The sequence below is a fragment of the Anomaloglossus baeobatrachus genome, chromosome 4 (genome assembly GCF_048569485.1).
Source record: "Anomaloglossus baeobatrachus isolate aAnoBae1 chromosome 4, aAnoBae1.hap1, whole genome shotgun sequence".
NCBI classification, from domain to species: domain Eukaryota; kingdom Metazoa; phylum Chordata; class Amphibia; order Anura; family Aromobatidae; genus Anomaloglossus; species Anomaloglossus baeobatrachus.
This window is the reverse complement of record NC_134356.1, coordinates 523,666,062-523,787,957: the sequence shown is the minus strand read 5'-3', so window position 1 is coordinate 523,787,957 and position 121,896 is coordinate 523,666,062. Positions and strand designations below refer to the sequence as shown.

At 49.4% G+C, this 121,896-nt stretch overlaps 1 protein-coding gene across 1 annotated transcript; it reads right to left on the bottom strand.

Annotated features, from left to right (window-relative positions):
* Positions 1-5,394: 5,394 nt before the first annotated feature.
* On the bottom strand, positions 5,395-106,757 carry UNC45A (unc-45 myosin chaperone A). The gene is made up of 20 exons (XM_075345897.1): positions 106,612-106,757; positions 81,528-81,686; positions 78,780-78,816; positions 78,341-78,516; positions 60,435-60,527; positions 60,191-60,358; positions 57,990-58,158; positions 57,731-57,901; positions 53,332-53,503; positions 40,072-40,372; positions 39,886-39,980; positions 39,656-39,797; positions 31,636-31,776; positions 31,419-31,546; positions 29,279-29,345; positions 27,943-28,056; positions 25,448-25,563; positions 25,248-25,365; positions 12,244-12,399; positions 5,395-6,080 (listed from the first exon to the last, which is right to left on the bottom strand). Exons 1-20 carry the CDS (start codon positions 106,633-106,635, stop codon positions 5,808-5,810), a joined length of 2,820 nt encoding a protein of 939 aa, XP_075202012.1. The 5' UTR covers positions 106,636-106,757; the 3' UTR covers positions 5,395-5,807.
* Between the last annotated feature and the right edge of the window lie 15,139 nt (positions 106,758-121,896).

Sequence of the window (121,896 nt, the reverse complement as noted above, 5' to 3'; positions counted from 1 at the left end):
CCCAGACAATTGGGACGTCCAAAAGCAGTCCCTGGGTGGGTAAAAGAATACCTCGATAAAAAGAGCCGAAAACGACCCCCTCTTACAGGTGGGCAACCGCCGCCTGAAGGACTCGCCTTCCTAGACTGGCGTCTGCCGAAGCATAGGTATGCACCTGATAGTGTTTCGTGAAAGTGTGCAGACTAGACCAGGTAGCTGCCTGACACACCTGCTGAGCCGTAGCCCGGTGCCGCAATGCCCAGGACGCACCCACGGCTCTGGTAGAATGGGCTTTCAGCCCCAAAGGAAGCGGAAGCCCAGAAGAACGGTAGGCTTCAAGAATCGGTTCCTTGATCCACCGAGCCAAGGTTGACTTGGAAGCCTGCGAACCCTTACGCTGGCCAGCGACAAGGACAAAGAGCGCATCTGAACGACGCAGGGGTGCCGTGCGAGACACGTAGTGTCAGAGTGCTCTCACTAGATCTAAGGAGTGCAAATCCTTTTCACATTGGTGAATTGGATTAGGGCAAAATGAAGGTAAGGAGATATCCTGATTGAGATGAAAAGGAGATACCACCTTAGGGAGAAATTCCGGAACAGGACGCAGAAACCACCTTATCCTGGTGAAAAACCAGGAAGGGGGCTTTGCATGACAGCGCTGCCAGCTCCGACACTCTACGGAGCGATGTAACTGCCACTAGAAATGCCACCTTCTGCGAAAGACGTGATAAAGAGACATCCCGCAGCGGCTCGAAAGGTGGTTTCTGAAGAGCCGTTGGCACCCTGTTAAGGTCCCAGGGTTCCAGCGGACGCTTGTAAGGTGGGACTATGTGGCAAACTCCCTGCAGGAAAGTGCGGACCTGCGGAAGCCTGGCTAGACGCTTTTGAAAAAATACGGATAGCGCCGATACTTGTCCCTTGAGAGAGCCGAGAGACAATCCCTTGTCCATTCCGGATTGAAGGAATGAAAGAAAAGTGGGTAAGGCAAAAGGCCAGGGAGTAAAACCCTTATCAGAGCACCAGGATAAGAAGATCCTCCAAGACCTGTGATAGATCTTGGCGGACGTTGGTTTCCTGGCCTGTCTCATGGTGGCAATGACATCCTGAGATAACCCTGAGGACGCTAGGAGCCAGGACTCAATGGCCACACAGTCAGGTTGAGGGCCACAGAATTCAGATGGAAAAACGGCCCTTGTGACAGCAAGTCTGGGCGGTCTGGGAGCGCCCACGGTTGACCCACCGTGAGATGCCACAGATCCGGGTACCATGACCGCCTCGGCCAATCTGGGGCGACGAGAATGGCGCGACGACAGTCGGACCTGATTTTGCGCAACACTCTGGGCAGCATCACCAGAGGAGGAAATACATAAGGCAGTCGAAACTGCGACCAATCCTGAACTAATGCGTCCGCCGCCAGAGCTCTGTGATCTTGAGACCGGGCCATGAATGCCGGGACTTTGTTGTTGTGCCGTGACGCCATGAGATCGACATCCGGCGTTCCCCAGCGGCGACAGATCTCTCGAAACACGTCTGGGTGAAGAGACCATTCCCCCGCGTCCATGCCCTGACGACTGAGAAAATCTGCTTCCCAGTTTTCTACGCCCGGGATGTGAACTGCGGAGATGGTGGAAGCTGTGGCTTCCACCCACTGCAGAATCCGTCGGACTTCCTGGAAGGCTTGACGACTGCGAGTGCGCCTTGGTGGTTGATGTATGCGACGGCAGTGGCGTTGTCCGACTGGATCCGGATCTGCCTGCCCTCCAGCCACCGATGAAAGGCCAATAGGGCTAGATACACTGCCCTTATCTCCAGAATATTGATCTGAAGGGATGACTCTATCGGAGTCCAGGTTCCCTGAGCCCTGTGGTGGAGAAAAAACCGCCCCCCACCCTGACAGGCTCGCGTCCGTGGTGACCACAGCCCAGGTTGGGGGTAGGAAGGATTTTCCCTGCGACAGAGAGTTGGGAAGGAGCCACCACTGAAGTGACGTCTTGGTTGCAAGGGAAAGAGAGACGTTCCTGTCGAGGGAAGTCGACCTCCTGTCCCATTTGCGGAGAATGTCCCACTGGAGTGGCCGCAGATGGAATTGCGCGAAGGGCACTGCCTCCATCGCTGCCACCATCTTCCCCAGGAAGTGCATGAGGCGCCTCAAGGGGTGTGACTGACCCCGAAGAAGAGATTGCACCCCTGCCTGTAGCGAAAGCTGTTTGTCCAGCGGTAGCATGACTACCGCTGACTGAGTATGAAACTCCATCCCAAGGTACGTCAGTGATTGGGTCGGTGTCAACTTGGATTTTGGGAAGTTGATGATCCACCCGAACTGCTGGAGAGTCGCCAGAGCGACGGAAAGACTGTTTTGACACGCTATCTGAGAGGGTGCCCTGACCAGAAGATCGTCTAAGTAGGGAATCACCGAGTGGCCCTGAGAGTGTAGGACCGCCACAACAGATGCCATGACCTTGGTGAACACCCGTGGGGCTGTCGCCAGGCCGAAAGGCAATGCCACGAACTGAAGGTGTTCGTCCCCGATGGCGAAACGCAAAAAGCGTTGATGTTCGGATGCGATCGGCACATGGAGATAAGCATCCTTGATGTCGATCGATGCTAGGAAGTCTCCTTGTGACATCGAAGCGATGACCGAGCGGAGAGATTCCATCCGAAACCGTCTGGTGCTCACATGTCTGTTGAGCAGTTTGAGGTCCAGAACGGGACGGAACGAGCCGTCCTTCTTTGGCACCACAAACAAGTTGGAGTAAAAGCCGCGACCATGTTCCTGGGGGGGAACAGGGATCACAACTCCTTCTGTCTTCAGAGCGTTCACCGCCTGAAAAAGTGCATCGGCTCGCTCGGGGGGCGGAGAGGTTCTGAAGAAACGAGTCGGGGGACGAGAGCTGAACTCTATCCTGTAACCGTGAGACAGAATGTCTCTCACCCATCGGTCTTGAACATGTGGCCACCAGGCGTCGCAAAAGCGGGAGAGCCTGCCACCGACCGAGGATGCGGTTCGGGGATGCCGAGAGTCATGAAGAAGCCGCCTTGGAGGCATTGCCTCCGGCGGGTTTTTGGGGGCGTGACTTCGCCCGCCACACATAGGAGTTCCTCTGGCCTTTCTCCGGCCTGCTGGACGAAGAGGATTGAGGCTTGGCGGAGGGACGAAAGGACCGAAACCTCGATTGTATTTTCCGTTGCTGAGGTCTCTTCGGTTTGGACTGGGGTAAGGAGGAGTCCTTTCCCTTGGATTCCTTAATAATTTCATCCAATTGTTCGCCAAACAAGCGGTCGCCAGAAAACGGCAAACCGGTTAAGAACCTCTTGGAAGCCGAGTCTGCCTTCCATTCGCGCAGCCACATGGCCCTGCGGACTGCCACAGAGTTAGCGGATGCCACCGCTGTACGGCTAGCAGAGTCCAGAACTGCGTTCATGGCGTAGGAAGAAAAAGCTGACGCCTGAGAAGTCAAAGACGCAACCTGCGGAGCAGAATTACGTGTGACCGCATTAATCTCAGCCAGACAAGCTGAGATAGCTTGGAGTGCCCACACGGCTGCAAAAGCCGGGGCAAAAGACGCGCCCGTGGCTTCATAAATAGACTTCACCAAGAGCTCTATCTGCCTGTCAGTGGCATCCTTTAGCGATGAGCCATCTGCAACCGATACCACAGATCTAGCCGCCAATCTAGAGACTGGGGGATCCACCTTGGGACATTGAGCCCAACCCTTAACTACGTCAGAGGGGAAGGGGTAACGTGTGTCAGTAAGGCGCTTAGTAAAGCGCTTGTCCGGAACCGCTCTGGGCTTCTGGACAGCATCTCTGAAGTTAGAGTGATCAAAAAACGCACTCCGTGTACGTTTGGGGAACCGAAACTGGTGTTTCTCCTGCTGAGAAGTCGACTCCTCTACAGGTGGCGGCGGGGGAGATATATCTAACACCTGGTTGATGGACGAGATAAGGTCATTTACTATGGCGTCCCCTTCAGGTGTATCAAGATTGAGAGCAACGTCAGGGTCAGAGCCCTGAGCTGCGACGTCCGCCTCGTCCTCCAGAGAGTCCTCAAGCTGGGAACCCGAGCAGCGTGAAGAAGTCGGGGAAGATTCCCAGCGGGCCCGCTTAGCCGGTCTGGGACTGTGGTCCGGGCAGGAGTCCTCCCCGTGAGACCTAGGGCCCCCCCTGGGAACGCGCTGCGACGCGGACCGAGAGGGGCCTGGAGGCGACGATCCAACAGGGCCCGGGGCCTGTGTAAGGACCGGTCTGGACTGCAAAGCTTCAAGCAGCTTGGCAGACCATTTGTCCATAGACTGAGCCATGGATTGTGAGAGTGACTCAGAGAGTTTTTCAGCAAAAACGGCAAACTCTGTCCCTGCCGCCTGGACAGGGGCACCCTTGCTCCTTGTGGACGACATGCTGTTGTCTCCTAGGAGAGTGATCACTGAGGGTATATGGGAAAGGGTATACAGCCCGACCGAACAGAAATATATAAATATATAGTATCTATTCCGGCACCCTAAGGGGACCAGCACCGGGTGACCGGTGTGGCTTACCGACCGCTAAAAAGCGGAGCGTGTGTCCTCCAGATTCCCTGCCTTAGGTCTCCCAGTGTTGCAGAGCTCTTTCCTGGAAATCCTCCACCGGCAGAATGCCAAAAAAATGGCTGCCGGAGCTCTCTGGGGAGGAGTGAGGCCATGGGCGGCGCTAGAAAAGTGCGGGAATCTGGGGTCCCCACAGTGATCAGTGAGGGGGGAGGAAACATACAGGATGCTCCGGCCCTCACATCCGACGTCAGGTCGGCAGTCCCGCCCTTACCCCTGATAGACAGGCCCGGGGGCGGGAGTTTTGAAACTAGGCCGCAATTGAAGCCGGGGACTAAATTTAAAACCGCGGCCGACAAGCAGGCGCGGAAGTCCGCCGGCCGTCACAAATAAGCAGCTGCTGCAGCGTCCGGGATGAAGGCGCTCCATGCACATCCCCCATGGGGACACAGAGTACCTTAGTGATGCAGGGCCCGGTCCCTGAGGATAAATAGACTCCTGTCCGACAGATTCCCACAGGGGCTGCAGAGGGAGCACGGTCCCAGTGAATGGATGACCGCTCAGGATCACACTTCTCCCAGAGCCGCTAAGGGATGGTGAAGGAGACGGCATGAGGCTCCGGCCTTTGTACCCGCAATGGGTACCTCAACCTTAACAGCACCGCCGACGTAGTGGGGCGAGAAGGGAACATGCCGGGGGCCCTCTTTTCTTCCAACCGATATAACTAAAATGAGAATGCATGAGTGGATGTGTGCCTCCTTCCACACAAAGCATAAAACTGAGGAGCCCGTGATGCACGGGAGGGTGTATAGGCAGAGGTGAGGGGTTACGCTTTTTAAAGTGTGGTGCTTTGTGTGGCCTCCGGAGGCAGAGGCTATACACCCAATTGTCTGGGTCTCCCAATGGAGCGACAAAGAAAGGATTTTGTAAGGTCACAAAACTCTGTATATTTAGTGTGTTTCAATAATATTAAGACATAGATTTGTAATCCATCAGCCGATAATTGTAGGTCTGAAGCAACAATGGGTAAATGTTTACCTCCATACCTGCCACTGAACCACTGCACCTTCAGCGATGATTTACCTGCTCACCGATCTCCATTATCCTGCACAGACTGGATGAAGTCAGAATGGTCAGAGATTTTAGAATAGCTGAATAATGGAAACTGTGCAACTTTTCAGTGTACTGCGGCTTTCAATCCCTCAATGTTTAAGATCACTGCTTACTGTCAGTGAAAAGCAAAATAGCAATTAAATCTCTGCATTGAATGATGAGAGTAAACCTATATAGTGAGTCTTTATGGACTTAGTCCTTACTAGTCAGGTTGGCCTTAATAAGTCCATACTCAACCGCTTTGTTTAAAGACTCTTGTGCAGCTCGAGCCACAGGCTTTTTCTTTTCTTCCTCATCGTTTTTTGCAAGAATGGTAAGAATTTCAAACATTTCACTCTCCATCAACTGCTCTGCCAACTCCTTGTCTGCCGTCATCATGTTTAAGACGGTGATAACTCCACGATGCTGAAGGTCTGTGTTCTCACTGAGGAGCAGAGTCTGGAGAATCTCTAACCAGTGGTCAGTCTGCAATGAGAAAGTCAAACACTGATCACAACACAAATACACACACTGTGCGCTAGTCTTCTACACTAGATTTCTGCAGTAGAAGTCACAAAAATATTTTGCCTCTTGTGCCAGCCCCTAAAAAAAAAAAAAAAAAGAAGTGTATGGCTCCACAAATAGGGTAGGGTCAACCAACTGCTGTCCATTTACAATAATCTATTCCAGAATACTGGCAGAGTACAGACAAAGTCTATACCAGCTCACAGCTAGCAGAGAATTCATTTTCTGCCGGACGGAAGATACGTCAAATTAATGAAGAGGCTTGCGTGTCCTTATACATTTAGTGCACCCTATTTTAGATTGACATATGGAGCACCAATCTTGGTAAATCTCCCTGCGTGTGTCAACAGATGAGACATAAGAGAGAAACAATCCATTGTATAGGAGAACGAAGATTGAAGAGCAAAAATACATCAAAAAGAAGATGTACTTCAAAGATTCAGTTTTACATTTGCCAACTCAAAGGCTAAGAATGAATTGTAGCCTAAGGGTACCTTCACACTTTAGCGATGCAGCAGCGATCCGACCAGCGATCTGACCTGGTCAGGATCGCTGCTGCATCGCTACATGGTCGCTGGTGAGCTGTCAAACAGGCAGACCTCACCAGCGACCAGCCCCTAGCGACGTGCAAGCGACGCTGCGCTTGCACGGAGCCGGCGTCTGGAAGCTGCGGACACTGGTAACTAAGGTAAACATCGGGTATGGTTACCCGATGTTTACCTTAGTTACCAGCTCACACCGCTTAACTTAGCGTGTGCAGGGAGCAGGAGCCGGCACTGGCAGCGTGAGAGCTGCGGAGGCTGGTAACAAAGGTAAATATCGGGTAACCACCTTGGTTACCCGATGTTTACCTTGGTTACAGCTTACCGCAGGCTGTCAGACACCGGCTCCTGCTCCCTGCACATTCAGGATTGTTGCTCTCTCACTGTCACACACAGCGATGTGTGCTTATCAGCGGGAGAGCAACAATAAAAAAACGAACCAGGGCTGTGTGTAACGAGCAGCGATCTCACAGCAGGGGCCAGATCGCTGCTCAGTGTCACACACAGCGAGATCGCTAATGAGGTCACAAAAAACGTGACTCAGCAGCGATCTCAGTAGCGATCTCGCTGTGTGTGAAGTACCCCCTAAATCAGGGGTGGGCAATTAATTTTCCCATGGGGCCGCATGAGAAATTGGGATTGGTTTAGAGGGCCGGACTAATATAATTAACTCAGTTCTACCCAATATACTACATCAGTACACCCCCTCCATATACTACACCTGTAATAAACTACACCACTACACCCCTATATACTACACCTGTATTATACTACACTCCCTCCATATACCTGTAATATACTACACCCCCATATACACCTGTATTACACTACACCACTATATAATACACCTCTGATATACTACATCATTACACCCCTATATACTACACCTGTAATATACTACATCACTACACCCCATATACTACACCTGTAATATAGTACACCTCCATATAGCACACCTGTAATATACTACATCACTACACCTCCATATAGCACACCTGTAATAAACTACAACTCCATATAGTACACCTGTAATATACTACATCACTACACCCCTATATACACCTGTAATATACTACATCACTACACCCCATATACTACACCTGTAATATACTACACCTCCATATAGTACACCTGTAATATACTACACCTCCATATAGCACACCTGTAATATACTACACCTCCATATAGTACACCTGTAATATACACACCTCCATATAGTACACCTGTAATATACACACCTCCATATAGTACACCTGTAATATACTACAACTCCATATAGTACACCTGTAATATACTACATCACTACACCCCTATATACACCTGTAATATACTACATCACTACACCCCATATACTACACCTGTAATATACTACACCTCCATATAGTACACCTGTAATATACTACACCTCCATATAGTACACCTGTAATATACTACCCCTCCATATAGCACACCTGTAATATACTACACCTCCATATAGTACACCTGTAATATACTACACCTCCATATAGTACACCTGTAATATACACACCTCCATATAGTACACCTGTAATATACTACAACTCCATATAGTACACCTGTAATATACTACATCACTACACCCCTATATACACCTGTAATATACTACATCACTACACCCCATATACTACACCTGTAATATACTACACCTCCATATAGTACACCTGTAATATACTACACCTCCATATAGTACACCTGTAATATACTACATCACTACACCCCATATACTACACCTGTAATATAGTACACCCCCATATAGCACACCTGTAATATACTACACCCCCATATAGCACACCTGTAATATACTACACCTCCATATAGCACACCTGTAATATACTACAACTCCATATAGTACACCTGTAATATACTACATCACTACACCCCATATACTACACCTGTAATATACTACACCTCCATATAGTACACCTGTAATATACTACACCCCCATATAGCACACCTGTAATATACTACAACTCCATATAGTACACCTGTAATATACTACATCACTACACCCCTATATACACCTGTAATATACTACATCACTACACCCCTATATACACCTGTAATATACTACATCACTACACCCCTATATACACCTGTAATATACTACATCACTACACCCCATATACTACACCTGTAATATACTACACCTCCATATAGCACACCTGTAATATACTACATCACTACACCCCTATATAGCACACCTGTAATATACTACACCTCCATATAGCACACCTGTAATATACTACACCTCCATATAGTACACCTGTAATATACTACACCTCCATATAGCACACCTGTAATATACTACACCTCCATATAGCACACCTGTAATATACTACACCTCCATATAGCACACCTGTAATATACTACATCACTACACCCCTATATAGCACACCTGTAATATACTACACCTCCATATAGCACACCTGTAATATACTACACCTCCATATAGCACACCTGTAATATACTACACCTCCATATAGCACACCTGTAATATACTACACCTCCATATAGCACACCTGTAATATACTACACCTCCATATAGCACACCTGTAATATACTACACCTCCATATAGCACACCTGTAATATACTACATCACTACACCCCTACATAGCACACCTGTAATATACTACACCTCCATATAGCACACCTGTAATATACTACACCTCCATATAGCACACCTGTAATATACTACACCTCCATATAGCACACCTGTAATATACTACACCTCCATATAGCACACCTGTAATATACTACATCACTACACCCCTATATAGCACACCTGTAATATACTACACCTCCATATAGCACACCTGTAATATACTACACCTCCATATAGCACACCTGTAATATACTACACCTCCATATAGTACACCTGTAATATACTACACCTCCATATAGTACACCTGTAATATACTACATCACTACACCCCTATATAGCACACCTGTAATATACTACACCTCCATATAGCACACCTGTAATATACTACACCTCCATATAGCACACCTGTAATATACTACACCTCCATATAGCACACCTGTAATATACTACACCTCCATATAGTACACCTGTAATATACTACACCTCCATATAGTACACCTGTAATATACTACACCTCCATATAGTACACCTGTAATATACTACACCTCCATATAGCACACCTGTAATATACTACATCACTATACCCCCATATACTACACCACTATATACACCTCCATATAGCACACCTGTAATATACTACACCCCCATATGTCACACACCCTGCTCCCCATACAGCCTGCACCCCCATATCACACACACTACACCCCCATATGTCACACACCCTGCCCACATATCTCACCCTGCCTGAACCCCAACTTACCCCTCTCAAACACTCTGCACCCCTTCACATCCTTCTGTCAGTCTGCAGCCCTCATATGCACTCACCCTGCAACTCCATCTTCCCTCATATGCACTCACCCTGCAGCCCCCCTCCCCCTCATGTCCACTCTTTTCTCATTACCAGTCATCATGTGTCCACATCTCCAGAATTCAGTATAATGCTTTCTGCCCGGCATCCTGTGTCTCCTCCCACACAGTCACATGGGCGTGACGTCATCGCAGGTCCTGCAAGCAGCAAGATGAATTATTCCGTCTGCTGTGCTGCTTCTTCTCCTGCCCGGCGGGAACTTTTGAAATGACACACGCAGCGCAGTACTGATAACGTCAGAGCGCGCGCGTGTGTCACTGACAATTAGTGCCGGCAGGAAACAGAGGAAAGACTCCTGCGTTCCGCTGCCTGCACTGACTGTGCGGACCTGCACAGGATCTCTCCCTGCTCGGCACGCTGCAGCCCGGCTCCACTGCACCGGCTGAAGACGGGCGGGCCGGTCACAGAGAGTAGGCGGGCCGGATGTGGCCCGCGGGCCGCCCCTTGCCCAGGTCTGCCCTAAATGGTAGACTTAATCTATAGTAGAATCAGCTTAAGGCTATGTTCACACACTGCGTTTTTTACCTGCGTTTTTGGTCCGTTTTTGCTGCAGAAATTTCTTGAGAAATTCTTGTAACCTTTCTGCAGACATTCCCCAGCAAAACCTTTGGCAAAAAAAATTAGCTGTGCGCACACTGCGTTTTTTTCTTAAGAAAATTCTTTCAGTAGATTTTCTTAAGAAAAAGAATGAGCATGTCACTTCTTTTCTGCAGCTAACTGCGTTATTTGCCATAGATAATTGGCACAATAACGCAGGGAGCAACCAGCGGTCAAAACGCATCAAAAACGCACCGAAAACGCACCAAAAAAGCACCGAAAACGCGGCAAAAACGCAGGTGCGTTTTTGGTGCGTTTTTTAACGCAGGTGCACTAATCCTTCACTCTTAAGAAATCTCTTAAGAAAAATCATTTTTCTAGTGTGAACATAGCCTTAAAGCTTTAGGGCAATTATGGTTTTGTATTCTTTACAGGTAATAGCTACTAATCTGAAAAGAGAGCTGATATGTAAAGTTCACCATCTGCTCTGCTCCTCCAAGTGCATCAGATAATGCTCAATATATTAGTCTGTGAAAGGTAAAGAAGGAATAGGTTACACATCTACCTTCCCGATAACTGTGTGCTGGCTGTCATGACCAGGGTAACACAAGACTAATATTTGTGCAGCACTATGGGAGAACATTGGTTGAAGATTAAAAATGCTTCTGAATTTATTAATCCTTTTGTTATTACAGGTAGCAATGTCAAAATGTCTCATTCAGTGCACAAAATAGAAATGGTGAGAAGTCTGAAGATTCAAAATAAATCTGTACACCTCTTCCCAAACTAGGTAGATCCTCATTTTAACAACTAAAAGAGCTCCATATTTAAAAATTAAGGAAAAATTCAAGCACAAAAATGTGTCTGCTATTGGTTACACGTTTGGCCTAACTAGTATTGTGACCAGCTTTGTACAAGAAGCAAACGAAACACATCTGGGTCACCGGTTAGCAAACAGTGTAACCAGATGCCTGTGTCAAAAAAGATTTTGGGTACTTGGTGTAAAATTTCTTTCTTGGAGCAGTCATTGGGGGACACAGAAAACCATGGGTGTATGCTGCCACCACTAGGAGGCACTATGCAAAAAAAATGAACTCCTTAGCAGGTTACACCCACCAACTGGAACCAAGCTAATCAGTTAGGGCGCTCTCACACATCCGGCTTTTCGACGGTTTGCCGGTTCCGACGCACACCAGTACAGTGTATACAGTACAGTGGCAGCGCGACAAGCTCCGATCACATGCGGTCATGCGACCGGTGCATGTGACCCGGAAGTTACAGCGCTGCAACTGTACTGTACACACTGTACTGGAATGCGCCGGAAGCGGCAAACCGTCGAAAAGCCGTATGTGTGAGAGCGCCCTTAGTGAGAAATCAGTAGGAGAAGCAACAGTAAAGCAAGAACACATCAAGGCAAAAACATAAAAAGTTAAGGTAGTTAAACCAACACAAGGTTTCCTGTGTCCGCCAATGAAGCGATAGATAAGAGGTCAGCCTAAATCTACTCGCTAAAGGATGTAAATATGAGGTGTGTTTATAAGTCCACAGTTTCTTACCACTTGAGTAACCCTCTGGCAAATCTTTGGTTCCAAAGAAGTCAGCATGGCAAGAGTTCCAGCCGCGGCGCGGCGTAATCGCTCATCATCCTCACCGCTATACAAAACTATTAATTTCAATCGATCGGATCCCTCTACCATGAACAGTTCTTGCACCTAGAGAAAGGGGTCAACTGCTTGTCATTTACACTGATATGTGTACATAATTCCGAAATGCATCAAATAATACAAGATGTTCAGGAAAGAAGACAATTTTCTTGTGTTGATTTTGAACAATATAATCATCTTTCTTATCTAAAAAGCTAAATCTTACTGCTAGCAGAATGTTTGTAACGCTGTTCATGGTGGGGTTCAGATGAAAATCACACACAGTAATAAGAATACTTCTCCCATATCTGACCAGCACAATGCACACATCAGCAAGGCAAAGAATATGGAAAGTTACGCAAAGAAGGGAATTTTGTTTACTTACCGTAAATTCCTTTTCTTCTAGCTCCTATTGGGAGACCCAGACAATTGGGTGTATAGCTTCTGCCTCCGGAGGCCACACAAAGTATTACACTTAAAAGTGTAAACCCCTCCCCTCTGCCTATACACCCTCCCGTGCATCACGGGCTCCTCAGTTTTGGTGCAAAAGCAGGAAGGAGGAAACTTATAAATTGGTCTAAGGTAAATTCAATCCGAAGGATGTTCGGAGAACTGAAAACCATGAACCAAAGAACAATTCAACATGAACAACATGTGTACACAAAAGAATAAACAGCCCGAAGGGAACAGGGGCGGGTGCTGGGTCTCCCAATAGGAGCTAGAAGAAAAGGAATTTACGGTAAGTAAACAAAATTCCCTTCTTCTTTGTCGCTCCATTGGGAGACCCAGACAATTGGGAAGTCCAAAAGCAGTCCCTGGGTGGGTAAAAGAATACCTCGATAAAAGAGCCGTAAAACGGCCCCTTCCTACAGGTGGGCAACCGCCGCCTGAAGGATTCGCCTACCTAGGCTGGCATCTGCCGAAGCGTAGGTATGCACCTGATAGTGTTTCGTGAAAGTGTGCAGACTCGACCAGGTAGCCGCCTGACACACCTGCTGAGCCGTAGCCTGGTGCCGCAATGCCCAGGACGCACCCACGGCTCTGGTAGAATGGGCTTTCAGCCCTGAAGGAACCGGAAGCCCAGAAGAACGGTAGGCTTCAAGAATCGGTGCCTTGATCCACCGAGCCAAGGTTGACTTGGAAGCCTGCGACCCTTTACGCTGGCCAGCGACAAGGACAAAGAGCGCATCCGAACGGCGCAGGGGCGCCGTACGAGAAATGTAGAGTCTGAGTGCTCTCACCAGATCTAACAAGTGTAAATCCTTTTCACATTGGTGAACTGGATGAGGGCAAAAAGAAGGTAAGGAGATATCCTGATTGAGATGAAAAGGGGATACCACCTTAGGGAGAAATTCCGGAACCGGACGCAGGACCACCTTATCCTGGTGAAACACCAGGAAGGGGGCTTTGCATGACAGTGCAGCTAGCTCAGACACTCTCCGAAGTGATGTGACTGCCACTAGGAAGACCACCTTCTGCGAAAGGCGTAAAAGAGGAACATCCCTCATTGGCTCGAAAGGTGGTTTCTGAAGAGCCGTTAGCACCCTGTTCAGATCCCAGGGTTCTAGCGGACGCTTGTAAGGAGGGACAATGTGGCAAACCCCCTGCAGGAACGTGCGTACCTGCGGAAGCCTGGCTAGACGCTTTTGAAAAAACACGGAGAGCGCCGAGACTTGTCCCTTAAGAGAGCCGAGAGACCAACCCTTTTCCATTCCGGATTGGAGGAAGGACAGAAAAGTGGGCAAGGCAAATGGCCAGGGAGTAAAACCCTGATCAGAGCACTAGGATAGGAAGATCCTCCACGTCCTGTGGTAGATCTTGGCGGACGTTGGTTTCCTGGCCTGTCTCATAGTGGCAATGACCTCTTGAGATAATCCTGAAGACGCTAGGATCCAGGACTCAATGGCCACACAGTCAGGTTGAGGGCCGCAGAATTCAGATGGAAAAATGGCCCTTGAGACAGCAAGTCTGGTCGGTCTGGTAGTGCCCACGGGTGACCCACCGTGAGATGCCACAGATCCGGGTACCACGACCTCCTCGGCCAGTCTGGGGCGATGAGAATGGCGCGACGGCAGTCGGACCTGATCTTGCGTAACACTCTGGGCAGTAGTGCCAGAGGAGGAAATACATAAGGCAGTCGAAACTGCGACCAATCCTGAACTAATGCGTCTGCCGCCAGAGCTCTGTGATCTTGAGACCGTGCCATGAATGCCGGGACCTTGTTGTTGTGCCGGGACGCCATTAGGTCGACGTCTGGCATTCCCCAGCGGCAACAGATCTCTTGAAACACGTCCGGGTGAAGAGACCATTCCCCTGCGTCCATGCCCTGGCGACTGAGGAAATCTGCTTCCCAGTTTTCTACGCCCGGGATGTGAACTGCGGAGATGGTGGAGGCTGTGGCTTCCACCCACAGCAGAATCCGCCGAACTTCTTGGAAGGCTTGACGACTGCGTGTGCCGCCTTGGTGGTTGATGTACGCCACTGCCGTGGCGTTGTCCGACTGAATTCGGATCTGTCTGCCTTCCAGCCACGGCTGGAACGCCTTTAGGGCTAGATACACTGCCCTTATCTCCAGAACATTGATCTGAAGGGAGGACTCTGGCTGAGTCCAGGTACCCTGAGCCCTGTGGTGGAGGAAGACCGCTCCCCACCCTGACAGACTCGCGTCCGTCGTGACCACAGCCCAGGATGGGGGCAGGAAGGATTTCCCCTTCGACAAAGAAGTGGGAAGAACCCACCACTGAAGGGAGGCCTTGGCTGCCCGAGAAAGGGAGACGTTCCTGTCGAGGGACGTCGACCTCCTGATCCATTTTCGGAGAATGTCCCATTGGAGTGGACGCAGATGAAACTGCGCAAATGGAACTGCCTCCATTGCTGCCACCATCTTCCCTAGGAAGTGCATGAGGCGCCTCAACGGGTGCGACTGGGCTCGAAGGAGAGCTTGCACCCCTGTCTGTAGTGAACGCTGTTTGTCCAGCGGAAGTTTCACTATCGCTGAGAGAGTATGAAACTCCATCCCGAGATATGTAAGTGATTGGGTCGGTGTCAATTTTGACTTTGGGAAGTTGATGATCCACCCGAATCTCTGGAGAGTCTCCAGAGCAATGTTCAGGCTGTGTTGGCATGCCACCCGGGAGGGGGCCTTGACTAGAAGATCGTCTAAGTAAGGGATCACCGAGTGTCCCTGAGAGTGTAGGACTGCTACCACTGTTGCCATGATCTTGGTGAAGACCCGTGGGGCTGTCGCCAGGCCGAAAGGCAAAAGGCAGTGCTACAAACTGAAGGTGTTCGTCCCCGATGGCGAAACGCAGGAAGCGCTGATGCTCTGGTGCAATCGGCACGTGGAGATAAGCATCCTTGATGTCGATTGATGCTAGGAAGTCTCCTTGGGACATCGAGGCGATGACGGAGCGGAGAGATTCCATCCGGAACCGCCTGGTTTTCACATGTCTGTTGAGCAGTTTGAGGTCCAGAACGGGACGGAAAGATCCGTCCTTTTTTGGCACCACAAACAAGTTGGAGTAAAAAACGTGCCCCCATTCCTGAAGGGGAACAGGGATCACCACTCCTTCTGCCTTCAGAGTGCCCACTGCCTGAAGAAGAGCATCGGCTCGCTCGGGGGGCGGAGATGTTCTGAAGAAACGAGTCGGAGGACGAGAGCTGAGCTCTATCCTGTAACCGTGAGACAGAATGTCTCTCACCCATCGGTCTTGGACATGTGGCAACCAGGCGTCGCAAAAGCGGAAGAGCCTGCCACCGACCGAGGATGCGGTTTGGGGAGGCCGAAAGTCATGAGGAGGCCGCTTTGGGAGCGGTTCCTCCGGCGGTCTTTGTAGGACATGACTTAGACCGCCATGAATCAGAGCTCCTCTGGCCCTTCTGTGGCCTGTTGGACGAGGAGAATTGAGACCTGGCTGAGGGCCGAAAGGACCGAAACCTCGATTGTATCTTCCGTTGTTGAGGTCTGTTTGGTTTGGACTGGGGTAAGGACGAGTCCTTTCCCTTGGATTGTTTAATGATTTCATCCAATTGCTCGCCAAACAGACGGTCGCCAGAAAATGGCAAACCGGTTAAGAACTTCTTGGAAGCAGAGTCTGCTTTCCATTCGCGTAGCCACATGGCCCTGCGGACTGCCACCGAATTGGCGGATGCTACCGCCGTACGGCTCGCAGAGTCCAAGACAGCATTCATGGCGTAGGACGCAAAAGCCGACGCCTGAGAGGTTAAAGACACAACCTGTGGAGTAGAGGCACGTGTGACTGCATTAATCTCAGCCTGACAAGCTGATATAGCTTGGAGTGCCCAGACGGCTGCAAATGCCGGAGCAAAAGACGCGCCTATAGCTTCATAGATGGATTTCATCAGAAGCTCTATCTGCCTGTCAGTGGCATCCTTGAGTGATGAACCATCTGCCACTGCAACTATGGATCTAGCCGCCAGTCTAGAGACTGGAGGATCCACCTTGGGACACTGAGCCCAACCCTTAACTACGTCAGGGGGGAAGGGGTAACGTGTGTCATTAAGGCGCTTGGTAAAGCGCTTGTCCGGAAAAGCTCGGTGTTTCTGGACTGTATCTCTGAAGTTGGAGTGATCAAGAAACGCACTCCGTGTACGTTTGGTAAACCTAAATTGGAATTTCTCCTGCTGAGAAGCTGACTCCTCAATCGGAGGAGTTGGAGAAGGAAGTTCTAACACCTGATTGATGGACGCTATAAGGTCGTTTACTATGGCGTCCCCTTCAGGTGTATCAAGATTGAGAGCGGCGTCATGATCAGAGTCCTGATCTGCCACCTCCGCTTCATCCTCCAGAGAGTCCTCATGCTGAGACCCTGAGCAGTGTGATGAAGTCGAGGGAAGCTCCCAGCGAGCCCGCTTAGCCGGTCTGGGACTGCGGTCCGTGTCGGAGTCCTCACCGTGGGACCTATGAGTCACCCCAGGAGCACTTTGCTGCGCCGACCGAGGGGGGTCTGAGGGCAATGATTCAACAGTGCCCGGGGCCTGTGTTACCGGTCTGGACTGCAAAGCTTCTAGTATCTTAGCAGACCATCTATCCATAGACTGAGCCATGGATTGAGAAACTGACTCAGAAAGTTTGTCAGCAAAAGCTGCAAACTCTGTCCCTGCCACCTGGACAGTGGCAGCCGGTGTTTCTACCTGGGCCGAGGGTCCCACTAGTGGCTGAGGCTCCGGCTGAGTGAGTGTCACAGGGGCCGAGCATTGCACACAATGAGGGTAGGTGGAACCTGCAGGTAGCATAGCCGCACAAGAGGTACAGGTTGCAAAATAAGCCTGTGCCTTGGCACCCTTGCTTTTTGCGGACGACATGCTGTTGTCTCCTCTTAGAGCAATCAGTGAGGGTATATAGCCAAAAGCAAATAGTGCGGCCGAACAAAGTAAAGTATACAATATAAGTATATAAATATACACTTCGGCACCCAGGGGGGCCAGCACCTAGTAACAGGTGCGGCTTACCGACCGCCCTCAGCGGTTGTGTGACCACCAGATTCCCTGCCTGGGCCTCCCAGAGCTATGGAGCTCGGCTGTTGTCTCCCCTCTGAAGTTCTCCAGCGTCAGAAGTGCTGATAGGAATGGCTGCCAGCGTTCTGAGAAGAGGAGGGAGCCGTGGGCGTGCCTCAGAAAGTGCGGGAATCTGGTGCCCCGCAGTGCTTAGTGAGGGGGGAGGAGGATACCTCAGTATGCTCCAGCCCTCACCGCTGACGTCTAGTCTAGCGTCCCGCCCTTACCCCTGACTGGCAGGCCCGGGGGCGGGAGTTTGCGGTAATAGGCCGCAAAAGCCGGGGACTAAATTTATTAGCGCGGCCGGCAAACAAGCGCGGTCGGCGCGGTAGTCCGGCGACACCAAACACCCAGCAGCTGCTGCAGCGTCCGTTACACAGGCGCTCTATGCGCCGTCCCCAAGGGGACACAGAGTACCTCAGAGGAGCAGGGCCTGTCCCTGACGATACCCGGTCTCCTGTCCAGCAGATTTCCCCAGGGGCTGCGGAGGGAGCACGGTCCCAGTGCATGGTGACCGGTTAGGATCCCACTTCACCCAGAGCCCCGAAAGGATGGGGAAGGATAACAGCATGTGGCTCCAGCCTGTGTACCCGCAATGGGTACCTCAACCTTAACAGCACCGCCGACCAGAGTGGGGTGAGAAGGGAGCATGCCGGGGGCCCCTTATAGGGGCCCTCTTTTCTTCCATCCGATAAAGTCAGCAGCTGCTGCTGACTAAAATGTGGAGCTTGCGTGCATGTGTGCCTCCTTCAACACAAAGCATAAAACTGAGGAGCCCGTGATGCACGGGAGGGTGTATAGGCAGAGGGGAGGGGTTTACACTTTTAAGTGTAATACTTTGTGTGGCCTCCGGAGGCAGAAGCTATACACCCAATTGTCTGGGTCTCCCAATGGAGCGACAAAGAAAAGTATGAATTTAAAGGAAATCTGTCACCCCCCAAAAGTCAAATTAAGCCACTTATCTAATGCAAGCAGTGCTCCAAAGCCAGTGCTATCAACAGAAGAGGACCCCTTATGTAATAATTTTTACATTAACGAAATTGCTGAAATCTGTAGGGACTGATAAATATAGAAGCCAAGTCCCCTATATGAATGGACAAGTGGTTTAAATTGAGTTGTATTTGGTGAGTTTTTTACTTCAGTATTTGTAAGCCAAAATCAGGAATGGGCAAAAAACCCTCACCAAATACACAGCGTGTGCACGTGGCCTTATGCTGCGTGAACTAGGGGTAGAATAAATCGGAGAATAGCTGCATTATTGCATAACATACATATATGTTTTACATTGAAATACTGCATCAGTTCAAAGAAAAATAACGTTAAAAAAGAGAATTTTGTTACTTACCGTAAATTCTTTTTCTTATAGTTCCGTATTGGGAGACCCAGACAATGGGTGTTTAGCTTCTGCCTCCGGAGGACACACTAAGTACTACACTTAAAAGTGTAGCTCCTCCCTCTGAGCTTATACACCCCCTGATGAGCAGACTCAGCCGGTTTAGTGCAAAAGCTGAAGGAGAATAGCCACCCACAAGTAAAACAGAGCAAAAAACCGGAACAACCGGAAACTCTGTCTACGACAACAGCCGGTGATAACACGCGGAACAACAAATTGCCAACAGGCAAAAGGGAGGGAGCTGAGTCTCCCAATACGGAACTATAAGAAAAAGAATTTACGGTAAGTAACAAAATTCTCTTTTTCTTTATCGTTCCTTTGGGAGACCCAGACAATGGGACGTCTCAAAGCAGTCCATGGGTGGGAAATAAACAGAAAAACAAAGAAGTAGGCAGAACCTAACTTCACAACTGGGCGACAGCCGCCTGAAGGATGCGTCTTCTCAACCTCGCATCTGCCGAAGCATGAGCATGCACTTGGTAGTGCTTTGAAAAGGTATGCAGGCTAGTCCACGTGGCAGCCTGACAGACTTGTTGAGCCGTAGCCTGGTGCCTGAAAGCCCAAGAGGCACCGACAGCTCTGGTCGAGTGAGCCTTGATCCCCGGCGGGGGAGGCACTTGAGAACACTGGTAGGCATCCGAAATGGTCGACCTAATCCAACGGGCTAAGGTCGGCTTAGAAGCAGAAAGGCCCTTGCGCCGACCTGTGGTTAGCACAAAAAGAGAAGTGCACCGCCTAAGAGCAGCGGTGCGAGACAGATAGATCCGGAGAGCACGCACCAGATCCAGAGTATGCAGCGCTTTTTCAAAGCGATGAACAGGAGCCGGACAAAAGGAAGGTAAGGTAATGTCCTGGTTAAGGTGGAAAGGAGAGACCACCTTAGGGAGAAAGTCCGGAGTCGGACGGAGAACCACCTTGTCTTGATGAAAGACCAAAAAAGGTGACTCTGAAGAGAGCGCAGCCAAATCGGAGACTCTCCTGAGGGAAGTTATGGCCACCAGAAAGGCCAGTTTCTGTGAAAGATGAAACAAAGAAACCTCCCTAAGAGGCTCAAAGGGGGGTTTCTGCAAAACCGTGAGAACCAAATTAAGGTCCCAGGGATCCAAGGGCCGCCGGTAAGGCGGAATGATGTGAGACGCGCCCTGCATGAAGGTGCGGACCTGAGCCAGCCGGGCGAGACGCCGCTGGAACAGCACTGACAGAGCTGAGACTTGTCCCTTGAGAGAGTTGAGGGACAGTCCTAGCTGCAGACCGGACTGTAGAAAAGACAGAAGGGTCGGCAAGGAGAATGGCCAAGGAGGATGGCCGGAAGAGCGACACCAGGACATGAAAATTTTCCAAAAGAAAAATACATATAGCTCCGGCACTCCTTAGAAGAAATTGCAAAAAGTCTCGGGTGGTGCTGAATGCGTTTTTATTAAACCAAGAGTGAAGTCTGTCCCATAGACGTTTCGGTCAACATCAGACCTTTATCAAGGGATCCATCAGACTGACAAGATAAATACAAAACAGAAACAGAGAGAAAAGTGAATATCCATTCAGGGAATATCACATCATGAAAACAAAATTGTAAACAAAAATAGCTAAGGAAGACACAGCATAATATAATGCAGCATTATAGTAAAAAGCATCTTATGATACAATTGTTTGCAATAGCACATTGTACCCTGGACAAAAAGAATCAGAACAACACGAGAATACAGATAATATATGGACAGATGCTGTGTCTTCCTTAGCTATTTTTGTTTACAATTTTGTTTTCATGATGTGATATTCCCTGAATGGATATTCACTTTTCTCTCTGTTTCTGTTTTGTATTTATCTTGTCAGTCTGATGGATCCCTTGATAAAGGTCTGATGTTGACCGAAACGTCTATGGGACAGACTTCACTCTTGGTTTAATAAAAACGCATTCAGCACCACCCGAGACTTTTTGCAATTTCTTCTAAGGAGTGCCGGAGCTATATGTATTTTTCTGAGGTTGTTTTTTCTCCAGAGCACCCAACTAGATAGTGAGCCAGGCTTATCTTTTCTATATGAAAATTTTCCAAGTCCTGTGATAGATCTTGGCGGAGGAAGACTTACGGGCCCGAGTCATAGTGGAGATGACTTCCGGAGGAATAGCAGAAGCCGTCAAGATCCAGGACTCAAGAGCCACGCCATCAATCTGAGAGCCGCAGAATTCAGGCGGAAAAACGGACCTTGTGAGAGAAGGTCTGGACGGTCCGGGAGATGCCACGGCACCTCTACGGACAGATGGAGCAGATCTGGGTACCAAGCTCGCCTGGGCCAGTCCGGTGCAATGAGGATGACTCGACGGCCCTCCATTCTGCTCTTGCGCAGGACTCTGGGCAACAGAGCTAGAGGGGGAAACACGTAGGACAGACGAAACTGGGACCAGTCTTGAACCAGAGCGTCCGCGGCGAAGGCCTGAGGATATTGGGAGCGAGCCACGTAAACCGGAACTTTGTTGTTGTGACGGGATGCCATTAGGTCCACGTCCGGAGTGCCCCATTTGCGGCAGATCGACTGAAACACTGCCGGGTGCAGGGACCACTCGCCACTGTCCACGGTTTGACGGCTGAGATAATCTGCCTCCCAGTTTTCCACGCCTGGGATGTGGACTGCGGATATGGTGGACTTGGAGTCCTCCGCCCATTGAAGGATGCGTTGTACCTCCAACATTGCCAGGCGACTGTGTGTCCCGCCTTGGTGATTGATGTAGGAGGAACAGGCTGATGGGGGGGCGGGGAACTCCTGCATAACCCGCCCGGACATTATCTGCAGAGATGCACACGGCAATCAAAAAGTGCACGAAATTTCAAACTTTATAAAGTTGTATTTCACTGCCTAAACACCCGAGCTGAACCCTGATGGTATGTACACAACGTGCATGATAGTGCCAGTACCTCACTGGCTGCAGCTTATACACGAAAATCCTGATGTTTGGTTCCCTTTAAGGTAACCATTTCGGGCATAGATTCCCTGGTGAGGGAATGCATCTCCTCTAGAGAAGCAGAGATGGCTTTGAGAGCCCACACTGCTGCAAAAGTCGGGAAAAACGCGGCCCCCGCCGCTTCATACACAGATTTGGCCAGAAGGTCAATCTGACGGTCAGTGGAATCCTTAAGTGAGGTGCCGTCAGCCACCGACACAACGGTCCGGGCTGAGAGCCTAGACACCGGGGGGTCTACCTTTGGGGACTGAGCCCACTCCTTGACAACCTCAGGTGGAAAGGGAAAGCGGTCATCAGAACCACGCTTTGGGAAGCGTTTGTCAGGACAGGCCCTGGGCTTGGCCACAGCGGCCTGAAAACTGGAGTGGTTAAAGAACACACTCTTCACTCTCTTAGGCGAGGTAAACTGGTGCTTTTCTGCTAGAGAGGGTTGCTCCTCTGATACTGGCGGATTGAGATCCAGTACAGAATTAATGGAAGCAATCAAATCACTAACATCTGAGTCACTTTCGGACAGATCAATGGGGCACCTGGAGTTAACCTCCGAGCCCCCCGTAAAGACATCCTCCTCATCCTGCGAGTCAGCTCCTGAATCAGAGCCGTGGGACGAGGAAGGAGAGGGGACCCTGCGTCTCTTCTTAGGAGGACGGGGTCTGGGACCAAATGAGGAATCCTCTGTGAGCTCCGGTCCTGAGAGAGGCCTAGCAGCCGAGGCACCCTGTGAAGAGGGCTGATGCATGTTCAGCAAAGTCCTGGACAGATGTCCCATGGAGTCAGCAAAAGACTCGAAGATAGACCTAGAAAAAGCTTCTACCCAAGCCGGAGGTTCGGGCACAGGAGCAGGAGCAGCCTGAGAGACCACTGGGTGTGAGACTCCAGGCTGAGGCACCGCCAGGTTAGCAGGCATCACAATGTGGGAAAATGCTCGGTTCAGGCAGCAGGAGCTTACATGCAGTGCATACTGAATAAAGCTTTGGAGCCTTGTTCCTCGTGTGAGACATGCTGCTGGAGTGGAGGCTCTGCCAGAGAATGAACCCCAGAGAGTATAAACAGAGGTCCACAACCGGAGACCGGTTGTGGCTTACCAGACCGCTGGAGCGGTGTTGTGTGCCCTCCAGATCCCGAAGCCCGGACCCCCAAGCACAGCACCTCAGCAGAGATGCTGCAGACCAGCGCTGCAATGCAGAGAGAACGCTGAAAAAAATGGCCGCCGGAGCGAAGAGAGGGGGCGGGACTTGAGGAGCGGGAACTGGAGGGCCATAGAGACCTACAGGGGAGGGGACACACACTGCAGTGGGGAGTGTCCCTCCCCTGCACAGAACGGCCGCCGGGAGGAGCCGAGCCTGTCCCTCTGCATGAGAGACAGGCGAGGTCAGTGAAACCGAAACTAGGCCTCCGGCGAAGCCGGGGCCTAAATTTGAGCGGCGCGGCCAGCGCGCAGGCACCATCGGCGCGGTTCTCAGGCGACAGCTAGAGAACCCGCCGGAAATGTCAGAAAACACAATCAGCACACTCTCCCACAACAATAAAGTACAGGGACCCGGAAAACTAAACGTCTCAGGTACTTCGCTTGCTGAGACGCAGGGCCATGTCCCTGGGGATGAGTGCTCCGGTCCAGCAGGGTCCTGAAGGGCTGCGGATGGAGACCGGTCTCCTGCCAAGCATGGAGACCGTGCTGGCTCCCACTTCAAGCCAGAGCCCAGGAGGGATGGTGAAGGAGCACGGCATGTAAGGCTCCAGCCTAGGAATCAACCTTACAACACCGCCGACACAGTGGGGTGAGAAGGGACATGCCGGGGGTCCAGACGTGGACCCCACTCTTCAATCTCGTTCCAAAAGGAAAAAATCATATGAGAATGCATGTGTGGATGTATGCCTCCTGAACACAAAGCGATAAACTGGCTGAGTCTGCTCATCAAGGGGTGTATAAGCTCAGAGGGAGGAGCTACACTTTTAAGTGTAGTACTTTGTGTGTCCTCCGGAGGCAGAAGCTAAACACCCATTGTCTGGGTCTCCCAAAGGAACGATAAAGAAAAAACGTCTCTGAGGACTAATCAGAGCCAGGTACCCAACTCCTCTCCCCTAGACTGACAGGTCTGTCACTACACACACAATGGGAGAAGCTGCCAGGGACCTGCCTCAAGAAGTCATCCTAAACAGTCCCTGGCCGGCTTTTGAAACTTTGTCTTCTCTGAAACATTGCATTATTTCAATGTAAATATACACAATTGCAATAAAACAGCCATTATCTGATTCATGCTTCCCCTAGTTTGGCAGCATGAATTAGCGGGCAGATTCCAACAAAATAAAACCCTGTAAAACATGAGTGCTATGATGGAGATTTTCTAAGCTAATAGCAATAGAATCCAGGGCAATTCGAGACAAAAACTGACTCTTGAGTTAGTCACTTTTTGCATCTTTCCTGATAAAATGATGTGGTATCACCTCAAAAGTGTGGCTTAATATGCAAAAATATGCCAGAATTTTGGAGCAAATGTCAGGCACAAGGTTAGCCAGCTAATAACGGTATAATATAAATATCAAAAAACATGTACCATTGGGAGAAATGTAAAGTTTGCCCCGTCAAACTCATTCAGCATTGATAAATGTGGCAATTCCTATGTAATGGTGCTGGATCACAAATCATCAACAAACGTGATTTCTCGCTGATGGAGCAGTGCTTAGGAGTCCCAAAGGGATCAAGTTGATCTCTTAAAGGGCTACATATTAATAGTTTGTGGGGGAAGAAACGTTTCTGACGGATTCCTTTTAAGCATTATTCAAACAGCTTTTAACTATAAGGCAGAAGGCATCTATTGGTGAATGGCTCCAGGAGCAACTTTCAACATATACAATGGGAGCTTTCATAAAACACAATGAGACCAAAGCCTTGTAAAAGGTTTGAAGCATTTGTTTGTCACAATAATAAAGATATAAGGCGTTCATCCTCATCCTCAGTATAAAATAACTAGGTCGAGGAACAGATAAACTTGGTAGACTTTCGGACTTTCACTTTTTTCAAACATAATTGGATGCAAGTTTTCGTCTTACCTCCTTGCTCATGACCATGTTGCACATGCACTCAGTGGCAGCTACACGAATCATTTCATGCTCTTCAAACATGTAACCCTCAATCATGGCCACTGCCTTCTCCTTTATGATCTTACTCCTGCAGAGCACAGTTCATTCAAGAATCATCTGACTATTAAGAGCTATGACACATTGTACCATCATTTTTAGACATTACCCACCTCAGCCTTTCACCGATCCCTGCAAGATTTGTTAATGCCATCAGTGACTCAAAATTCTGCAAGCCTGTGCGATTAAGGTGAAGCAGACTGACCAGGGGTCGAATGATCTCGTAAATCTGTTGGAAAAAGGAACGTGGATGATGGGGAATAAATAATGCTCAGAATATTACTTCAACTGTATCTTCTGTGTGAACAAAAGATCACGAAAATTAAAATCCAAGGCTCGGCTGACGTTCATCTAAGGCTTGTTTCACACCTGCGTTCAGCGCAATCCGCCGCTATGGAGAATAGCGCAGTCCGTTAACGCACTGCGCTATTCTCTATAGACTTGTATGGACGACGCACTGTAACGCATGTGTCTGCGTTACATTCGCTGCACGACGCAGCGTTATTTTGACGCTGCGTCGGGCAGAAGGAACGCTGCATGTAGCGTTTTTTGTGTCGTTAAAATAGCGCACTTTCACAGATTCCGTTCGAATCCGCCACGGTGTCTAATGATTGTCTATGGGGGCGGATTCCGCCGCTTTGCGCTAAGTGGCAGAATCCGCTGACTGATTCCGTCACGTTCTACTGAGCATGCTCAGCATGTCTAGCAGAACTATCGAAATCGTTTAAAATCACTCCTGGTCTCTCTCCCCCCTCTCTCATACTCACCGATCACGGGCGCGATGCTGCACAGTTGTCACAAAGCTCTGGCGGCTTTTCCGCTTTTGAAAAAGCTGGCCGCTCATTATTCCATCTAGTATTCACTGCTTCCCCCGCCCACCGGCAACTATGATTGGTTGCAGTCAGACCCGCCCCCACGCTGAGTGACAGCTGTCTCACTGTAACCAATCACAGCCGCCGGTGGGCGGGTCTATATCGTGCAGTACAAATAAATAAATAAATAATTTTAAAAAACGCCATGCGGTCCCCCCTAATTTTGATAACAGGCAAGGTAAAGTCACACGGCTGAAGGCTGGTATTCTCAGGATGGGGAGCCCCACGTTATGGGGAGCCCCCAGCCTAACAATATCAGCCAGCAGCTGCCCAGAATTGAGGCATCCATTAGATGCGACAGTCCCAGGACTCTACCTGGCTCATCCCGAATTGCCCTGGTGCGGTGGCAATCGAGGTGATAAGGAGTTAATGGCAGCAGCCCATAGCTGCCACTAAGTCCTAGGTTAATCATGGCAGGCGTCTATGAGACACCCACAATGATTAACCTGTAAGTGAAAGTAAATAAACACGTACACCCGAAAAAATACTTTATTTGGAATAAAAGATAAAAAAACACCCTCTTTCACCATTGTATTAATCCCCAAATACCTCTCCAGGTCCGGCGTAATCCACACGAGGTCCTGCGACGCATCCAGCTCTGCTACATAAAGCTGAAAGGAGCGGCCGTAGAACACCGCCGCTCTCTGTCAGCTCCAGGCAGCTACTGAAGTGAGTCGCGCTGTCAGCGAAGACATCACTGAGGTAGTGTGTGCGGTGATGATGGGTGTGGTAGTGCCTGCATGTGTGCAGTGATGATGGGTGCGGTAGTGCCTGCGTGTGTGCGGTGATGATGATGAGTGCGGTAATGCCGGGGTGTGTGCAGTGATGATGATGGGGGCGGTAGTGCCGGCGGTGTGTGCAGTGATGATGATGGGGGCGGTAGTGCCGGCGGTGTGTGCAGTGATGATGATGGGGGCGGTAGTGCCGGGGTGTGTGCGGTGATGATGATGAGTGCGGTAGTGCCTGCGTGTGTGCAGTGATGTTGATGGGAGCGGTAGTGCCTGGGTGTGTGCAGTGATGATGGGTGCGGTAGTGCCGGGGTGTGTGCGGGAATGATGATGAGTGCGGTAGTGCCTGCGTGTGTGCAGTGATGATGGGTGCGGTAGTGCCTGCGTGTGTGCGGTGATGATGATGAGTGCAGTAATGCCGGGGTGTGTGCAGTGATGATGATGAGTGCGGTAGTGCCGGCGGTGTGTGCAGTGATGATGATGGGGCGGTAGTGCCTGCGTGTGTGCAGTGATGATGGGGGCGGTAGTGCCGGGGTGTGTGCAGTGATGACGAGGAGTGCGGTAGTGCCGGGGTGTGTGTGCAGTGATGATGGGGGCTCTCTCTCGGCTTAACGCAATGAGTTATTTCACAGGAATCCGTTGCCTTTATATCACACTATTTATAACGCATCCGTCACATACCGCATTGTGACGGATGCCATTCAACGCAGGTCTCTGGCCTAAAGGGTGCTTTACACGCTGCGACATCGCTAGCGATAGCTAGCGATGTCGTGCGCGATAGCACCCGCCCCCGTCGTTACTGCGACATTTGGTGATCGCTGCCATAGCGAACAATATCGCTACGGCAGCGTCACACGCACATACCTTTTCAACAACGTTGCTGTGACTGCCGAATAATCCCCCCTTCAAAAGGGAGGTGCGTTCGGCGTCACAGCGACGTCACTGCGCGGCTGCCCAATAGCAGAGGAGGGGCGGAGAATAGAATGGATGTTGTCTGCAGGTACCTACCCGTTCCCCTGGAAATGCAATTTCGGGGTTAGAGGTGATTGTTATCTTAGCCAGCGCTTGTGCTGCCTTTGTTTTTCCAATTTCTGTTCCATCTAAGGCCAATGGTAATAAAGCCTGTAACAAATCAAAGGAAAAATATTTTATCAGCTAATGAAGCATATCTGCTAAGAGGTGGGCTGATGTGACTACATGGATATAATGTCACAGGAATAACCAACACATAAAATGCAATTGTTAAATCGGAGGTTATTTGTTTTCTTTGTTTTTAAGGGACTGTATCAGAAAGATTCACCAAGCTCAAACTGTTTAAATGGTCATGCTGCTTTCTGAAGCCGGACTAGTCTTGTCTCCAGCTATTGTCCCTGGCGGGATCTTTAAAAGTCTACAGGCTGTGAAACTCCTGAGAATAATATACTAGGCTAAAATTGTACACCCAGGCTACGATTACCTTTAAAAAAATTGAACGATTGAACGTTAGCCTTCAAGTTCACAGAAAAAAAACAGACTGATTTTGTGCTCTACAGAAGTACTGGATTAATATTGCACAACAGTTTTGCACCATTTTGAAAGTTTGCAAATGCTGAAATAGCAGAGAACACCTGGATAATGAAAACTTCACCACATTTTCAATACCTTGTGTTGTCAATTGGGTCTCTGAGCGGCGCTATTGCGGTCCACTCATCCTCATTAAGTGACCCCCCCTGGGCTCCGTGACCTCTGAGATCCGGTGATGTCACGTCAATTTCCAGCTGAAGTGACATCACTGAGGCAGGAGCCAGTCTCACTTAGTGACTGGGCTATAGGCGGAGTTTCACCACTCGCCAAAGCCCAGCATCGCTCCTGCTAGCGGCGCTCTGCAGCGAAGAAGAGAGCAGAGAGATGCTGGGCTGTGATGAGCGGTGAAACTCCACCCACAGCTCAGTCACTCAAGGAGACTGGGGCCGCCTCAGTGATGTCGGGTCAACTGGAAGTGGAAGGAGGTCACATGATGGGAATGAGCAGACCGCAATAGCGCCGCTCCGAGGCACTATTGACTACATAAGGTATTTGAGAAAAGCCTACGCTGTGTACTGGACCCTTTAACTGTCTATAGTCATCTCATTTTATTTTAGGTGTTCAGTTTTCTGCACGTCTACAATATTATAATCAGTGAGATTGCTCCCTTGCCAGTTATATTCGACTTTTCGCTACTATACATCTTTTGGGGACATTTTATTGAAAACTTTAATAAAAAGTTCCTTTTTCTAAGTAGAACACAGCAGCCCACCTGGACGCTCACAGCAGCAGATCTATCCCCAGTCACGTTAATTAACGTCAGAATGAGAGAACTCATTACCTTTCCTCCTCCTTGAGCTACTACATTTCCTCGGTCTTCAGATTTTTCCACTAAAGCCAAGAAAACCCTAGAGGGAAGGGAAAGTCATTTTTTTTTAAAGACAGATTGCCACTACATAGCAGATTTTGCAGACATTCTTGCATTGGATAGGATGATCAGTATACAGCTTAGAAGTAATTTAGTAGTTGCTACCAGGGAAGCAGGCTGTGCAGGCAGATGCCTCAGGCGTCACCGAGGGGCTGGGGGGCACAAATTATGTATTTAGTCCAAATTAAATTTAGTAGAATCATTGGAAGTTGTTTGAAAAAAAAAAACCCTTTTCTCTAAACCTGTTGTAAATTCCATAGAACAAGATTTGGCCCAGATGTGACACACGTGTTTTAATTTCATGGAAGTTGCTTTGAAGATCTCTCTGGTCATGTAATCAGAGATACAGAGTATCAGCATTTCAGGATTTATCCCCTAAGGCTTTGGACACACGGCGAGAAAAACGGTGCGAGTGGAATGAGATCTAAAAAAACAAAACAAAAAACGCAGTCCACTCGGACTAATATTACTCTATGGGGCAGCTCCCATGAGCGATTATTTTCTCAGCCCTAATTGGACTGAGAAAACAATTGCAGCATGCTGCTAGTGAAAGGCGATCCTGTTCCACTCGCACTCATGCAAGTCTATGAGGCGAGAGAAACATCGCGCTGCTCTCGCGTTACAACTGTGTAACTGTGTGCGCATCAGCCGGCAACGGAGGAGATACGGAGATAAACCCCTCCCTCTCCTCCGCAGCGCCAGCCACCCCTCCGCAACTGTGGTCTGATCACACGATCGGACTACAGTTGCATGACACTTGACTCCTGCTGTGCTGCAAGCATGTGCCGAGTCCCATGAGAGCCCTTGCACAAATAGGCCAAAAAAGTGAGCAATATCTGCAAGCAGAGATGTTAAACGCAGAGTAATTAATAAAGAATCTTGGAAAATTGTCACAGTGTCCAAGTGACAGGTACAGGGTGGGCCATTCCTATATCTACAATATAGACAGGATTTTAGCTGAGTGATTTTATCATTTTTGTCCAGTTGTCAGGGTCAGAGGAACAGTCAGTGCATGTCTAAAACCTGAATCCTGTCTAAGCATCGGCAGAGAAGGGGTCTGGCTTTACAATTGAAATGAGTGGTCAGTCACCCCCCTTCACAACCACTGGTCACGTGTCAAGCCAGCACTGTGTGGAGCACGAGCCGGAAGTTGAGCTGCTAAACCAGGGAACAGAACAATCCGGGCACTTCCTTATATAACTTACCTTTTTTAAGCACATTTCTCAATATTTATTTTTTTAGCTGCTAATGTTCTGGTTCCAATTACTGGAGGACATGGATTGTAATCTGACCTGGTGTTGGGTAAGGCTGAGTTTTGGTGTGAGATTCTATTAATTTTGTCCTTTTCTGTGAGCCATTCCTGAATTTAGTATTGGGACTCGCAAGTATGAGGACCCTTGACGTGGGGTGCGAGCTGGTATATTTTGGTCAAAATATGGACCCAATACCTCGTGTGTTATACATTATATCTTCATCTTTTTATAGCACATTTTTTATGGTGGATGCAGCCAGGCCCCTTAGTGTTGGTTAGGTGAATTGCGGTGTCTGTCCTGTGTGGTGCACTCAAAGTGCTGGACGCCCACCTGATCTAATAGTATGGGCGTCATCAATAGGCTGTAAGCCAGACACTGTGCATCACACGTACTTGTGTGACTGGTCTCCTATGCAAGCCTCGTCGGTGTACATTTGTAATACTAGCAACCACCCCCTCCTGAATTGGTAGGTTGTGAGTGGCTGTTTCCATAAGACATTTTGCCCCTCTGCTTCTCCCGTGTTTATCATAGGGGTCTGCTACGTCCAGTTAGTACATTGGTAATCTGACCCCATATTGGTAATGGCTTTTTTTTCTGTGAGATTTCCAGATATCACAGGACATCAGACGTCTAGTGGAATCCATGGTTCAGAGTTTTTTGGGCCGCACACAATATCAGGTAGGTTGTTTTTTGTTCCGGCTGCTCGGTGTACCATGAATTACCTTTATTAACATGACAAGTAAAACCTTTGAGCTCATTTTATCCTGTGGCTGGATCTGATAGAGCAGTACAAGAATTACCTTGAGATCAGTTCCCTTGATGAGTCTGTTAATGCCGGGCTTTCATTCTTCACCATGCAGGTTAGAGCAGACACCACCCCGGCTGCCAAGAGCTTGTGGACCCGCACCTCAACAAAATCTTTCTTGTCCTGACATTGTGCAGCAGAAAAGGCTGTTACATTATGATGCGAGCTGCTGTAATGTCATAGTATGCTCACAGCAATGGTTGTCTCCTCACCTTAGGATGTTCCTCAGGAACATGCTGCTTGGCATACTTGGCCAGCTCTAACATTTGTGGATCTATTTCCTCTCGGTCATAGCTGTTTGTACAGTTCACAAGCGTGGATGCAACCGCAAAAATCACAGTCTTATCTTGCGACTAAAAAAGGAAACACATGTGTTGTACTATTTAAAAAAAAGAGAATTTTGTTTACTTACCGTAAATTCTTTTTCTTATAGTTCCGTAATGGGAGACCCAGACCATGGGTGTATAGTTTCTGCCTCCGGAGGACACACAAAGTACTACACTCAAAAGTGTAGCCCCTCCCTCCGAGCATATACACCCCCTGGACAACCAAATATAGCCAGTTTAGTGCAAAAGCTGAAGGAGAGTAGCCACCCACAAGTAGAGATAGAGCAAGAACCGGAACAACCGGAGCCTCTGTCTACAACAACAGCCGGTGATAACACGCGGAACAAGAAACTGCCAACAGGCAACAGGGAGGGTGCTGGGTCTCCCATTACGGAACTATAAGAAAAAGAATTTACGGTAAGTAAACAAAATTCTCTTTTTCTTCATCGTTCCTATGGGAGACCCAGACCATGGGACGTCTCAAAGCAGTCCATGGGTGGGAATAAACAGAAAACTGAGAAGTAGGCGAAACCTAACTTCGCAAATGGGCGACAGCCGCCTGAAGGGTGCGTCTGCCCAAGCTCGCATCTGCCGAAGCATGAGCATGCACTTGGTAGTGCTTCGAAAAGGCATGCAGACTAGTCCAAGTGGCAGTCTGACAGACCTGCTAAGCCGTAGCCTGGTGCCTGAAACCGAAGAGTCACCGACAGCTCTGGTCGAGTGTGCCTTGATCCCCGGCAGGGGAGGCACTCGAGTACACTGGTAGGCATCGGAAATGGCCGACCCAATCTAACGAGCTAGGGTCGGCTTAGAAGCCGAGAGGCCCTTACGCCGACCTGTGGTCAGCACAAAAAGAGAGGTGCACCGCCTAAGAACAGCGGTGCGAGACACATAGATCCGGAGCGCCGCACCAGATCCAGAGTATGCAACGCTTTTTCAAAGCGATGAACAGGAGCCGGACAAAAGGAAGGCAGGGAAATGTCTTGGTTAAGGTGGAAGGAGAAACCACCTTAGGGAGGAAGTCCGGAGTCGGACGGAGAACCACCTTGTTTTGATGAAAAAAACAAAAAAGGTGACTCCGAAGAGAGTGCAGCCAAATCATAGACTCTCCCGAGGGAAGTTATGGCCAATAGAAAGACCACTTTCTGTGAAAGACGAGACAAAGAAACCTCCTTAACAGGCTCAAAGGGGGGTTTCTGGAAGTCGTGAGGACCAGATTAAGGTCCCAGGGATCCAAAGACCGCCGGTAAGGCGGCATGATGTGAGATGCGCCCTGTAAGAAGGAGCGCACCTGAGCCAGCCGGGCGATACGCCGCTGGAACAACACTGGCCGAGCCGAGACCTGTCCCTTGAGGGATAGCCCTAGCTGCAGACCGGACTGTAGAAGGGACAGGAGGGTCGGCAAGGGAAAGGCCAAGAAGCATGGCCGGAAGGGTGACACCAGGACAGGAAAATTCTCCAGGTCCTGTGATAGATTTTGGCCAAGGAATACTTCCGAGCCAGAGTCATAGTGGAGATGACTTCAGGAGGGATACCAGAAGTCGTCAAGATCCAGGACTCAAGAGCCACGCCGTCAATCTGAGAGCCGCAGAATTCTGGCGGAAAGACGGACCTTGTGAGAGAAGGTCTGGACGGTCCGGGAGATGCCACAGCACCTCAACGGACAGATGGAGCAGGTCAGGGTACCAAGTTCGCCTGGGCCAGTCTGGAGCAATGAGAATGACCCGACGGCCCTCCATTCTGATCTTGCGCAGGACTCTGGGCAAGAGCTAGAGGGGGAAACACGTAAGACAGACGAAACTGGGACCAATCTTGAACCAGCGCGTCTGCTGCAAAGGCCTGAGGATCGTGGGAGCGAAGATCCACTTCCGGAGTGCCCCAAGTGCGGCAGATTGACCGAAAGACTGACGGATGCAGAGCCCACTCGCCGCTGTCCACGGTTTGACGGCTGAGATAATCTGCCTCCCAGTTTTCCACGCCTGGGTTGTGGATTGCGGATGTGGTGGACCTGGAATCCTCCGTCCACTGAAGGATGCGTTGAACCTCCAACGTTGCCAGGCGGCTGAGTGTCACGCCCTGGTGGTTGATGTAGGCAACCGCTGTGGCGTTGTCTGACTGGACTCAAATGTGCTTGCCCGCCAACTTGGTGAAAGGCCCAGAGAGCTAGAAGCACAGCTCTGATTTCCAGCACATTGATCGAGAGGGCTGATTCGGACGGAGTCCAAGTGCCCTGCGTTCTGTGGTGGAGATATACTGCTCCCCAGCCGGATAGACTGGCATCCGTGGTGAGGATCACCCAGGACGGGGCCAGGAAGGAGCGTCCCTGAAGAGAGAGGGGCCGAAGCCACCACTGAAGGGAGCCCCTGGTCTGTGGCGACAGAGCCACTAACCTGTGCAAGGAGGAAGTCCGCTTGTCCCAACAGCGGAGAATGTCCAGCTGCAGAGTACGCAGATGGAACTGGGCAAGGGAACCGCTTCCATTGACGCCACCATCTGACCCAGTACCTGCATTAGGTGCCTGATGGAATGACGGCGGGGCCTCAGCAAGGAGCGCACCGCTAGTGAAGGGACTGCTGTTTGAGTAAGGGCAGCTTCACAAGTGCCGGCAGAGTCTCGAATTGCATCCCTAGGTCGGAGTCAGAGTGGACTTGGGAAAAAGACAAGCCACCCGAATTGGACTAGAGTGGCGAGAGTGAGCGAAACACTCCGCTGACGGTCTGCACAGGATGAAGCCTTGACTAGAAGGCCGTCCAGGAAAAAGGGATGCCAACCCCTGGAGGTGCAGAACCGCAACCACAGCTGCCATGACCCTGATGAATACTCGAGGGGCCGTGGCTAACCCGAAGGGAAGAGCCACGAATCGGAAATGTTCCTCTCTGATTGCAAAACGTAGCCAACGCTGGTGTGAAACTGCAATTGGCACATGCAGATAGACATCTCTGATGTCGAGGATGCAAGGAATCTCCTTGGGTCATTGAGGCAATGACCGATCGCAGAGACTCCATGCGAAAATGCCGCACCTGAACATGCTTGTTGAGAAGCCTGAGATCCAGGATGGGCCGGAAGGAACCGTCCCTTTAGGGGACTAGGAAGAGATTTGAGTAGAAACCTCTGAACCGTTCCCAGGCGGGAACCGGTACAATTACTCCGTTGGCCTGCAAGGATGCCATGGCCTGAGAGAAGGCGGCGGCCTTGAAGCAGGGGGGAGTTGACAGAAAAAATCTGTTTGGCGGGCTGGATAGAATTTTATCCTGTAGCCGTGGGAGATGATATCCCGCATCCACTGATCGGAGACGTGTTGAAACCACATGTCGCCAAGCGGGAGAGCCTGCCACCGACCAAGGACGTTGCTGGCGCGGCCAGATAGTCAAGAGGAGGCTGCCTTAGTGGCAGCAGCTCCTGCGGTCTTCTGAGGACGCGGCTTCGTGCGCCAGTTGGGTTTTTGGTCCTTGGCTGAGTTAGTGGACGAGGCCGAGGGCTTAGAGAACGACCAGTTGGAGGAACGAAAGGAACGAAACCTCGACTGGTTCCTGCCCTGGACAGGTTCCTGGATTTGGTTTGTGGCATGGAAGTACTCTTCCCGCCAGTAGCTTCCTGAATAATTTCATCCAGTTGTTCACCGAACAGCCTGGGCCCAGCAAATGGGAGCCCAGCAAGGTACTTCTTTGAAGAAGCGTCTGCCTTCCACTCTTGAAGCCACAAGATCCTGTGGATAGAGAGAGAATTGGCCGAAGCCACCGCAGTGCGGAGCCTCCAGCATGGCAGACATGGCATAGGATGAAAAAGGCTGAAGCCTGGAAGTTAAGGCAACCATCTCGGGCATAGAGTCCCTGGTGAGGGAATGCATCTCCTCTAGAGAAGCAGAGATGGCTTTGAAAGCCCACACTGCTGCAAAAGATGGGGAGAACGAGGCCCCTGCCGCCTCATATACAGATGGCGGTCAGTGGAATCCTTAAGAGAGTTGCCATCAGCCACTGAGAGAGGGTCTCCTTTGGTGAATGAGCCCACACCTTGACCACCTCTGGTGGAAACGAAAAACGGTCATCAGAACCACGCTTTGGGAAGCGTCTGTCAGGACAGGCTCTGGGCTTGGTCACAGTGGCCTGAAAACTGGAGTGGTTAAGGAACACACTCCTTGTTCTCTTAGGCAAGGTATACTGATGCTTTTCTGCCAGAGAGGGGAGCTCCCCTGATACAGGCGGATTGAGGTCCAGTACAAAATTAATGGACGCAATCAAATCACTAGCATCTGCGTCACTTTCGGACAGATCAATGGGGTACATGGAGGTAGCGTCCGAGCCCCCAGTAAAGGCATCCTCCTTGTCCTGCGAGTCAGCTCGTGAATCAGAGCCGTGGGACGAGGAAGGAGGGGGGACCCTGCGTCTCCATTTTAGGAGGACGGGGTCTGAGCCAGATGAAGAATCCTCTGTGAGCTTTGCTGAGCGAGCCGTAGCAGCAGAAGCGCCCTGAGAAGGGGGCTGATGCATGCTCAGCAGTATCCGGGACATCTGTCCCCTGGAGAGAGGGATTCTACCCAAGCCGGGGGTTCAGCCACCGGAGCCGGAGCAGCCGGAGGGACCACTGGGGATGAGCCTCCAGGCTGAGGCACCACCATGTTAGAGCAGGCATCACAATGTGGTTATGTGCTCAGTGCAGGCAGTACGAGCCTACATGCAGTGCATATTAAGTACAGCCTTGCAGCCTTGCTCCTCGTGTGAGACATGCTGCTGAAGTGGGGGCTCTGAGCCAGAATGACCCCCAGCAGAGTATATACGCAGAGTATATAAGCAGGTCCACAACCAGAGGTTGTGGCTTGCCAGACCGTTAGACATTGGGACATCTCTGTGCCCTCCAGATCCCACAGCCCGGACCCCCAGGGAGATGGCCAGCGCCGATCGCTGTCACAATGTGGTTTATGCAGACATGCATAAGAACGCTGATAAAATGGCGCCGGAGCGAGGAGAGGGGGGGGGGGGGCCTACTCTAAGAGCGGGATCCGGAGGGCCAAGGAGATATACAGGGGAGGGAACATTACCTCAGAGAGGAGTAACCCTCCCCTGTGTCGAACGGCCGCTGGGCGGAGCCGCACTGTCCCTCTGCATGATTGGCATGCAGGGGCAGTGAAAACGAAACTAGGCCTCAGGCGAAGCCGGGGCCTAAATTTAACGATGCGGCCGGCGAGCAGGCACCATCGGCGCGGTTCTCAGGTGAAAACCAGAGAACCGGCCGGAAATGTCACAATAGATACACAGCACACTCTCCCCAACAATAAAGTACAAGGGACCCCCGATAATAACGTCTCAGATACTTAGCTTGTGAGACGCAGGGCCAGGTCCCTGAGGGATGAGTGCTCCGTCCGGCAGGATCCTGAAAGGGCTGCGGATGGAGACCGGTCTCCTGCAAGGCAGGGAGAACCGTGCTGGCTCCCACTTCAAGCCAGAGCCCGAGGGATGGTGAAGGAGCGCGGCATGTAAGGCTCCAGCCCTGAAATCAACCTTAACAACACCGCCGACACAGTGGGGTGAGAAGGGACATGCCGGGAGTCCAGGCTTGGACCCGCTTTTCTTCAAACTCTTTCCAAAAATAATCAGATGAGAATGCATGTGTGGATCTGTGCCTCCTGAACACAAAGCATTGAACTGGCTATATTTGGTTATCCAGGGGGTGTATATGCTCGGAGGGAGGGGCTACACTTTTGAGTGCAGTACTTTGTGTGTCCTCCGGAGGCAGAAGCTATACACCCATGGTCTGGGTCTCCCATTGGAACGATGAAGAAAATATATAAATAAATAAAAGTGAGCTTTCTCTACAACCAAATTATACAACCCCCTGCAATAACATGCTCCCTGCAAAACCAACTGAACTCAGCCATAGTTATTTCCCCGTTCATGTTTTCTAATGCGCCAGCACACTGCGACTTCAGTATGTAGCAGAGCCGGGGTAGTCCTTAATAAATTAGAAAAAAAAAGTGCGTTTTTATATTTTATTTCAAATGAAAGATTTATTCTGTGTTTGTGTTTATTTATTTTCTTTTACAGGATTAGTAATGTAAACTGGAAGGAGGGGGTGCAGGAAACTTCATAGTCCACTAACCATTACTAATCTAGGGCTTAGTGGCAGCTGTGAGCTGTAATTAACCCATTACCCCGTTTGCCACTACACCGGGGCAATTGGGAGGGGTGGGTTAAAACGCCGGAATTGTCACATCTATTGAATGCAACAATTCTGGGTTCCTGCAGGCTACTATTTTTAGGCCGGGGTGGGGGGGGGCAAAAAATCATGGGCCTCCGCAGCTTGAGAATACCAACCCCCAGCTGTTGGCTTTATCATGGCTGGGTATCAAAATAGGGGGGAGGGCACTGCTCGATGTTTTGGTTTTTTTTATTTAAAAAAAAAGCCAAATGCGGTCCCTTGTTTTGACACACGGCAAAGACGCTGTCACACAGGGTGGGGGTGCGCTCTGACTGCAATCATTCACAAATGCTGGGACAAGCAGTGAATATGTATGAGAGTTAAAGTTAACCAACGATCAGGATTTTCACATATAAAGTAAAGCCAGTGCTATACTGGAGCTAGGATGCTAAATGTAAGCATAGCTTTTGTTCTGAGATTGGATTTTATATTTCAGAAATATGTGCAAGTAAAGTTACAGCAATGCACTGCTACTTGATTGACAGGTACAACAGGGGTGGGAATGTGTGTGTCGGGTTTTGCTATTTATTTCTGACCCCGTCTGCTTCCCGGCTTCTGTAGAGGTTAGACTGTAGGGCTGCATTTCGAACACGCCCCTATTACGTGACAGAAATGACTCATACCTGGAAGAATCAAATTGCAATGCATTGCTTTAACTTTACTTGCACATATTTCTGAAATAAAACCTCCAATCTCATAACAAGCTATGCTTACATTCAGCATCCTAGCTCCAGCATAGCACTGGCTTTACTTTATATATGAAAATCCTGACAGTTCTCTTCAATGAGCGGACCTGGAAGCAAAGTGACAGCCGTGCGGAAGACTCAGTAAGTGTAACTGTCCTGCTTTGCAGCCCCCCTAGCCATTTCTACCACTATTTTACAGCACAATGTTCGGGTCCCAAAAGACTTATATGGAGTTAGGCATCTGGGCATATGGTCAGGTTCAAGTCTGGTCCGACTTTTTTTTATTTAAAGTCTGTCCAGACCCACCCAACCTGTACATCTGCCGGTTTGCCCATCTCTAATTGTAACATATAACCACAAATCATCAAAAAACTGGAAAACAAACAAACACAGTACATAGATTTTTCAATAATTTGCCATAGACTTTGCAGCATTCTTGATAAAAAGAAAAATCCGGAAAAAACCCCAAAAAACACTAAATGAAAATGGTGAGAAAAATGCTTTAACAAGTATCAGAACCAACAAAGCGCACGTGACCGTCAACCAATAGCCAGTATTTGGCTGCAGAGATAATGTGATGTAGGTCTGATGGTGCACTTACATAGTTGCTGGTCAGCCCACCTGATCGTTTAGTATAGGCTGTTACTAGCATGGTGCACTACATGTAACCTTGTGACTGGGACATTATACAAGCCTTATCTGTGCATCTATAATACTGAGCAATCACCTTCACCATGAGAGGCCGGTGTGTGAGTGGGTTGAGCTGTATCTCTGTTAGTCTGTATCCTACAGTGTAGTGGTATTTCCCCATGTACGGTGTGCCCTTTTCTCAGTGATGTGCTATGGATTTAATGGACTTATAGAAAATAACAAGTTAACAGTAGATCAACAGTGATTTAAACTACACATCTCACCCATCTTCATATTCTGAGGCAACAATCAATGGGCTTACAGAAATGAAATCACAGCATTTTATAACGGTTCACCTTTAGTAATTTGGGAATAACAATGGTAAGGAAATGACGCACCTTTGCCAGACTGAACATTGCTTGCATAGCTGCCTTATCTTCTACAAACTCCTCTTTGACATCGGCATCAAACGTTAAGTAGGCCAAGCCTTCCACAGCCCAGCGTCGGGTGCTGGCCTGAATGCTCTCATTGCACAGCCACCTGTAAAGTGGTACAGAGAATACAGAAGTGTGTCTTACCCCTTATTCACATATATGCTGTACTGGGAGATAATAAATACGCCACTCACTTCCGGCACTGTTTAGCTAGCTTGAGAGTGGAGCCTTCTGCAAACTGTTTCATGCTGAAGTCCGTTCCTCCTGCTGATCCCAACTTACACAGACCCTACACAGCAATATCACACAGTTTGTAACCGGAAAGTGGAGGACGGTACATATGTGCATCTTCAGTACAACATCGCACAGGACACACTCACCACCAAGGCTCGAATCCGGATGGCATCATTTTCATTCTTCTTGTATATGTCTTTTAGGAGCGTCACCCCATTGGCAGTGATGAAGGAGGCTCTCTTGGCTTTTCCAGCAGCATGGATGAGTGCTTCCACGGCCACCTGTTGATCAATTTCTCGTTCTGAGGCGCAGAGAGATATGACACTGTCCATTATGCCAGAAAGCTCAAGAGTTCTGTTTCCAGCCTCAGAAGGTCCTTGCAATAGGCAGGATACCGTCTGTATGGCAAGTAGCTTTCCGTCCATACCATGGTTCTCAAACAAGCTCCTGGGGATTGAGAAATGCAAAGGAAAAATAATTCATGAATCAAAAGTAGAGGCACTTATTAGTTAGGATTAAGTAAACAATCATGATGATACATCTCCTTTTAGGTAATCAAAGGGATGTCCTATTAGGACTTATGGCTGCCATAGCTATGAGGTGTAAGACTCTTGGTTGCGAGCTGGCAGTGCCTATCACAAGCAGGACTGACAATTGTCTGCAGGAATTCTTGCTAGCAGCAACCACTCTCAGCATGGCCTCAGCATAGTATAAGGAATTAAACTGGAGTTCAGAATAGTTGCTTCTAGCAAAAGATTTTTTTTGTGGTCACCGTAAAATCCCTCTCTCTGAGCCTTCACTGGGGGACACAAGAAGCTATGGGTTGTATGCTGCTGACACTAGGCAAGAAAAAAAAGTTAGCTCCTCTTCAATAATATATACCAAACAGAATGTTAAGAAGGGCAGTTGCTGTGTTCGACGAAGGCTCTGAGAAAGATTTTATGGCGAGTACCCAAAGAAGGGAATTTTGTTTACTTACCGTAAATTCCTTTTCTTCTAGCTCCTATTGGGAGACCCAGACAATTGGGTGTATAGCTTCTGCCTCCGGAGGCCACACAAAGTATTACACTGAAAAATGTAACCCCTCCCCTCTGCCTATACACCCTCCCGTGCATCACGGGCTCCTCAGTTTTGGTGCAAAAGCAGGAAGGAGGAAACTTATAAATTGGTCTGGGGTAAATTCAATCCGAAGGATGTTCGGAGAACTGAAACCATAACCAAAAGACCAACCAGCCCGAAGGGAACAGGGGCGGGTGCTGGGTCTCCCAATAGGAGCTAGAAGAAAAGGAATTTACGGTAAGTAAACAAAATTCCCTTCTTCTTTGTCGCTCCATTGGGAGACCCAGACAATTGGGACGTCCAAAAGCAGCCCCTGGGTGGGTAAAAGAATACCTCAATAAAAGAGAGCCGAAAACGACCCCTTCCTACAGGTGGGCAACCGCCGCCTGAAGGACTCGCCTACCTAGACTGGCATCTGCCGAAGCATAGGTATGCACTTGATAGTGTTTTGTGAAGGTGTGCAGACTAGACCAGGTAGCTGCCTGACACACCTGCCGTAGCCCGGTGTCGCAATGCCCAGGACGCACCCACGGCTCTGGTAGAATGGGCTTTCAGGCCCGAAGGAAGAGGAAGCCCCGAAGAACGGTAGGCTTCAAGAATCGGTTCCTTGATCCACCGAGCCAAGGTTGACTTGGAAGCCTGCGAACCCTTACGCTGGCCAGCGACCAGGACAAAGAGCGCATCTGAACGGCGCAGGGGCGCCGTGCGAGACACGTAGAGCCGGAGTGCTCTCACTAGATCTAATGAATGCAAATCCTTTTCACACTGGTGAACTGGATGAGGGCAAAATGACGACGCTAGGAGCCAGGACTCAATGGCCACACAGTCAGGTTGAGGGCCGCAGAATTCAAGATGGAAAAACGGCCCTTGTGACAGCAGGTCTGTGCGGTCTGGAAGCGCCCACGGCTGATCCACCGTGAGATGCCACAGATCCGGGTACCACGACCGCCTCGGCCAATCTGGAGCGACGAGAATGGCGCGACGACAGTCGGATCTGATCTTGCGTAACACTCTGGGCAACATCGCCAGAGGAGGAAACACATAAGGGAGTCGAAACTGCGACCAATCCTGAACTAACGCGTCCGCCGCCAGAGCTCTGTGATCTTGAGACCGTGCCATGAAGGCCGGGACCTTGTTGTTGTGCCGTGACGCCATGAGATCGACGTCCGGCGTTCCCCAGCGGCGACAGATCTCTCGAAACACGCGTGGGTGAAGAGACCATTCCCCCGCATCCATGCCCTGACGACTGAGAAAATCTGCTTCCCAGTTTTCTACGCCCGGGATGTGAACTGCGGAGATGGTGTAGGCTGTGGCTTCCGCCCACAGCAGAATCCGCCGGACTTCCTGGAAGGCTTGACGGCTGCGCGTGCCGCCCTGGTGGTTGATGTACGCGACCGCCGTGGCGTTGTCCGACTGTATGCAGATCTGCCTGCCCTCCAGCCACCGATGGAACGCCTTTAGGGCTAGATACACTGCCCTTATCTCCAGAACATTGATCTGAAGGGAAGACTCTATCGGAGTCCAGGTTCCCTGAGCCCTGTGGTGGAGAAAAACCGCTCCCCACCCTGACAGGCTCGCGTCCGTCGTGACCACAGCCCAGGATGGGGGCAGGAAGGATTTTCCCTGCGATAGAGAAGTGGGAAGAAGCCACCACTGAAGAGAGGTTTTGGCTGCAAGGGAAAGAGAGACGTTCCTGTCGAGGGACGTCGACCTCCTGTCCCATTTGCGGAGAATGTCCCATTGGAGTGGGCGCAGATGGAACTGCGCGAAGGGCACTGCCTCCATTGCTGCCACCATCTTCCCCAGGAAGTGCATGAGGCGCCTCAAGGGGTGTGACTGACCCCGAAGAAGAGATTGCACCCCTGTCTGCAGCGAAAGCTGTTTGTCCAGCGGTAGCTTGACTACCGCTGAGTGAGTATGAAACTCCATCCCGAGGTAAGTCAGTGATTGGGTCGGTGTCAACTTGGATTTTGGGACGTTGATGAGCCACCCGAACTGCTGGAGAGTCGCCAGAGCGACGGTCAGGCTGTGTTGACACGCCACCCGGGAGGGTGCCCTGACTAGGAGATTGTCTAAGTAAGGGATCACCGAGTGTCCCTGAGAGTGTAGGACCGCCACAACGGATGCCATGACCTTGGTGAAGACCCGTGGGGCTGTCGCCAGGCCGAAAGGCAGTGCCACGAACTGAAGGTGTTCGTCCCCGATGGCGAAACGCAGGAAGCGTTGATGTTCGGGTGCGATCGGCACATGGAGATAAGCATCCCTGATGTCGATTGATGCTAGGAAGTCTCCTTGTGACATCGAAGCGATGACCGAGCGGAGAGATTCCATCCGAAACCTTCTGGTGCTCACATGCCTGTTGAGCAGTTTGAGGTCCAGAACGGGACGGAATGATCCGTCCTTCTTTGGCACCACGAACAAGTTGGAGTAGAAGCCGTGACCATGTTCCTGAGGGGGAACGGGAATCACCACTCCTCCTGTCTTCAGAACGCCCACAGCCTGAAAAAGTGCGCCGGCCCGAGATGGGGGCGGAGATGTTCTGAAGAAACGAGTCGGAGGACGAGAGCTGAACTCTGTCCTGTAACCGTGAGACAGAATGTCTCTCACCCATCGGTCTTGGACATGTGGCCACAAGGCGTCGCAAAAGCGGGAGAGCCTGCCACCGACCGAGGATGCGGTTCGGGGAGGCCGAAAGTCATGAGGAGGCCGCCTTGGAGGCAGTGCCTCCGGCGGTTTTTTGGGGGCGTGACTTAGACCGCCACGCATAGGAGTTCCTCTGGCCTTTCTCTGGCCTGTTGGACGAGGAGGATTGGGACTTGGCTGAGGGCCGAAAGGACCGAAACCTCGGTTGTATTTTCCGTTGCTGAGGTCTCTTCGGTTTGGACTGGGGTAAGGACGAGTCCTTTCCCTTGGATTCCTTTATAATTTCATCCAATCGTTCGCCAAACAATCGGTCGCCAGAAAACGGCAAACCGGTTAAGAACTTCTTGGAAGCAGAGTCTGCCTTCCATTCGCGTAGCCACATGGCCCTGCGGACTGCCACCGAATTAGCGGATGCTACCGCTGTAGGCTAGCAAAGTCCAGGACGGCGTTCATGGCGTAGGACGAAAAAGCCGACGCCTGAGAAGTCAAAGACGCAACTTGCGGAGCAGAGGTACGTGTGACCGCATTAATCTCAGACAGACAAGCTGAGATAGCTTGGAGTGCCCACACGGTGCAAAGGCCGGGGCAAAAGACGCGCCTGTGGCTTCATAGATGGATTTCACCAGGAGCTCTATCTGCCTGTCAGTGGCATCCTTGAGCGATGAGTCATCTGCAACTGATACTACAGATCTAGCCGCCAGTCTAGAGACTGGAGGATCCACCTTGGGACATTGAGCCCAACCCTTAACTACGTCAGAGGGGAAGGGGTATCGTGTGTCATTAAGGCGCTTAGTAAAGCGCTTGTCCGGAAATGCTCTGTGCTTCTGGACAGCATCTCTGAAGTTAGAGTGATCGAAAAACGCACTCCGTGTACGTTTGGGAAACCTAAACTGGTGTTTCTCCTGCTGCGAAGCCGACTCCTCTATAGGTGGAGGTGGGGGAGAAAGATCTAGCACCTGGTTGATGGACGATATAAGATCATTTACTAAGGCGTCCCCCTCAGGTGTATCAAGATTGAGGGCAACGTCAGGGTCAGAGCCCTGAGCTGCGACGTCCGCCTCGTCCTCCAGAGAGTCCTCAAGCTGAGACCCCGAGCAGCGTGAGGAAGTCGGGGAAGATTCCCAGCGAGCCCGCTTAGCCGGTCTGAGACTGTGGTCCGTGCAGGAGTCCTCCACGTGAGACCTAGGGGCCACCCCAGGAGCACGCTGCGGCGCAGACCGAGAGGGGCCTGGAGGCGATGATCCAACAGTGCCCGGGGCCTGTGTAAGGACCGGTCTGGACTGCAAGGCTTCTAGTAGCTTGGCAGACCATTTGTCCATAGACTGAGCCATGGATTGTGAAAGTGACTCAGAGTTTCTCAGCAAAAACTGCAAACTCTGTCCCTGCCGCCTGGACAGTGGAAGCAGGAGGGTCTGCCTGATCCGAGGGGCCCACTAGTGACCGAGGCTCCGGCTGAGCAAGTGCAACAGGGGTCGAGCATTGCTCACAGTGAGGGTAGGTGGAACCCGCAGGTAACATAGCCCCACAAGAGGTACAGGTTGCAAAAAAACCCTTTGCCTTAGCGCCCTTGCTCCTTGTGGACGACATGCTGTTGTCTCCTAGGAGAGTGATCACTGAGGGTATATAGCCAAAAGTAAACAACCCGGCCGAACAGAGAAAAAAAGAGAATTTTGTTTACTTACCGTAAATTCTTTTTCTTATAGTTCCGACATGGGAGACCCAAACCATGGGTGTATAGATTCTGCCTCCGGAGGACACACAAAGTACTACACTAAAAGTGTAGCTCCTCCCTCCGAGCATATACACTCCTCGGATGACAAATTCAACCAGTTTAGTGCCAAAGCTGAAGGAGGACATCCACCCATAAGTAGAGATAGAGTAAAACCCGGAATAACCGGAACTTCTGTCTACAACAACAGCCGGTGAAAACACACGGAACAAGAAAGCTGCCAACAGGCAACAGGGAGGGTGCTGGGTCTCCCATGTCGGAACTATAAGAAAAAGAATTTACGGTAAGTAAACAAAATTCTCTTTTTCTTTATCGTTCCTTATGGGAGACCCAAACCATGGGACGTCTCAAAGCAGTCCATGGGTGGGAAATAAACAGAAACTGAGAAGTAGGCGAAACCTAACTTCACAAATGGGCGACAGCCGTCCGAAGGATGCGTCTGCCCAAGCTCGCATCTGCCGAAGCATGAGCATGCACTTGGTAGTGCTTCGAAAGGGTGTGCAGACTAGACCAAGTGGCAGCCTGACAGACCTGCTGAGCCGTAGCCCAAGAGGCACCGACAGCTCTGGTCGAGTGCGCCTTAATCCCTGGCGGGGGAGGCATCTGAGAACATAGGTAGGCATCGGATATGGCCGACCTAATCCAATGAGCTAGGGTCGATTTAGAAGCCGAGAGACCCTTGCGCTGACCTGTGGTCAGCACAAAAAGAGAGGTGCACCGCCTAAAAAAACAGCGGTGCGTGACACATAGATCCGGAGCGTCCGCACCAAATCTAAAGCATGCAACGCTTTCTCAAAGCGATGCACAGGGGCCGAACAAAGGGAAGACAATGAAATGTCCTGGTTAAGGTGGAACGGAGACACCACCTTAGGGAGAAGGCCCGGAGTTGGATGGAGAACCACCTTGTCTTGGTGAAAAAAACCAAAAAGGGTGACTCCGAAGAGAGCACAGTCAAATAAGAGACTCTCCTGAGAGAAATTATGGCCACCAGAAAAACCACTTTCTGTGAAAGACTAAACAACGAAACCTCCCTAAGAGGCTCAAAGGGGGGTTTCTGTAAGGCCATGAGGACCAAAGAAGGTCTCAGGGATCCAGAGACCGCCGGTAAGGCGGAATGATGTGAGATGCGCCCTGCATGAAGGTGCGCACCTGGGCCAGTCGGGCGATACGCCGCTGACAGAGCCGAGACCTGTCCCTTGAGGGAATGAGGGACAGACCTAGCTGCAGGCCGAACTGTAGAAAGGACAGGATGGTCGGCAAGGAAAAAACGGCCAAGGAGCATGGCCGGAAGAACGACACCAGGACAGGAAAATTCTCCAAGTCCTGAGGTAAAACCTGGCCGAGGAAGACTTCCGAGCCTGAGTCATAGTGAAGATGACCTCGGAAGGAATGCCTGAAGCCGTAAGGATTCAGGGCTCAAGAGCCACGCCGTCAATCTGAGAGCCGCAGAATTGTTGTGGAAAACGGACCCTCTGAGAGAACGTCTGGCCGGTCCGGGAGATGCCACAGCACCTCTACGAACAGACGGAGCAGGTCTGGGAACCAAGCTCGCCTGGGCCTGGGGCGATGAGTACGACCCGACGGCCCTCCATCTTGATCTTGCGCAGGACTCTGGGCAAGAGAGCTAGAGGGGGAAACACGTAGGCCAGACGGAACTGGGACCAATCTGGAACCAGCGCGTCCGCTGCCAAGGCCTGAGGATCGTGGGAGCGAGCCACGTAAACCGGGACCTTGTTGTTGTGCCGGGATGCCATTAGATCCACTCCCGGAGTGCCCCGCCTGCTACATTGACCGGAACACTGCCGGATGCAGGGCTCACTCGCCGCTGTCCACGGTTTGACGGCTGAGATAATCTGCCTCCCAGTTTTCTGCGCCTGGGATGTGGACTGCGGATATGGTGGACTTGGAGTCCTCCGTCCACTGAAGGATATGTTGAACTTCCAACATTGCTAGGCGGCTGCGAGTCCTAGGACTACAGCCCTGATTTCCAGCACATTGATCGAGAGGGCTGATTCGGACGGAGTCCAAGTGCCCTGTGCTCGGTGGTGGAGAAACACTGCTCCCCAGCCGGATAAACTGGCATCCGTGGTGAGAATCACCCATGACGGGGCCAGAAAGGAGTGTCCCTGGTACAGAGAGAGGGGCCGAAGCCACCACTTAAAGAGAGCTCCTGGTCTGTGGCGACAGAGCCACCAGCCTGTGCAAGGAAGAAGTCCCTTGTCCCAACAGCGGAAAATGTCCAGCTGCAGGGGACGCAGATGGAACTGGCAAGGGGAACCGCTTCTATTGACGCCACCATCTGACCCAGCACCTGCATGAGGTGCCTGATGGAATGACGGCGGAGCCTCAGCAGAGAGCGAACCGCCAGATGAAGAGACTGCTGTTTGACTAAGGGCAGCTTCACAAGTGCCAGCAGAGTCTCGAATTGCATCCCTAGGTACGTAAGTTCCTGGGTCGGGGTCAGAGTGGACTTGCAAGCGTGGCGAGAGTGAGCGAGACACTCCGCTGACAGTCTGCACTGGATGAAGCCCTGACTAGAAGGGCGTCCAGGTAAGGAATCACTACCAACCCCTGGAGGAGCAGAACCGCAACTGGTGAATACACGAGGGGCCGTGGCTAACCCAAAGGGGAGAGCCACGAATTGGAAATGTTCCTCTCCGATTACAAAACGTAGCCAACGCTGGTGTGAAACTGCGAATGGCACATGCAGAGAGACATCTCTGATGTCGATGGATGCTAAGAAATCTCCTTGGGTCATTGACTGATCGCAGAGATTCCATGCAAAATTGCCGCACCTGAACATGCTTGTTGAGAAGCTTGAGATCCAGGTCGGAAAGCACCATCCTTTTCGGGGACTAGGAAGAGATTTGAGTAGAAATCTCAGAACCGTTCCCAGTCGGGAACTGGTACAATTACTCCATTGGCCTGCAAGAATGCCACGGCCTGTGAGAAGGCGGCGGCCTTGGAGCAGGGGGGAGTTGTCAGAAAAAATCTGTTTGGCGGCTGAATAGAATTCTATTCTGTAGCCGTGGGAGATGGTAACCCACACCCACTGATCGAAGACGTGTTGAAACCACACGTCGCCCAAGAGGGAGAGCCTGCCACCGACCAAGGACGTTACTGGCGCGGCCAGATAATCAAGAGGACGCTGCCTTAGTGGCAGCAGCTCCTGCCGACTTAGGACGCGGCTTCATGCGCCAGTTGGTTTACGGACCTTGGCTGAGTTAGTGGACGAGGCCGAGGGCTTAGAGGACGACCAGTTAGAGGAAACGAAAGGAACGAAACCTCGACTGGTTCCTGCCCTGGAAGCTTTCCTGGGTTGTGGCATGGAAGTACTCTTCCTGCCAAAAGCTTCCTTAATAATTTCATCCAGTTGTTCACCGAATAGACTGGTCCCAGCAAAAGGGAGTCCAGCAAGGAACTTCTTAAGAAGCATCTGCCTTCCACTCTCGAAGCCACAGGAACCTGCGGATAGCGAGGGAAGTAGCCGAGGCCACCGCAGTGCGGTGACAGTCTCCAGCTATAGGATGAAAAGACTGCTTCCTCCCGAGAAGCAGAGATGGCTTTGAGAGCCCGCACTGCTGCAAAAGATGGGGAGAACGAGGCCCCTGCCGCCTCATATATAGATTTGGCCAGAAGGACAACCTGGCGGACAGTGGGATCCTCAGAGAGGTGCCGTCAGCCACTGATACAACTGTCCGGGCTGAAAGTCTAGACACCGGAGGGTCCACCCTTGGTGAATGAGCCCACTCCTTGACCACCACTGGTGGAAGGGGGAAACAGTCATCAGAACCACGCTCTGGGAAGCGTCTGTCAGGACAGGCTCTGGGTTTGGTCACAGTGACCTGAATGCTGGAGTGGATAAGGAACACACTCCTTGTTCTCTTAGGCAAGGTATACTGATGCTTTTCTGCCAAAGAGGGGTTGCTCCCCTGATACAGGCGGATTGAGGTCCAGTACAAATATAATGGACGCAATCAAATCATTAGCATCTGCGTCACTTTCGGACAGATCAATGGGGTACATGGAGAGCGTCCGAGCCCCCAGTAAGGCATCCTCCTTGTCCTGCGAGTCAGCTCGTGAACCAGAGCCGCGGGGCGAGGAGGGAAAGGGGACCCTGCGTCTCCATTTTAGGAGGACGGGCTCCCAGATGAAGAATCCTCTGTGAGCTTTGCTGAGCGAGCCGTAGCAGCAGAAGCGCCCTGAGAAGGGGGCTGATGCATGCTCAGCAGTGTCCGGGACAGCTGTCCCCTGGAGAGAGGGATTCTACCCCGGAGCCGGAGCAGCCGGAGGGACCACTGGGGATAAGCCTCCAGGCTGACGCACCACTATGTCAGAGCAGGCATCACAATGTGGTTATGTGCTCGGTACAGACAGTACGAGTCTACATGCGGTGCATAATATAAAACAGCCTTGCAGCCCTGCACTGATATGAGACATGCTGCAGAAGTGGGGGCTCTGTCCAGAAAGACCCCCAGCAGAGTATATAAACAGAGTATATAAGCAGCAGCACAACCAGAGGTTGTGGCTTGCCAGACTGTTTAACATAGGGACATCTCTGTGCCCTCCAGATTCCCCAGAAGTGGGGGCTTTTCGGAAAAAAAAAAAAAAACCCCAGCAGAGTATATAAACAGAGTGTATAAGCAGCTGCACAACCGGAGGTTGTGGCTTGCCAGACTGTTTAACATAGGGGCATCTCTGTGCCCTCCAGATCCCCCAGAACTGGGGGCTCTGTCCCAGGCCCCCATTTGTCACAATGTGTTTGCAGACATTGATCTCTGTGCCCTAGAACGCTGATAAAGTGGCGTCCGCAGCGAGGAGAGGGGGCGGGGCCTACTCTGAGAGCAGGACGGAGGGCAAATGAGGCATACAGGGGAGGGAATCTTTCCTCAGTGAGGAGTGTCCCTTCCCTGTGCTGAGCAGCCGGTGGGCGGAGCCACCCTGTCTCACTGCACTGACTGACATAGAATCGAAACTAGGCCTCAGGCGAAGCCGGGGCCTAGATTTAAACATGCGGCCAGCGTGCAGGCACCATCGGCGCGGTTCTTCAGTGAAAACTGGAGAACCGGCCGGAAATGTTAAAACATACATATAACACATTCTCCCCCACAAATAAAGTACAAGGGACCCCTAGAAAGACCACTTTCTGTGGTAATAACGTCTCAGATACTTAGCTTGAGACGCAGGTGCCAGGTCCCTGGGGGGTCATCGCTCCGTCCGGCAGGATCCTGAACAGGGCTGCGGATGGAGACCGGTCTCCTGCAAAGCAGTGAGAACCGTGATGGCTCCCACTTCAAGCCAGAGCCCCAAGGGATGGCGAAGGAGCGCGGCATGTGAAGGCTCCAGCCCTGAAATCAACCTTAACAGCACCGCCAACACAGTGGGGTGAGAAGGGACATGCCGGGAGTCCAGATTGGACCCGCTTTTCTTCCAAATCTTTGAAATCAAAAATCAAAAATCAAAAATCAGAGGATGCATGTGTGTGTGTGACCTCCTGAACACAAAGCATTGAACTGGTTGGATTTGTCATCCGGGGAGTGTATATGCTCGGAGGGAGGAGCTACACTTTTAGTGTAGTACTTTGTGTGTCCTCCGGAGGCAGAATCTATACACCCATGGTTTGGGTCTCCCATAAGGAACGATAAAGAAATATATACAAATATATATATATATATATACTCCGGCACCCTAGGGGGACCAGCACCGGGTGACCGGTGTGGCTTACCGACCGCCCAAAGCGGAGTGTGTGTCCACCAGATTCCCTGCCTTAGGTCTCCCAGAGCTGCAGAGCTCGTTCCTGAAATTCTCCACCGGCAGAATGTGTAAAAATGGCTGCCGGAGCTCTCAGGGGAGGAGGGAGCCGTGGGCGGCGACTAGTAAAGTGCGGGAATCTGGGGCCCCACAGTGATCAGTGAGGGGGGGGGAGGAAACCTAAAGTATGCTCCAGCCCTCACTGCCGACGTCAGGTCGACCGTCCCGCCCTTACCCCTGACTGGCAGGCCCGGGGGCGGGAGTTATGGTACTAGGCCGCAATGAAGCCGGGGACTAAATTTAATACCGCGGCCGACAAACAGGCTCGGTCGGCGCGGAAGTCCCGGTCTTCACAAACCAGCAGCTGCTGCAGCGTCTGTGAAACAAGCGCTCCATGCACAGTCCCCATGGGGACACAGAGTACCTTTAGATGCAGGGCCCTGTCCCTGAGGATACATAGACTCCTGTCCGGCAGATTCCCACAGGGGCTGCGGAGGGAGCCCGGTCCCAGTGAATGGATGACCGGTCAGGATCCCACTTCTCCCAGAGCCTCTAAGGGATGGTGAAGGAAAACGGCATGTGGCTCCAGCCTCTGTACCCGCAATGGGTACCTCAACCTTAACAGCACCGCCGACGTAGTGGGGTGAGAAGGGAGCATGCCGGGGGCCCTGTGGGGGCCCTCTTTTCTTCCAACCGATAAAATCAGCAGCTGCTGCTGACTAAAATGGGAATGCATGAGTGGATGTGTGCCTCCTTCCACACAAAGCATAAAACCGAGGAGCCCGTGATGCACGGGAGGGTGTATAGGCAGAGGGGAGGGGTTACACTTTTCAGTGTAATACTTTGTGTGGCCTCCGGAGGCAGAAGCTATACACCCAATTGTCTGGGTCTCCCAATGGAGCGACAAAGAAATCTTTTTTTTTTTCTGTCACTTCATTGGGGGTAACAGGAACCATCAGATGTCCCAAAGCAGTCCCCAAGAATGGGAAAAGAAAGACTAGTGAGAAGGGAGGCAAAGAGAAGATTCTAAGTTTGGAACCCCCGCCACCATCGTTTGTAAAACCATTCTGCCCAGACCCAAAACTCCAAAGAGAAGGAATAAAATGAAGTGAACTCTGTAGAACCTGGAAAGGTAAGTACAGAGAACTACGAGACAGCTTAGAGCTGCCAAAAATAGGTCTGACAACAATTGGCCCAGGAAGGCCCAAACATGGAGGGAGATAACCGGAACCCTGAGTGGTGGCGTATGTCCCTGCACAATATGCCTCCAGAGTAGCAGAGGGTATCCAGCAGCATAGTAACCTTAAGGTAGGAAGACAACTAGGGTGACTCTCCGGAACACAATCATGGAATCCAAACGACTGAAGGAAGTCGGTCTCAAGTTCCAACAGAAAAGGCATGTATGAAGAGATAGGTAATAAACAAGAGGGCTTCCATGCAATCATAATCAACAACCCAAGTATATAAACTAGAAGCTCCTAATTGCTGTGGCTCACTAGCCAAGCTGGTAACCAAGAGAATAAAATTTGGAGAAAGAAAAGGGCACTGGAACAACAGATGTATAAGTTTCGATAGGGCATCTGAAATAAAGTAGAATACCACCCGCAAGCAGGTAATCTACCTCAGGATACTTGAAGAATCAGGAGAATGGGTAGCCCGGGAGCCTGCCAGAGGATTGTAGGTACCGTCCTGATTTGGGTACACCTTGTCGCGGTGGGATGGCTTTACGCTTTTTTGATCAAAAAAAGTGTTTACTAAGTACCTATGTTTATTCATATGCACTATGCTTTTATGTTACAGCAGGGTATACGTCCATATTATTTTCATCTTGGCCTTTCAGAGGATTGTAGGATCTGGAAAAAAAACTGGAGGTCCCTCGTCGTGGCAGCAGCATGCACTCATGATTTCCTGTGTCTCCCAATGCAGCGATTGAGAAATTTTCTAATACATTTAATGAAAAGAGAAGTCCAATTTTTCTACTCATTTGTCCATGTTTGATTTCTGGGGGGCTGGTGGGGCCTTCTGCTGGGACATCAACTGACCATTGAAACTGGTCTCTATTCATCTCATAGCATGACTGAACTTTGCACAAAGCGGCAATATTCTTTTCTGTGACCGTCCGTCTTGTTGGCGCCTATATAGAAAGTTTCAACATGCGGTGTGTTTAGTGTATGTGGTCTACTCATGCGATTCATTTGTTATCATGCGCTAACAACCTCCTTACCGAACATAATCCTCACACAACTTGTGGAAATTCTCTCGTTCTGCGTCACATTTGAGGTCATCAAAAAGCTTGTTCAGCAGCACAGAAGCGCTCATTCTTGTGGTCTCTGTAACCACCAGGCTACCATGGATCTCTACCAGTGAACCCCCAACTTCAAGGATTTTGTTCAAACCTAAACCAATGAAAAAAAATATTTATACATATATTGTATTTTTTTTTTCCACAAGCAATAAGGAATTGTATGTCCATTAATGACACACAATTCCAAATTGCTTGTAAGAAACCCCCCCCAAAAAACTAAAGTGTAAGTGTATAAAAAGAGAATTTTGTTTACTTACCGTAAATTCTTTTTCTTATAGTTCCGACATGGGAGACCCAGACCATGGGTGTATAGCTTCTGCCTCCGGAGGACACACAAAGTACTACACTAAAAAGTGTAGCTCCTCCCTCCGAGCTTATACACCCCCTGGATAACCAAATCTAGCCAGTTTAGTGCAAAAGCTGAAGGAGGACATCCACCCACAAGTAGAGATAGAGCAAAATCCGGAACAACCGGAACCTCTGTCTACAACAACAGCCGGTGAAAACACACGGAACAAGAAAACTGCCAACAGGCAACAGGGAGGGTGCTGGGTCTCCCATGTCGGAACTATAAGAAAAAGAATTTACGGTAAGTAAACAAAATTCTCTTTTTCTTCATCGTTCCTTATGGGAGACCCAGACCATGGGACGTCTCAAAGCAGTCCATGGGTGGGAAATAAACAGAAAACTGAGAAGTAGGCAAAACCTAACTTCACAAATGGGCGACAGCCGCCTGAAGGATGCGTCTGCCCAAGCTCGCATCTGCCGAAGCATGAGCATGCACTTGGTAGTGCTTCGAAAAGGTGTGCAGACTAGACCAAGTGGCAGCCTGACAGACCTGCTGAGCCGTAGCCTGGTGCCTGAAAGCCCAAGAGGCACCGACAGCTCTGGTCCAGTGCGCCTTGATCCCCGGCGGGGGAGGCACCTGAGTACACTGGTAGGCATCGGATATAGTCGACCTAATCCAACGAGCTAGGGTCGGTTTAGAAGCCGAGAGACCCTTGCACTGACCTGTGGTCAGCACAAAAAGAGAGGTGCACCGCCTAAGAGCAGCGGTGCGTGACACATAGATCCGGAGCGCCCGCCCCAGATCTAAAAAGTATGCAACGCTTTCTCAAAGCGATGCACAGGAGCCGGACAAAAGGAAGGCAATGAAATGTCCTGGTTAAGGTGGAAAGGAGACACCACCTTAGGGAGAAAGTCCGGAGTCGGACGGAGAACCACCTTGTCTTGGTGAAAAACCAAAAAAGGTGACTCCGAAGAGAGCGCAGCCAAATCAGAGACTCTCCTGAGAGAAGTTATGGCCACCAGAAAGACGACTTTCTGTGAAAGTCGAAACAAAGAAACCTCCCTAAGAGGCTCAAAAGGGGGTTTCTGCAAAGCCGTGAGGACCAGATTAAGGTCCCAGGGATCCAGAGGCCGCCGGTAAGGCGGAATGATGTGAGATGCGCCCTGCATGAAGGTGCGCACCTGAGCCAGCCGGGCGATACGCCGCTGGAACAACACTGACAGAGCCGAGACCAGGTCGGAAAGCACCATCCTTTTCGGGGACTAGGAAGAGATTTGAGTAAAAACCTCTGAACCGTTCCCTGACGGGAACCGGTACAATTACTCCGTTGGCCTGTAAGAATGCCACGGCCTGAGAGAAGGCGGCGGCCTTGGAGCAGGGGGGAGTTGACAGAAAGAATCTGTTTGGCGGGCTGGAAGAGAACTCTATCCTGTAGCCGTGGGAGATGATATCCCGCACCCACTGATCGGAGACGTGTTGAAACCACACGTCGCCAAAGTGGGAGAGCCTGCCACCGACCAAGGACGTTGCTGGCTCGGCCAGATAGTCAAGAGGAGGCTGCCTTGGTGGCAGCAGCTCCTGCGGACCCTTGTGGACGCGGCTTCTTGCGCCAGGTGGGCTTCTGGTCCTTGGCTGAGTTAGTGGACGAGGCCGAGGGCTTAGAGGATGACCAGTTAGAGGAACGAAAGGAACGAAACCTCGACTGGTTCCTGCCCTGGACAGGTTTCCTTGTTTTAGTCTGTGGCAAGGAAGTACTCTTCCCGCCAGTAGCCTCCTTAATTATTTCATCCAGTTGTTCACCGAACAGCCTGGACCCAGCAAATGGGAGCCCAGCAAGGTACTTCTTTGAGGAAGCATCTGCCTTCCACTGTCGAAGCCACAAGATCCTGCGGATAGCGAGGGAATTAGCGGAGGCCACCGCAGTGCGGTGAGAAGCCTCCAACATGGCAGACATGGCGTAGGCTGAAAAGGCTGAAGCCTGGGAAGTTAAGGCAACCAATTCAGGCATAGAGTCCCTAGTAAGGGAATGCATCTCCTCTAGGGAAGCAGAGATGGCTTTGAGAGCCCACACTGCTGCAAAGGATGGGGAGAACGAGGCCCCTGCCGCCTCATAGACAGACTTGGCCAGGAGGTCAACCTGGCGGTCAGTGGGATCCTTAAGTGAGGTGCCATCAGCCACAGATACAACTGTCCGGGCTGAGAGTCTAGACACCGGAGGGTCTACCTTTGGTGAGTGAGCCCACTCCTTGACCACCTCTGGTGGAAAAGGAAAACGGTCATCAGAACCACGCTTTGGGAAGAGTTTGTCAGGACAGGCTCTGGGCTTGGACACAGTGGCTTGAAAACTGGAGTGGTTAAAGAACACACTCCTTGTTCTCTTAGGCAAGGTAAACTGGTGCTTTTCTGCCAGAGAGGGTTGCTCCTCTGATACTGGCGGATTGAGGTCCAGTACGGAATTAATGGACGCAATCAAATCACTAACATCCGCATCACCCTCGGTCAGATCAATGGGGCACATGGAGGTAGCGTCCGAGCCCCCGGTGAAGACATCCTCCTCGTCCTGCGAGTCGGCTCGTGAATCGGAGCCGCGGGACGAGGAAGGAGAGGGGACCCTGCGTCTCCTTTTAGGAGGACGGGGTCTGGGAGCAGATGTCCTCTGTGAGCTCTGCCGAGCGAGTCGAAGCAGCAGAGGCGCCCTGAGAAGGGGGCTGATGCATGCTCAGCAGAGTCCGGGACAGCTGTCCCATGGAATCGGCAAAGGACTGGGAGATAGCCTTAGAAAACGAATCTACCCAAGCCGGGGGTTCAGCCACCGGGGCCGGAGCAGCCGGAGGGACCACTGGGGAGACTCCAGGCTGAGGCACCACCATGTTAGAGCAGGCATCACAATGAGGATATGTGCTCGGTTCAGGCAGTACGAGCTTACATGCAGTGCATATTGAGTACAGCCTTGCAGCCTTGCTCCTAGTGTGAGACATGCTGCTGAAGTGGGGGCTCTGCAGTAAAGAACACACTCCTTCAGAATGACCCCCAGAGAGTGTATAAGAAAGTCCACAACCAGAGGTCGTGGCTTACCAGACCGTTTTGTGTGCCCTCCGGATTCCACAGCTCGGACCCCCAGACAGGTTGCAGAGATGCAGCAGCCAGCACCGATCAGTGTAAGTAAGCTGATAAAATGGCGCCGGAGTGAGGAGGGGGGGCGGGGCCTAGTCCAAGAGCGGGAACCGGAGGGCCAAGGAGATATACAGGGGAGGGAAACATCTCCTCAGAGAGGAGTGTCCTTCCCTGTGCTGAACGGCCGGTGGGCGGCGCCGCACTGTCCCTCTGCATGACTGACATGCAGGGACAGTGAAAACGAAAGTAGGCCGCAGCCGAAGCCGGGGCCTAAATTTTACAATGCGGCCGGCGAGCAGGCACCCTCAGCGCGGTTCTCAGGTGAAAACCAGAGAACCGGCCGGAAATGTCACCAAAGTAACCTGACACACTCTCCCCAACAATAAAGATGCAAAGGACCCCCTGCAATAACGTCTCAAATACTTAGCTTGTGAGACGCAGGGCCAGGTCCCTGAGGGATGAGTGCTCCGTCCGGCAGGGTCCTGAAAGGGCTGCGGATGGAGACCGGTCTCCTGCAAAGCAGTGAGAACCGTGCTGGCTCCCACTTCAAGCCAGAGCCGGAGGGATGGTGAAGGAGCGCGGCATGTAAGGCTCCAGCCTTGAAATCAACCTTAACAACACCGCCGACACAGTGGGGTGAGAAGGGACATGCCGGGGGTCCAGCTTGGACCCGCTTTTCTTCCAACTCTTTAAAATCAAAAATCCGATGAGAATGCATGTGTGGATGTGTGCCTCCTGAACACAAAGCATTGAACTGGCTAGATTTGGTTATCCAGGGGGTGTATATGCTCGGAGGGAGGAGCTACACTTTTTAGTGTAGTACTTTGTGTGTCCTCCGGAGGCAGAAGCTATACACCCATGGTCTGGGTCTCCCATAAGGAACGATGAAGAAAAGTAGTTTAAGGGTTTGCTTACCATTGTCTATAACCCACAATGTCATGCCATTGTTGGGATCCCGTAGGGACTTTCGAGGCACCACCTTTATGAGAAGGTTTAGGGAGTTCTCTCTGCCATGTGAGGAGACACTTGCTTGGGTTAGCATTTCTAACAGATGATGAATCATTGACTTCAGCTCCTTCGAGGGATCTTTAATAAATAAAACGCACTGTGTCACACATATACAAGGCCAGACATATTTTGCTTTATGGTCATTATACTACTAAATGGCTTTTACCTAAAACGACTGCTCCTTCCTTCCCTCGAACATCCTTAGTCATGCCTTCTTTCAGTGCATCAAACATTGTATGCAGGACACTGCAAGCAGCAAGAGAGACCGGCTCGTTGTCCATGGCCATCACGGCACAGAACGTCTCCATTCCCACAACGCCCAGGACAGATACCGTCTAAACATACAAGAGGACAAAACTATACAATGTGACCAAATGTCACAGATCTGTCTAGAATAATACAAGCTTGAAACAAAAAATGGAAGTATATGATTATTCCATATAGTCATTTTATATCAAGATCAAATGCAAGGAATAACTTTTTTTTTTTTGTTAGGTGATTCTGCAGGGATATTTCTATATCACATCCTCAAGATATAGAAAATCTGAAGACACAATGCACAAATCACTGTAGCGCTCCTGTTTGGGTGTACTCCAATGATCACAAGAAGGAATATTACAGTGGATTAAGCAATATTTCTGGAGGTTGGATATCTATACTACAAGTGAACAAAGGAATGATCCAGCTTCACGTTTCCATAAAAACACAGCTTTAATGAAAACTTTTTTTGAAATACAAAGAATATTTTTCTTGTAATAAAGATAAGCCCCAAAAGTATACCATCACTGAGTCAGTAAAGATTCAAAGGTTCTTTAAACCGAACACCAGACGCGATTCGAGCACATGGCTCTTAGACCACCAAGATCTAAGAGCCATGTGCTCAAAACTCGTCTGGTGTGCAGTTTAAAGAACCTTTGGATCTTTCCTGACTCAGTGAGGGTATACTTTTGGGGCTTATCTTTATTACAAGAAAAATATTCTTTGCATTTTAAAAAAGTTTTTTATTAAAGCTGTGTTTTTATGGAAACGTGAATCATTATGTAAACAAATTTCTTTGTTCATCTGTGCCTCAGATGCAGAACAGCAGCGGGATCTCATGCTTCAACACCGCCAGGAGTACGGACATCTTGGGGTGAGCTGGATATTTGTTTCTTTGCACTTACATCTATACTACACCATGGCCTAAAGCGTTACTATGCTGAGGACGTTGTATATTAATGGAAATAATAGCAGTCAGTGCACACTCCATACTGCAGCAAAATCCTTAGCTGCATTTACTGCTTTATGAGAAGTATTCACTCACAGAGCACTTGTCTTCATGAGTAACTGAATTACAAGGCTAAACGTTATAGTTTTTAACTGATCAACAGGACAAGAGAAAAAACTCCATAGAATTATGTCCATTTTGCATTAGTATTTGTAAGACAAAATCCAAAGGAGGATGCAAAACACCGGAGCGGTGTGAATCCTCCCAGCGTCCTATCTCTCTTTGTCCTTTCCATTCCTGGCTTTGGTTTGCACAATTTCATGCAGATACTGACCAGAATGTGCTGACCGATTTCTACCTATATCGTCACAGAAGACGGCGCCGTTTTTCTGGATATGATTCTAATGGTGACTTGTGTTTTCGCCTTAATCATTATTTAATTTGCACCTTTATTTCAGTTAGCTTTACTCAGTTTCATCCGTTTCTTTATTGTTTGACATTATGGTTGTGGTTTAGATGTTTTTAGCCTAATTCATTATTTGCAACTTTTTGGAATGTCACTAAATTGTACTCCAGTATCATGCGACTTTTTGATGTAAAAAAGAAAAAAAAAAAAAAGTTTGATTTAGCACAAAATTAATCATTCCCCATTTGCCATCTTGAAGACTTTGGAGCAAAAGAAAAAAAAAAAGAAAGAAAAAAAAGGGGCAAATGCCAGAAGTCAAAAAAGAAAAGTTAATAAAACAATAATGCAAACTATGAACACAACTGAAAGTCACCGATGAAACGTGAGGAAGTCTGCGGCACATGCACCACGTTGATGTCATGCGGCAGCAGGAGCAACGGGCTCTGCTTTTGTGGTTAGACCTCACAGAGAGGTAATGTTGTTACATATAAATTAAAAAATAATAATACAGATGGAGAATTTTTTTAATAGCTATTGTAGATGTGTTAGTGTATTTATGGTTCTAACACATTAAAAATGAATTAGTATTCTGCAATAAAAGCTACTAGCATAAACAGGTCCTATATGGCTGCCGCTGAGCATTAAGTTCTACAAATTGCGCTTGGTTGCTTTTCTCAAATCATTATGTAAACAAATTGACATCTGCACATTCTCAGATTTACAATTCAGCTTGAAATTTGGAGTGAGATCTTACTCGAGACTGGTGACCAGTGCAGAGTCCAACCAGTGTCCTCAAAGCCGCCAATATCATGTCTGATTTTTTAGTTTCTAGCATCCGCTGCAGAAGACGGACCCCATCGCTCTGAAAGATCTTCTCTGCTCCAGCGTCTTCTCGGGCCAAGACTACTAAATTTTGTGCTGCCTGTAAATGTAAATCAGTAAACTTAGTAACCTCCTAGTACAGCCTGACTTCACAGTGTTTCCTAGTCAATCATTACCTTCTGTTGCTTATCCAAATCTTTCTCTTCGGGATCAAGCAATATATGAAACATTTGGTCCACGCGGGAGTCTGTAGAGGACATGAGCCGAACCTGTAGAAAATTTTAAGTTTTATTAGCAAAAGCAAAAACTCACTTATAATCTAAGGTGCTCTATATGAACAATACCATGATAAAATCAGACTGCATCATCTCCAGCTTAGGATAGGTTCACATTTCCGTTGTTTTCTATCAGTCACATACATTGCTTGACGCTTGTGACTGATGCGTTGTACAACGGATGACAAGAATAAGAATTCATTGTCGGACTCCGTTGTAAAACGTGAGAGCGAGAGAACGATCAGCTGATCGTTCACAATAGCCGGCCGCCGGGTGATCAGCTGATCGCTGTCATTAGCCGGCCGCCGGGTGATCAGCTGATCGTTCACAATAGCCGGCCGCCGGGTGATCAGCTGATCTCTTTCATTAGCCAGCCGCCGGGTGATCAGCTGATCGTTCATAATAGCCGGCCGCCGGGTGATCAGCTGATCGCTGTCATTAGCCGGCCGCCGGGTGATCAGCTGATCTCTTTCATTAGCCAGCCGCCGGGTGATCAGCTGATCGTTCACAATAGCCGGCCGCCGGGTGATCAGCTGATCGCTCACAGCAGCCGGCCACCGGGAGATCAACTGATCGCTCACAGCAGCCGGCCAATCAGCTGATCGTTCGGCCGCCGAGAGAGAGCATGCGCAGCGGAATCAAAAGGATTCCACTACTCAAAAAACGCGACATGCTGCGTTCCTGCCGCCCGACGGTCAGTCGTTCCACGAGTGATCAGTCGGGCGGAGGATGAAACGCAGCATCATCAGTCACAATCCGCTGCTCATACAAGTCTATGGGAACAACGGAATCCGCCAAATGGATTCCGATGTTTACCAGAGCCGTGGATTGTGACTGATACAAATTGACGGAAATGTGAACCTAGCCTCAGCCAGCTTTCGCAAGGGCTTGTTTGGAATAGTGAATCTGCTCCTGAAATGCCGCTACAGAATCAACAGAAAAATGTGCTATTCATTTCAATGGGAAATCCACTTTCCAGTTCATATAATGTGAGTGTTTTTCCTTTTACCGAAATGGTTTTGAAAATCACCTAATGGAAAGAAATAAAGTGCATGTGACTTGTTAAGGTATGTGCACGCGGTTATTTTTACATCCGTTAGAAAGGATCCTGTAGAGATCTGTTGGCAAAAAAGTTTAAACACGCAACTTTTTCTTCCAGATCAGTTTTTTTTTTTTTTGTTTTTTTTTTTTTTTAACATTGGAGTCTATAGAGAACGGATCTGTTAACGAATTGCTATTTAGTCATCTGTTTTTCTTGCATTTGTAAAGGATCCAATTTTCTTACAGGAGCCATTTAAAATGGAAGATAAATACAGTAGCAATCAGTTAATGGATCCGTTCTCCATAGGAGAAAAAAAACAGATCTGGCAGACATCAGTTATTTAACAACTGACAAAAAAGTTGTGTTTGGAGAACTTTTTGCAAATGGATCTCTGCAGGATCTGTTCTAATGTATGATTACTGGACATGCAAACTCACCCTAAAGGCCGCTTTACACGCTGCGATATCAGTACCGATATCGCCATCGTGCGTAACCGCCCCCATCGTTTCTGCGACACGGGCAAATCTCTGCCTGTGTTGCACAACATCGCCCGGACCGGTCACACATACTTACCTTCCCTGCGACGTCGCTGTGACCGGCGAACCGCCTCCTTTCTAAGGGGGGCGGTTTGTTCAGCGTCACAGCAACGTCACTGAACCGCCACCCAATAGAAGCGGAGGGGTGGAGATGAGCGGGACGAACATCCCGCCCACCTTCTTCCTTCCACATTGCGGGCGGGAGGCAGGTAAGGAGAGATTCCTCGCTCCTGCGGTGTCACACGGAGCGATGTGTGCTGCCGCAGGAACGAGGAACAACTTTGTTACTGCTGCAGTAACGATATTTGAGAATGGACCCCCATGTCACCGATGAGCGATTTTGCTCGTTTTTGCGACGATGCAAAATCGCTCATAGGTATCACACGCAACGGCATTGCTACAGCGACCGGATGTGCGTCACAAAATCCGTGACCCCAACGAGAGCGCTGTAGTGATCTTGTAGCGTGTAAAGCCCGCTTAACCCCTTCACGACCGCGGGCCGTAAAATTACGTCCTATTTTAACGTGACTTAACGACCAGGGACGTAATTTTACGGCCTAAACTTCATTTGATTGCCGTGGCCATAGCAACGGCTTTCAAATGATGTCCCCTGCTGTTTCTTACAGCAGGGGACCTTTGCTTGACCCCAGGGGGGGCGGCATCGCCACCCCCTATCGACGATCGATGTGATTGGCTGTTCAAATCTGAACCGCCAACCACATCAATCGCACTAATTTCGGCAAAAATAATGCCCGAATTAGTGCGATCCTGTGAGATCCAGCTATGAGATGCCGCAGCTGCTGCAGCATATCATAGGTGGACCTCAAACATGCCGCCCCCAGCCCCTGCAGCACTGATTGGAGCGATCGTGCTATGACGCGCAATCGCTCCAATCAGTGTGCAGTGGGGCGGTCTGATCTGCCGGTGGCCGCCCTCCCCAGGCCTGTGCTGGCCTGCGAGCCCTCCCCCAACATGTCCGCAGCATGCAGTGGCTGGTACTTGTGGTACCACGCCACCGCTGCTGCTGCCGCCGCCGCCGTAGCTGAGGTCACCGCTGCTGCTGCACGTGAGTACTGTGCTCACTTTGCAGCCCGTGCGCGCTCCCGTGGTGCCCCTGCGCGCTGCCGTGATAGCCCCTGCCGTGCCCCCCCTGCGATCTGCCCCCCCCGACATCCCGATCTGCTCCCCCCAACCCCCCCCCCCCCCGACATCCCGATCTGCTCCCCCCGCGATCTGACTACCTCCCCCATTATCTCTATTCTGCTTCTGCAGCTCCCTCTCCGGTCTCCCCCTCTGCTCTCCCCCCTCCCCCTCTGCTCTCCCCCCCCCCCTCTGCTCTCCTCCCCCCCTCTGCTCTCAACCCCCCCTCTGCTCTCACCCCCCCCTCTCCCCCGACGTCCTCTTACCTGTCTTCACCGGCCTGATCACATCTGCGTCCATCGCTGGGTCCTTCCTGGGCATTCTGCTGATCTGCCTGCTGCTCCTGTAAAGCTGTCCATCTCTCTGCCATCTGTTCCTCTGCAGCTCTTCTGGTCAGTGATCCTCCTGCTAGTCCTCTGGGTACTGTGAGTATAACTTTTTTTTTTTTTTCCCGTATCCCCTGTCCATTATTACACCTCATCCGTCCGTGCGTCCCGCCAAGCGCTGATCAGGGATGCAGATAACGGATCGGCATCCCTGCTCAATTTTTGGCGTGACTTTTTTTTCCGTATCCCCGACGCTTTTTGTATCGCATCCGTCCGTGCGTCCCGCCAAGCGCTGATCAGGGATGCACATAACGGATCGGCATCCATGGTCAATTTTTGGCGTGACTTTTTTCCGTATTCACGACGCTTTTTGTATCGCATCCGTCCGTGCGTCCCGCCGAGCGCTGATCAGGGATGCAGATAACGGATCTGCATCCGTGGTCAGTTTTTGGCGTGACTTTTTTCCGTATTCACGACGCTTTTTGTATCACATCCGTCCGTGCGTCCCGCCGAGCGCTGATTAGGGATGCAGATAACGGATCGGCATCCCTGCTCAATTTTTGACGTGACTTTTTTCCGTATTTGCGACGCTTTTTGTATCGCATCCGTCCGTGCGTCCCGCCAAGCGCTGATCAGGGATGCACATAACGGATCTGCATCCGTGGTCAGTTTTTGGCGTGACTTTTTTCCGTATTCACGACGCTTTTTGTATCACATCCGTCCGTGCGTCCCGCCGAGCGCTGATTAGGGATGCAGATAACGGATCGGCATCCCTGCTCAATTTTTGACGTGACTTTTTTCCGTATTTGCGACGCTTTTTGTATCGCATCCGTCCGTGCGTCCCGCCAAGCGCTGATCAGGGATGCACATAACGTATCTGCATCCATGGTCAATTTTTGGCGTGACTTTTTTTTTTTACGTATCCCCGACGCTTTTTTTTAATCGCATCCGACCGTGCGTCCTGCAGCGGCCGATCAGTGCACTGTGTCTGTGCGTTTGAAAAGTCAAATGGCGCTCCTTCTCTTCTGAGCCCCGCCGTGCGCCCAAACAATTACTTTCCACCACATATGAGGTGTCTGTGTACTCAGGAGAAATTGCACAATACGTTTTATGGTGCATTTTTTCCTGTTACCCTTGTGAAAAAAAAAGCTACCTAGTCGAAGCAACCGTTTTGTGGTAAAAAAAAAAAATTTTCTTTTCACGGCTCAACGCTATAAACTTCTGTGAAGCCCCCAGGTGTTCAAAGTGCTCACCAAACATCTAGAAAAATTATTTGAGGGCTCTAGTTTCCAAAATGGTGTCACTTGTGGGGGAGCTCCATTGTTTAGGCACCATAGGGGGTCTCCAAACGTGACATGGCGTCCGCTAATGATTCCAACCAATTTTGCTGTCAAATGGCGCTCCTTCTCTTCTGAGCCCCGCCATGCGCCCAAACAATTACTTTCCACCACATATGAGGTATCTGCGTACTCAGGAGAAAATGCACAATACATTTTATGGTGCATTTTTTCCCGATACCCTTGTGAAAAAAAAAGCTACCTAGTTGAAGCAACAGTTTTGTGGTAAAAAAAAATTTTTTTCTTTTCACGGCTCAACGTTATAAATTTCTGTGAAGCCCCCAGGTGTTCAAAGTGCTCATCAAACATCTAGAAAAAATATTTGAGGGCTCTAGTTTCCAAAATGGGGTCACTTGTGGGGGAGCTCCATTGTTTAGGCACCTCAGGAGGTCTTCAAACCCGACATGGCGTCCGCTAATTAGTGCAGCTAATTTTGCGTTCAAAAATTCAAATGGCGCTCCTTGCCTTCCGAGCACTGCAGTGTGTCCAAACATTTGATTTCCACCACATATGAGGTATCTGCGTACTCAGGAGAAAATGGACAATACATTTTATGTTGCATTTTTTCCCGATACCCTTGTGAAAAAAAAAGCTACCTAGTTGAAGCAACAGTTTTGTGGTAAAAAAAAATTTTTTTCTTTTCACGGCTCAACGTTATAAATTTCTGTGAAGCCCCCAGGTGTTCAAAGTGCTCATCAAACATCTAGAAAAAATATTTGAGGGCTCTAGTTTCCAAAATGGGGTCACTTGTGGGGGAGCTCCATTGTTTAGGCACCCCAGGGAGTCTTCAAACCCGACATGGCGTCCGCTAATGAGTGCAGCTAATTTTGTGTTCAAAAATTCAAATGGCGCTCCTTCCCTTCCGAGCTCTGCCGTGCGCCCAAACAATTGATTTTTACCACATATGGGGTATCAGCGTACTCAGAACATGCACAATAAATTGTAGGGTGCACTTTCTCTTTTCTCCCTTGTAAAAATGAAAATTTTATGGCTAAAGTAACATTTTTGTGTTAAAAAGTAAAATTTTCATTTTTTCCTTCCACATTGCTTTGGTTCCTGTGAGGCACCTAAAGGGTTAATAAACTTCTTGGATGTGGTTTTGAGCAGTGTGAGGGGTGCAGTTTTTAGAATGAGGTCACTTTTGGGTATTTTCTGTCACCTCGGCCTCTCAAAGTCACTTCAAATGTGATGTGGTCCCTAAAAAAAATATTTTGTAAATTTTGTTGGAAAAATTAGAAATTGCTGATGAACTTTGACCCCTTCTAACTTCCTAACGAAAAAAAAATTTCTTTCGAAAATTGCGCTGATGTAAAGTTGACAAGTGGGAAATGTTATTTAGTAACTATTTTGTGTGACATATCTCTCAGATTTATGGGCATAAATTTTCAAAGTTTGAAAATTGCGAAATTTTCCAAATTTTCGCACAATTTCCTAAATTTTCACAAATAAACGCAAAAAGTATCGGCCTAAATTTACCACTGACATGAAGTACAATATGTCACGAAAAAACAATCTCAGAATAGCCAGGATCCGTTGAAGCGTTCCAGAGTTATAACCTGTCAAAGTGACACTGGTCAGAATTGCAAAAAATGGCCCGGTCATTAGGGTGTTTTAGTGGCCGGGGGTGAAGGGGTTAAGGCAGTCAAAAAGGTGACTGAGTGTAAACCGCTTTAAGAAGAAGGGAATTTTGTTTACTTACCGTAAATTCCTTTTCTTCTAGCTCCTATTGGGAAACCCAGACAATTGGGTGTATAGCTTCTGCCTCCGGAGGCCACACAAAGTATTACACTTTAAAAAGTGTAACCCCTCCCCTCTGCCTATACACCCTCCCGTGCATCACGGGCCCATCAGTTTTGGTGCCAAAGCAGGAAGGAGGAAACTTATAAATTGGTCTAAGGTAAATTCAATCCAAAGGATGTTCGGAGAACTGAAACCATGAACCAAAAAAGAGAATTTTGTTTACTTACCGTAAATTCTTTTTCTTATAGTTCCGACATGGCAGACCCAGACCATGGGTGTATAGCTTCTGCCTCCGGAGGACACACAAAGTACTACACTAAAAGTGTAGCTCCTCCCTCCGAGCATATACACTCCCCGGATGACAAATCCAACCAGTTTAGTGCAAAAGCTGAAGGAGGACATCCACCCATAAGTAGAGATAGAGTAAAACCCGGAATAACCGGAACCTCTGTCTACAACAACAGCCGGTGAAAACACACGGAACAAGAAAGCTGCCAACAGGCAACAGGGAGGGTGCTGGGTCTCCCATGTCGGAACTATAAGAAAAAGAATTTACGGTAAGTAAACAAAATTCTCTTTTTCTTCATCGTTCCTTATGGGAGACCCAGACCATGGGACGTCTCAAAGCAGTCCATGGGTGGGAAATAAACAGAAACTGAGAAGTAGGCAAAACCTAACTTCACAAATGGGCGACAGCCGTCCGAAGGATGCGTCTGCCCAAGCTCGCATCTGCCGAAGCATGAGCATGCACGTGGTAGTGCTTCGAAAGGTTGTGCAGACTAGACCAAGTGGCAGCCTGACCGACCTGCTGAGCCGTAGCCCAAGAGGCACCGACAGCTCTGGTCGAGTGCGCCTTAATCCCCGGCGGGGGAGGCACCTGAGAACATTGGTAGGCATCGGATATGGCCGACCTAATCCAACGAGCTAGGGTCGGTTTAGAAGCCGAGAGACCCTTGCGCTGACCTGTGGTCAGCACAAAAAAAGGGGTGCACCGCCTAAGAACAGCGGTGCGCGACACATAGATCCGGAGCGTCCGCACCAAATCTAAAGCATGCAACGCTTTCTCAAAGCGATGCACAGGGGCCGAACAAAGGGAAGACAATGAAATGTCCTGGTTAAGGTGGAAAGGAGACACCACCTTAGGGAGAAGGCCCGGAGTCGGACGGAGAACCACCTTGTCTTGGTGAAAGACCAAAAAGGGTGACTCCGAAGAGAGCACAGTCAAATCAGAGACTCTCCTGAGAGAAATTATGGCCACCAGAAAGACCACTTTCTGTGAAAGACGAAACAACGAAACCTCCCTAAGAGGCTCAAAGGGGGGTTTCTGTAAGGCCGTGAGGACCAGATTAAGGTCTCAGGGATCCAGAGGCCGCCGGTAAGGCGGAATGATGTGAGATGCGCCCAGTATAAAGGTGCGCATCTAGGGCCAGCCGGGCGAAACGCCGCTGGAACAACGCTGACAGAGCCGAGACCTGTCCCTTGAGGGAATTGAGGGACAGTCCTAGCTGCAGACCGGACTGTAGAAAGGACAGGATGGTCGGCAAGGAAAAACGGCCAAGGAGCATGGCCGGAAGAACGACACCAGGACAGGAAAATTCTCCAAGTCCTGTGGTAAATCCTGGCTGAGGAAGACTTCCGAGCCTGAGTCATAGTGAAGATGACCTCGGAAGGAATGCCTGAAGCCGTAAGGATCCAGGGCTCAAGAGCCACGCCGTCAATCTGAGAGCCGCAGAATTCTGGCGGAAAACGGACCCTGTGAGGGTCTGGGCGGTCCGGGAGATGCCACGGCACCTCTACGGACAGGCGGAGCAGGTCTGGGAACCAAGCTCGCCTGGGCCAGTCTGGAGCAATGATTATGACCCGACGGCCCTCCATTCTGATCTTGCGCAGGACTCTGGGCAAGAGAGCTAGAGGGGGAAACATGTAGGCCAGACGGAACTGGGACCAATCTTGAACCAGCGCGTCCGCTGCCAAGGCCTGAGGATCGTGGGAGCGAGCCACGTAAACCGGGACCGTGTTGTTGTGCCGGGATGCCATTAGATCCACTTACGGAGTGCCCCACTTGCGGCAGATTGACCGGAACACTGCCGGATGCAGGGCCCACTCGCCGCTGTCTGCCTCCCAGTTTTCTAAGCCTGGGATGTGGACTGCGGATATGGTGGACTTGGAGTCCTCCGTCCACTGAAGGATACGTTCAACTTCCGACATTGCTAGGCGGCTGCGAGTCCCGCCTTGGTGATTGAGGTAGGCAACTGCTGTCGCGTTGTCTGACTGGACACGAATGTGCCTGCCCGCCAACAGGTGGTGAAAAACTACGAGAGCTAGGAGTACAGCCCTGATTTCCAGCACCTTGATCGAGAGGGCTGATTCGGACGGAGTCCAAGTGCCCTGTGCTCGGTGGTGGAGAAACACTGCTCCCCAGCCGGATAGACTGGCATCCGTGGTGAGAATCACCCAGGACGGGGCCAGAAAGGAGCGTCCCTGGGACAGAGAGAGGGGCCGAAGCCACCACTAAAGAGAGCTCCTGGTCTGTGGCGACAGAGCCACCAGCCTGTGCAAGGAAGAGGTCCGCTTGTCCCAACAGCGGAGAATGTCCAGCTGCAGGGGACGCAGATGGAACTGGCAAAGGGAACCGCTTCCATTGACGCCACCATCTGACCCAGCACCTGCATGAGATGCCTGATGGAATGACGGCGGAGCCTCAGCAGAGAGCGAACCGCCAGATGAAGGGGCTGTTTGACTAAGGGCAGCTTCACAAGTGCCAGCAGAGTCTCGAATTGCATCCCTAGGTACGTAAGGTCCTAGGTCGGGGTCAGAGTGGACTTGCAAGCGTGGCGAGAGTGAGCGAGACACTCCGCTGACAGTCTGCACTGGATGAAGCCTTGACTAGAAGGTCGTCCAGGTAAGGAATCACTACCAACCCCTGGAGGTGTAGAACCGCAACCACTGCTGCCATGACCCTGTGAGTACACGAGGGGCCATGGCTAACCCGAAGGGGAGAGCCACGAATTGGAAATGTTCCTCTCCGATTACAAAACGTAGCCAACGCTGGTGTGAAACTGCGATTGGCACAGGCAAAGACATCTCTGATGTCGATGGCTGCTAAGAAATCTCCTTGGGTCATTGACTGATCGCAGAGATTCCATGCAAAAATGCCGCACCTGACATGCTTGTTGAGAAGCTTGAGATCCAGGTCGGAAAGCACCGTAATTTTCGGGGACTAGGAAGAGATTTGAGTAGAAATCTCTGAACCGTTCCCAGTCGGGAACTGGTACAATTACTCCATTGGCCTGCAAGAATGCCACGGCCTGTGAGAAGGCGGCGGCCTTGGGGCAGGGGGGAGTTGACAGAAAAAATCTGTTTGGCGGGCTGGATAGAATTCTATTCTGTAGCCGTGGGAGATGGTAACCCACACCCACTGATCGAAGACGTGTTGAAACCACACGTCGCCCAAGAGGGAGAGCCTGCCACCGACCAAGGACGTTACTGGCGCGGCCAGATAATCAAGAGGAGGCTGCCTTGGTGGCAGCAGCTCCTGCGGACTTCTGAGGACGCGGCTTCATGCGCCAGTTGGATTACGCACCTTGGCTGAGTTAGTGGACGAGGCCGAGGGCTTAGAGGACGACCAGTTAGAGGAACGAAAGGAACGAAACCTCGACTGGTTCCTGCCCTGGACAGGTTTCCTGGGTTTGTGGCATGGAAGTACTCTTCCTGCCAAAAGCTTCCTTAATAATTTCATCCAGTTGTTCACCGAATAGACTGGTCCCAGCAAAAGGGAGCCCAGCAAGGAACTTCTTAAGAAGCATCTGCCTTCCACTCTCGAAGCCACAGGAGCCTGCGGATAGCGAGGGAAGTAGCCGAGGCCACCGCAGTGCGGTGACAGTCTCCAGCATGGCAGACATGGCATAGGATGAAAAGACTAAAGCCTGGAAGTTAAGGCAACCATTTCGGGCATAAAGTCCCTGGTGAGGGAATGCATCTCCTCCAGAGAAGCAGAGATGGCTTTTAGAGCCCGCACTGCTGCAAAAGATGGGGAGCACGAGGCCCCCGCCGCCTCATATATAGATTTGGCCAGAAGGACAACCTGGCGGACAGTGGGATCCTTAGAGAGGTGCCGTCAGCCACTGATACAATTGTCCGGGCTGAAAGTCTAGACACCGGAGGGTCCACCCTTGGTGAATGAGCCCACTCCTTGACCACCACTGGTGGAAGGGGGAAACAGTCATCAGAACCACGCTTTGGGAAGCGTCTGTCAGAACAGGCTCTGGGCTTGGTCACAGTGGCCTGAAAACTGGAGTGGTTAAGGAGCACACTCCTTGTTCTCTTAAGGTATACGGATACCTTTCTGCCAGAGGGGAATGCACCCCTGATACAGGCGGATTGAGGTCCAGTACAAATATAATGGACGCAATCAAATCATTAGCATCTGCGTCACCTTCGGACAGATCCGTCCGAGCCCCTAGTAAAGGCATCCTCCTCGTCCTGCGAGTCGGCTCGTGAATCAGAGCTGCGGGACGAGGAAGGAAAGGGGACCCTGCGACTCCATTTTAGGAGGACGGGGACTGAGACCAGATGAAGAATCCTCTGTGAGCTTTGCTGAGCGAGCCGTAGCAGCAGAAGCGCCCTGAGAAGGGGGCTGATGCATGCTCAGCAGTGTCCGGGACAGCTGTCCCCTGGAGAGAGGGATTCTGCCCAAACCGGGGGATCAGCCACCGGAGCAGCTGGAGGGACCACTGGGGATGAGCCTCCAGGCTGAGGCACCACTATGTTAGAGCAGGCATCACAATGTGGTTATGTGCTCGGTACAGGCAGTACGAGCCTACAGCAGTGCATAATAAGAAAAGCCTTGCAGCCTTGCTCTGATGTGAGACATGCTGCAGAAGTGGGGGCTCCTGTCCAGAATGACCCCCAGCAGAGTATATAAACAGAGTATATAAGCAGCTGCACAACCGGAGGTTGTGGCTTGCCAGACCGTTTAACATAGGGACATCTCTGTGCCCTCCAGATCCCCCAGCCCAAGGCCCCCATTTGTCACAATGTGTTATGCAGACATTGAGAACGCCGAGAAAATGGCGCCGGAGCGAGGAGAGGGGGTGGGGCCTACTCTGAGAGCTGGATCCGGAGGACAAATGAGGTATACAGGGGAGGGAATCTTTCCTCAGTGAGGAGTGTCCTCCCCTGTGCTGAACAGCCGCTGGGCGGAGCCACACTGTCCCTCTGCATGACTGACATGCAGGGTAAGTGAAACCGAAAGTAGGCCGCAACTGAAGCCGGGGCCTAGATTTAAACATGCGGCCAGCGTGCAGGCACCATCGGCGCGGTTCTCCAGTGAAAACTGGAGAACCGGCCGGAAATGTTCACACAGTCATAAAACACACTCTCCCCAAAATATAAAGTACAAGGGACCCCTGGAAAGACCACGGTCTGTGGTAATAGCGTCTCAGTACTTAGCTTGTGAAGAAGACTTTCAGTAAAATTGCGTGAAATCTAAAAAATACAGTTCAGATTTTTTAGATTTCACGCAATTTTACTGAAAGTATTATTAAAAGTTAATTTTTATATTAATTTCTCACTGGTGCTGGCTCTTGATCTAACTTGTGAGTATTGTCCCCATAGACTCACCAATTGGTGACTCTAATTGCTGAATAATAATACTTAGCTTGTGAGACGCAGGTGCCAGGTCCCTGGGAGGTGAGCGCTCCGTCCGACAGGATCCTGAACAGGGCTGCGGATGGAGACCGGTCTCCTGCAAAGCTGTGAGAACCGTGATGGCTCCCACTTCAAGCCAGAGCCTCAGGGGATGGTGAAGGAGCGGGGCATGTGAAGGCTCCAGCCTTGTAAAATCAACCTTAACAGCACCGCCGACACAGTGGGGTGAGAAGGGACATGCCGGGAGTCCAGATTGGACCCGCTTTTCTTCCAAATCTTTGAAATCAAAAATCAAAAATCAGAGGATGCATGTGTGTGTGTGACCTCCTGAACACAAAGCATTGAACTGGTTGGATTTGTCATCTGGGGAGTGTATATGCTCGGAGGGAGGAGCTACACTTTTAGTGTAGTACTTTGTGTGTCCTCCGGAGGCAGAAGCTATCTCCCATAAGGAACGATGAAGAAAGAACAATTCAACATGAACAACATGTGTACACAAAAGAACAACAGCCCGAAGGGAACAGGGGCGGGTGCTGGGTCTCCCAATAGGAGCTAGAAGAAAAGGAATTTACGGTAAGTAAACAAAATTCCCTTCTTCTTTGTCGCTCCATTGGGAGACCCAGACAATTGGGACGTCCAAAAGCAGTCCCTGGGTGGGTAAAAGAATACCTCGATAAAAAGAGCCGAAAACGGCCCCCTCTTACAGGTGGGCAACCGCCGCCTGAAGGACTCGCCTACCTAGGCTGGCATCTGCCGAAGCATAGGCATGCACCTGATAGTGTTTCGTGAAAGTGTGCAGACTCGACCAGGTAGCCGCCTGACACACCTGCTGAGCCGTAGCCTGGTGCCGCAATGCCCAGGATGCACCTACGGCTCTGGTAGAATGGGCTTTCAGCCCTGAAGGAATCGGAAGCCCAGAAGAACGGTAGGCTTCAAGAATCGGTTCCTTGATCCACCGAGCCAAGGTTGACTTGGAAGCCTGCGACCCCTTACGCTGGCCAGCGACTAGGACAAAGAACGCATCCGAACGGCGCAGGGGCGCCGTGCGAGAAATGTAGAGCCGGAGTGCTCTCACCAGATCTAACAAGTGCAAATCCTTTTCACATTGGTGAACTGGATGAGGGCAAAAAGAAGGTAAGGAGATATCCTGATTGAGATGAAAAGGGGATACCACCTTAGGGAGAAATTCCGGGACCGGACACAGAACCACCTTATCCTGGTGAAACACCAGGAAGGGGGCTTTGCATGACAGCGCTGCTAGCTCAGACACTCTCCGAAGTGATGTGACTGCCACTAGGAAGGCCACCTTCTGCGAAAGGCGTGATAGAGAGACATCTCGCATCGGCTCAAAAGGTGGTTTCTGAAGAGCCGTTAGCACCCTGTTAAGATCCCAGGGTTCCAGCGGACGCTTGTAAGGTGGGACTATGTGGCAAACTTCCTGCAGGAACGTGCGGACCTGCGGAAGCCTGGCTAGACGCTTTTGAAAAAACACGGAAAGCGCCGATACTTGTCCCTTGAGAGAGCCGAGAGACAAACCCTTGTCCATTCCGGATTGAAGGAAAGAAAGAAAAGTGGGTAAGGCAAACGGCCAGGGGGTAAAACCCTGATCAGCGCACCAGGATAAGAAGATCCTCCAAGCCCTGTGATAGATCTTGGCGGACGTTGGTTTCCTGGCCTGTCTCATGGTGGCAATAACATCTTGAGATAACCCTGAGGACGCTAGGAGCCAGGACTCAATGGCCACACAGTCAGGTTGAGGGCCGCAGAATTCAGATGGAAAAATGGCCCTTGAGACAGCAAGTCTGGACGGTCTGGGAGTGCCCACGGTTGACCCACCGTGAGGTGCCACAGATCCGGGTACCACGACCTCCTCGGCCAGTCTGGAGCGACGAGGATGGCGCGGCGGCAGTCGGACCTGATCTTGCGTAACACTCTGGGCAGCAGTGCCAGAGGAGGAAATACATAAGGCAGTCGAAACTGCGACCAATCCTGAACTAATGCGTCCGCCGCCAGAGCTCTGTGATCTTGAGACCGTGCCTGTTGACATGCCACCCGGGAGGGTGCCTTGACTAGAAGATCGTCTAAGTAAGGGATCACCGAGTGGCCCTGAGAGTGTAGGACCGCCACCACTGCTGCCATGACCTTGGTGAAGACCCGTGGGGCTGTCGCCAGGCCGAAAGGCAGTGCCACGAACTGAAGGTGTTCGTCCCCGATGGCGAAACGCAGGAAGCGTTGATGCTCTGGTGCAATCGGCACATGGAGATAAGCATCCCTGATGTCGATTGATGCTAGGAAGTCTCCTTGGGACATCGAGGCGATGACAGAGCGGAGAGATTCCATCCGGAACCGTCTGGTTCTCACGTGTCTGTTGAGCAGTTTGAGGTCCAGAACGGGACGGAATGATCCGTCCTTTTTTGGCACCACGAACAAGTTGGAGTAAAAACCGCGACCACGTTCTTGAAGGGGAACGGGGATCACAACTCCTTCTGCCTTCAGAGTGTTCACCGCCTGAAAAAGTGCATCGGCTCGCTCGGGGGGCGGAGATGTTCTGAAGAAACGAGTCGGAGGACGAGAACTGAGCTCTATCCTGTAACCGTGAGACAGAATGTCTCTCACCCATCGGTCTTGGATATGTGGCCACCAGGCGTCGCAAAAGCGGGAGAGCCTGCCACCGACCGAGGATGCGGTTTGGGGAGGCCGAAAGTTATGAGGCCGCCTTGGAGGCGGTTCCTCCGGCGGTCTTTGTAGGACGTGACTTAGACCGCCATGCAGAAGAGTTCCTCTGGCCCTTCTCTGACCTGTTGGACGTGGAGGAATGGGACCTGGCTGAGGGCCGAAAGGACCGAAACCTCGGTTGTATTTTTCGTTGCTGAGGTCTGTTTGGTTTGGACTGGGGTAAGGACGAGTCCTTTCCCTTGGATTGTTTAATAATTTCGTCCAATTGCTCGCCAAACAAACGGTCGCCAGAAAATGGCAAACCGGTTAAGAACTTCTTGGAAGCAGAGTCTGCCTTCCATTCGCGTAGCCACATGGCCCTGCGGACTGCCACCGAATTGGCGGATGCTACCGCTGTACGGCTCGCAGAGTCCAGGACGGCGTTCATGGCGTAGGACGAAAAGGCCGACGCCTGAGAAGTCAAAGACACAACTTGCGGAGCAGAGGTACGTGTGACCGCATTAATCTCAGACAGACAAGCTGAGATAGCTTGGAGTGCCCACACGGCTGCAAAGGCCGGAGCAAAAGACGCGCCTATGGCTTCATAGATGGATTTCATCAGGAGCTCTATTTGCCTGTCAGTGGCATCCTTGAGCGATGAACCATCTGCCACTGATACTACGGATCTAGCCGCCAGTCTAGAGACTGGAGGATCCACCTTGGGACACTGAGCCCAACCCTTAACTACGTCAGGGGGGAAGGGGTAACGTGTGTCATTAAGGCGCTTAGTATAGCGCTTGTCCGGAAATGCTCTGTGCTTCTGGACAGCATCTCTGAAGTTAGAGTGATCGAAAAACGCACTCCGTGTACGTTTGGGAAACCTAAACTGGTGCTTCTCCTGCTGCGAAGTCGACTCCTCTATAGGTGGAGTTGGGGGAGAAAGATCTAGCACCTGGTTGATGGACGCTATAAGGTCATTTACTATGGCGTCCCCTTCAGGTGTATCTAGATTGAGAGCAACGTCAGGATCAGAGCCCTGAGCTGCGACCTCCGCTTCATCCTCCAGAGAGTCCTCATGCTGAGACCCCGAACAGCGTGATGAAGTCGGGGAAGGTTCCCAGCGAGCCCGCTTAGCCGGTCTGGGACTGCGGTCCGTGTCGGAGTCCTCACCGTGGGACCTAGGTGTCACCCCAGGAGCACTTTGCTGCGCCGACCGAGAGGGGCCTGGGGGCGATGAACTCACAGTGCCCTGGGCCTGTGTTACCGATCTGGACTGCAAGGCTTCTAGTATCTTAGCAGACCATCTGTCCATAGACTGAGCCATGGATTGTGAAAGCGACTCAGAGAGTTTCTCAGCCAAAACTGCAAACTCTGTCCCTGCCACCTGGACAGTGGAAGCCGGCGGTTCTACCTGAGCCGAGGGTCCCACCAGTGCCCGAGGCTCCGGCTGAGTGAGTGCCACAGGGGCCGAGCATTGCACACAGTGAGGGTAGGTGGAACCTGCAGGTAACATAGCCGCACAAGAGGTACAGGTTGCAAAATAAGCCTGTGCCTTGGCACCCTTGCTCTTTGCGGACGACATGCTGTTGTCTCCTCTGAGAGTGATCAGTGAGGGTATATAGCCAAAAGCAAAATAATGCGGCCGAACAGAGAAAATGTATACAATATATATATATATATATATATATACACACACACTTCGGTACCCTAGGGGGGCCAGCACCTGGTAACCGGTGTGGCTTACCGACCGCCCAAAGCGGTTGTGTGTCCACCAGATTCCCCGCCTGGGCCTCCCAGAGCTGTGGAGCTCGTTCTGAAATCCTCCACCGGCAGAAGTGATTGTAACAATGGCTGCCAGAGTTCTCAGGGGAGGAGGGAGCCGTGGGCGGTGACTAATAAAGTGCGGGAATCTGGTGCCCCACAGTGCTCAGTGAGGGGGGAGGAGAACACCTAACATTGCTCCAGCCCTCACTGCCGACGTCCAGTCGACCGTCCCGCCCTTACCCCTGACTGGCAGGCCCGGGGGCGGGAGTTATGGTACTAGGCCGCAGAAGCCGGGGACTAAATTTAATAACGCGGCCGACGAACAGGCGCGGTCGGCGCGGTAGTCCCGGTCGTCACAGAAAAACAGCAGCCGCTGCAGCGTCTGTAACACAGGCGCTCCATGCGCCGTCCCCAAGGGGACACAGAGTACCTTTTAGATGCAGGGCCTGTCCCTGATGATACCCAGTCTCCTGTCCGTCAGATTCCCCCAGGGGCTGCGGAGGGAGCCCGGTCCTAGTGAAAGGTGACCGGTTAGGATCCCACTTCTCCCAGAGCCTCTAAGGGATGGGGAAGGAAAACGGCATGTGGCTCCAGCCTTTGTACCCGCAATGGGTACCTCAACCTTGACAGCACCGCCGACTTAGTGGGGTGAGAAGGGAGCATGCCGGGGGCCCCGTGGGGGCCCTCTTTTCTTCCATCCGATACAATCAGCAGCTGCTGCTGACTAAAATGTGGAGCTTGCGTGAATGTGTGCCTCCTTCAACACAAAGCATAAAACTGATGGGCCCGTGATGCACGGGAGGGTGTATAGGCAGAGGGGAGGGGTTACACTTTTTAAAGTGTAATACTTTGTGTGGCCTCCGGAGGCAGAAGCTATACACCCAATTGTCTGGGTCTCCCAATGGAGCGACAAAGAAACACTCCTTCCTTAGGGTGCTTTCTGATGAGTTTTTGAAGAGTTTTTCGAGTGTTTTGGGAGGATTTTTTCCTAGAGAATGTTTTTGGGTTGTTTTTTTTTGCAGCCTTATGATTAAACAGTGCAGTGTTTGGAACGTTTTACATTAGGAGACGTTACCAAGGGATTACATGCCCGTTCTTTCGACCCACCAGGTGGTTTTCAAAGGGAAAGAAAAATACTCAAAAAACTGAAAGTATGAACAGCAAAAAGTGGTTTACAATATAAATAAATAGGAAGAGTCTTTCAGGGACTGTTTAAGTGATTTTTCAGGCATCTTTTGGAGCAGACCCGCTGGCTGAAGAGGACAGGACCAGGAAGCCAAGACCAGCTTACCAGGACAGGTTTTGGACTGGGAGCTGTGGATGAATTGGTGAGGAATAGTATTGCTCATTTATTTATGACCAGTATAAGCCCTTTTAAAAGTAACCTCTTTAAGACGGTTTTCCATTTTGTACATTTATTGCATATCTGCAACGTATTGAGGGGTTCACCTCTATCATACATGTACGGCATATCCATCAAATATGGTAGAAATGTATGAGATGGACATAACACTTTAAACTTTATTTAGGATAGACAGGATAACCAATTTTAATAAATGTTAAATTTATTATTATTATTTTCATATAGAATGTTTGTTTGTCTATGTAAATTGGATACCTTCTCCTGTGTCCGGACTCCCAAGTTCCTCACAGCGTCCTGAAACACTTTATTTTTTGGTTCCAGAGTGAGACATCTCCGAAGATCAAGTATAGCTTGGTCAAATTTTCCTAATTTCTCCAAGGCTTGACTGCGCCTGAACAAAGCCTTCACGTCACCTCCGTCCACCTCAATAGCTGTGAAATAAATAATGTTAGTGAACTGTCCATGGACTTGTCCCAGAGCACGTCCCAAAGAACAAGTAACCACCAGCACAGAATATGATGAGACGATTGTGGAAGGATGAGTCTTTAGTGTGGATTTCCGAAAGAAATAAAAACTCAAAACAGACGATGATGGTTTTGGTGGAAACATCGGTTAATTTGGGAAAAAAAATAATCTAGAATGACAATGTATGCACCGACAGCAAGTACATTTCTAACTGTGCACATCCACTTACCTTTTGACGCATCTTCTTCTGCCTTTGTGTATTCCTCCTGTAAAACACGGACATCTATATAATTGTCTATCAACAATTCTCAACAACACCAGATGAGCAGATAACTAATTATTATCATTATTATAACATAATTTATTCCATGGTGCTTTACATGTAAAAGGGGCATACATAGACAAGTACAATAATCATGAACAATACAAGGCACAGACAGGTACAGGAGGATAGAGGACCCTGCCTACGAGGATCCACAGTCTACAAGGGATGGGTGAGGATACAGGAGGTGAGGGTAGAGCTGGATGTGCGATGCTATGGTGGACTGAGGGTTACGGCAGGTTGTAGGCTTGTCGGAAGAAATGAGTCTTCAGGTTCCTTTTGCAGGCTTCCGCTAATCTCACAAGGCAGGGATCTATGGTTGAGTGATAATGGCGACGGTAGGAGGACAACATGAATGGATCCAGGCTGAATTCACATTCATTCACAGTTGTGCAGACGTCACTTGCATCACAGCACATATTGTACAATATTAATTAACCGTAGCTCCTTAATAGCCCTCTCTTTGGCATTAATGAATGGAAAACATGCCCAGCTCACGTATGCTGGTGGGGTGATGATTTTATTATAATACATTTTTTTTTTTTTAAATTTCCTTCGTGTTTTACCTTCATTGTGAGATCATTTATGGCAATAGGAATTTTATTATTTTTTAAGGGATTATTTTTCATTAAAACTGGAGGAGTCATTACAGCCCCAGCAACAGAGGACAATAGTAAAGGGTAAAAGCTGTCACTATCTGAATCCGGCATTATGGTGACAGAACTATTCTCCTCTGCAGCCTCCATTGTGCACACAGCGCTTATATTAGCACCCAGCATGCATCAATGGAAAGATTTCTCATATAAATGCTGGAGGACTGACAGACTGACAGCCAGGCACATGACTAATGGCGGCTCAATCTTCTGTTCAACTTTCCTTTTATTGTACTATAAAAATAGTGATGTAGAATAAGATTCCTTACATTGAACCTGTCGCCTGATACATGCTGCCAATCAGTGGCCATCACTGGCTGTATGATCACAGCCAGGTATGTTTTACTGACTCTAAAAACACTGCAGTGTTTGAGAGAAAAGACATGCTGTAAAGCACCACTTCAGCAGTTTTATTTTTTTTCAGCGCTGGAGTGGCCCTTTAAATGCAAGCCTCCTGCTCCTTGTATTATACTCACCCTCCAGTGGATTCCTCGTTTTCCGGAGTTGCTCCAGTCCCACGGTGCCATCTTGTGCCCGTAACTTCTGACTTGCCGAAATGTAGAAGATGTGTCACAAGCTCCCAGGATTTTCTCTCAAATGCTGCAGCGTTTAGGAGTCAGAGTCAAACATACCTGAGGGTGATCATACAGCCAGTACTGATAGATGCTGCACACTGATTGGACAGCATGTGACAGCTTCAGTTTTAGAGGGGCTGTCCAGTGCCTCAGTACTGATGGTGGTGGTGGATATGCCAATTGATGATATAGAGCAGTCATATGAGCACAGCTTAGTGTTGTCCAGGTACATGCTCCATATTTCCATACACTCCTATAGGCTGCATTCACACATCCCTGTGAAGTGTCGGTGTGCTGCCTGATTTGCCTTCAATTGGATTGCACTCAGACCCATTGAGAATGTCTTATTTTGACCCTTAGGCAGGGGTTAGACGAGCGTATAGCATCCGATGCAGTGTGCTATTGACACTCGGCTCAGACTCTGCAGTAAGTGTGAGCCGAGTGTCATCCACTGTGACCCGATTCTCTCCCATGTCAGACTCTGATCACAGATGAGGAGATGGAGAGCTTTATCTCCCCATTTCCTCCATTGCCTTTCTCTGTGTGTATATAGGACTGTACTGATGACACCCGAGTACAGTCTTATGTTTCACACGCACCTATAGACTTGTATTTGTGTGATTGAGCCGAAATACGCTGACAATCACAGCATGATACAGCTTTTTTCTCATTCCGAATCTGGATGAGATAAAAACTCGCAGATCTGCTCTGCCTCATTACATAACATTGAAGCGAGTGCAAGATTTTCTCTCATTTTGCTGATGTGAACGAGGCCTTAAAATCAGATCAGAATAGGACATGCTCCGAGTGTCACACATCTCACTCTCCGATTCGTCGTTTTAAAGGGAATCTGTCAGCAGGTTTTTGCGACCTCATCTGAGAGCAGAAAGTTGTAGGCAGAGACCCTGTATCCAACGACGCATTACTTAGATTACTGGGTGCAGCCGCTCTGACACAATCAGAATTTGTAGGCTTAGCCATGTAGCAGAGCTGAGAGGGCTTCCCCACCCACACCAGGCTCTCAATAGAGATTGTACATTGACAGTGAGGTGTCAGAGGAGGGGGCGTGCTGGACTATCCTGCAGGTGAGATTGTAGCCTGAGCAATGATAAGGGTCCTGCTGCTTAAACAAACATAGCAAATAAACAACAGATCGAACTTTAACAAGACGGGCATCCCTGAATTCTATGTTTTAACTCTTGCAGCATGTCGTCTTCAGCTTACATAGCAAAGACCTACTGACAGATTCCCTTTATGGATGTTTGAATAGATCCATTTTACTCATTAGGAATGTGTGCTGTTCAGTAACAAAAAATAAATCAGGCAAGACATGGACATTCCACAGAGGTAAATCCTATTTTCCTTGTGATGTTTCATATAAGCCTGCTTCATACAGACACATCAGCAGTTCTTCAGCAGACACGTACCAGCTTCAGGTAGCAGGCGGAGCGGTTCCTATGTAGTACGGCTGCATCCTTCTTATCTGTGGACAGCTTCAGCGCTTTCGTGTAACATGACAGCGCTGTTTCATAATCTCCAGATTTGAAGCGCATGTTACCATCTTCTCTGAGGTTTTCTGAATTCATCTACAGAAAGTATACAACATCAAGAAATGTAACAAACCCAAGGAGGATATATTATCACCATATCAATCAGAAATAGAGTGCAGCTCACTGACAGGAGGAGTAGTAAAGTATATAATAGTGTGCAGCTCACTGACAGGAGGAGTAGTAAAGTATATAATAGTGTGCAGGTCACTGACAGGAGGAGTAGTAAAGTATATAATAGTGTGCAGGTCACTGACAGGAGGAGTAGTAAAGTATATAATAGTGTGCAGGTCACTGACAGGAGAAGTAGTAAAGTATATAATAGTGTGCAGCTCACTGACAGGAGGAGTAGTAAAGGATTTAATAGAGTGCAGCTCACTGACAGGAGGAGTAGTAAAGGATTTAATAGAGTACAGCTCACTGACAGGAGGAGTAGTAAAGTATATAATAGTGTGCAGGTCACTGACAGGAGGAGTAGTAAAGTATATAATAGTGTGCAGGTCACTGACAGGAGGAGTAGTAAAGTATATAATAGTGTGCAGCTCACTGACAGGAGGAGTAGTAAAGTATATAATAGTGTGCAGCTCACTGACAGGAGGAGTAGTAAAGTATATAATAGTGTGCAGCTCACTGACAGGAGAAGTAAAGTATATAATAGTGTGCAGGTCACTGACAGGAGTAGTAGTAAAGGATTCATTCGTATGAGAGGTGGTGAAGGTCGTACAGCTCTGCTCTATTGAAAGTCACTGATGGTAACCAATGTACAGAGCTCTGCTACGTCCGGCAGCCTAGAAATGGAGCAGTGGGAGGCACATACTAAAAAGAATGATGAAAAGGAATAAATAAAAAGAATGAGGATAATAACTTATTAGGTGTATATTATGTAGATGTATAAAAGGATTCTTTGGCAAGTTAGACATGGACTGAACATTATATATGAGCATTATAGGTGTGGAATGATCTGGAAATATATTTAGATAATAGGAAAATGAACGCATATCCCATATAACCAGGTGTAAATTATGTTACCTGAGCATTATAGGTGTGGAATGATCAAGAAATATATCTGTGTATAATAGGAAAATGAACGCATATGGCATATAACCAGGTGTATATTATGTTACCTGAGCATTTTAGGTGTAGAATGATCATGAAATATATGTAGATAATAGGAGGATGAATGCATATGCCATATAACCAGGTGTATATTATGTTACCTGAGAATTATAGGTGTGAAATGATCATGAAATATATGAAGATAAAAGGAGAATGAGCACATATCCCATATAACCAGGTGTATATTACGTTACCTGAGCATTATAGGTAACGTAATATACACCTGGTTATGTACAGTGCCTACAAGTAGTATTCAACCCCCTGCAGATTTAGCAGGTTTGATAAGATGCAAATAAGTTAGAGCCTGCAAACTTCAAACAAGAGCAGGATTTATTAACAGATGCATAAATCTTACAAACCAACAAGTTATGTTGCTCAGTTAAATTTTAATAAATGTTCAACATAAAAGTGTGGGTCAATTATTATTCAACCCCTAGGTTTAATATTTTGTGGAATAACCCTTGTTTGCAATTACAGCTAATAATCGTCTTTTATAAGACCTGATCAGGCCGGCACAGGTCTCTGGAGTTATCTTGGCCCACTCCTCCATGCAGATCTTCTCCAAGTTATCTAGGTTCTTTGGGTGTCTCATGTGGACTTTAATCTTGAGCTCCTTCCACAAGTTTTCAATTGGGTTAAGGTCAGGAGACTGACTAGGCCACTGCAACACCTTGATTTTTTCCCTCTTGAACCAGGCCTTGGTTTTCTTGGCTGTGTGCTTTGGGTCGTTGTCTTGTTGGAAGATGAAATGACGACCCATCTTAAGATCCTTGATGGAGGAGCGGAGGTTCTTGGCCAAAATCTCCAGGTAGGCCGTGCTATCTATCTTCCCATGGATGCGGAACAGATGGCCAGGCCCCTTGGCTGAGAAACAGCCCCACAGCATGATGCTGCCACCACCATGCTTGACTGTAGGGATGGTATTCTTGGGGTCGTATGCAGTGCCATCCAGTCTCCAAACGTCACATGTGTGGTTGGCACCAAAGATCTCGATCTTGGTCTCATCAGACCAGAGAACCTTGAACCAGTCTGTCTCAGAGTCCTCCAAGTCATCATGAGCAAACTGTAGACGAGCCTTGACATGACGCTTGAAAGTAAAGGTACCTTACGGGCTCGTCTGGAACGGAGACCATTGCGGTGGAGTACGTTACTTATGGTATTGACTGAAACCAATGTCCCCACTGCCATGAGATCTTCCCGGAGCTCCTTCCTTGTTGTCCTTGGGTTAGCCTTCACTCTTTGGACAAGCCTGGCCTCTGCACGGGAGGAAACTTTCAAAGGCTGTCCAGGCTGTGGAAGGCTAACAGTAGTTCCATAAGCCTTCCACTTCCGGATGATGCTCCCAACAGTGGAGACAGGTAGGCCCAACTCCTTGGAAAGGGTTTTGTACCCCTTGCCAGCCTTGTGACCCTCCATGATCTTGTCTCTGATAGCCTTGGAATGCTCCTTTGTCTTTCCCATGTTGACCAAGTATGAGTGCTGTTCACAAGTTTGGGGAGGGTCTTAATTAGTCAGAAAAGGCTGGAAAAAGAGATAATTAATCCAAACATGTGAAGCTCATTGTTCTTTGTGCCGGAAATACTTCTTAATACTTTAGGGGAACCAAACAGAATTCTGGTGGTTTGAGGGGTTGAATAATAAATGACCCTCTGAATAAACGTTTCTCAATTTAAGAAAAAAAAAAAAAGAAATAACATTCTTTTTTGCTGCAGTGCATTTCACATTTCCAGGCTGATCTACAGTCCAAATGTCACAATGCCAAGTTAATTCCGAATGTGTAAACCTGCTAAATCTGCAGGAGGTTGAATACTACTTGTAGGCACTGTAGCATATGCGTTCATTTTCCTATTATCTACAGATATTTCATGATCATTCTACACCTATAATGCTCAGGTAACGTAATATACACCTGGTTATATGGGATATGTGTTCATTTTCCTATTATCTACAGATATTTCATGTTCATTCCACACCTATAATGCTCAGGTAACGTAATATACACCTGGTTATATGGGATGTGTGTTCATTCTATTATTATCTACAGATATTTCATGTTCATTCCATGTCTGAGTGTTGAGGCTGAGTGCAGGCAGTCTTTTTTGTCTATATCAAGAGGGTCATACCTTCTGACCGTGCACCCCTCCCCCAGTTGCCACAGGTAATCTCATTCTCTATAGCAGGTTCCTACGTGCCCATACACAGGAGGTTTTTAACCCAGAGAGAGGCTTCAGAATAGCGTTAGGTACCCAGTTACGAGATATGCCGTGAAGGGGCAACTGGGCAGATATACAAATGGCCATTTCTATATGCTAAATATCTCATTTTTCTTAGATTTTCCTTAGCGGTAATGCAGGTCCATGTTCACACATTCATGGTTTCCATACTTTAGCATTATCAGAGCGCAAACTGTCTTTTTTTGCATTCCATGTCTAACTTGGCCAAGAAACTTTTTATACATCTACATAATATACACCTAATAAGTTATTATCTTCATTCTTTTTATTTATTCCTTTTCATCATTCTTTTTAGTATATCCCACAGTGGGAGCATGTGTGACCGCTGCTCTCTACACACTCCTTACTATGGGCCTGTAGGCTTGGGAATAAAGCTTTAGTGATCTTTGGGAATTTGAGGCTAAGTTTCCATGATGAGTATTTGCTGAGTTTTCTCGTTGCATTTGAGTGTGTTTTTATCCTGTTTTTTTGTCTGCAACGGTTATTTGTTTCTTTTCGATATGTCATGTTTTAAATAAAATTACTTTGTTTTCAATACTTCCTGTTACTTAACTTTGCTAAAACTTTATTGATACCGTCCTGTGTAGATAACACGCTCTTTATCTGCAGATCTTACTCAGATCATTCAATTCTATGGGGAAAACCCGCAAAAAGAAGGGAATTTTGTTTACTTACCGTAAATTCCTTTTCTTCTAGCTCCTATTGGGAGACCCAGACAATTGGGTGTATAGCTTCTGCCTCCGGAGGCCACACAAAGTATTACACTTTAAAAAGTGTAACCCCTACCCTCTGCTATACACCCTCCCGTGCATCACGGTCTCCTCAGTTTTGGTGCAAAAGCAGGAAGGAGGAAACTTATAAATTGGTCTAAGGTAAATTCAATCCGAAGGAGGTTCGGAGAACTGAAACCATGAACCAAAAGAACAATTCAACATGAACAACATGTGTACACAAAAGAACAACAGCCCGAAGGGAACAGGGGCGGGTGCTGGGTCTCCCAATAGGAGCTAGAAGAAAAGGAATTTACGGTAAGTAAACAAAATTCCCTTCTTCTTTGTCGCTCCATTGGGAGACCCAGACAATTGGGATGTCCAAAAGCAATCCCTGGGTGGGTAAAAGAATACCTCGATAAAAAGAGCCGAAAAACGGCCCCCTCTTACAGGTGGGCAACTGCCGCCTGAAGGAGTCGCCTACCTAGGCTGGCATCTGCCGAATCATCGGCATGCACCTGATAGTGTTTCGTGAAAGTGTGCAGACTCGACCAGGTAGCCGCCTGACACACCTGCCGAGCCGTAGCCTGGTGTCGCAATGCCCAGGACACCGACGGCTCTGGTAGAATGGCCTTCAGCCCTGCAGGAATCGGAAGCCTAAAAGAACGGTAGGCTTCAAGAATCGGTTCCTTGATCCATTGAGCCAAGGTTGACTTGAAAACCTGAAATCCCTTACTCTGGCCCGCGATAAGGACAAGAGCGCATCAGACCGGCGCAGGGGCGCCGTGCGAGAAATGTAGAGCCGGAGTGCTCTCACCAGATCTAATAAATGCAAATCCTTTTCACATTGGTGAACTGGATGCGGACCCAAAGAGGGTAAGACGATATCCTGATTGAGATGAAACGGGGATACCTTAGGGAGAAAGTCCGGGACCGGACGTAGAACCACCCTATCCTGGTGAAACACCAGGAAGGGGGCTTTGCATGACAGCGCTGCTAGCTGAGACACTCTTCTGAGTGATGTGACTGCCACTAGGAAGGCCACCCTTTGCGAAAGGCGAGATAGAGAGATCCCGCATCGGCTCGAAAAGTGGCTTCTGAAGAGTCGTCAGCACCCTGTTAAGATCCGAGGGTGTTAACGGACGCTTGTAAGGTGGGACCGGAAAGTGCCGACACTTGTCCCTTGAGAGAGCCGAGAGACAAGCCCTTGTCCATTCCGGATTGAAGGAAAGAAAGAAAAGTGGGCAAGGCAAACGGCCAGGGAGTAAAACCCTGATCAGAGCACCAGGATAAGAAGATCCTCCAAGTCCTGTGATAGATCTTGGCGGACGTTGGTTTCCTGGCCTGTCTCATGGTGGCAATGACATCTGGAGATATCCCTGATGACGCTAGGAGCCAGGACTCAATGGCCACACAGTCAGGTTTAGAGCCGCAGAATTCAGAAGGAAATATGGCCCTTGAGGCAGCAAGTCTGGTCGGTCTGGGAGTGTCCACGGTTGACCCACCGTGAGGTGCCACAGATCCGGGTACCACGATCACCTCGGCCAGTCTGGAGCGACGAGGATGGCGCGGCGACAGTCTGACCTGATCTTGCGTAACACTCTGGGCAGTAGTGCCAGAGGAGGAAATACATAAGGCAGTCGAAACTGCGAACAGTCGTGAACTAGCGCGTCTGCCGCCAGAGCTCTGTGATCCTTGGACCGAGCCATGAATGCCGGGACTTTGTTGTTGTGCCGAGACGCCATTAGATCGACGTCCGGCGTTCCCCAGCGGCAACAGATCTCTAGAAACACGTCCGGGAAAGAGAGACGTTCTTGTCTAGGGACGTCGACCTCCTGTCCCATTTGCGGTGTCCGATAGAATCGGACGCAGACGAAACTGCGCAAGGGAACTGCCTCCCTTGCTGCCACCATCTTCCTTAGAAAGTGCATGAGGCGCCTCAAGGGGTGACTGGGCCCGAAGGAGAGATTGCACCCCTGTCTGTAGTGAACGCTGACTATGCAGCGGAAGCTTCACTATCGCTGAGAGAGTATGAAACTCCATCCCGAGGCAAGTCAGTGATTGGGTCGGTGTCAGTTTTGACCTTGGAAATTTGATGATCCACCCGAACCCCTGGAGAGTCTCCAGAGCAATGGTCAGGTTGTGTTGACATGCCACCCAGGAGGGTGTCTTGACTAGAAGATCGTCTAGGTAAGTGATCACCGAGTGGCCCTGAGAGTGTAGGACCGCCACCACTGCTGCCATGACCTTGGTGAAGACCCGTGGGGCTGTCGCCAGGCCGAATGGCAGTGCCACGAACTGAAGTGTTCGTCCCTGATGGCGAAACGCAGAAAGCGTTGAAGCTCGGGTGCGATCGGCACATGGAGATAAGCATCCTTGATGTCAATTGATGCTAGGAAGTCTCCTTGTGACATCGAGGCTTCAGAGTGTTCACCGCCTGAAAAAGTGCATCGGCTCGCTCGGGGGGCGGAGATGTTTTGAAGAAACGAGTCGGAGGACGAGAGCAGAGCTCTATCCTGTAACCGTGACACAGAATGTCTCTCACCCATCGGTCTTGGACATGTGGCCACCAGGCGTCGCAAAAGCGGGAGAGCCTGCCACCGACCGAGGACGCGGTCTTGGTGAGGCCGAAGTCATGAGGAAGCCGCCTTGTGACTTAGACCGCCATGCAGAAGAGTTCCTCTAGCCCTCCTCTGACCTGTTGGACGTGGAGGAACGGAACTTTGCTGAGGACCGAAAAGACCGAAACCTTTGGACTGGGGTAAGGACGAGACCTTTCCCTTGGACTGTCTAGTAACTTCATCCAATTGCTCGCCAAACAAACGGTCGCCAGAAAATGGCAAACCGGTTAAGAACTTCTTGGAAGCAGAGCCTGCCTTCCATTCACGTAGCCACATGGCCCTGCAGACTGCCACCGAATTGGTGGATGCTACCGCTGTACGGCTCGCAGAGTCCAGGAACGGCGTTCATGGCGTAGAACGAAAAAACCTACGCCTGAGAAGTGAAGGACACAACCTGCGGGGCAGAGGTATGTGCAACCGCAATAATCTCAGCCAGAGAAGCTGAGATAGCTTGGAGTGCCCTCACGGCTGCGAAGGCTGGAGCAAAAGATGCGACTATGGCTTCATAGATGGATTTCATCATAAGCTTTATTTGCCTGTCAGTGGCATTCGTGAGAGATGGCATCTGCCACTAATACTACGGATCTAGCCGCCAGCCTAGAGACTGGAGAATCCACCCTGTGACACTGAGCCCAACCCTTAACAACGTCAGGGGGGAAAAGGGTAACGCGTGTCAATAAGGCGCTTAGTAAGCGCTTGTCCGTAAAGTTCTGTGCTTCTGGACGGCCCCTCTGGAGTTAGAGTGATCGAAACACGCACTCCTGATGAAGTCGGGGAAGGTTCCCAGCGGGCCCGCTTAGCCTATCAGAGGCCGCGGTCCGTGACGGAGTTCTCACCGTGGGATCTGGGTGTTACCCCAGGAGCCCCTTGTTGTACCGACCCAGAGGGACCCGGGAGCGATGAACTCACAGCTCCCTGGCCCTGTGTTATCGGTCTGGACTGCAAGGCTTCCAGTATCTTAGCAGACCCTCTGTCCATAGACTGAGTCCTGGAATGTGAAAGCTACTCAGAGATTTGCTGATTCCAACATGCAAACTCTGTCCCTGTCATCTGTGCAGTGGAAACCGGCGGTACCACCTGGCCGAGGGTCCCACCAGTGCCGGAGGCTCCGGCTGAGTGAGTGCCCTCGGGGCCAAGCATTGTACACAATGAGGGTATGTGGAACCTGCCTGTAATATAGCCGCACAAGAGGTACAGGTTGTAAAATAAGCCAGTGCCTTGGCACCCTTACTCTTTAAGAGCAGACAACAGCATGTCGTCCGCAGAGTAATCAGTGAGGGTATACAGCCAAAAGCAAATAATGCTGCCGAACAGTGAGATCATATACCATATAAATAAACATATATATATACACTGCGGCACCAAGGGGGGTCAGCACCTGAAAACTGGTGCCCCACAGTGCTCAGTGAGGGGGAAGGAGGATACCAACGTATGCTCCAGCCCTCCCTGCCGACGTCCAGTCGGCCGTCCCGTCGTTACCCCTGACTGGCAGGCCCGAGAACGGGAGTATATGGTACTAGGCCGCAAGAGCCGGGGACTAAATTTAAAAACGCGGCCGGCAAACATGGCGCGGTCGGCGCGGTAGTCCCAGTCTCACAAACCACTCAGCAACCGCTGCGGCATTTGTAACACAGATGCTGCATGCACCGTCCCTCAGGGGACACAGAGTACCTTATGATGCAGGGCTCTGTCCCTGATGATGTCCAGTCTCCTGTCCGTCAGAATCCCCGAGGGGCTGCGGATGGAGCCCGGTCCCAGTGCATGGCGACCGGTTAGGATCCCCCTCTCCCAGAGCAGTGGAGCAGATTCTGAGATCCTCCACCGGCAGAATTATAACAATGGCTGCCGGCGTTCCGAGGGGAGGAGAGAGCCGTGGGCGGAACCGCAAAAGTGCGGGAACCTGGTGGCACATAGTGATCAGTGAGGGGGGCGGAGGACAGCGAAGTGTGCTCCAGCCCTCACTGTCGGCATCATACCGACCGTCCCGCCTTTCTCCCTGACTGGCAGGCTCAGGGGCGGGAGTTTAACACACTAGGCCGCAAAAGCCGGGGACTAAAGTAAAAACCGCGGCCGACAAACAGGCACGGTCGGCGCGGTAGTCCCAGACAAAAAATCCACACCGCAGTCGCAGCTGCGTCTGAGGCCAAGGTGCTTCATGCACCGTCCCAACGGGGACACAGAGTACCTGTAGATGCAGGGCCATGTCCCTGACGATACTCCGTCTCCTGTCCGGCAGATTCCCCCAGGGGCTGCGGAGGGAGCCCGGTCCCAGTGGCTGGATGACCGGTTAGGATCCCACTTCCCCAGAGCCCCTAAGGGATGGGGAAGGAAAACGGCATGTGGCTCCTGCCTGTGTACCCGCAATGGGTACCTCAACCTTAACAGCACCGCCGACTCAGTGGGGTGAGAAGGGAGCATGCCGGGGGCCCTGTTAGGGGCCCTCTTCTCTTCCATCCGATATAATCAGCAGCTGCTGCTGACTAAAATGTGGAGCATTGTGTGCATGTGTGCCTCCTTCAACACAAAGCATAAAACTGAGGAGACCGTGATGCACGGGAGGGTGTATAGCAGAGGGGAGGGGTTACACTTTTTAAAGTGTAATACTTTGTGTGGCCTCCGGAGGCAGAAGCTATACACCCAATTGTCTGGGTCTCCCAATGGAGCGACAAAGAAAAATGCATAATTGCTGCAAGAGAAATTGGCATGTTATGGATTTCAACCCAAAAAAATTGATGGCCAGCACTCACCAGGGGTACATAATGTTGATAAAACTCATTTATTGCTCCATACACAAAGTCACATTTTAACTATTAGGGTAGAGTTCCACTTATGCATAGATTTCCATGAGAGAGTATCGGAAGCGATATGCTAATGACCCTCTGCTGCGAGCGTCAAGGAGGGTCATGCGACTGTGATGTGATCTTGCGATTGTATCACAGGTGCGGAAAAGAGAGAGGGAGCACTGTCTCCCCTTCTCCTCCGCTGCCTGTCTCTACATCTGTCTCGGATGACATGCGAGTGCAGTGCGATGTTTCACACGCTCCCATAGACTTGTATGGGCATGCGTGAGCTGAGACTCGCTGCCAAACGCAGTATGCTGCCATTTATTCCGCATGCCGATATGGCATGAAAACTCAATCGCAGATGGACACTGCGCCATAATTTTGCGCTAGAATGAGAGCAATCCGATGTTTTATCGGATCGCACTTGTCAGTGCAAAACGCAAGTGGAACCGAGGCCTTAAGGTCTTTCTCGAACTGTTTTGTAGATCGAAAACGTGCATCGGAGGTCAGTACACTGCGTTAAAAAAAAAACCAAAGCATAGTGGGCCGCAGATTTCTATAAATTCTGTCCACTTGGCTGGAATTGTTGGGCCTCATTCACAAGTCAGTATTTTTGCATCAGTGTGTGAATGCCAATGCCAGGAGCGGAACTCACAGATGTAAACTAATTGAAAGACTGTCCCTGTTCTGTGAAATGGAGACACTCCTTGTTTTGGCATACAATTACTGATGAAACACTGATCAAAATACTGACGTGTGAATGAGGCCTTAAGGGTGGGCTTAGGCTACATGCGCACGCTGCTTTTTTTGCTGCTTTTTTGCTGCTTTTTTGGCTGCAGTTTTGTCAGCAGAACTTTCTGACATCTGACTTCCCAGCAAAGTCTATGAGAAGTCAGATTTGTCATGCGCACATTGCAGTTTATTTGTCAGCGTTTTTTTTGTCAAAAGTTTGTGACAAAAAAAATGCACCATGTTCATTCTTTCCTGCGTTTTTGTCAACATTTGTCACCCATTGAAATCAATGAGGGCATCAAAAACGCAGGAAAAAATGCATGTTATCAAAAGTGGTGCATTTTACCTGCCTTTTACCTGCGTTTTTGCTAGCAAAAACGCAGGTGATTTGTCAGGAAGTGAGGTCAGGCAAGTGGTCCCGTCCCGTCCTCCATGTGTTCCCCGAAGTACCGCTGTCCCCAGGGGAGATGATGTGGAGGACGGGACTATCAGCAGCGGCAGCGAGAGGGGGATGGACATTGGCAGCTGAAAACATTGATTTTTATCTCTCTCTGCTGCCGCCGCTGATAGTTCCGTCCTCCACGTGTTCCCCGAAGTACCGCTGTCCCCAGCGTGCACGCACAGGGGAGATGATGTGGAGGACGGGACTATCAGCAGCGGCGGCAGCGAGAGGGAAAAATCAATGTTTTCAGCTGCCAACGTCCATCCCCCTCTCGCTGCCGCCGCCGCTGATAGTCCCGTCCTCCACGTGTTCCCAGCGTGTACGCACAGGGGAGATGATGGACCCCTCTCACCGCCGCCGCCGCTGAAAGTCCCGGGCTCCACGCTCCTGCCGGCTCCACGCTCCTGCCGGCTCCACGCTCCTGCCGGCTCCACGCTCCTGCCGGCTCCACGCTCCTGCCGGCTCCACGCTGTAGCGCGATCAGCTGAGCTGTCACTGAGGTTACTCGCGGCCACCGCTGGATTCAGCGGTGGCCGCGGGTAACCTCGGTGACAGCTCAGGCTGATCGCGCGGCTGTCTCCATTAGCTGCGTGGAGGTGACCGGAGCGGCGGTGTCTGCTGCTTCTCCGGTCACCTGCATGCAGCACAGCTGGATGCGACACTGGAGCATGCTGGATTACGCCGGACATGGAGGGTTTGTCGGGGTTAATAAATTGGTAATGAGGGAATGTGTTTGTGTTTTTTATTTCTAATAAATGATTTTGTGTGTGTTTATTTACTGTAATTTACAGATTAATCATGGAGGGTGTCACATAGACGCCTGACATGATTAATCTAGGATTTAGTGGCAGCTATGGGCTGCCAATAACTCCTTATTACCCCGATTTGCCAACGCACCAGGGCAAATCGGGAAGAGCCGGGTACAGCCCCAGAACTGTCGCATATAATGTATGCGGCAATTCTGGGCGGCTGCTATTGTTAGGCTGGGGGGCTCCCCATAACGTGGAGCTCCCCATCCTGAGAATACCAGCCTTCAGCCGTATGGCTTTATCTGGCTGGCTTTAAAATTGGGGGGGGACTGCACGCCAGTTTTTTTTAATTATTTATTTATTTCTAATTTTTTTTTTTTTCAATTCAACAAGCTTTATGGGCTTGTTTGAACTGAAAAATACATGAAACAATTGTTGACAAAACTGCAGCCAAAAACGCACCAAAAAAGCAGCAAAAAAGCACCAAAAAAGCACCTACATTTCTTGTGACATTTCCAGGCTCTCTCTGACAAGGTGCAGTTTTGGCTGCAGTTTTGGCTGCAGTTTTGGCTGCATTTTGTGAACACGAAAAAGAAGCAGCGTGCGCATGTAGCCTTACACGACTATGTCCCTTATCTGAGAAAAGTGATCCAATTATGCTATTCAGACTCTCACCAGCGTTTGGTCAGTGGGATCCATTTAATGAGTGAGGGAAAATCTGGACCAAAAACACGTTAAAAAAAAAGACATAAAAAACCCCCACAACAAGACCGCACCTATTTTACTAGTGTTTTTCTTGTCAAGAGATGCAGAAATTTCTGCACCAAATACTTAACGTAAGCACATTCCCTAAGGCAACTTGCACACGATGAGTATTTGGTGAGATTTTACCTCAGTATTAAGGTCACGTCCACACATTATTTGGTGAGATTTTACCTCAGTATTAAGGCCACGTCCACACATTATTTGGTGAGATTTTACCTCAGTATTAAGGCCACGTCCACACATTAATTGGTGAGTTTTTACCTCAATATGAAGGCCACATCCACACAATGTTTGGTGAGTCTTCACCTCACTATTAAGGGGGTTATCCAGCTTATTTTGCTAAGTTTTGTTTATTGCACTATTGGGCTACATTGGGGCAGGTAAGTAGATAGCAACTACCTACCTGCCCTGCTGTCAGCCCCTCTCCCCCGGCTCAGAGTGGTCATGTGACCACTCCTGCCGTGATTTTGCTGCTTCCTGTGAAGTCACGACGACAGGGACAGGAGCTTATGCTCGCCTTGTAGATAGGCATCACAGCCGATGTCATGTAGCCGCCCTGCTGGGCAGGTACATGGCGCCGGAGTTCCTGTCCCCTTTCCACGCACCCTCCCATACATTCCCCGCACCCTCCCCACATTCCTACTCTCTCCCCGCCACTGCTGTGGGGCCTGTGAGCTGGAGGGAGGGGCCTGGTGGCAGCTGCTCCCGGTATCACCTCCAGCACCAGGCCCCCTGCTCAGGATCGCACTTCAAATGTACCGGCATCATAGATGTCGATATACTTCACAGCAATGATGAGAGGCATCATCATTGTCCCGCTGTCTGCTCTGATAGTTCAGTACAGCAATGATGTCACTGCTGTGCTGATCTGGGTAGAGCAGACAGCGGGCGAACGAGGAGCAGCGGCGGGGACTGAGGAAAGGAGAGGAGGGTGCGGCTGCAGTGCGATGTGTGTGTGGGGGGTGCAGAGCGATGTGGGGGGGGGTGCAGCGTGTGCCACCCCCGTGTCAGCAGCCGGGCTGCTCGGATCCGCGGTGGCTCGAGGGATCTCCGGACCCGAGGGTCAGGGTCGCGCGGCCACTCAGAATAAAAGGTGGTATATTTACAAGGGAGGATGTGGAAAGTTCGTGACGCCACCCGTGGTGTGTGGTAAGGTGGAATACCACCGCTGCAGTTTGGAGTACCTGGTGGCGATGGTGTGGGCAGCCAGGTGTTTAACCCCTCCACGAGTAGGGGGGATGCCCTGGGACTCGATGAGGGCGACGGGGAGGTGCACTCAGTCCAATAACGCTCAGTCCAATAACGCTAAGCAAAAACCTGATGATGTGTGTACATACGGTATGTACACACATCAGGTTTTTGCTATGCGGCACAATCCGGCGCATTTCTGAAAAACCGGATGCGGCAACAGCTGTTGCCGGATCCGTTTTTTCCTCATAGACTTTCATTCATTAGCGCCGGATTGTGCCGCATGGCCGTGCGTTCTCTCCGGTTTAATTGTCTTATGCGGCGGCCGGAAAAAATGCAGACCTAGACGTTTTTTGTGTCACGAGGAGAAAAAAAAAAAAAAAAAATCGCATCCCGCCGGATCTGGCAAAAACCGGATTACATGGACGGATCCGTTTTTTAAACTGAGCATGCTCAAACTGGCACAACACAGCTATATAAAGCTATATAGCTCCTCCATTGCAGAGAAAAGAAAAAAAGAAAAAGGATTAAAAATAGAAATATTAAACTTGTTCCAAAATCTTTGTACTTGGTGTGTCATTTTAAGGTAACTTTACATGATTGGGGGTTATTTAAGGAAAGCACCTATGGTACTTTGGGGGTCTTTGTTTAAAAAAAACATGGTGTAGACAAATGGGGAAATTATTTTTTTTTTTAAATTAAGGGTTTTTTAAACCTTACATATGTGTTATATATGTAATAAAAGGGGGGATTGAGGGATTTAACCTCTTCACGACCGGCCGATTTTTCGCTTTCCATTTTTTTTTCCGCCATTCTTCTTCTGAGAGACGTAACTTTTTTATTTTTCAGTCAATATGGTCATGTGAGGGCTCATTTTTTGCAGAACGAGCTGTAATTTTAAATGAAACCATACGTTTTACCATATAGTGTACTGGAAAACAGCAAGAAAATTCCAAATGCAGAAAAATTGCAAAAAAAGTGTGATACCACTATTGTTTTTGAGATATTTTATTATTCACTGTGTTCACTATATGGTAAAACTGATGTGTGGGTGTGGGTGTGATGCCTCAGGTCAGTGCGAGTTCGTAGACACCAAACATGTATAGGTTTTAAAAATAAATAAATCACCAAAAAAACGGATCCGGCAAAAAACGGACAGAAAACCGGATGCGTCGGATGAAAACAACGCATGCACCTGATCTGTTTTTTGCCGGATCCGGTATGCCGGATCTGGAGAAAAAAAAAAAAAAAAAAAATGGTCCGGCGCATCCATTTTTTTCACAAATTTTGCCGGATCTGTTGCGGGACACAAACGCCGGATTCTGCCCGACGGAAAAAAACTGATGTGTGAACTTAGCCTAAGGCCTAAGCCACACGGCGAGAAAATCGGTGCGAGTGGAGTGCGATGAAACATCGCATTCCACTCGTACCAATTCTAGCCTGTGTCAGCGCACATGAGCGATTATTTTCTCAGTCCTAATCAGACCGAGAAAACAATTGCAGCATGCTACGACTGTAATGCAAGACTCTTTTCTCCTCTCGCATCCATTCAAGTGAATGGGGCGAGAGAGAGAAATAGCAACGCACTCGCGGTACACCGGTGTACCCCGCGTGCAGAGCGAGAATCGCAATAGATGGCTACAGAGGAGAGAGGGAGATAAATCCCTCCCTCCTCTCCTCCGTGCCAGCCCGCCCCCCGCAGCTGTGGTCCGCTCGCACGATCGGACCGCAGTCGCAGGGATACTCGCATGACACTCGGCTCTGCTGTGCTGCCAGCGCGAACCGAGTGTCATGCGAGCATCGCACTAGTGCCCCGTGTGGCCCCGGCCTAACACCGACAACTGTGGTAAACCAAAACTCTTGACACCGCTGCCGCTTGGAGGGAGCACGCCTGGATCCCGTGCCCGTTGGTGTTGCCTGTTAGCCTGTGACCTTTTCCTTGGCACCTTTTCTTCTAACTGGTCCCTTCAGCATAAAACTAGTCAGATCCCACTCACGAGTGTGTCTAACTGGGTGAGCTTGCTCTCACGGTTCACACTTGGGATTTTCTTGACTGTGTAGTGGGAAAGTCCTATCCCCCTCATTGCGCTAGTACCCCAATTTTGGAGCGGGTGGAGAACGGATCTTGAAGGCTCCGTCTTCATCGGGTAAATTGCCAGGACGCCTGAAGCTACTTCCTGACCTAGGGTCAATGTACCCCGTCGTGCCCTGGCCCCTGCCCGGTGATGGCACAAGGCCGCCGGCTGTCCTCCTCGACAGTCCGTGCCCCTTGTCATGATCCCCTGCGACCGGGGTCCAGCTCCTACCAGGCCCAGACCAACGTCTGCCACCTAGTAGTTACAAGGAGCCCAGCTCCTGACCTCTCCTCTTGAGAGTCACCACACAACTCAACTGTCTCCTGACACTCCTGACCTCCCATTACCAACCCCCTAAGTGGACAACCCTATTCCCTTCAGGTTAGCCACTGGTGTGTCTGGTGGGTGTGGTGCAGAGTGTTCCGAGGATTGTGATTAGCTTGTTCTTGGTAACACCAAAGGTCAGGGACCCGTAACCAAGGAGGAGGTGGTACTGTCAGAGCTGGATTATAGGCGGGGCAGGCGGGGCTTCAGTCCCGGGGCCCCCACCAAAAGAGCTTCCAAGGGGGCCCCCACCACCAGGGCCATACTTGCCACTAGGCACCTGTCAGCACAGTCTAATAAATCAGCTGTGTTTTCGGGGGCGGGGTGTTGTTGCACCGCCGTTTATTTGTATCTGCGTCTTTAAGACGAAAAAACAAACTGCGGGCACAGGACGCTGATTGACCCCGGAAGTACCAGCGCTTACACTTCTGGTGGGGTCAGAGGTGTGCACTGCCAATGAGCTCCCTGCTATGTGCTGCGGCCGTACCCAGCGAGGGACAGGGGGGGCACGGTGTAGTGGGCCGCTGCTTCTGCTGTCCCCGCCGCGCTCCTCATCAGTGTGTGCATGCCAGGCACACTAGCTGCAGCAGGAGGCAGCGCGCTGTGCTGTGCTGGCTCTGCTGGGTGCTGTGTGCCGGGCATGTACACAGTGCAGAGGAGCGCGGCGGCGCCGGTGACCGCAGGTTTGTCCTTCCTATTCAAATGTATTTGCGTCTTTCAGACGTAAATACATTTGAACAGCGCGCCGGGACTGGGCCCCGCCCCCGACGTGCAGCAATGTGATGAGATCAGCACCTTGCTGACGTCATCACAGTGCTGCGGGCGCCGACACACAGGAGACATCAGGAAGCGAGCGCTCCATGAAGGAGCTGAAGAGACAGGTTTAATTAATGGGGATGAGTGGGGAGGGGCTGAGGACACATAACGGGGAACATTTGTGAAGGAACACAGCTTTGTGACAGGCAATGGAGTAATGTATTCCGAGGGAGGGGGGAGTGTGTAGGGATGGGGCAGTGTAATTTGTGTGTGTAGGGGGTGATGAGGGTTGTATTGTGTGTGTGTGTGTGGGGAGGGGTAATGGGGGGTGCATTATATTGTGTGGGGGGGAGGGGTAATGGGGGGTGCATTGTATTGTGTGTGTGGGAGGAGGGGTAATGGGGGGCACATTGTATTGTGTGTGTGTGGCGGGGAGTGGTAATGGGGGGTGCATTGTATTGTGTGTGTGTGGGGGGGAGTGGTAATGGGGGGCACATTGTATTGTGTGTGTGTGGGGAAGGGGTAATGGGGGGTACATTGTATTGTGTGTGTGTGTGTGTGTGTGTGGAGGGGTAATGGGGGGTGCATTGTGTGTGTGTAGGGGGAGGGCTAACGGGGAGTGCATTGTGTTTGTGTGTGGGGGGGTGCATTGTGTGTGTGTGGGGGGAGGGGTAATGGGGGGTACATTGTGTGTGTGTATGTATGTGTAGGGGGAGGGATAATGGGGGGTGCATTGTGTGTGTGTGTGTGTGTGTGTGTGTAGGGGTGCATTGTATTTGTGTGTGTCAGAGCTGTGTGTGTAAGAAGTAGTACTGTGTATGAATTAGAGCAGTCTGTGCATGAATTAGAGCAGTCTGTGCGGCCCCCCCAGAACTATATGGGTCCCCCAGAGCGCTATGTCACCCATCCCAGTAATGAGTACACCACCAGAGCTGTTTGCCACTCCAGTAACGTCTATGCCCCCTGCCCCTCCTGTAATGTATATACAGCAGTGCTGTCAGTGTGCAGTCATGTCTGTTAGTGACAGCCATCGTGAAACACAGCCACATGTCCTGGAGGAGCTGGACGGAAACAAGCGGGAGAGGTGAGTGAGGCTGCTGGAGACTTCCCCATATTAATACCTGTAAGGGCTCATGCATACGTAACTGCTGAATATTCTGCAGCGATTTGACAGCACATGTGCGAGTCAAATCGCTGCAGAAACACTGCATAATGGATGCAATTTTTTCTGTACAAAAAAAAGCAGATTTCATGCGCTATGGCTGCTGCCCCCACCATAGACAGAGCGGGAGCTGCATCCATAGCGCACGGAATAATTGCTCATTTTATGAACGCACAGATTTGGGTCAACATTTTAGCATCCAAATCGCTGCACAAGCCCTAATGCATCTGTGTCTGCATGTATGTCAGTGTATATGACTGTGTATATATTTGTCTGTTTATATGTATTTTTCTGAATTTGTCTTCAAATATGTACCGTATATGTATGTATGCCTGTATGTGTATGTGCGTGTCTGTGTGTGGATGGGGTCCACTGAGACTCTTTCACCCGGAGGCCACAGAAACTTAGAGCCGATCCTGGCTGCCTTAACATTGGGATCAATAAAAAATATGTGAGTAAAGCGGGCTTTACACGCTACAGAATATCTTAATGAGGTGTCGGCGGGGTCACGTCGTAAGTGACGCACATCCGGCATCGTTAGTGATATTGTACTGTGTGACACCTACGTGCGACCCTGATTGTGCGTTAAAACATTGATCACATACATGTCGTTCAATTTCTAAAAATTGAACGTCCGGTTGTTCAATGTTCCTGAGGCAGCACACATCGCTCCGTGTGACACCCCGGGAACGATGAACTGCAGCTTTCCTGCGTCCCGCCTGTAATGCGGAAGGAAGGAGGTGAGCGGGATGTTTACGTTCCGCTCATCTCCGCCCCTCTGCTTTTATTGGCCGGCCGCTGTGCGACGTCGCTGTGACGCCGAACGTCCCTCCCACTTCCTGAATGTTCGCCGCCCACAGCGAGGTTGTTTGGAAGGTAAGTGCGTATGACTGGGGTTAATCGTTTGTGCGACACGGGCAACAAATTGCCCGTTCCGCACATACGATGGGAGCGTGTGCGATCGCATACGAGATCGCATATGTAATTGAAACGTGTAAAGCAGGCTTAACTCTACTTTGTGTATTAGTGACTGCTGTGAGTGATCCTGGACTGTATCTGTATTGTACTGTGTGTATAAGTGACGGCTGTGAATTATCCTGGACTGTATCTGTATTGTACTGTGTGTATAAGTGACGGCTGTGAGTTATCCTGGACTGTATCTGTATTGTACTGTGTGTATAAGTGACGGCTGTGAGTGATCCTGGACTGTATCTGTATTGTACTGTGTGTATAAGTGACGGTTGTGAGTTATCCTGGACTGTGTCTGTATTGTACTGTGTGTATAAGTGGCTGCTGTGAATTATCCTGGACTGTATCTGTATTGTACTGTGTGTATAAGTGGCTGCTGTGAGTGATCCTGGACTGTATCTGTATTGTACTGTGTGTATAAGTGACGGCTGTGAGTGATCCTCGACTGTATCTGTATTGTACTGTGTGTATAAGTGACGGCTGTGAGTTATCCTGGACTGTATCTGTATTGTACTGTGTGTATAAGTGACGGCTGTGAGTGATCCTGGACTGTTTCTGTATTGTACTGTGTGTATAAGTGACGGCTGTGAGTGATACTGGACTGTATCTGTATTGTACTGTGTGTATAAGTGACGGCTGTGAGTGATCCTGGACTGTATCTGTATTGTACTGTGTGTTATAAGTGACGGCTGTGAGTGATCCTGGACTGTATCTGTATTGTACTGTGTGTATAAGTGACGGCTGTGAGTTATCCTGGACTGTATCTGTGTTGTACTGTGTGTATAAGTGACGGCTGTGAGTTATTCTGGACTGTATCTGTGTTGTACTGTGTGTATAAGTGACGGCTGTGAGTTATCCTGGACTGTATCTGTATTGTACTGTGTGTATAAGTGACTGCTGTGAGTTATCCTGGACTGTATCTGTATTGTACTGTGTGTATAAGTGGCTGCTGTGAGTTATCCTGGACTGTATCTGTATTGTACTGTGTGTATAAGTGACGGCTGTGAGTTATCCTGGACTGTATCTGTATTGTACTGTGTGTATAAGTGACGGCTGTGAGTGATCCTGGACTGTATCTGTATTGTAGTACTGTAAATCTGAATGTGGCAGAACAGGATAAGATACATGCTCATTGGATTTATATCTAAATGCTACAGTTCGCGCTCTACTGTTATGGCTAAAAATGTTAACGTTATGGGGCCCCCACCAGATTTTCTGCCCAGGGGCCCCCACCAACCTTAATCTGGCCCTGGGTACTGTGCAGAAGGGCAGATTGCACAATACCCTGTGACGACCTGATAGGCCAGGGCGTTACACAGAGCGACACGGGGGGGGGGGGGGGGGGGGTGAGTTGCAGAGCGACTTGGGAAGGGCTGCAGAGTGACATGGGGGGGCTGCAGAGTGCCATGTGGTGGAGCCTGCAGAGCCCTATGTGGTGGAGCCTGCAGAGCCCTATGTGGTGGAGCCTGCAGAGCCCTATGTGGTGGGGTGCAGAGGCCTATGTGGTGGGGTGCAGAGGCCTATGTGGTGGGGTGCAGAGCCCTATGTGGTGGGGTGCAGAGCCCTATGTGGTGGGGTGCAGAGCCCTATGTGGTGGGGTGCAGAGCCCTATGTGGTGGGGTGCAGAGCCCTATGTGGTGGAGCCTGCAGAGCCCTATGTGGTGGAGCCTGCAGAGCCCTATGTGGTGGGGTGCAGAGCCCTATGTGGGGCTGTTATTTCCGATGCTGGAGTGATGAGAGGTCAGTGCTAGGGCACAATACTGACAGCCAATGAGTGTGCAGTGGGCAGGTCTGGACAGTGAGGCCGGGCAGTGCCAGCTCTGACTGTGAGGTTTGGCATAGGAAGATGTCATGTTTGGTTGAGCTGCAGGTAAATAAAGAGCTGCAGAGAATAAACGGATAATTCAAAAGGAACAAAAGTTAGAAAACAAAAAAAAACAACAAAACAAAATGAAGGGATGTTTTATATGACAATACAGCACAGATTAGTGTAAATAATTTTTTGGGCGTTTATATCGGACAACTCCTTTAAGGCCACGTGCACACACTGAGTATTTGGTGAGTTTTTACCTCCGTATTTGTAGCCAAAACCAGGAGTGGAACAATCAGAGGAAAAGTATAATAGAGACATGTCACCACTTCTGGATTTATCACCCACGCCTGGTTTTGGCTACAAATACTGAGGTTAAAAATTCCCCAAATACTCAATGTGTGCATGTGGCGTAAAGGTACATTTCGTAGATCAGCATTTGTTGAGTTTTTGATGCTGCAGAATTTCCGCACTTTACTTGCGTTTTTTCCGTGTTTTGTGTGCGTTTTTTGTTACATGCGCTTTTTTTTCTCGTGTTTTTGTCTCAATAAAACTGGTTGAAACACAGGCAGCAGAGCAAATACGAAGTTGCCCAACGCAAAGAAACACGGTTATAATTCCAGATTATAATGGTATAAAATCATGCAGAATTATAACCTTCACCTCATAAGAAACACTATAACCTCCCACGTCCCAATACACAAACACACACACACAGGCACACACAAAAAACAATATAGAACTATATAGATAGATAGATGACAGAAATATATTGAATAGATAGGATGAGGAGATAGATGATACCATATCCTGCAATGTCTAATTTCCCAGTGATGAGCAGTGACGTTTGTGAAGTCACCGCTCATCACAGGCGCCGGGTCTCTCAGAGCGCAGGGTGAGTCAGGACAGGCTGCTGCTCAAAGTCTATGGGAGCCTCGCTCTGAGTCTCCATAGCCTTTGATCTACATAATCCAGGAACATCGTTGGAACCACTGGACCACGTCGGACCTGGGAAGTTTGCTTTCTAATAAACTGGAGAACGAGGGACAGTGTCTTGTTTTTATTTCTCTCTTTTTATGCCTTTCAGGTTTCCATTCGCAGACTACGTCGGACCTGTGTGGCTTTTTTTTTTTTAAAATAAATTGGTGAACTAGAGAAAGTGTGTGTGGAGTTGTTTTTTTTTTTTCAAATAAACTATATTTTCCTGTGTTTTTTTTTCTTTTACTTACTAGGTTAATAATGGGGGTGTCTGATAGACATCTCTCCATTACAAACACCAGGGCTTGATGCCAGCTGACATCAACCACAACTATCATTACTCCAACTGCCAACGCACCAGAGCAATTGGGAAGAGCCCCAACAAAGCGCCAGAATTGGCAGCTGTGGGCTGGTATTTTTGGGCTGGGAAGGACCCAAGAACCATGAATCTTCCCAGCCTGATAATATTAGCTCACAGCTGCCTGCTTTACCTTTTCTGGTTATCAAAAATGTTGGGGGGGGAGGCATGTCATCTTTTTTAATTATTTATTACGTTAAGAAAAAGTCTAAAAACTTTAGTGCGACATGAAAGGCACTAAAAGGTGCAAGTATATAATATGTTAGGGGTGTGTGAAATTATATCTGTACAGGATATCTATCGTTCTATCTAATATACAATATTTTTATCATTTATCTAGCTGTAACTTTATATCTTTGTGTGTATATGTGTAGTGGAATGTTGAACTCTTTGCTATGGGTAACTGCCTGTTCTGCTGCCTGGAACTTTATTGATACCTGACATGTTTTGCTTAGATGCAGTTTGTGTTTTTACCTGCAGACTTCTTGCATTTAATGTATGGTAAGTCTATGAGGAAATTCTGCCCAGAATACTAAAGCGTACCTGCGATATAAATTGCCATACTGCGGATTGGAAAAATGAACCGCAGGTGAGACTACGCAGCGTAAAAAACAAGCACAGTGGACAGGGGATTTCTATTAATCCCATCTACTGTGCTTGTACTGTAACATGTTGCGTTTTGGAAACAGCGAAGATATACAGAGTCCATAATTTGCCTTTATTATCAGTGAGATCTGCAGCAAAACTGCTGAAAGAATTGACATGCTGCAGATCTAAATGCACAAAATCTGCAAGGAGAAAATACTCAATGCTTGCATGTTATGACTAATCTCCAATGTGTGCACAGGCCCTTAGTAATGACCCCATGATTCATCATGTATCCTGTTGATCAGCATTGAATGTCCTTTGTGTGATGATCCCTTAAGGCCTTGTGCGCACTGGGAAATGGAATTTTCTTGAGAAAATTCCGCATGCTCTCAAAGATTACCGCACCCGCGGTAAAAAACCGCAGGAAACCGCACCCGAAAACCGCATGCGGTTTGCTGCGGTTTTACCGCGGTATTATTCGCGGTATTGCCGCGGTTTTGCCGCGTGCGGGTTGGGATGTGCTTTATTGCATTCAATGCAATAAAGCACATTGAAAAAAAAAAAAAAAAAAAAGTCATTTCATTCTGAGATAGTAGATAGACAGAAGAATAGATAGAGGGATAGATAGATAGACAGACAGAGGGATAGATAGATAGCTGACAGATCGCTGCATTTCCCACGGTCGGCAGGGAGTTCACATTACCGGCCGTGGGAAATGACCGGTAATTACCTCTGCTGTCTGCTGCTTTCATTCAGCGCTGTGTCTGTGACAGTCGCGGCTGGATGGAAGCAGCGCAGGACGCCGGACCTGTGGATTACGCCGGAGCTTTGGTGCGGGAGGGGTTAATAAAATGGTGAACGAGGCTTGTTTGTTTTATTTAAAATAAAGGATTTTTCGGTGTCTGTGTTTTCTTCACTTTACTTACGGGTTGATCATGTCAGCTGTCACATAGACGCTGCCATGATCAAGCCTGGGGTTAATGGCGGTGGTCCCCCACCATCATTAACCCCTTGTATTACCTTGCTGCCACTGCTACACGGTGGCAAGAAGAGCCGAGGACACGCCGCTGCTGCCGCATAACGCATGCGACAGTCCCGGGGCAGCTGCGGCTGATATTCTCGGCTGCCGGAGGGGGAGTGAGGCGGGGGACATTAACCCTGCCCCTCTCCCTCCCCAGCCTGAGAATACCGGGCCGCCGCTGTGTGCTTACCTCGGCTGGAAGGTAAATATGCAGCGGAGCCCACGTTCTTTGTTTTCTATATTTCCGTTTTCTTTCTATGTGTGTTCTGTGTCTGTGTGTGTCTGTCTGTGATGTGTGTGTTTACTCTCTGCTTTGCTTCCTCTTCCTGTAATGACATCACTTCCCTGCAAAACCGCAGGCAGCGATGTACATTACCGGAGGTAAACCGCGAAATACCGCAGGGAATAACGCAGGAAAACGCAGTGAACCGCACAGAATTTGCTGCCTGCGTTATTCCCTGCGGGATTTCATGATTAACATTGGAGTCAATGGAGTGAAATCCTGCAGCGATGTGCGGAAAAGAAGTGACATGCAATTGTTTTTGCTGCGGGATTCCCGCAGCAAAACATGCAGCTGTCAAATTCCGCCCAGTGCGCACAGGATTTTTTTTCTCCATAGGATTTGCTGGTGATTCACTGCAGAGATGTTATGAACATTTTCTGCAGCGAAACATGCAGCAAATCCACGGAAAATCCGCGGCAAAATCCGGTAAGTGCGCACATAGCCTAAAGGGAATCGGTCACCAGTGTTTTGTTCCCCCATCGGAGAGCAGCATAATGTATGGACAGGGACACTGATTCCAGTGATGTGTCACATATTGAGCTGTTTGCTGTCATTTTGATAAAATCGATGTTTTCTCTGCTGCAGATCCAGCAGTTATACAGAGCTCATGAATACGCTGGACTACCTGGCAGCACACCAAGTAGTCCTCTAATGATAATCTACTGCTGATTAACATTGATTTTATCAAACCTACACTAAGCAACCCAGTAAGTGACACATCGCTGGAATCAGGATCTCAGCCTCTACGTTATGCTACTCTCAGATTAGGTGGTAAGTACCTGGTGAAAGCTTCCCTTTAAGGTCAGGTCCATAAATGCAGGTAGTAACTGAGCTCCCCTCCTACTGAATGTAACAAGGATCCCACATTATTGTGGAGATCCTGCGTGGTCTCCGCTCCCCAGCGGTCAACGCACTCGCCCCATGATCAGTGTGAATGATACCTATTAAGTAGTAGTGCAGCTGCTATGTGGCTTATGAATGGCCTGCATGGTGGCCCAGCAGTCTACGGGTTAAATTGATTATCAGCAATACCCCATTATAACTGGGTGCTGCAGGGATGCACTACACATATCCGCCATCACACAATGCTGCTGCAGGAAATGATGAGCAGTCTCCGCTCCACCACCTATCACCATTCCAAAAAGTCGCATCAAAGTCGCAAGCAAATCGCACGTGGCCGATCAATTAGCAACCACTGCCTTGTCCATGAATGTGAGTCTTGTAGGACATTTCTGACTATAGATCCGGATGCGCAGGTACACAGCACATTCTCCCTGCAGCCGTCCTCTCCAGTCCTCACCTTGTCTGGATGAGCCTCCCCCATCTCCAGATGACGATGAAGGCCGCACCGAAGCCGCGCTCTTTCCCAGCCGCCGTACCCCGCTGTCACCTCCCTGCAGCCGGCAGTCCGCGCCTGGCCCCGCCCACCGTGACGTCACTACAGGCGCCTGCCAATACCTAATATGGCAGTGCTGTCACCTGCCCGGCCCCAGATGTGTAGACTGATGGCCGGGGGGGGGGGACCAGTAGCAGAGCTGAGAGCTAGGAGGATGTAGGTAGGAGCTGATGAAGGAACTGATGTAGCAGAGCTGATATACAAGCTGATATAGTAGAACTGATAAAGGAAAGTGATGTGGCAGAGCTCATATAGTAGAGCTGATGAAACATAGCTAAAAATAAGAGCTGATGTAGCAGAGATGAGAGCTGATATAGCAGAGCTGATATAGCAGAGCTGGTGAAGGTACTGATGTAGCAGAGCTGATATAGCAGAGCTGATGAAGGTACTGATGTAGCAGAGCTGATATAGCAGAGCTGATGAAGGTACTGATGTAGCAGAGCTGATATACAAGCTGATATAGTAGAACTGATAATGGAAAGTGATGTAGCAGAGCTCATATAGTAGAGCTGATGTAGCAGAGATGAGAGCTGATATAGCAGAGCTGATGAAGGTACTGATGTAGCAGAGCTGATATAGCAGAGCTGATGAAGGTACTGATGTAGCAGAGCTGATATACAAGCTGATATAGTAGAACTGATAATGGAAAGTGATGTAGCAGAGCTCATATAGTAGAGCTGATGTAGCAGAGATGAGAGCTGATATAGCAGAGTTGACATAGTAGAGCTGATGAAGCATATTTTATATAATAGTTGATGTAGCAGAGCTGATATAGCAGAGCTGATGAAGGTACTGATGTAGCAGAGCTGAGAGCTGATATATAGAAATACAAATTTACCTTTGTGAAGGCTTTTCTCATTTATCCAGGTCTGCACATTGTTTACTCTTCGTTCCAGTATACCTCTTTTCTCCCCCTCTCCAGCCGGTTGTGGCCTGAGTGTAGCCCCCTCCCTTTTCCTTTGTCCCCCTTCTTCTCCATATTCTTTCATAATTGTCAGATTCTATTGTGTATCGATTTGTTTCATGTATGTTTGTTTGCACCTAACTCACGTGTCCTCCAGTTTCCCCAGGAGCTGATATATGTAATGCGAGCAGGGAGTGGACCCACAGGACCAAGGCACCGACCTCTTGACCTGGAGGAGCGTACCTGAACGGCTACTGAGATTTCAAGAGATGGGTCACCCATATTCATTACTGGCCACATCGATATGTTGAGAAACAAGGTTTCTCTCAAATACCTTGGTGAGAGAGGTAAAGAAGATCCCCAATATCACGGTGTCTGAGCTCCAGAGATGCAGTAGGGAGATGGGAGAAAGTTACACACAGTCAACTATCACTACAACCCTCCACCAGTCGGGCCTTTATGGCATAGTGGCCCAATGGAAGCCTCTCCTCAGTGCAAGACATATGAAAGCACGCATAGAGTTTGCAAAAATACACATGAAGGACTCCTAGACTATGGGAAATAAGATTCTCTGGTCTGATGAGGCAAAGATAGAACTTTTTGGTGATAATTTTAAGCGGTATGTGTGGATAAAACTAGGCACTGCTCATCACCTGCCCAATACAATCCCATCAGTGAAACATGGTGGTGGCAGCATCATACTATGGGGGTGTTTTTCAGCTGCAGGGACAGGAGGACTGGTTGCAATTTAAGGAAAGATGAATGCGGCCAAGTACAGAGATATCCTGGAAGAAAACCTCTTCCAGAGTGCTCTGGACATCAGACTTGGCCGAACGTTCACCTTCCAACAAGACAATTACCCTAAGCACACAGCTAAAATAACAAAGGAGTGGCTTCAGAACAACTCTGTGACCATTCTTGACTGGACCAGCCAGAGCCCTGACCTAAACCCAATTGAGCATCTCTGGAGAGACCTGAAAATAGCGGTCCACCAACGTTCACCATCCAACCTGACGGAAGTGGAGAAGATCTGCAAGGAAGAATGGCACAGGATCCCCATATCCAGGTGTGAAAAACTTGTTAGATCATTGCCAAGAAGACTCATGATGATAGTACTAGCTCAAAAGAGTGCTTCTACTCAATACTTATGACCACGTGATATTTCAGTTTTTCTTGTTTAATAAATTTGCAAACATTTCTGTTTTTTTTCTATCAAGATGGGGTGCAGAGTGTACATTGAGAAAAAAATTAACTTTTTTTGCATTTACCAAATGGCTGCAATGAAAGAAAATGAAAAATTTAAAGGGTTCTGAATACTTTCCGTACCCACTGTATATACCAGGATATAGCTATGATGGGGTCATACACAAGGATGGGGGCATGATGGGGCCATACATACTAGGATAGGCCATGATGGGGCTATATATATCAGGATGGGCCATGATGGGAACATATATACTAGGATAGGGCCATATATACCAGGCTATATCCATATCGGGGTTATACACCAGGATGGAGCCATGATGGAGACATATACCAGGATGGAGCCATAAATACCAAAATATATGCATGATGGGGGTTATACACCAGAATGGGGCAATGATGGGGACATATACCATGATGGGGTCATGATGGAGATATATATATATATATATATATATATATATATATATATTATTATTATTATTTATTATTATAGCGCCATCAATTCCATGGCGATTTACATGTGAGAGGGGTATACATAATAGGGACAAATACAATAATCATAAACAATACAAGGCACAGACTGGTACAGGAGGAGAGAGGTTCCTGCCTGCGAGGGCTCACAGTTTATAAGGGATAGGTGAGGATACAGTAGGTTAGACATGTATAGATATATGTCCTTATCATGTCCCCATTCTGGTGTAGGACCCCCATCATGCCTATATTCTGGTATATGTCCCCACCATGGCCCCATTCTAGTGTATGACCCAGATATAGCCTGGTATATATGGCCCATCCTGGTATATATGATCCCATCATGATATATATGGCCCTATCATGACTCCATTCTGGTATACTGTATATTCCTTCATCATGTCCCCATCCTGGTTTATATGCTTCCCTCATGTCCCCATCCTGATTTATATGGCTCCATCATGTCTCCATCCTGGTATATAGCCCCCATTCTTGTCTATAGCCCTCCATTGTGGTATATAGCCCCCATCCTGGTATATCGCTACCTATCCTAGTATATAGCCCCCTCATGCTATATAGCCTCCTCATCCTGGTATATAGCCCGCATAATGCTACATACCTCCCTCATCCTGGTATATAGCCAGCCATACCGGTATATAGCCCAACCCACATACACAGAAAAAAATAATAATAAACGATTTTACTCACCTACCCTGCACTCCACCAGTGTCCTCCTGTGACACTGGCATGCCAGCAACTGACCAGCGTGTAAGTGACGCAGCGCATAACGTCAGTGTCATGTGCAGCCACATACAGCACTGGCAGTTGTCAGCATAATCTCTGCGTCCCATGCCCTGGATTGTGGGCGTTGGAAGCAATGAATATTCATGGCCTTCATCGGTGGCCAAAACATCACAGCACAGGGACCCGGCGGGTCTCTTGGCTGCGATGTATTTCTTCTGGATGCGTGCCCTTGGACACACACCCATCTGAATGAGGCTGGGACAGGCGGGCCCCCCTGCACCCCAGGACCCGGTCGCAGTGGCGATCTCTGCGACCATGGTAGTAGCGCCCCTGGCTATTAGTCAGACAGGAGGAGGCGGTGTATCTGTTTTGCATCCTTTTTTTGTGGACGCATTGCTATTACTAACATAGGAAACTGTATTTGATCATGTACATTTTAAAATGTTGATGTATAAACATCGATGTCACATGGACGTAAAATCCAGACACACAAATGACAATATGGATGAAATTCTGACAATCTTTTATACGTTTGTCTAACCTCAACCCTATGTGACTCCTAGGCCTCGTGCACACATTGAGTATTTGGTGAGTTTTTACCTCAGTAACTGTAAGCCAAAACCAGGAGTGGGTAAAAAACACAGAAGTGGTGACATGTTTTTATTATACTTTCCTCTGATTGTTCTACTCTTGGTTTTGACTTACAGATTCTGAGGTAAACAACTCACCAAATACTCAGTGTGCACCCGGCCTAACTTTTTATAAATCTTCATACTACAAAACTTCCGAAAACACTGCAAATTTGGGGGAGTTCTTCATTCCCAGATTTGCGGAACGCAGTGTGGGTATTATAGACTGCAAAAGAAGATATACGAGGTTCTGTTGATAAGTCTTTGGCTTTCTGATCTTTTTTTTGTTTCTATGGTAATAAATGTTACATCACATGAAAGCCTTATGTGTCTAATATACAGTGCCTTGCGAAAGTTTTCGACTCCCTTGAATTTTTCAACCTTTTCCCACATTTTAGGCTTCAAACATAAAGATAAAAATTTCAATGTTCTGGTGAAGAATCAACAACAAGTGGGACACAATTGTGAAGTTGAACGAAATTTATTGCCTATTTTAAACTTTTTTAAAAATTAAATAACTGAAAAGTGGGGCGTGCAATATTATTTGTCCCCTTTAAGTTAATACTTTGTAGCGCCACCTTTTGCTGTGATTACAGCTGCAAGTCGCTTGGGGTATGTCTCTATCAGTTTTGCACATCGAGAGACTGAAATTCTTGCCCATTCTTCCTTTGCAAATAGCTTGAGCTGAGTGAGGTTGGATGGAGAGCGTTTGTGAACAGCAGTTTTCAGCTCTTTCCACAGATTCTTGAATGGATTCAGGTCTAGACTTTGACTTGGCCATTCTAACACCTGGATACGTTTATTTGTGAGCCATTCCATTGTAGATTTTGCTTTATGTTTGGGATCATTGTGTTGTTGGAAGACAAATCTCCATCCCAGTCTTTTAACCATCTTCCCTGTCCCTGCTGAAGAAAAGCAGACCAAAACCATGATGCTGCCACCAGCATGTTTGACAGTGGGGATGAAGTGTTCAGGATGATGAGCTGTGTTGCTTTTATGCCAAACATATCGTTTAGCATTGTGCCCAAATAGTTCGATTTTGGTATCATCTGACCAGAGCACCTTCTTCCACATGTTTGGTGTGTGTCCCAGGTGGCTTGTGGTAAACTTTAAACTACACTTATGGATATAATTGAGAAATGGCTTTCTCCTTGCCACTCTTCCATAAAATCCAGATTTGTACAGTGTACGACTGATTGTTGTCCTATGGACAGACTCTCCCACCTCAGCTGTAGATCTCTGAGGTTCATCTAGAGTGTTCATGGGCCTCTTGGCTGCATCTCTGATCAGTCTTCTCTTTGTTTGAGATAAAAGTTTGAATGGACGGCCGGGTCTTGGTAGATTTGCAGTGGTATGATGCTCCTTACATTTCATTATAATCGCTTGCACAGTGCTCCTTGGGATGTTTACAGTTTTGGAAATCTTTTTGTAACCAAATCCGGCTTTAAACGTCTCCACAACAGTATCACGGACCTGCCTGTTGTGTTCCTTGGTCTTCATGATGCTGTCTGCGCTTTAAACAGAACACTGAGACTATCACAGAGCAGGGGCATTTATACGGAGACTTCATTACACACAGGTGGCTTATATTTATCATCATCAGTCATTTAGGACAACATTGGATCATTCCGAGATCCTCAATGAACTTCTGGAGTGAGTTTGCTGCACTAAAAGTAAAGGGGACGAATAATATTGCACGCCCCAATTTTCAGTTTTTTATTTTTCTAAAAAGTTTAAAATAAGCAATACATTTCGTTCAACTTCACATTTGTGTTCCACTTGTTGATTCTTCACCATAACATCAACATTTTTATCTGTTTGAAGCTTGAAATGTAAGAAAAGGTTGAAAAATTCAAGGGAGCTGAATACTTTCGCAAGGCACTGTATGTTTTCAAAATTTTGTGTTTGTTGCTTATGGCAACAGTGTTCTACGCAAAGAACACTCACAAAGTCATCGGAGATCTTCTCTTCTTCATAGTTGTTTGAACCTGGTGCTATCCCATCAAGCTGGCACTCCTCAGTGAGCCACACATTTGAACAGTGCAGCGCTGGGACTGGGGCTCCGACATGCAACAGGGTGATGAGGTCAGCACCTTGCTGACCTCATCACACTGCTGCTGGCACCGCAGAGACTCGTTAGGTAGCGGTAAGTGCTCCATGGAGGCGCTAAAGATTAAATATTTAATCATTGTGGATGAGTGAGGAGGGGATTAGGGCACATAATGGGGGTAACATTTGTGAAAGGCACACAGCTTTGCCAGAGGCAGTACTTTATTTAGAGGGGAAGTGTGTGTGTGAGGGGGGGGGGGAATATTTTACAAAATAACAGTGTGGGGGAGAATATTTTGGAGAGGGGCAGTGTGGGGGATTGTTATGGTCAGGAGACCGCTGATATTCCCATAAATATCCCATTCAAGGGTAAACTGCTTCCCAATCCAGGGATAGGGGCAACCCAAGAACTATGAACTACTACCCCAATAGTCCATGAGGAAAAAACAGATAAACCCCAAAAATAGAGCACAAGAGTGGTTAGAAACTAACTGGCAGAATCCCCCTGACTAGAAATAGCGGTGGAGGGTGCCTACTCTACCTAGACGCCTCGTCACCGCCTAAGAAACTAGCTAGCCTCAAAGATGAAGAAAGGAATCCTCAATTGCCTCAGAGCAGCCCCAGAGAGATAGTTAAAGCCTCCAAGATATATTGACGATGATATAAGGCAAACAATACACAGTTGGTTAGGAATAGAAAAGCAAAGAGAGGCACTGCTAAGACACAAAGGACAAGATAGATCACTGGGTGCTGCCCGCAAAAACCCTAATATAAGCCAACTCCTGATGATCAAAATTTCCTTAGGACCACACGATCCTCCACCCACTACATCAGGGAACTCTTGTGCAAGGCATCAGGCAGGATTAGCATCCAAACAGGTTGTCACAAAAATGGCTTAGCAGCAACTGTCACAGGTAGAAAAATATTCAATGTCTAACACAACTAATAATCAGCAGTACATAGACGTGGAATACAAAAGACAACAAAAAGTGAAAAGCAAAAATGGTGGAAAAAAGCCTTCACTGGATTCTCAGCAATGTCCTTTTGATAAAGATCATCCATACCTCCCAACTTTTAAAGAAGGAAAAGAGGGACAAAGTTTGCGGCGCGCGTAGCGCGCCGCGGCAAATTTTTAGGCCACGCCCCCTAACCACACCCATTTCACAGTCACGCCCATATCCACTCCCCATCCACACCCATTCAGCACAAACACGCAGGCAGCCGGCGGGCCTCCAGCACGGACACGCAGGCAGCCGGCGGGCCTCCAGCACGGACACGCAGGCAGCCGGCGGGCCTCCAGCACGGACACGCAGGCAGCCGGCGGGCCTCCAGCACGGACACGCAGGCAGCCGGCGGGCCTCCAGCACGGACACGCAGGCAGCCACAGTGAGGCGGCCGGTCGCCCGCACAGTGAGGCGGCCGGTCGCCTTCACAGACAGGCGGCCGGCCGCCTTCACAGACAGGCGGCGGGCCGCCCGCACAGAGAGGCGGCCAGCCGCCCGCACAGAGAGGCGGCCGGCTGCCCGCACAATGAGGCGGCGGGCCGCCCGCACAGACAGGCGGCGGGGGGCGCCCACACAGACAGGCGGCAGGGGGGCGCCCGCACAGACAGGCGGCAGGGGGGCGCCCGCACAGACAGGCGGCAGGGGGGCGCCCGCACAGACAGGCGGCAGGGGGGCGCCCGCACAGACAGGCGGCGGGGGGCGCCCGCACAGACAGGCGGCGGGTGGCGCCCGCACAGACAGGCGGCAGGGGGGCGCCCGCACAGACAGGCGGCCGGCCGACCGCACAGACAGGCGGCCGGCCGACCGCACAGACAGGCTCCGGCCGGGGGTGAGGGGGGAGGGAGGGAAATCAGCGCTGGGGAGATTAGTTTACTGTACCAGCAGCAGCACAGGCAGCGCTCCTCTCTATGCCACGTCTACTAGGATGGTAGGAGGGAAAAGCAGGGAGGCGGAGAGAGAGTGGGTGGGCGGAGCCCGGGAGCCGGCCGTCCCGCCCGTGGCAACGGGACAAACAACGTAAAGCGTGAAAGTCCCGCTGTATCCGGGACGGTTGGGAGGTATGCAGCATGTTAGAATGTGTACATAAGATCCCGCTGGTGGTGGCCGCAGCTTATAGGCCCCAAATCTGGTGACAGGTTCCCTTTAAAGTGAACCTGTCAGGTGCAATATGCACTCAGAGCCAGGAGCAGTTCTGGGTGTATATTGCTAATCCCTGCCTAACCGTCCCTGTATACACTAGCATAGATAAAGAGATCAAGAACAAATATTTTTAAAGATCTTATATCTTATGCTAATGAGCGCGGGGACTAGTCCGAAGGGCGTTACTTCACTTGGCTAGTCGGCTCGCATAGCATGTTAGCATGTTATTACACCCCTGTGTGAGTACTAATACGCTATGTGAGCCGACTAGCCAAGTGAAGTAACGCCCTTGGGACTAGTCCCCGCGCTAATTAGCATAAGATATAAGCTCTTTAAAAATACTTTTTCTATAGATGCCTTTATCTATGCTAGTGTATACAGGGACAGTTAGGGAGGGATTAGCAATATACACCCAGAACTGCTCCTGGCTCTGAGTGCAGATTGCACCTGATAGGTTCCCTTTAAAGGGAAACTGTCACCAGAAATTTAGCAAAAAAAATAAAAGATTCCCCTCTGCAGCTCCTGGGCTGCATTCTGGAAAGGTTCCTGTTGTTATTGTGCCCACTTTGAGACCTAAAAAAATACTTTATGAAGTCTTACCTTTTTGTATGCAAATCTGTTTTTATGGTCACGGGGGCGGGCTGCCTGGCGTCCGTTATTCCCCCTCCTGCCGCTGTACGCCGTCCCCCATTGCTCATTTCCATACATGAGGACGCCTTCCTCATGTAACTGTCCTCCTGAAGTTTTGTGCATGCCCAGTGCCACTCTCGCCGGACTGAGCACTGTGCAAAGTGTGAACGCTTTTGAGGTGATTGCGCAGGCGCGAGATTATGGGCGGCGCTGTGATTGTCATCAGCAGCGTCATCCAAGTACCTGCCCATAATCTTGTGCCCGCGCTTCTCACTCTGCCTCCACTGTTATGCGCAAGCACTGTCCATATGAACCATGTTACCTATTACCATGGGCGCGAGATTATGGGCGGCGCTGTGATTGTCATCAGCAGCGTCATCCAAGTACCTGCCCATAATCTCGTGCCCGCGCTTCTCACTCTGCCTCCACCGTTATGCGCAAGCACTGTCCATATGAACCATGTTACCTATTACCGTGGGCGCGAGATTATGGGCGGCGCTGTGATTGTCATCAGCAAAGTCATCCAAGTACCCGCCCATAATCTCGTGCAAGCGGTAATAGGTAACATGGTTCATATGGCCAGCACTTGCGCATAACGGTGGAGTCAGAGGGAAAAGTGCGGGCACGAGATTATGGGCGGGTACTTGGTTAACGCTGTTGATGACAATCACAGCGCCGCCCATAATCTCGTGCCTGCGCAATCACCTGAAAAAGCGTTCACATGCGCAAATCTTCGGGAGGACAGTTACATGAGGAAGGCGTTCTTGTGTATGTAAATGAGCAATGGGGGACTGCGTAAAGCGGCAGGAGGGGGAATAACGGACGCCAGACAGCCCGCCCCCGTGACCATAAAAACACATTTGCATACAAAAAGGTAAGACTTCATAAAGTATTTTTGTAGGTCTCAAAGGGGGCACAATAACAACAGGAACCTTTCTAGAAGCAGCCCAGGAGCTGGAGAGGGGAATCTATTACTTTTATTGTGAAATTTCTGCTGACATGTTCCCTTTAACTGGTAGGGCAGCCAGGATAAAGCAGAGCTGAAGTTGTTGGGAAGCTAGGACCCAGCAGCTCTACAGGCAGGAGACCACTGATCGGTAAGCTAATAGAAGCCTGCAGATGTCACTCTGCATAGGTTATTACTGGCCAGTGCTATCTGCAGGAGAGAGAAGAGCTGATTGCACGGTCTCCTTAGCGTCCTGACTCCCCGTGTATCTGCAGCAGTGAGAAGCCGCACAGGGGGAGTCAGAGAACAGCTGCAGAGAAACGCAGGCTCCAGGACTGGGGGGGTCGGCTCTGGGGGAGGGGGGGTCGCTCTGCTGCAGGGGGATCGCTCTGCTGCAGGGGGTGATTCATACCTCAGCAGCAGTCACAGGAGTAGGTGCGCGGTCGGCTCTGTAATGAATAGAAGGGAGAAACAGCGAGGCGGGGCTACAGTGGGTGGGTGGAGCCGGGATAAACAGCCTCACGGGCGGGACCCGGGATCAAAGGCTCAGAAGAGGGACTGTCCCGCTGTATCCGGGACGGTTGGGAGGTATGGATCATCTGTTGGAACACAATGGAGCATAAATGCAAATTTGAGCAAAATAAAATGCAGAACCCTGTTCAGACAGAGAGAAAAAACTCCACTAAGCATTTTGTCACTGATAATGAACAGTTTCCATAGCATTTCAAAACAAACAAACAGAATCACATAAACATTACACACAAGAGAAAAATGCATGAAAACTATTCAGTCACAGGAAAGAAGACAAAGTACTTATCCCAGGCTCCAAAAAACGAGATCAAGATGACTAGGGGAAAAAGACAAAAATTGCATCCAAAAAACAGACACAGTGCAGCAGACAGCACTGGAGATCTCCAAGGGAAAAAAAACAAGCTGGAGCACACTGGAGAAATGTCTGGTGGGTCACAGGCACACGGCCAACATGACAGGAGGATCTGGTGTTCAAGACATGTTCACTGGAGCTAGATTGACATAGGAAAATTATATCACCGGCATCAGTCTGAGGCAGAATCCATTCCTTTATACACAAGGGCTGGACAGGATTGTCCCACTGGGAATAGAGTCAGGCCCTGCACCTGTCTTAGGCTACTTTCACACATCAGTTTTTTGCCATCAGGTTCAATCCGGAAAAAAACGGGTAAAACGGATCCAGTACCGCATCCGTTTTTTCCCCATAGACTTGCATTGTTACCGGATTGTACCGGATGGCTTTGCGGTGCATCCGTTTTTTTCCGGATGCGGCAAAATAAATAAATGCGGCGGCCGGAGGCAACGTAGCTTGCAACGTTTTTTTGTCCGGCAAAAAAAACGCATCGCGCCGGATCCGGCGCGATACGGCGTGTTTTACAATAGAAGCCTATGGACGCCGGATCCGGCGTAATGCGGTAAAAAACGGATGCGGCCGCCGGATCCGTTTTTGTTAACTGCGCATGCACCAATGTAATTAACAAAACGGATCCAGCCAACAACCGGACGAAAAGGATGCAAAAACGGATGCAAACCGTATCCACCGGATCCGTTTTTTAACGGATCCGGTATAACGGATCCGTTAAAAAAACGGATCCGGTGGATACGGTTTTCACTTTTTTTTCAGGATCCGTTGGATCAGGAAAAAAAAGGACTGTGCCTGAATACAGAAAACTGATGTGTGAAAGTAGCCTTAGTAACTAGCAAAGAACCTGACACACGTCCAGCACTGGCCACTAGAGGGAGCCCAGAAGCATCCTGAGGAAGAATCTTAACCTCTTCACAACCAGCAACAGCCAAGCAGACAGAAACACCATCCATAACAGGGGATATTATGGAATGAGGCAGCATTTGGGAATATTATGGAGAGGGGCAATATGGGGGGACATTATGGAGAGGGCTAGTGTGGAGAGTATATTATGGAGATAGGAAGTGTGGGGGAATATTATGGAGAGAGGCAGCGTGGGGATATATTATGAAGAGAGGTAGCGTGGGGGTATATTATGGAGAGGGCCCATGGTGAGTGGACATTATGGAGAGTAGCAGTGTGGGGGAATAATTTGGAGAGAGGCAGCGTGGGGGGATATTTTGAAGAGGGGCAGTGTTGGGGGTTTATTATGAAGAGTGGCATTGTGGGGGGGTACATTGGATAAGGGCAGTGTGTATGTGGTTGGAGATATTGTGTGAAGGAAGCATAGCATTTATTCAGGGGCGCAGAATGGGAGATATTTATATTTATGGGGCAATATAATGATACGTTTCTTTTTAAAGGCACTGAATTGGGAAGTGCTGCTAAAGAACAAAGAGGAAAGTCTTCAATGACGAGCTGTGGGCATGAAATCTCATCATAGCAGCTGTAATACGTGGAGACAAAAGGGACGGGAATTACTCCGATCAGAGAAGAGGTCATCTATAAGGTACCTAGATGTAAATGTTTATTTGTGATACTGCCTGCGTCTCATCTGTGCTGTGGTTTCTGTATGGTCCGCAGTCTGATAATTATTGATAACAACAACTCCCAACATCTCCTTACCATTGTTAAGGACAAGCTGGGAGTTGTGGATTCTTGCGATACCATTGTACATGGGGCTAAGCATGGTAATTTACCAATATACCAACAGTGTTTTTTACATTGCATTCATGTGCTGACTGTGGTTCTGATGCTACATTCATCTGCTGATGCTGGTTTATGGTGCTGCCTTCATGTACTGATGGTGATTCTGGCGCTGAATTCATGTACTGATGGTCATTCTGGCCCTGTATTCATGTGCTGATGGTGGTTCTGGCGCTGTATTCATGTGCTGATGATGGTTCTGGTGCGGCATTCATGTGCTGATGGTGGTCCTGGAACTGCAATCATGTGCTGACAGTGGTTCTGATCTTGTACACATTTAACAATCGAAAACAAGCTTCATGGCTATGTTAAAGCTTAAAAATCCTCAAAACTTTGTTTTGAAATTAGGAGGAGAATTTGGTGAGATTCTGTTCAGTTTGTTTTCCAAAAACAGTGAACATGACATATGTTTACTCATTTTTGAAGCAGAATCTTTCCAAATCTTCCTCAGATATTCAAAACTTGGTTCTAGTGATGTATTCATGTAAGTACCCCTTCAATGAAGCTGACTGCTCACATCCTCTTGATGTCTGATGTGTCCTTTTTATTATAAAAAATACAAAAACTGCTGTTGCATCTGGTGTCCATAATTGTCTGCATCTCTGACATCACATCAGCGGTTCTGTAGACAGTCAGCTGCTGAGCTCCTTGATTGGTTGCAGCGCTGTCATTGTGACGTGACATTAGCGCTGCAGACAATAGTAGAACTGGGGAGAGTGAATAAAATAAACAAACAATGCAGGAATGGGTTTCCATAACTGGAAAACCTAAGGGTATGTGCACACAAGGCATTTTAAACTCAAGCAAAACCGCCATGTTTTTCAAGCAGAAGATGTTGAAAACCTTAGCATTTTTTTTCTGACCCATCTTCTATGAAGTTTTACAGTAGTTTCCTGGGTATTTTTTCTATGGCTTTGATCATCTTTGGTTTCTTTTTTTTAGTGTTTCCCATGGTTTTTCTCACATTTTTTACTGTACTTTTAAGAAAAAGTGATGGTAAAACGCAACAAAAGACGTCCGGGCACCTTCCGAGACTTCCTATTGATCTGTATTGTAAAGTACAGAGCACCTTCTGAGTGGGAAAACACCAGAAAAGTGGACTGGTCACTTCTTTTCACAGCTTGGTGATTTTAGAAACCTGAGGTGGTTAAAAGATGCTCCAAAACCTGAACCTGTGCACAGCGAGTAGATGCATATGGTTGCACATTCAGTTTGTGTTCAGTTTATCATAGTGGTTTCCATGGTGGGATTTGCCCCCAAAAACATCATTGCACATTCCCTAAGTGGTATGCACCCAAAATTAGCATCAGTGAAAACTACAGCTTCCCTGATCACCTATCTGTAGAGTAGGTCATCAGTAGCAGCATCCTCTTCATTATCTATGAGACCCAGCTCTGTAGGGAAAATAGCGGCTTCACCAGGTCCTGCTACTAAGAGCAATAAATTGGACTGAGCAGTAATACTGGACACAGCCGTGACTACATGTTATATGGTCGTGTTAGGCTGCTTTCACACTTGCGTTGTTTTGCATCCATCACAATCAGTTGTGTGACAGATGCAACAGATGCGTTGCAGATAGTGGCACAACTGATGTGACTGATGCTGCAAAAAAAGATCAGTTTTTTTGTTTTACTGGCAGCCGGCTTTTGTGAACAATCAGCTGATACCCCCAGTATCAGTATCATGTACCCCCAGTATCAGTATCCTGTACCCCCAGGGTCAGTGTCGCTATCCTGTACTCCCAATGTCATTATACCGTCCCCCCAGTGTCAGTGTCATTATCCTGTACTCCCAGTGTCATTATCCTGTACCCCCAGTGTCAGTGTCATTATCCTGTACCCCCAGTGTCAGTGTCATTATCCTGTACCCCCAGTGTCAGTGTCATTATCCCGTCCCCCCAGTGTCAGTGTCCTGTAGCCTCCAGTGTTAAGGGGGCTTTACACGCTACGATATCGTTAATGTTTTGTCGTCGGGGTCAAGTTGTTAGTGACGCACATCCGGCGTCATTAACGATATCGCAGCGTGTGACACTGACCAGCGACCTTAAGCGACCTCAAAAATGGTGAAAATCGTTTACCATGGAGAGGTCGTCCCAAACTCAAAAATCAGTAAGGGTTGTTTATCCAGGTGGTTCATCGCTCATGCGGCAGCACACATCGCTATGTGTGACACCGCAGGAGCGAGGAACGTCTCCTTACCTGCCGCCGGCCACAATGCGGAAGGAAGGAGGTGGGCGGGATGTTACGTCCTGCTCATCTCCGCCCCTGCGCTTTGATTGGCCGGCCGCTTAGTGACGTTGCGGTAACGTCGCTGTGATGCCGAACGTCCCTCCCCCTTGAAGGAGGGATTGTTCGGCAGTCACAGCGCCGACGCCGACCAGGTAAGTATGTGTGACGCTGCCGTAGCGATAATGTTCGCTACGGCAGCGATCACAAACAATCGCATGCGCAACGGGGGCTGGTACTTACACGCTCGCTATCGCTACAAATTGCTAGCGATATCGCTACCGTGTAAAGCCCCCTTTTGTGTTATTATCTTAGGCTATATGTAATTACTCTTCAGGAGGGCCTCTATATGTGATGATAGTAGAGGAGTTTCAGTATTCTGTACCTCCAGTGCCATTATCCTGTACCCCCAGTTTCAGTGTCATTATCCTGTACCCCTAGTGCCAGTGTCATTATCCTGTACCCCCAGTTTCAGTGTCATTATCCTGTACCCCTAGTGCCAGTGTCATTATCCTGTACCCCCAGTTTCAGTGTCATTATCCTGTACCCCTAGTGCCAGTGCCATTATCCTGTACCCCCAGTTTCAGTGTCATTATCCTG

Coding starts and splice junctions, on each gene's coding strand:
- UNC45A (XM_075345897.1), bottom strand. CDS start 106,635: ATGGGGGAGGCTCATCCAGACAAG. Junction 39,981..40,071: donor TCCGGATTCGAGCCTTGGTG/GTGAGTGTGTCC, acceptor ATTGCTGTGTAG/GGTCTGTGTAAGTTGGGATC. Junction 31,777..39,655: donor CAATGTTCAGTCTGGCAAAG/GTGCGTCATTTC, acceptor TTCCTTTTTTAG/TCGCAAGATAAGACTGTGAT.